This window comes from Cervus elaphus, chromosome 16, assembly GCF_910594005.1.
Source record: "Cervus elaphus chromosome 16, mCerEla1.1, whole genome shotgun sequence".
Classification (NCBI taxonomy): Eukaryota; Metazoa; Chordata; class Mammalia; order Artiodactyla; family Cervidae; genus Cervus; species Cervus elaphus.
Window position 1 is genome coordinate 30,784,871 of NC_057830.1, and position 144,179 is coordinate 30,929,049.

General features: G+C 40.2%; 2 protein-coding genes, 1 long non-coding RNA gene and 1 pseudogene across 7 annotated transcripts; 2 read left to right on the forward strand and 2 right to left on the reverse strand.

Moving 5' to 3' along the window:
- Positions 1-18,877: 18,877 nt before the first annotated feature.
- Positions 18,878-20,764, reverse strand: LOC122710074 (RNA-binding protein 7-like). The gene is given in 2 exon segments (XM_043927537.1): positions 18,878-20,430; positions 20,433-20,764. Coding segments are annotated over 2 exon segments (786 nt in total). The 5' UTR covers positions 20,731-20,764; the 3' UTR covers positions 18,878-19,942.
- Positions 20,765-37,654: 16,890 nt separating this feature from the next.
- LOC122710075 lies at positions 37,655-106,513 on the reverse strand. 5 transcript variants are annotated; one of them, XR_006345811.1, is made up of 8 exons: positions 105,526-106,513; positions 89,104-89,257; positions 87,352-87,416; positions 84,587-84,722; positions 82,747-82,825; positions 43,800-43,885; positions 42,446-42,572; positions 37,655-41,713 (listed from the first exon to the last, which is right to left on the reverse strand). It is a non-coding gene; the product is annotated as an uncharacterized LOC122710075 (long non-coding RNA). The 5 variants fall into 5 exon arrangements; XR_006345810.1 differs by lacking the exons at positions 82,747-82,825; positions 84,587-84,722 and adding an exon at positions 48,999-49,276; XR_006345812.1 differs by lacking the exon at positions 84,587-84,722 and having other exon boundaries at positions 37,656-41,713.
- Positions 59,161-59,262, forward strand: LOC122673101 (annotated as a pseudogene).
- Positions 106,514-107,389: 876 nt separating the features above from the next.
- Positions 107,390-109,900, forward strand: GAS1 (growth arrest specific 1). The gene has a single exon (XM_043927536.1). The coding sequence runs from the start codon at positions 107,530-107,532 to the stop codon at positions 108,571-108,573; it is 1,044 nt and encodes a 347-aa protein (XP_043783471.1). The 5' UTR covers positions 107,390-107,529; the 3' UTR covers positions 108,574-109,900.
- Positions 109,901-144,179: the final 34,279 nt, after the last annotated feature.

Sequence of the window (144,179 nt, forward strand, 5' to 3'; positions counted from 1 at the left end):
CCAAATGATATGCTTTTGATATTTCATGTCAATAAATACATATCTACATTGTTACTCTCACTAAATGAATATTTTTTCCACTGTATGTGTTACATAATTTATCAATCATCTACTTTATTTAAATAAGGATACTTTACATCAGAGCTGGGTATGTGTAAGTAATATTGTATGTGAAGGAGAGAAAGGGTATTTATAAGGATATTTCAAAGAAGAAGATTAAGGAGAAACGTCATAGAACTCCAAGTCTAAGATTAGTTTGCGTGGAAGACCAACTTACTCAGTCTTCAAATACAGCTGAAGTTCAAGATCACAGGATCTCTGTGTGTGGTAGAGGCAAGTGCCATAGGCAAGGTGTTGAGCCATAATTTGTCAAACATCTGTATTCTCCTTCCATGCTCACACATGTTTATAACAATCCAATGGGTGGTTTTTAGCTTCAACTTAAAAAAAAAAAAAAGGACATTTTAGAGGTGACAGTATTTTAGTGTTCTCTCAAATACTTAAGTAAATTTGACCAGGATCTCAAATATTTACCTTATGAACAATACTTCACACCACATTGCTATACTGTTCACTGATGGTAAATTATGGTAATCCCTTGTTCCTTCAACTCTTGCTCTCCAAACTTTTACTATCTGCACTTAAAAGCCAGAAAGATTAGAAAGCAACTTTGGATAAATTCCTTCCTAGTAAAAGAGTTGCTGCTTGCTGTCTGAAACTAAGGAATCAAATCAATTCAGATAACACTTCCTCTCTTGCTATCTAAACTTGATGGCTGAGTAGTCCATATTGGCCCAGAACTCAATATCTTGCTAGGAGATGGATACTTTAATCAGCTCACAAGTACATATTTCATGGGGGAGAAGGAAGGTTGGAACAAAACAGTGTAGATTTAAGAAAACTTAGTAGATCTTTTTGTTTAACTGTGATCAGGCAATGGATTATGAATTAATGAAAAGATCTATCACTCTGTAAGAGAACTGAGAAATGACTTGGGGAGTGGGAATGAGGAAGAGATTACATAGAGCAGAGAAACATTGATATTATGTTCAGTTCAAAAAATCCCTTCTAATTATTCTTTAATGAAATGAATATATAATTTCCTACTTTCCTTCTTCCCCCATCTTTTTTTGCTTCCTCTTTATGTTTGTAGGTTTGTTTATTTTTTGATAATCTAAGTGACAGTTCTCATCATTGTCTCTGTATAGTATTTTATTATCTGAATGCTCGACTCAACTAGAGGCATAAGTGAAAGCAAGGCAGCTAATGAAACCAGAATTCACTTCATAACAGGGAAACATCTGGAAGACTTTGGGTAATATTTTGCTTCTTCAGCTGGTGGCTTGTTTGCCCTTTGCTTCTGATCTGCTCCTAGGTTTTCACATATGAGACAAAAAATACTTTAACTAAAGCAATGTTTCTCAACCTTGTGGGATCATGAGTATCGCCTGGGGACTACTGGTTAAATGAACAGACCCAGGCATCACTGAATCAGAATTTCTAGGGAATTGGTTTGGAAATGTGTGTTTTTAGCAAAGGTCTCAGATGATTCTTATGATCAGATGAGTTCAGGGCTTACTGGACTGAGATATAGACTTTTGTACATGATCTAAAAGCAAGTCTACCCATAAGTCAATGGTACGGAGTCCCCGGTATCTGTAAAGCATGAACAGCTCAAGTGATTCACATGAGGACCTGAGACTTTCCTCAAAGTCATGAACCTTAGCACTATCATTCATAAGTTTTAATGTCCACCATTGAAATAAGCTGTCCATTTCCTCTCCTGCGCCAGAAGATTCTAAATAAGTAGGTCTCAGTTCAGTTCAGTCGCTCAGTCGTGTCTGACTCTTTGCGACCCCATGAATCACAGCATGCCAGGCCTCCCTGTCCATCACCAACTCCCGGAGTTTACTCAAAATCATGCCCATCGAGCCACTGATGCCATCCAACCATCTCATCCTCTGTCGTCCCCTTCTCCTCCTGCCCCCAATCCCTCCCAGCATCAGGGTCTTTTCCAATGAGTCAATTCTTCGCATGAGGTAGCCAAAGTATTGGAGTTTCAGCTTCAGCATCAGTCCTTCCAATGAACACCCAGGACTTATCTCCTTTAGGATGGACTGGTTGGATCTCCTTGCAGTCCAAGGGACTCTCAAGAGTCTTCTCCAACACCACAGTTCAAAAGCATCAATTCTTTGGTGCTCAGCTTTCTTTATAGTCCAACTCTCACATCCATACATGGCCACTGGAAAAACCATAGCCTTGACTAGATGGACCTTTGTTGGCAAAGTAATATCTCTGCTTTTTAATATGCTATCTAGTTTGAACATAACTTTCCTTCCAAGGAGTAGGCGTCTTTTAATTTTACGGCTGCAGTCACCATCTGCAGTGATTTTAGAGCCCAGAAAAATAAAGTCTGACACTGTTTCCACTGTTTACCCATCTATTTCCTGTGAAGTGATGGGACCAGATGCCATGATCTTAGTTTTCTGAATGTTGAGCTTTAAGCCAACTTTTTCCCTCTCCTCTTTCACTTTCATCAAGAGGCTTTTTAGTTTCTCTTCACTTTCTGCCATGAGATTATTGATATTTCTCCCGGCAATCTTGATTCCAGCTTGTGCTTCTTCCAGCTCAGCGTTTCTCATGAGGTACCCTGCATACAAGTTAAATAAGCAGGGTGACAATATACAGCCTTAACATACTCCTTTTCATATTTGGAACCAGTCTGTTGGTCCATGTCCAGTTCTAACTGTTGCTTCCTGACCTGAAATAGGTTTCTCAAGAGGTGGGTCAGGTGGTCTGGTATTCCCATCTCTTTCAGAATTTCCCACAGTTTATTGTGATCCATACAGTCAAAGGCCTTGGCATAGAAATAAAGCAGAAATAGATGTTTTTCTGGAACTCTCTTGCTTTTTCGATGATCCAGCAGATGTTGGCAACATGGTCTCTGGTTCCTCTGCCTTTTCTAATGCCAGCTTGAACATCTGGAAGTTCACAGTTCACATATTGCTGTCTTTCAACAACACAAGAGAAGACTCTACATATGGACATCACCAGATGGTCAACACCAAAATCAGATTGATTTTATTCTTTGCAGCCAAAGATGCAGAAGTTCTATACAGTCAGCAAAAACAAGACCAGGAGCTGACTGTGGCTCAGATCATGAGCTCCTTATTGCCAAATTCAGACTTAAATTGAAGAAAGTAGGGAAAACCACTAGACCATTCAGGTATGACCTAAATCAAATCCCTTATGACTATACAGTGGAAGTGAGAAATAGATTTAAGGAACTAGATCTGATAGACAGAGTTCCTGATGAACTATGGACGGAGGTTCGTGACATTGTACAGGAGACAGGGATCAAGACCATCCCCATGGAAAAGAAATGCAAAAAGGCAAGATGGTTGTCTGAGGAGGCCTTACAAATAGCTGTGAAAAGAAGAGAAGCAAAAAGCAAAGGAGAAAAGGAAAGATATTCCCATTTGAATGCAGAGTTCCAAAGAATAGCCAGAAGAGATAAGAAAGCCTTCCTCTGCGATCAATGCAAAGAAATAGAGGAAAACAACAGAATGGGAAAGACTAGAGATCTCTTCAAGAAAATTAGAGATACCAAGGGAACATTTCATGCAAAAATGGGCTCAATAAAGGACAGGAATGGTATGGACCTAACAAAAGCAGAAGATATTAAGAAGAGGTGGCAAGAATACACAAAAGAACTGTACAAAAAAGATCTTCATGACCCAGATAATCATGATGGTGTGATCACTCACCTAGAGCCAGACATCCTGGAATGTGAAGTCAGGTGGGCCTTAGAAAGCATCACTATGAACAAAGCTAGTGGAGGTGATGGAATTCCAGTTGAGCTAATTCAAATCCTAAAAGATAATGCTGTGAAAGTGCTGCACTCAATATGCCAGCAAATTTGGAAAACTTGGCAGTGGCCACAGGACTGGAAAAGGTCCATTTTCATTCCAATCCCAAAGAAAGGCAAAGCCAAAGAATGCTCAAACTACCACACAACTGCACTCATCTCCCATACTAGTAAAGTAATGCTCAAATCAGTAGGTCTAGGAGGGCAGAGAATAGCTTGAAAAGCACAGATAAATTGTCATCCATCATCCCTGCTAGTCTTCAGACCAGCTTTAGACAAAATACTAAAGTAAGCATAGTTGCTTGCAATTAACTCTCTCTCTCTCTCCGTTGAAGTAGCCTTACATTAACCCTCACAATGGTTTGAATTGCCAGGCAGTCTCTTCTGGATACCCATCAGCTGTCTCTCCTCTTTCCCCCAATGTTTCATCCCTTCTTCCCTTTTCAACATACAAACTCTCAGACAGTCCTCTCCCACCCATCACCTAATGCTGAGGTCTCCCTAAATTTCTCCAGTCTATTAACATATCTCCCTTGAGCTTCATGTCTTTTCATTAAAAAACTATCCACTTGGATATCTCAGGCATGCTTGAAAATTTGGACGTTTAAGCCATAAGCTCTCATGCTGTCACTATCCACTCATCTGCCCAAGAAAACACTGGGCATTTTTCTTAATTCCCTCCACTTTTTTCTCAATATCATAATCATAGGCAGGTTTTGTCACTTCTTTATCAAGTACATCCATTTGCCTGAATCTACTGACATTGTCCAGTTTCTTAGACAAATCCCTTGATTTCTTCCTCCCACAAAACATACAAGCAAATAAACCCTGCTCCCATGTCTGACTTTCCCTTCCCAATCAACGACAACACCATGCATTCTAGAATCTTATGGCAAAACAACCTGGAGTCTTCACCTCCTCTCTAACCCCCCTGCTGCTGCTGCTGCTAAGTCGCTTCAGTCGTGTCCAACCCTGTGCGACCCCATAGACAGCAGCCCACCAGGCTCCCCTATCCCTGGGATTCTCCAGGCAAGAACACTGGAGTGGGTTGCCATTTCCTTCTCTAATGCATGAAAGTGAAAAGTAAAAGTGAAGTCACTCAGTCGTGTCCTACTCTTCGCGACCCCATGGACTGCAGCCCACCAGGCTCCTCTGCCCATGGGATTTTCCAGGCAAGAGTACTGGAGTGGGTTGCCATTGCCTTCTCTGCTCTAACCCCCCTACCTGCATCCAAACCATAAGCGAAGTCTCTTGATCCTAACTTTAAAACATAGCTGACATCTGAGCACCTCTCCCTCTCATTGCTGACCCCACACTGGTCTTAACCACATCAAGTATTGCCTCAAATACTGCAATGACTTTTCTTTTTTGTTCTTACTATTACCACCACTTGTTGATCACTCTCCATAAGGTAACTAGAATCAACATTCTGAAATATAAACCATTATACCACTCACTCCTCATCCAGTGGCTTTCCACTCACTTAGAATAAAATTGAGCCTCCTTTCAGTGGTCCCCTGAACCCTGTATTACCTGGTTGCACTTCCCTCTCTACCCTCATTCCTACTCATGCTTCTCCCATTCTTTCTGTCCAGCCACATTGGTCTTCTTACTGAGGACTTTGCTCTTGAATGTTCTCTCAGCCTGCAGTGCTTCTCTCTGAGGTCGCTGGGATACTGACACCTTCACCTCAAGTCTCTGCTAATCAGTCTCCCCCCTCAGAAAGTCCTGCCACCTGGCTGGGCTACTCATAAGTGCCTCTTAGCCAGAGACAGTCCCCATGAATGCCTCTTTTCATGGCATCTTGTTTGATTTGGCATTTGTCCCTGTGTTTTGTTTTGTTTTTTAATTTTGAAATAAAGTATAATTAGAAATAGAAACAAAAACTTACCAAGATTTTGTTTCATTGGCCTCCATTTTGATCTTCTGGATTTTGCTATGAGCTGGTCTGTCTGGTGACCTGTGAGGATTGTGTGCAGTGAACAGAGTTCACACTGCAACATGTAATTAAATCTGAAAGGCCTCCAGAGATTACTCTCTTTCTCTCTCTTTCCAGAAACAATATTCCTAAAACTTCCATTTCAAATATAAACACAGAGGGTTTGCTAATGAAACAAATTGTGCTCAGGCACTTAAAGTCCCAGTTATTGAATGGTGGTGGTGGTTGTTCTTCAGTTGCTAAATAATGTCTGACTCTTTTCAATCCGATGGACTGCAGCACAACAGGCTCCTCTGTCCTCCACTATCTCCTGGAGTTTGCTCAAATTCATGTCCATTAAGTCAATGATGCTATCTAACAATCTTATCTTCTGCCACCCTCTTCTCCTTTTGCCTTTAATCTTTTCCAGCATCAGGGTCTTTTCCAATGAGTCAGCTCTTTGCATCATGTGACCAAAGTTATTGGAGCTTCAGCTTCAGCATCAATCCTTCCAATGAATATTCAGGGTTCATTTCCTGAACTAGGATTGACTGGTTTGATCTCCTTGCAGCCCAAGGGACTCTCAAGAGTCTTGTCCAGTGCTAATTTGAAAGCATCAATTCTTTAGCGCTCAGCCTTCTTTATCTTTCACATCCATACATGGCTACTGAAAAAACCATAGCTTTGACTATATGGACTTTTTGTCCGTAAAGTGATGTCTCTGTTTTTTAATACACTGTCTAGGTTTATCATACCTTTCCTTCCAAGAACAGGTGTCTTTCAATTTCATGGCTGCAGTCACTGCTCACAGTGATTTTGGAGTCCAAGAAAATAAAATCTGTCATTGCTTCCACTTTTTTTGTTCTATTTGCCATGAAGTGATGGGACCAGAGGCCATGATCTTAGTTTTTTGAATGTTGAGTTTCAAGTCAACTTTTTCGCTCTCCTCTTCCACCCTCATCAAGAGGCTCTTCAGTTCCTCTTCACTTTCTGCTACTAGGATAGTGTTATCTGCATGTCTGAGGCTATTGATATTTCTCCAGCAATCTTGATTTCAGCTTGAGCTTCATTCAGCCTGGCATTTCACATGATTTACTCTACATGTAAGTTAAATAAGCTGGGTGACATTATATAGCCATGTCATATTCCTTTCCCAGTTTTGAACCAGCCAGTTGTTACCTGTAAGATTCTAACTGTTGCTTCTTGACCCACATACAGTTTTCTCAAGAGACAGGTAAGGTGGTCTAGTATTCCCATCTCTTTAAGAATTTTCCACAATTTGTTGTGATTCACACAGTCAAGGTTTTTGTGCAGTCAATGAAGCAGAAGTAGGTGGTTTTCTGGAATTGCCTTGCTTTTTCTATGATCCAGCAAATGTTGGCAATTTGGTCTCTGGTTTCTCTGCCTTTTCTAAAACCAGTTTATACATCTGGAAGTTCTCAGTTCACAGACTGCTGACCTAGTTTGAAGGACTTTGAGCATAACCTCACTAGCATGTGAAATGAGCACAGTTGTTTGGTAGTTTGAACATTCTTTGGCATTGCCCTTCTTTGGGATTGAAATAAAAACTGACTTTTTCCAGTCCTGCAGCCACTGCTGATTTTCCAAATTGGCTGACATATTGAGTGTAACACTTTAACAGCATCATCTTTTATGAGCTGAAATAACAGCTGGAATTCAGTCACCTTCACTAGCTTTGTTTGTAGTAATGCTCCCTAAAGTCCACTTGACTTCACACTCCAGGATGTCTGGCTCTAGGTGAATGACCACACCATCATGGTTATCTGGGTCATTAAGACCTTTTTTGTATAGTTCTTCTGTTTATTCTTGCCACCTCTTTTTAATCTCTTCTGCTTCTCTGAAGTCCTTACCATTTCTGTCCTTTATTGTGCCCATCCTTGCATGAAATGTTCCCTTGATATCTCCAATTTTCTTGAAGCCTAGCTTGGAAGCTCAGTGATAAAAAATCTGCTTGCCAATGCAGGAGACATGGATTTCATCCCTAGTCTAAGAAGATTCCACATGCCACAGAGCAACTAAGCCCGTGTCACAACTATTGAGTTGTCTTAAGTAGTTTAGCTTTCTTAATGACTACAGTGATTAGATGTCCTAGATTTCTCAGGATAATCTAACTAAGAGAATGTTGGAAAACAGGAATATGTATCATACCTTGCTGCAGATAATATGTCCTGATTTTTTAATTCAAAACATGATCTCATGGCCCTAGTTTCCGATCTCATTGTTTTTATATTTGTCTGCACTCTTATTCCCAGTGTCGTTCTCACTGAAACAATTCCCTCACTCTTTTTTCAATTTATTTATTTTAATTGGAGTATAATTACCTTATAATATTGTGATGGTTTTTGCCATACATCAACATGAATCAGCCATGGGCAGGCATGTGTCCCCCCATCCTGAACCCCTTCCCAAATCCCTCCCCACCCCATCCCTCTAGGTTGTGCCAGATCACCAGCTTTGGGTACCCTGCTTCTTGCATCGAACTTGCGCTGGTCATTTATTTTACATATGGTAATATACATGTTTCAATGCTATTCTCTCAAATCATCCCCTCACTCTTAATTTACAGTTGATGATGGTCTGGCCAAAGCTTATTGACTGAAGCTTCAGTCTGAATATTGGCGCTACTACATATAATTTCTACGCATTTACCCCAATGCATCATTATTTATTTTGAAATAAAAGTTTCTCAGTATGCCAATAATCTTCTCTCTTAAAATGCAGAGCCATGTATTAAGATTCTAATACGTGTATAATATATATTCTAATAGTATAATTCCATACTTTCCTTGTCCATTTCTTCACTTGCTTTTTTGTGTGTGTGTGAGAGAAATTTTCAAAAAGAAAACTTTTTGATTTAACTTATTTTGTTAACATTCATGAAAATACACTGACATGGGAAAAAATCAAGGAGATCAACTGGAAAAAAAAAAAGCCCCCTTACTTAGAGTTTTCTTGCATGCCCCTGTCCCTCGGCAGAGGCAGCCACTGCTACCAGTTAGGTTTGTAGCCTTCTAGACACTTCTGTGCATTTTCATATATAGTTTGGTTTTGACTGAAATGTTTGGATAGGCCCTCTTTCTTACTGATTCAGATCTTTTGGCATAAACTCTGCAAAGCAAGTCAATTATTAGCCTTACAATTCAACTCCTCCTTACATAGAAGGGAGTCATAGGCATTCAACTAATTTAGTTATCTCTGATTGAGTTTTAGAAATAAATGGGTTTTCAGCACATAACTTCTCAGTACATTTGATAGCCAGTAAGCTCTCACTAAAGAAACTGACAATTGAACTGAAATTAGCTGGCCCTCTCTCTCGCCACAAAGGCCTAGTATTATCACTACCTCCAACTGCAACTTCTGACAGAATGAAGGGATTGGTGGGAGAGGTCTGCTAAAGCCATTTGTATAACCAACAGGATTTCCCATCAGTGTGATGACATCATATCATAAATAAATAGAAACATTTTGGAAAATGGTCATAATTTGATGATACTATAAATGGCAGCCATTAAGAGCAAGGGTATTGTAATTAGAGGTGACTTTTACACCCCAACTGACCACCTAACTAAATTCAGAATTAATTTAGGTATTAATTAATTGTATTCCCTTGTACTGGCCTCTCTGAGTCTCAGTATTCTTTTCTGTAAAAATGGGAAAACAGTCACCCTTATCTCCGAGTGATGTGAGCATTAAATGAGATACTGTGTACAGAGTGATTAGTTCAGCACCTAGCTTGTAGGACTTCTCAGATGAGCCTCAAAGAGGACAGAGTGACTGTTACTTTATTGATTTGCATAAATAATTCTTTACAGTGCTTTCCTTCACTTGCTTACTGTAAAGATCTCAATATATTATGGTTGTTCTATGTCCTAGAACTCCAAAGACAGTCAAGACTCCAAATATTACCATTATCAGTATGATCATGTTTCCAGAGAAAAAACATATTTTAAAGTTTCCATGTCACTGATTTCTAAGGTGATTGTGCATATGCAGGGGGTAGTAAAGATACTCCACTTGGATGAACAAAGAAATATTAGAGTCTTTACATCAATTTTCTTTCTTTTGCATTTCAATTTGGCATTAGTGCAAAAGAATGTGTATAGAACTTATAAATAAATGTACTAGTATCACAGAGGCATATCTCCGAGTATACAGTTACAAAGTTTCGGAAGCCATTGTTATAGAAAAGGAGCTGGCACACTACATTCAGTCCACAGGCCAAATCTGGCCTTGACTTGTTTTTATAAATAAAGTTTTATTGGTATATAGCTATATCAATTTGCTTACATATTTTCAATGGCTGCTTCCATGTTATAGTGGTAAAGTAGAGTAGTTACAACAACGACTAGATGGCTTGCAAAGCCTAAAATAGTTGTTAGCTGACCCTTTAAAGTTTGCCAACATTACAATGGAGGATGGCTTTATAAGAGGAGGGATATAATGTACACTGAAATTTGTTTTTAATACCTTTCCACACCAGTATTACCTGATCCACTTGGCAACTCTAAAAAGTGGTAGATTATGGACCAGCAGCATCCGCATCATCTGGAATCTTGTTTGAAATACAGATTCTTGAGTCTCACTCTAGACCTTTCAGAATCTGCCTTTGAACAAGACCCACAGCAGTTGTGTGTGAACATTAAAATTTGAAAAATAGCAGTTGTACCTCTATAACTCTCAGGTTAAATATTAGTGGACTGCTTGGAACCTCCAAAGAACCTAAGTGGATATTAGTTTTAGATTTCTCATTGTATATATATTTGCTTCTGCATTGCACTGATGAACTGACTTGCCGTATATGTATAGAAAACCAGGGGAGCTGGCATGGTCTGGCTCTCCTCCAATTCATGTTTAAATATGGAAAGGCTAAGTCAACCGTGCATAAGCTTTGAGGCATCTCTCTTTTATTAAAAGATAAAAAAAGGTATCTTGTTCTTGAAGCTTAAACCATGGTGATGTGTCCATTGATGAGGAAACTTGTAGTAAAGGACTACTGATCTCTAGATTTTGTTGTTCATAGTGTTTTAGTTTTTTGTTTGTTTTACAGCTTTTCTATATTGAATTATTAGTTGATTTACTATGTTGTGTTAGTTTCAAATGTATAGCAAAATGATTCAGTTATACATACACACATACATGTATATCTATTCTTTTTCAGATTCTTTTCCCTTATAGGTCATTACAAAATATTGAGTATAATTACCTGTACAAGACAGTAGATCCCTGTTGGTTATCTATTTTATATACAGGAGTGTATATATGTTAATCTCAAACTCCTGTTTTATCCCTTCCTCTCCCTTTCCCCTTCGATATGCTTAGTTGCCCGGTCATGTCCGACTCTGCGACCCCGTGGACTGTGGCCCGGCAGCCTCCTCAGTCTATGGAATTCCCCAGGCAGGAACACTGAAGTCGGTTGCCATGCCCTCCTCCAGGAAATCTTCCCAGCCCAGGAATCAAACCCAGATCTCCTGCCTTGCAGGCGGATTCTTTATCATCTGAGCCACCCGGGGAAGCCCTTCCTCTTTGGTAACCATAAGTTTTTCTTTATTTGTGGGTCTACTTTTTAAATTATGAAAATTCTGTAAGAAGATTAAAAACACATTTATCTATCCTTCCACCTCACAAGGAAGAAACAAATGAAGAATTCCCTGCAAGAGAGCAGTCAGGACAGAATGAACTTCCCAAGCACACAAGCTGGGCCTCTGGGCCCAGCACCTGGCTCGGGAGCTGAAGTCCGATCAGGCCCGCTGTGCCTTCTGGGTCAGAACCAGCCAATCCCTTCCTTTCTTGAGGTTCTGTCATGGAGTTTTCAGTTTTCCTAATGAAGTATTAATGAGGTGGGTGTAATTTATTGAAGAGGGCAAGGTACACTTGCTGGGCCTGAAGTTGAGTTATGTTTCCTGAAGGGAAAAGAAAGTTATGAAATAAATCATCCCCTCTTTAATTAGCAGCTTTGGCTAGCCGACTTGAAATGACTGGGAAAAGTGGGAAAATAAGCCAGGAGTTTTGTCAGAAACCCAAACATGGGTCTCATTTGCTGCTCACTGAGAGATTTATGCAGTTTGGGGTGAACATGTTGGGAGATCCGAGTCAGTTACGTGAAGCACTACAATGAAATGCTCTCCTTCTGTTCTGGATAAACCTTAAATCAGGTTTCTTTCCATTTAATTCCAGTGTTATGTTAAAAATGAAAAAGGCCCGAGAACATTAGGGAGGAGAGGCAGCAAATTAGCACATCTTCCAATATTTTCCAACACCCTCCTACCTGCTTATCTCTACCAGTAGGTTTTCCTTCCATGTATCACTTTTACTTTCTCCGCCAGAATGTGTATTCTATAATTTCAACAGCACAGGCTCTTGGCCATCACTTCATCTGAGCCAGAGGCATAGCACTCTGTATATGATCAGTACATTGAAAACACATGTCGTTTCAGCTCAGGTCAGTTTCTGCAGAGCCTTGTAGAACGTGCCAGGTACTGGGCCAGAGGGACATGAAAACAAATCTGTGAGGTAGAGGGTCACAGATGATGTTAGAGGAGAAGAATTTTTGAGCATTCATGGGAAAAAAGAGAATTGATTTTGGAGAAATTTTTACTTGTTTACCATGCTAGTTAGAGTACATTTACATTATTTTCTCCATTTCACAGTACAGATCATGCTCAAAAGCTCAAAAGAACTTTGGCCCATTGCCCCCCAACTACCTGCACTTAAAAACTACACAAGTAAAATGTACATGTTCTTCATCCTGATATTTCTCAGCAAAGCCCAGTCATGCCCTGAGGCTGAGTTTGAACCTGGCCCTCCTGGGGTTAGTATCCACCTTCTGTGACCCAAAATGGTTTCCTGCCTTGAAAAATGACTAAGTTTTGTGTACATAACTGCCCAAAACATTTTGGTAAGCTAAATGTGAAAGAATCAAAAACATATGAATTACGCTTTCTTGAACATACATGTGATTTTAAGAGAAATGAATTTGTCCTCAAGCATTTTGCTCTCCTGAACATTCTGTCTGGACTCCAAACCTTACCATGATCCCTAGAAGGAGAGAGTGCGGCCTGGCATTTCTAGGCTGACAGTGTGAATCTATTAGAAACTGTAACTTCTTTCTTGCCTCCTGTTGACAGATTTTTGTGAGGGATCAGCCCAAACGAGCCCACTCTTAGCTTTTAAATCATCCTTCCCCGGAATGGTTGTTCTTCACTGCCTGCACCCAACCCCTACTGCTGAAACTCAGAGTAAGCAAAGATTTCCCATATTTTCTTGGGAAATGCTCATTCCCCTAACTCAGGCCTCAAGGAAAAAAATTTACCCTAACAGCCCCCATTTTAGAAAAATGAAAAGACAAAGGATCTGAGGCTTTTTCTCCTGCTGCAGAGCTGTCATGAAGTCTGTAGGTCACATTTTCCTCTTTACATACATCCTGTCCACTTTGTCAGCTAGTACTTCATATTCATGAAATTCAAACCATGATATTCCAGGCCCTTCCAGGCCTTGCTTTGGAAGAAAGAAACTGCTTTCCCAGACGCCATTGTCTCTCTCACCCCCTTGATTAAGGCTGCTATGCCCACCTGCTGCCGAGAAAGCAGAGGTGATTCAAACATGGGCATGGCCTCCTGGAGTTGGGGGCCGAGGGCTCATTTGAGGAAGAACAGACCACTAATAAATTGCACGGTCATTACCCTTTATGCATACTTGTTCTAATAGGTGTCGCAGATTCCTGCCTCCTAATAAGGAAAGGAAGTTGAAAAACACATAAATTCTCTCAAGGGAGTCAGACAGCCCGAAGCCACGTTCAACAGCTGCGAACGTTACCATGAGCACAAAAGCAAAACAGGGCTTTAAAAAGTGATACATTGCCAGGGATTTTGGCAAGATTTCCTTGGATCCAGACTATGTTTTGCGCTGTTTCAGTTGAAAAGAAGAGCAGTGCGCCTGCCTGCCACATGTGATGGAATTCAGAATTAAATAAACAGTGGCATTAATTGATCTAAAAGGGCTTCATTGAATGCAGCCCAATGTTTGCCTCTATACCAAAGATTTGTTTGTTTGCTTAGTTGCTTATTTTAACTTTTTCTTTTCTCTCTCTTTTGCTTTTTTTAAGTCTCAGGAGTTCATGTTTTGGCACAAGATGGAAGTTTTCTGTTTGGTTGGTTGGTTTTTGCTTTTTTTTGTTTTTGTCCAATGCCACAATGTCCCTAGCTCTAAATTTTGAATGTTTGAAGGTTTTCTTGAGAATGGTTCTTTCTCCTCTCTCCTTTCTTCTTTTCCTTCTTTTCTAGGATTTAGTTTCTCTGAGAGGATCTAGAGATTTGCTGGAGATGTGCTTTGCTTATTTATGGTGATGGCAAAGGGGAATTCAGATGCCTCTTTAAGAGGCCATTAGTCTACCCCCCTGAGAGTTTATGGGCTTAAGAAGAAAATCCATGAGAATATATAGGACTGGAGTTCAAAGTAGACCCCGAAGTCCAGGGCAACAGATATGAATTTCTTTTGTATTTTGATTTGGTTCAAATTTGCTTTTGAGTTTTGTTAAGACCCAGTCTTTCCTGTGAGCTACAATTTGTTTTTCACAAAGGATGTGTTCCAAACTTTATTTCATAGCAACTGTTTTGTTTCATCTAGTCTTGCTCACTCTGACTTTGGGAAGTTACTTTTTTTTTTTTTTTTCACGGGAAAGTTAAGTACTGACTTTAATAATAATGGTAACTGTGATAACACTAAAGGTGGCAAGTCTGCTGAGCAGAGAGTAGAAGGCAGGACGAAGGCAGAGGCCCCTGACCCAGCCTGAAGGCGGGAGCGGAGGCCACCTCGGGGACAGAGCCGCAGAGACGACACTCAGACTCTGGCCTGAAGGGGGACGTTTATGAAGCCGACCCTGATGAACTGCAGTGCGGCTGGATACAGAAACCTCGGTGCTGCCCAGCTCGGTTCGTGTCAAGTGGAGGGAAAGGTCCTGCCTCCCCCTGGCCGCTGTGCTGAGGAACCTCGGCGAGTCGGGCCTTACTTTTGAGAAGAATGTGTGATTCTCATTTTCTTTTAAAGTGATTTGTTTCACCCACTTTTGTACAAAATGATATTGGGGTATTGAGTTTCTAGAGGGTTCCTTATCTGAATGCAGAACCCCACAGAACTGGATCACTTTCACTTTTTTCCCTCCATTACTTCCCAATTTTTTTAATGCTTGCTCTGAAATGCAAGTCTCCTTTTACCCTGTTTTGGGGACCATTTTTCCTTTGCCACATTAGAAAGTAAGTCTAAGAAGATGAGAAGTCAGGCCTACACTCAATTCACTAGTATCCAGCCTGGCAGTTTTCTTTATTTGTCCATTTTTAAGTCATAGACAAGGAAACTAAGATATTTTACAGAGCTCTACATTTAGCCAAGGACACATAGGCAATCATGGCAGAAACATAATGACTAAAATCCCAAGGCCAGTGGCCTTCAAAATGTTCCAGGAAATTAAAGATTTTGAAACAGTGCTTCAGATGTAGAAACCTTCAATTCCAAATAAACAGATTTTGGAAAACTATCTGGCAATATCTATTAAAATGAACAATGCATGTAGGCTTTCTATACATGCACACATAATCTTTCTACACACACACACATGTAATCTAAACATGTAACCCACACAGTACATGTGATCTTTCTGTATATACATGTTCTTTGTTGTTTAATGAATCATTCAGTTCTGTGGGGTTCTGCATAAATGAGTTATGCATAAGGCTTAATTAGAGAAGAAAGGTCACGCCAGGTAGTGACCCCCCCAGAGAAGGAAGGGTTCAGCAGAGGAGGGGCTATCAATATCTCATCTGTATTTGTAATGTTTTGTTTCTTCAGGTGGATGGTTAGTATAAGAGGATCATCATGTTATTATTTACACTCTTATATGTCTGAAACATTTCAAAAAGTCTTAAAGAGTATTGAACTTGACAATGTTTTGAAGCCTAGAGGTTAGTAGTTTACTACAGAGTAGTAATCCCAGTGAGAACCACTGGCTGATAGAGATGGAGAATAATATTCCCAAAGATATCACGCTTACCTTCCCACAACTGGGCCTCCCAGCTGCCCTCTGTATGAAAGCATCATGACATTCCAGAGAAGAAAACATTTTAATTTTTGAATACATGATGGTCCATAAATCTTTATAGTATGTGAATTAGCACCAGCATAAATTGATCAAAAAGAGATTTGGTCACGATTATTGTAAAACATAGGTCACATTTCTATTTATTCATGTAAACTTTATAACTGTTAGTCACAATAGAAACTACAGTGAGCATCATCTCAGAGAAAATCTGCTGTCACTACTGATAATCAGGTCAATTAGATGTGCTGTCCCCCCGGCTCTAGCATAGTGACCAAGTAAGCACTTAACCATGGACTTCAGGAGTAAACAAGATGCCAGAGCCATCTGGTATAACCCTCTCCTTCTGCAGGGATTTTTAAGGAAGCAGATTCAGAGTTTGAATGCCTCTTCTCCATTCCTACCTTCTGCATTTTGGACTGTATCACACCTGACACCACCAATCACAGGGCCTCTTCCCAGCACACTTCAATTAAACCATCATCCTAAAATATCGGTTTGCTTAATTATATTTAATTCCCTAAACTTTCTCCTGTGGTAGGACAGGAAATGCAACTGGATATTGCTTTCTCTTATAAATATTTGGAAGAGCTGTGCTGGAGTGTTAGAGTAAGTATCTATTCCCAGGCAGAGGAAGCTGCCTTTCAGCAGTGGTGAACCATGGCCACTTGCCACCAGAACCAGTCATCTATCACTTTACTGTGGAATGAGTTGCAACATCTAGAATGTGCTGCTCCTCTTAAAGACTCAGAATATTACTCAGAAAGTTACTTTGAATACAGTTTATTGTCATGGTCAGGTCAACTCAATGTGGCTACATGTAACTGCTAGGTTATTTCAATCTTTGTTTACATATAATGACTTATTTTGCATTAACATGGGTGTTTTGTGTTATAAAATGCTCTGATTTCTGACAGCAGCAGGAAAGGGAGAGATATTGTGAAGTACACTAAAGCTGTCCCCAGGAGGCAGGTTGAATAGGAAACACTGAGGCAAACATGCTGGCCTCCTATGTGTCTACTCTCAAGGGGAGAGGAAGGCAGGAAGAGGAAGCTGGCCCCTAGAGACACAGAAGAGAGGATAAGACAAAGCTGGATGCAGCAGGCTCACGGAGAAAGGCCATTTGATCGGACAACTCACAAAGAGGGATCCAGGAGCTCTGACTGCCGGTGAGATGTAAACCTGTGTTTGCTTGTTTTCTTCTATCTCACAAGACCTCATTCTTATCAGCTGAGGTGGAACACAAAGATTAAGCAGGATTAAGGCAAGAATAATTCTAGGATATGTATGCAATGACAAGTTGGTTTTATGTTTCTTCCTACCTGTGTGCAATGTATTTGCTTACTTATTTTTGGAATAGAATACAGTAATTTATCATATCTTTAATGCACAACTAAAGTCATCTTTTTCCTCCCTGAACCAGCATCTCCCCTTGAACTATCATCTCCTCCTTAATCACTACCCTATACAGCGAGGCCCTCCACCCATAACCATTGAAACTCAAGAACTATGATCCTGCTCACTCACCAACAACACCACCTAAGCATTCCTTCTTGAGAAAATAAGATATGATTGGCTCAAGAAGCAATTACTGGTTTTCATAATGTCAGTTTATTAAGATATATTTACATATGTTATATATATATATACACACACATATACTTTATATATAGATCTATAAAATAAAATTCACTATTTTTAAGTGTACAATTCAGGAGTGTTTAAAATACTCACAGAATTGTGCAACCATCATCAATTTTTTTCACTGTACATCTTTATCACCCAGAAGTGAAAGCCTGTGACTTTTAGAGGCCATTCATAATCCATCCTCAGCAACCACTAATCTATATTTTGTCTATGGATTTGCATATTCTGGATATTTCATATACATGTAAACAAACAACATGTGGACTTTGGTGTTTGGCTTCTTTCACTGAGCATAATATTGTGAAAGTTCAATCATGTCATAGCATGTATGAGTGCTTCAGTTCTTTTTCGGGCTGAATAATATTCTACTTTATGGCTATACCACATTTTGTTTATCTACTCAACAATTGATGGATGTTTGGATTGTTCCACTTTTTAGCTACTGTGACCAATGCTGCTGTGAATATTTATTTACAGGTTTTTATGTAGACATATGTTTCAGTTCTCTTCAGGATATACCAAGGAATAGAATTGCTGGGTTATAAGGTAGCTCTATATTTAACATCTTGAGATATTTCCAAACTGTTTTCCAAGGTGGTTGCACCATTTTACAACCTTACTAGCAATGTATGGCCCTGAAGGAGGGTACAGCAACCCACTCCAGTATTTTCCCCTTGAGAATCCCATGGACAGAGGAGCCTAGTGGGCTACAGTCCATAGGGTCTCAAAGAGACATGACTGAAGCAACTTAGCAGCAGCAGCAATGTATAAAGGTTCCAATTTCTCCATATCTTTGTCAACATTTTATGTTGCCTATCTCTTCTATTTTAGCCATCCTCATAAGTGTGAAGTTATATCTTGTTATGTTTTGACTGGACTGTTCCCAAATGACTAATGATATTAAACATCTTTTCATGGGCTTGTTTTCTATCTGTATATACTCTTTCCAGAAATATCTATTCAAAAAACTAGTTATTTTTAAATTGAGTTGTCTTTTTCTTGTTGGATTGTATGAGTTTATATATTATGCATTCACGTGCTTTATCAGATATATGATTTGCATAGAAGATATAAGTATTTTCTCCCATCCTGTGGATCATCTTTTCACCTTCCTGGTGCTCTTATTTGCAGCAAAAAAGTTTATGATTTTGATTCAGTATAGTGTATAAATTTTCTCTTTCATCACTTGTGCTTCTGGAGTCATATTCAAGAAACCATTGTCTAATGTAAAGCCATGAAGATTTATCCTTTTTTTCCTAGGAGTTTTACAATTTTAGCTTCTACATTTAGGTTTTCAATTTTTTTTTTTTGTTTTTATTTTCAATATATTAAAAAGCAACATAGTACAAATGCTATAGTTAATATTAAAAAGGATCCAAATTTTACAAGGAATTAATTTTTATAAACAAGTTCTACAATGAAAGGGAAACAGCATCTTGATACATAAAAGTGTTGTTAAACAAGATTTAAAAATTTTTAAATCAGAAAATGTTTCAGACTAAATTCTTTCAAATGTTCAAACAAAAAGTAACCTGTACAATCTCCATAGTAAGATGTGTCCCTGTACACTTGTCCTGGGTACAATGTTAAAATTTTCAAAGTTTTGAGTCATAGAGGCAGTACTTTAAAAAGTACATTTTCAGTAAAACATTTTACCATTTATCCAACTATGCACTTATATTTTTGTTCTTCTAGAAATAGGGGATTTATATTAACACTGTATTTTTACTGTAAAAAAATACATTTAGTGATATTTAATTTCCTGGGTGGCCTCAGTCATACATCAATTTAATGAGCAAATTCTAAAATTTTACAACGAAATAGCATGTGTAGATGTACACTTCTATGCTCAAGATCATGTCACAGAACTTACACCTAAGTTCTCTGAGAAGTTAAATATGGTTTATCCCCAAACTTTATCAAAAAGCTTTGTTAGTAAAACGAATCACTGAAGTTAAACATTTTCTCATTTATTAACAAAATACTGAGTCAATTCTGACGATCAACTTGAAAATTTTTCATTATATACACCAAAAATCTGATTCACCAACAAGAAGCTTCTTGCAATACAAAAAAATAAGATAATTAAAATATTTTCTTCATAATACAACTAATCCATATAATACATCCTTTACTCAATTGTCTAAAATGATTAGGAATTGTGGCACTTCTTTTGCATAAAACCCTTTCCTCTTTTTAAAACTCTGAGGTGAAAGGCTATGAATGTAATAAAACTAGAACCACAATTCTTCTCATGTCTGTATTGAATTGCTACTGGGTTTTAAAATTTTTACAAAGAAATGTGACAACTTATAAAGCTGCTCTATAGTTTTTTAAGAAAACATTCTCAGAAACAAAAAAAGGACCTAAAATGACCCTATGAAAATCCTTATAACACTTGTTAGTGTCGAGATGAGCGCCATTTTCCATTTCTACCACTGTCTCTTCTGTTATCATAGTCATGGCTCCAGCCATCGTGATTCCTGTCTTCATAGAAAAAATCGTCTCTGTTTCCTCTGTAATGATGGTCAGACAGATCACTATAACGCTGTTCACGGCTGTAATGTCTATCCATCACATAGGGATAAGAATTCAGTCTGACTTTTCTCTGTGATGATGGTGTATCTTGGCGCCACTGGGAGCTTGAAGACTGGTTAAAAGTATGATTATGTGACTGAACTGATGGGGAAAATCCTGACTGATCCAGATGTGGAGAACCAAATTTCCCTCCATATGACATCTGTCTCAAAACACTGTTCATCACTGCTTGTCTCTGATAATTTTCTGAAGATGAGAAAGATCTTTGAATTGTCTGTGATGATGGAGTCATGTTATCCATCGTCCTGCTAGGAGACGTGGAAGTAGGGCTTGAATTTCCAACATGATGCTGGGATATGACAAACTGACCTTCTGTGAGGCATGGCTACTTCCTGATCTAAACTGAATCTTGATAGGCCTTCCAAAAAGTTTGATTCCATTAAGCAAATTCATGGCGTAAGGAACAGATACTTCATGTTTGAAATTCACAAACGCAAACTGCTTCGGTTTACCATCCTTGTCTTTTGGAATTTTCACTTTAATTACTGGACCAGCCTGGTGGAAAAGCTCGAAGAGGAGCTCCTCTGGCACTTTCGTTTCAAGGTTGCCCACAAAGAGAGTGCGATCCGCTTCGGCTGCCGCCGCCCCCATCTCAGCGTCGCCCCCTCCCGAAAAAGGCCGAAGGGTCGCCCAGGTTTTCAATTTATTTGAGTTAATTTTTATATGGTGTGAGGTAGGAGTTCAACTTCCATTTTGTGCCTGTGGGTATCAAATTTTCCCAGCACCATTTATTGAGAGTTTCCCCATTGAATTGTATTGGTACACTGTAGATGATCAATTGACCCTAAATATTAGGATTTATTTCTGTATCTCAATTTTATTCCATTGAACTATATGTCTGTTTCCACACCAGGACAATACTATCTTACTATCTTAAAGACCCTGATACTGGGAAAGATTGAAGGCAGGAGGAGAAGGGGACGACAAAGGATGTGATGGTTGGACAGCATCACTGATTCAAATATGTTTGAGCAGGCTCCAGGAGATGGTGAAGGACAGGGAAGCCTGGCGTGCTGTAGTCCATGGGGTCACAAAGATGTGGACAGAACTTAGTGACTGAACAACAACAAAGTAAGTTTTGATATCAACAACTTTAGGTCCTGTTACTCTGTCCTTTTTCAACATTGTTTGAGCTATTCTTGGTCCTTCCTATTTCTGTATAAAAAGAACTTGGCTTACTTTATCCCTAAGTCCTGGGAGGTAACCTCTAAACCCTTGGAATTTCTTGAGTGAAAGAAGTATCTTTTATTCACGTTGGGTCCCTTGGACCACACCTGATAGTTTGTGCTAATGTAGTGACTTATGGTGGTCCTGTAGATAGTTTATGCTAAGGAGATGACTTGCCATGGGGATTGGTCATTTCAGAGAGACCAACCACATGATTACAGTGTCAGGGCTTCAAGCCACATGATACCAGCCCAACCTCTGGGAAGGGGAGGGGAGCAGGAGATTGAATATAACCACAGAGGCAATCATTCAATCAATTTTGTCTTTGTAATGCCTCAGCAAAAACTGAATACTGGAGCTTCCCTTGTGGATGATACTCTTTGAGTATGGTCACACTTTGATGTTAGGAGGGTGATATATACCCGGGTACAATGAAAACTTTCGGTTTGGAATCCTCCCAGACTTCACCTGATGTGTCTCTCCCTTTAGCTGGTTCTGATTTGTGGCTGTGATCCTAAAAATAGTACTTCCCTGAGTCCTGTGAGTTGTTCTAATGAAATTATCAAACCCCAGAATGGTTGTGGGAACCCCTGAATTTGTAACCAGCTGGTCAGAGCTAAGGATAGTCTTGGGGATATCAGTCACAAGTCCAGGGATCCCCAAGACTATCCAATCTGGATGTCTTTTAATTTCCATTTCTTTTAAACAACTCCAGCTAGAGCGTCCAGTACAATATTGAATTGAGGTCCCAAGAACAGACATTTTTGTCTTGTTTCTGACCTTAGGAGAAAGCATTCAGTCTGGCTTTTTCATAGATGGCCTTGATAAGCCTGAGAAAGTTTACTTTTATTCCAACTTTGTTGAGTCTTTTTATTAAGAAAGAATATCCATCATTTTCTGAAGAGCCAAAAAGAGGAGGTGAATGAAACATCCTATTAAGAAAATATATGAAATGTTCTTCCATTTAGCTAGCTCCTTATTCTCCACTGAAGTTGTGGCTGTTGAGGCAAGAACCCCCGAATCATAGACAGGCTGCCATTAACTTCGTGTAGAGTATGAGGAGATTCCCCTTCCTCTTGCCGCCACACTGACCTGCATTCAAATCATCTAATCAAGAAAACATCCATTTAAAGTGCTCCTGACTTCTGACTTCCTTAGCAGCAAAGGGGTCCTGAATCAGGAATAACTATTTCAGGGAAATAATTTTGTAGTTCAGAGAAAGCAAATTGTTTCTTATTAGGACATTTCTCAACTCTTCTTTCCCCAAATGAGAGATATTTAAGCAAAGGAAAGATGTGGGACTGAGAATTGAGGGTTCCTTTATTCTCCGTGGTGGCTTAGTCCGTCCTTCAAGGTATGCACGAATTCTCATAAGCATGGCCTTTTGTAGTCCCCTGGCCCCAACTACACAAGAAGGGAATTTAAATAGAGGAGATTCAGAGAGAGGAACTATACCAGAGATAGCACTCCCTAGAATATTTTCTTTTAAAAGACAACACTCTATCATGCTATTATTGTTTGCATCATCCCAAGTGTGTGATGAAAATGTCATCCTTTGCACAGGCTGATTAAGTTTAGTGACCACCATATGAGGCTGTCTCACGACTCAGTGACTCAGAGTGCTCCAGTCAACTAAGGCTGCTTGGCAAGGCCAGATGCAGGAGAAGTGGTATCTTCTCTCCATTGTTCCTTCAAGGTAATTAGTAGTAAACCTCCAAAGTTGTTGAGATTATTGCAAAGAAAGGAACATAGGGAAGCTGAGAGGAAATGTTTCTTGGTCTAGGAAGAAGATGGAAGGAAGAGAGGAATTACATTTTTTAAATGCTGTAGACTAAGAAAAGAAGCCAGAAGAAAAAAATGAATGGGACCAAGAGGAACTAAGAATTGACTTTAAAGTTTAGCTGGAACTCTATAGTTGCAAACATTTTTGGATAAAATGCAGAAAAAACTTGCTTTTCGTGATCTGGGAGACTTACAGAGATGACTGCCTCCATTCTAGTACCTTTCACGTTGCATCTGCCACTGAGTGGACCATGACATGGCTTTGAGACTTCCAAAAACACAGGTGTTGAGTCTCTTTCACACAGGTCTAGAACTATCCCTGGCACAGCAGTTGTAAAAGGAAAGCCAGGGTCTTATCTTCCTCACTGATCACCCTACTTTGCCCTGGCTATAAGAAAGACCAGGGGAAAGTTCAGGCTGGGACAGAAACCAAGCAACACCTCCCAAGCCAAGACAGGCCAGAGCTCCTAGAGTCATATCATTATGGGAGCAGGTCTGTGAACTCTTAGGCAGTGCTTCCAGTGTGTGCCAAGGAAGGAGGTCAGAATGGGTGATGGAAAAGTAAAAATACCAGGTCACTGTCGTGGGATCCACACATGGAAGTTTGAGTGAGTCATGTACTCTCTAAAGACACTCAGATAGGAATCTAAATCCTGACTGTGCACATGTAATTTAGAAAGCCCTTGACAATGTTTTTTTTTAATATATATATACAATGTAAAGGTTATTTTGCATTTAGTTAATACAAAATATTGGCTATATTCCCCATATTGTATAATATGTCCTTGAGTCTATCTTACACCAATAGAGTGTACCTCCTACTACCCCCTCTATACTGCCCCTCCTCAATAGTAACTACTAGTCTGTTCACTATATCTGAGAGTCTGCTTCTTTTTTGTTCTAGTCACTAGTTTGTTGTATATTTTAGATTCTGCATATGAGTGATATCATTCAGTATCTGTCTTTTTCTGACTTATTTCACTTAGCACAATGCCCTCCTAGTATATCCATGTTGTTGCAAATGGCAAAATTTCATTCTTTTTTACAACTGAATAGTATTCTATTCTGCATATATACCACATCTTCTTTATCCATTCCTTTCTTATGGAACACTTAGGTTGTTTGGACAATGTTTTATTTCCTCATCTGTGAAAAAGAGTAATAGCATGTGACTCATGCAATGAGGTGTATAATGAAAACAAAACAAGATGTGTGTGTGTGTGTATGTGTGCGGGGGTGGGGGGGGGCGGGAATAAAATTTTACCAGATTTCATGAGTAACATTTAAGGTAGTAGGAATAGAAACACTCTAGTGTAGATTAGAGTTTATTTTTTCAATATCAGGTGTTCTAATCTAAATAGGAATTAAATAAGAATCAGAGAAAAGATCAACTTCAGGCTGGAGAAAAACAACATACTCTTAAGAGAGGTTGTAAGGGGATAGGGAAGAAAAGCTAGAAAAAAAACAGAAAAATATGCTTTTCCTTCTCTAGCAACAGGAGCACTTGGCCAGTTCACTCGGCACCCCATTGGGGCCTAGCTGAGGAATCCTGGTGTGGCATAAAGTCTGCACCACTGGGATGAAAACCTTCAGTTGGCAGAGGACCCACTGCAGGGCCGAGTCTCACTGAGTCCTCAGAAATTTTGACATGTTCCTGCTGACACAACTGATGATATACTCATGTGCTTGCTTGACATGTAAACTTCTTGAGCTTTTTTTCAACATTTGTGAAAGAGTGACTGAATTGGCTTCAATTTTAAACTGAAAAAGATAGAGATTAGGTGCTCTGTGTTAACTGTCCCCAGTCCAAGGCTGAGCTAAAAGCTCCCAACTTTCAGCTAGAAGGAGCTCTTGATTTACAATCACACCAGGATGGATTACCTGAAAAAAGCAACCTTCAGGCAAACTGTGATTAACTTGACCAAAGACATCTGGGAGAGCCATCGATGGCCTGAAATTATGACCTTAGTATTCTGGCCTGAAACTAGACACCACTGGAATTGCCTTCCTGCAAGACTCCAGCACAGGGGCCTTTGTTTGGTATTCCAACAGCTTTTTTTTTCTCTTGGAGCAGTTTAGTAAAAAAACACCTCCACAGGGACAGTCCATGAAGAAATAATCACAACTTCCCAGCTTAGCAGAAGTTGCTTTTCAGAAAACAAACTCCAACTTGCTCAAATCATGGGAGCAAAACAATGAATGCCTCGATGATTAGCTACTGCTGAATATGTAGTTTTATCAGAGAAGTGAACTAAATATAAAATTTGGGGCTTGAAAAAATCATATGCTCACAATTAGCTGGGCTTTCCTGTTGGATACTGTAAAATCGCAACGGGCTGTCAGGATTCATTTTCAGTCGCTGTTATCAGCCGTGAATAAAGGTTGGAGTGAAATGTGAAACAGACTTACAGGTGCTAACACCAGTAATTTATCAGCATGAGGCAGGCTCCTTTTTGTTCTCTGAAAAGCCCTGGGAACCTCAGTGCCTCCTTTTGTGTGGAGGAGTTGATGATCCAACAACAGTCACACAACTAGGACTTGGAAAGAAACTAAAGGAAAAAAAAAAAAAAAAAAACCCATGAGCCCTCTCACACAAAGGTGCCTTTCAAGAAAGTATTTGGGCTTAAAACTAAAGTTTTGGAGACCTGTGAAATATTTCCTTCTGTGCTTTCTGCTCTCTCCTGGCTATTGCTGTGCCCTCTTATCTGGATCTTTTGGTCCTCGGGGGATTTGAACTGATTTTTATCTTAGCAGGGTACAAAACCTTATGCCAGGAAGGGCAAGAGGCCTGCAGAGCATGTGCCCTTGGGCTGAGAGGATTGTGCTTACATTCATAGAACAAAAATCAACAAATTCACCTATTCCCTTTCTAGTTGGGTCGCCTTGAGGGCACAGAAAATGGGTGAAATGAGAATATCTAAATTTATAAAATTAAGTCAGTGTTCAAAAAAATAATCACAGAGCTAATGAAGCACATAAAAAAAAATAAAACTATTTGTGCCCATGAACTTTCCAAGAAAATTGCTATGGTGGATTTTCACACTTAAGAAACCAGAAGAAAATAAACATAAATTAGGGGATTAAACTGATCTCAGAAGAATAACAGAGAGTATTAAGTAGCTTTGGAAACACTGAAAATTTTACTAGAGTTTAAATCCCTGAAATGAATTGAAAATCTTTTGTTTTAATGAGAAACAGTAAATGGACATGGTTGGTAACCGATAGCCTCACTTCTTGGATGAAGTTCTCATACAGGAAGGGACAAGTGAACAGGTGTAGAGAGATGAGTTTTCACTACGTCAAAACTGTTGCGAAATAAGCTCATCAATTTAGTTTTTCCCTCAACTTCCCTTAATTTTCCCACAATTTCATTCTTAATATACCTTTTATAGTACTTAAACTTCCTTCCCTAAAGATTTTAAACATGAAAATCATTTTTGAAATAGAGATTTGTTTTTCTATGGGATTATGAAGATTTTTGTGTAAATAATCTAAGTAAGAACCCCTTTAGTTTGAACCTTTAGAGGTTTCAGTAATTTACAAGTATTTTCCTAAAGGAAAATCACCACTGAAATATAGGCATACCTCATTCTACTACACTTTGCAGATATTGAATTTTATAAAATGAAAGTTTATGGCAACCCTTTGGCATTGGGCAAGTTTATTGGCACCATTTCCCAACAGCATTTGCTCCCTGGGTGTCTCTGTCACATTTTGGTAATTCTTGTAATATTTCATCATTATTACATTTGTTATGGTGATCTGTGATCAGTGATCTTTGATGTTACTATTGCTACTTATGGAAGGCTCAGATGATGGTTAGCATTGGAATATTTTTAAGTTAAAGTAACACATTGTTTTTTAATATAGAACTTATTGAACACTTAATAGTCAACAGTTCAGTGTAAGTATTACTTTTATATGTACTGGGAAACAAAACAATTTATGTGATGTGATTTATCATGATATGAGCTTTACCGCTATGCTCTGAAACACAGCCTGCAACATCGCTGAGGTATCCTGGTACAAAAACTGACAAGGGTAAACATATTCCCAGAGAACTTTAATTTGTTGGATATACATTAAAAGTGTTAACTTCAAATTACAGATTATCAGTAAATTTTGGTGATGTTTCAAAAACATATTCAGGCAACATCCTCTGAGGTTTATTTTCGGGACCACATGTTAAGAATTTTCCAATCTTAGAGCCTCTTTAAAGGCCCCAGGATCTAAACTGACTTCCTCATCAGCCCCTTCCCTTTTCCAGTCCTGTGGGCTTCCTGAGCTGGCAAGGGTGAAAAATAGGAAAGAATCCTTGATCTAAAGGAAGAAAAGTGTTTCTGCAATCGATTATGGTTGCCCCTTACTCTTTAAATAGCTTAAACGATGTTGTTGGATTTTTAAATCCTAGATAATTTCTAGCTAAAAATGTGTGATTCATTTGGCATAATGTTGAAAGAGTACAAGCCAGGAGTGGGTTTTGTTTTAAGTCACAGATTCATTGGGCAAGATACCATTGTAGCAACACTTTGCTCATCTACAACCTGGGGATAATACACATTACATCACAACATTGTTGTTAGAACCCAAACAAACAATATCCATTGAAGGCACCTCACAGAAGGTAAAGTGCCTTCGAAACAGGAGTTGCCATCAGAGCTGTTTGTGTGAGGCAAGTGAGGGAAGCATATCAGAGCTCACTTGTAATAGAAATGAGCAAAATTTGCAAGTTACATCAGAGCTCCAGACTCTTCTTTTTGACTGTCACTGAGTAACTCCAGCTCTTATCATGGATGCAAAGGGTGGTTCCTACAGACATGATCTGCCTCTTTGGTGATGATGTTGACACACAGATTTCCAGAGAACGTGCAAGCCTGTATTTCAGGTTTATGTGGTCTTTTCTTGACATACAAAATCCACAAAGGATGCAAGTCTGGTCATCTTTCTCTAATCCACTCAGCTCCTTCCCCTGATTCTTGCCAAGAATGTGGCAGGACTGGCAGTCAATTGGCACACACTGGGAAGGCCATACTGGTTATTAAATATTGAAATACTGACATAATGGTTGATAAATAATGGTCACTTCCTTGAACCCCACAGAGTGCTCCCTTGATGCACAGACCTGGTGGCCCAACCATCCCTGAGGTTTGACAATTAGGATGACACTGTTATGGTTGAGTGAGTGAAGTCACTCAGTCGTGTCCGACTCTTTGCAACCCCAAGGACTGTAGCCATTTCACACTCCTCCGTCCAGGCAAGAGTACTCGAGTGGGTTGCCATTTCCTTCTCCAGAGGATCTTCCTGACCCAGGGATCAAACCTGGGTCTTCCGCATTGTAGGCAGACACTTTACTGTCTGAGCCACCAGGAAGTCCTTACTGTTATGGTTGATCAGTACCAACTGGTTAAATTTTTTAACATGAACTGTGGGGTGAAAGGCCTTAGTCTTTGACTCTTCGCCTCACCATTCCCAGTCCTACAGTTGGCAGTTCAGTTCAGTCATTCAGTCGTGTCCAACTCTTTGCGACCCCAGGGACTGTAGCACACCAGGCTTCCCCGTCCTTCACCAACTCCCAGAGCTTGCTCAAACTCATGTCCATCAAATCAGTGATGCCATCCAACCACCTCATCCTCTGTCCAGTGTCTGTCTTAATCCTCAGACCTTATTCCTTACTCCCCTACACTTCATCCCCTCAAAGGTCCAGCCTCTTCGTGTCTGGCCTCCATAGTGGGTTTTTTTCAGTCATTCTCTGTTTAGTCAGATTCCACTGATGAATGGAGGACTGGAAGAGGGTGAAGAAGGTGAGAGGTAGAAGCATTCTGCAGAGTAGTCACCAGGAGGAGCATCCAAAGTCAACAAGATCCCATGAAAATCAAAGACTGAGCCTCTCAAGGTCACAATTATTGTAAGATATCACTCAAAATACTGCTGAAAGCAGCTTTTTTTTTGCCCCTTTCCCATTTGCTCATTTCTGTTCCCCTCTAATCTTAGAGCATGAGGTAATTTAACCTAACTCCTGACTTAGGCTCTCCTGAATGCGCAGCACGCTTTGCCTAACCTGTGGATTCTTTCCCTAGGTTAGAAGAAGTAGGAATGAAGGATCAAGCAGTTAAAGAATGACTAGCTGTCTACCCTCAACATTGCCCTTAACAATCCTCAGGTAGATCATGTGGGCAAAATAACATCTGAGGACAGAGTCAGTCAGTTTGTACTCAGTGGAGAACAACACAGAACCTAACCTCCTGCCTGGATGAGTCACTGTGATTCTTCCCCATTTTCCCCTTTAAAAATTGCACTATCCCGTGGGTTCTCATTAGTTATCTATTTTATACATATTGTCAATATTGTATATATGTCAATCCCAGTCTCCTAATTCACCCCACCGCCTTTTCTTTCCCCTTTGGTATCCATACCTTTGTTCACTATGTCTGTGTCTCTATTTCTGCTTTGTAAAAAAGATCGTTTATAACCAGGTTTTTCAGATTCCATATATATGTGTTAATATGCTAAATTTCTTTTTCTCTTTCTGACTTACTTCACTGTACTCAATGCTCTGTGGTGACCTAAATGGGAAGGAAATCCAAAATAGAGGGGATATATATATAGATATATAGATATATATATAAATATATATACACACACACACACACATATATCTTTCTATAACTGATTCACTTTGCTATACAGTAGGACTAAAGCAACATTGTAAAGCAACGACTATACTCTGAGAAAAAATAATAATATTTAAAAAATACAGAAACTGAAAAAAAATACAGAAACTGTTATGGCTGAGCAGAATCTTTGGAGTTGCTCTCAGGACATGAGTTCACCTTCTCTCCAGTTTGCTAGTTTTTCTGATTAAAGCACCTTTCTTTTCCATTAACACTTGCCTTTCAAATGATTGGCCTTTTGAGAGGTGAGCAGCCAACCTGAGTTCAGTAATAGAGTGTCTCCTTCCTCATCTCTGTTATTTCCTTGGCTGAAACAGATTTCATGAAGGGATAATGGAGGAGAAAAAAATCTATGTGGAATAAAGATTTGTTTTCCCATGGAATTGTGAAAGTTTTTATACGAATAACTCAATTTAGGACACTTAGTTTGGACACTGAGAGGTGTCCATTACTTATAAGAAATGCTCCTAAAGAGAAAGCGCTGTTGAAATACAAAACCTGCCTGGCTCCCCTTATACGTGCCTAACAAAAAGTCATCTACTGTTGAAGTTCAAGTTCAAATCAAAATTGTAGGTCTTTACCTAGATACATTTGATATCTTCCTATTCGTTAAAAGAATACTCTTACTCATCAGAAAGTTTTCTTAAGTTAGTGAAACATTCCTTCCCACTTCTGTTGGATCTAATACAACATCAGACTTTTTCCCTGGGATGCCCCTATGGAAAATGTAGGGGTGAAGGAGAAGCAAGGGAAGCAGGAAGTGTTCTTGTTTGTGGCCCTTTGTAGCCACATGGTAATGCTCTCCCCCCCACTCCCTTTCCGCTAATTCCTTCTGATCAGTTTGGGTGCAAGGAGAGAGGAGGACTATGTCTCCTTTGTGAGCACAAAAGGTGGCTCCTGACTATTCTTGCTCTTGCCACTGATGCATGGATGAGTGCTTTTCTGTGACGAATGAGGACATGCAAAAGATGGAAATCTATAAATTATCTTTTTATTTTGGTTCCTGTTATATGATAAAATATGTGTGGTAGATATAAAATCATTTGTATAAAATCATTATATAGTTCCAACTATACAAATATGTAATACCTATTAATGGTAGTATTGCCATTCTTAGAAAGCTAACAATCCATTACATTTGAACAAGATAAGATCTAACTAATGATATTAACCAAGCCAAACACTGATGAAGCCCAGGAACCTCTCTGTCTTTTTCACCACTCTGAGTTTACCAGAGTTCTTCATGTAGCAGAGCCCAATAATTGTTGCTGTCAGATTAAGAGACTAGAATATAAGATGAAGGCCACATGATAATGCATTTTTTTTTTCCAAAAAATAATGTTGGCTGTTCTTTGAAGAAAATAAAGTTACTTTCATACTTCACACTATATAAAAAGTATTCGGATGAATATACCTCATACTATATAAAAAAATTCAGATTGCCAAATGTAAAAACCAAAATTATAAATTTATATATAATTTATATATATAATATATAATTATAAATTTACTAGAAGAAAGTAAAGGAGAATTTCTTTTTTTAATTAACTTCTGTGACTTTTTTTTTAGTTGAGTGTACAAAAATGGGCTAAATGACTGCATAATAAAAAGTTGAATATTTAGTTGGATAATCTAATAAGCATAAATATAATTAAATAGCATAAAAGAGATGGGCATACCAGACCACCTGACCTGCCTCTTGAGAAATCTGTATGCAAGTCAGGAAGCAACAGTTAGAACTGGACATGGAAAAACAGACTGCTTCCAAATAGGAAAAGGAGTACGTCAAGGCTGTATATGGTCACCCTGCTTATTTAACTTATATGCAAAGTACATCATGAGAAACTGAGCAGGAGGAAGCACAAGCTGGACTCAAGATTGCCGGGAGAAATAGCAATAATCTCAGATATGCAGATGACACCCCCCTTATGGCAGAAAGTGAAGAGGAACTAAAGAGCCTCTTGACAAAAGTGAAAGAGGACAGTGAAAAAGTTGGCTTAAAGCTCAACATTCAGAAAACTAAGATCATGGCATCCAATTCCATCCCTTCACGGCAAATAGATGGGCAAACAGTGGAAACAGTGGCTGACTTTATTTTTCTGGGCTCCAAAATCACTGCAGATGGTGACTGCAGCCATGAAATTAAAAGACGCTTACACCTTGGAAGGAAAGTTATGACCAACCTAGATAGCATATTAAAAAGCAGAGATATTACCTTGCCAACAAAGGTCCATCTAGTCAAGGCTATGGTTTTTCCAGTGGTCATGTATGGATGTGAGAGTTGGACTATAAAGAAAGCTGAGTGCCGAAGAATTGATGCTTTTGAACTGTGGTGTTGGAGAAGACTCTTGAGAGTCCTTTGGACTGCAAGGAGATCCAGCCAGTCCATCCTAAAGGAGATCAGTCCTGGGTGTTCATTGGAAGTACAGATGTTGAAGCTGAAACTCCAATACTTTGGCCACCTGATGGGAAGAGCTGACTCATTTGAAAAGACCCTGATGCTGGTAAAGATTGAAGGCAGGAGGAGAAGGGGACGACAGAGGATGAGATGGTTGGATGGCATCATTGACTCAATGGACATGAGTTTGGGTGGACTCTGGGAGTTGGTGATGGACAGGGAAGCCTGGCTTGCTGCGATTCATGTGGTTGCAAAGAGTCGGACACGACTGAGTGACTGAACTGAACTGAAAAGTAACTTAGCAAAGGGAAGAAAAGCTGAGGTCCCTCTTAAGGAAAAGCTCTTTACAATCTTCATATGGAGAAGTTTTCCTAAGGAAGATTAAAAAAAAAAACAGAACCCAGAAAGTAAAATAAAATTGGATTTGATGACTTTAAGAGGGATATGTTACTCACTATGAAAGATACCATGAAAAACATTTAAAAAAAAAAAAAAACTAAGTAAATAAAAGCCAACTTGGGAGAAAATATTTGCAAAATATACAACTGTTACAGGAAAGGCAGACAAATTTACCCTGTAGAAAAAGGGTCAAAGGATACAAGCAATTAATGCAAAAATGAAAATACAAATGGCTAGGCCATCCCTAGTGGTCCAGTGGTTGAGTCTGCCTTCCAGTGCAGGGGATATGGGTTTAATCCTTGGTCGGGAAGTAAGATCCCACATGCCACAGAGCAACTGAGCCTCTTCACCACAACTAGAGAAGCCTGTATGCCACAAAGACCTAATGCAGCCAAATATATAATTTTTTTTAAAAAAAGAAATACAAATGGCCAATGAACATTGGACTGAAATGTTCTGTCCAGTCCAATGAACATTGGACTGAGAACGGACTCAGTCTCACCAGTAGGGAGAAAAATTTAGATGAAAAGAAAATGAGATGCTGCTTCTGCCTACCTGGCAAAAATGGAACAGACTGTTAATCTCTAGTGGTGGCAGTCTACAGCCTCCCTTGGAGACTGCTGCATGGAATGCACATTGGTAAACTTGTGTAAATAAATATTGATATGTAGAACATGTGAGTCACTTTATATCAATAGACACGCACCTGTAGCAAGAGGCTCAAAAGCATCTTGGACCTGGGTGCTTCTTAAGAGGTAGGAAGAGTACAGAAACTATGTAGGATGATAATGAGTAAGAAGCACCAACAAATGAATGGGACCAAGAGAAGGCTGTGGGAAGAACCAAAAAGTTAGCAGAAGGGAGAGCAGTCAAATGACCAAGAGAAGGTCCTAATGGGACCACTCTGATGCCCAGGCCAGGGACTGGAGGGGAGTTCACGGGCTGTGACCAGAGCACACGCATGTATAGTTTATTGCACCTACATTTCCATGCAGCAGCAATTACGTGGGACTCTGGTTTGCTGCATCAACACCAATTACTCTATTGTTTACACTAGCCAGTGGCAGGCACTGATGTTACTGGACGGCCCCCTTAAAAAGCTTCAAAAGTGTTTTTCCCGTGTCTTCTGGATTAAGTCCACGTTGCCTTGCAGCAAGAGAACAAGACAGAGCACAAGCGTGAACTGATCTCCTTCCCCTTCCTCCATCTATTTCTCTGAAGTTGTACCTGTTGAAAAAGTACCCTGTGAAATTCAGATGATAAAATAATATCTGACTACAGAGGAAGAAGGGCTTCCCTGGCAGCTCAACTAGTAAAGAATTTGCCTGCAATGCAGGAGACCCCAGTTCAACTTCTGGGTCTGGAAGATCCCCTGGAGAAGGGATAGGCTACCCACTCCTGTATTCTTGGGCTTCCCTGGTAACTTAGATGGTAAAAAATTTGCCTGCAATGCGGGAGACCTGGGTTCAATCCCTGGGTTGGGAAGACCCCTGGAAAAAGGAACAGCTACCCACTCCAGTATTCTGACCTGGAGAATTCCACAACAGATGGCAAGATTGAACATTGACATCTTTGGGATCAATGAACTGAAATGGACAGGAACAGACAAATTTAATTCAAATGACCATTATATCTACTACTGTGGTCAAGAATCTCTTAGAAGAAATGGAGTAGGCCTCATAGTCAACAAAAGACTACAACAAATGCAGTACTTGGGTGCAGTCTCAAACATGAAGAATGATCTCAGCTTGTTTCCAAGGCAAACCACTTGACATCAGAGTAATCCCAGTCTATGCCCCAACCACTAATGCTGAAGAAGCTGAAGTTGATCGATTCTATGAAAGCCTACGAGAACTTCTAGAACTAACACCAAAAAAAGATGTCCCTTTCATCATGTGTGTGTACATGCTAAGTAGCTTTTTTCATGTCCTACTCTTTGTGACCCTATGACTGTAGCCCACCAGACTTCTCTGTCCATGGGGTTCTCTAGGCAAGCATACTGGAATGGATTGCCATGCCCTCCCCCAGGGGATCTTCCTGACCCAGAAATCAAACCCATGTTTCCTATGGCCCCTGCATTGCAGGCAGATTCTTCACCTCTGAGCCAAAAGGATGCCCCGCTTTTGTGATAGAAGATTGGAATGCAAAAGTAGGAAGTCAAGAGATACCTGGAGTAACAGACAAGTTTGGCCTTGAAGTGAAAAAGGAAGCACACCAAAGGTTAACAGAGTTTCATCAAGAGAACACACTGGTCATAGCAAACAAGCTTTTACAACAAACTGAGAGACGATTCTCATATGGACATCACCAGATGGTCAATATCAAAATCAGATTGATTATGTCCTTTGTAGCCAAAGATGGAGAAGCTCGATATAGTCAGCGAAAACAAGACCTGAAGCTGATTGTGTCTCAGATCATGCGCTCCTTATCACAAAATTCAGGCTTCAATTGAAGAAAGTAGGGAAACTACTAGGTGATTCAGGTATGACCTAAATCAAATCCCTTACAATTATGCAGTAGAAGTGACAAATAGATTCAAGGGATTAGATCTGATAGACAGAGTGCCTGAAGAACTATGGACAGAGGTTCATATCATTTCTACAGGAGGCAGTGATCAAAACCATCCCCAAGCGGGGGGGGGGGGGGGGGGGATGCAATAAGGCAAAACAGTTGTCTGAGGGAAAAAAACAGAAGTGAAAGGTAAAGGAGAAAGGGAAAGATATACCCATCTGAATGCAGAGTTCCAAAGAATAGCAAGTAGAGATAAGACAGACTTCCTAAGTGAACAATGCAAAGAAATAGAGGAAAACAATAGAATGGGAAAGACTATAGATCTCTTCAAGAATATTGGAGATACCAAGGGAACATCTCATGCAAAGATGGGCTCAGTAAAGAATAGAAATGGCAAGGACCTAACAGAAGCAGAAGATATTAAGAAGAGGTGGCAAGAATATATAGAAGAACTATACGAGAAAGATCCTAATGACCCGGATAACCATGGGGATGGTGTGGTGACTCTGGTCACCTAGAGCCAGACATCCTGGAGTGTGAAGTCAGTGGACCTTAGGAAACATTACAACAAATAAAGCTAATGGAGGTGATGGAATTCCAGCTGAGCTATTTCAAATCCTAAAGGATGACTCTGTTAAAGTTCTGCACTCAATATGCCAACAAATTTGGAAAACTCAGCAGTGGCCACAGGACTGGAAAAAGTCAGCTTTCATTCCAATCCCATTCTTTGAGAATGTTCAAACTAACATACAATTGCACTCATTTCACATGCTAACAAGTTTATGCTCAAAATCCTTCAAGCAGTACATGAACCAAGGACTTCCAGATGTACAAGCTGGGTTGCAAAGAGGCAGAGGAACTAGAGATAAAATTGCCAACATTCATAGGATCATGGAGAAAGCAACGGAGTTCCAGAAAAATATCTACCTCTGCTTCATTGACTACTCTAAAGCCTTTGACTGTATGGATCACAACAAACTGTGGAAAATTCTTAAAGAAATGGGAATACCAGACCACCTTACTTATTTCCTGAGAAACCTGTATGCAGATCAAGAAGCAACAGTTAGAACCTTACATGAAACAACGGACTGTTGCAAAATGGAAAAGGAGTACAACAAGGCTGTACATTGTCACCCTGCTTATTTAGCTTACATGCAGAATGCATTATGCAAAATGCCAGGCTTGATGAATCACAAGCTAGCATCCAGATTGCCAGAAGAAATATCAACAACCTCAGATAAGCAGATGGTACCACTCTAATGGTAGAAAGTGAAGAAGAACTAAAGAACTTCTTGATGAGAGTGAAAGAGGAGACTGAAAAAGCTGGCTTGAAACTCAGCATTCAATAAGTAAGATTCACGGCATCCAGTCCCATCACTTCATGGCAAATAGAAGTGGAAAAAGTGGAAGCAGTCGCAGATTTTTTTTGAAAATCACTGTGGAATGTGACTGCAGCCATGAAATTAAAAGACGCTTCCTTCTTGGAAGGAAAGCTATGACAAGCATAGACTGTATTGAAAAACAGAAATATCACTTTGCTGACACAAGGTCCATATAATCAAATCTATGATTTTTCTTGTAGTTGTGTACGGATGTGAGAGTTGGACCATGAAGAAGGCTGACTGCCAAAGAATTGATGCTTTTGAACTGTGTTGCTGAAGAAGACTCTTGAGTGTCCCTTGGAATGCAAGATCAAACCAGTCAATCCTAAAGGAAATAAACCCTGAATATTCATTGGAAGGACTGGTGCTGAAGCTGACGTTCCAATACTTTGACCACCTGATGCGAAGAGCCGATTCATTGGAAAAGATCCTGATCCTGGGAAAGATTGAAGGCAAAAGGAGAAGGGGCCAGCAGAGGATGAGATAGTTAGATGGCATCACTGAGTCAAAGGACATGAATTCGAGCAAATTCTAGGAGATAGTGGAGGACAGAGGAGCCTGTCCATGAGGTCACAAAGTCACACATGACTTAGTGATATAACAACAAAAATAACAAATGAAGTTTACAAGACACTGGTCCCTGTCTTCCAGAAGTTTACCATTGAGTCTCTGAAACAGAGAAACACAAACTCACTGGAAGGCAGCCCCCTCTCTCACATTGCTGAGCCGGCGAGTCCTTGGAAAACCTCGTTTTTCTCCTGTCTTCCCCCCACACCTGCCTCCCATCCATTAGCAAGCCCTGTTAGCTCCACCTGGATAACAGGGTCAGTCTGACCATTTCCCATTGCTTCCTCTGCCACCAATCTGGTCTAAGCAGCTGCATCATAAGCACTCTGACTGCTTCTTATCTGGTCTCCCTTCTCCTAAGCTTGCCCACTTCAATCCAGTCTCAATACTGCAGCCAGGGTGATCCCTGGAAGTCAGGTCAAGTCCTCCTCTAAAATTCTGCAATGGCTCCCATTTGAAAGGAAGAGTCAAGATCTCCATGGTGGCCCAGGAGCCCCTACATAATATCTAACCCCTCCCCCATGCGTGCTCTGACGTCACGCTCCATAGCAACACCCCTCCCCCCCCCCCCCTCCAGTTGCACTGCAGTCCTGCGACCAGCCCCTTCTCCCTTTCTCCTCCCTTCTCAGGACTCTTGCACCGTTTATTCTGCCTGCCTGGATCACTCCCTTCTTTTGACTAACCTGCTCCCCTTTCCAAGTCTTTACCTAAAAGTCACCCTCTTAATGAGATTGACCCAGATCCCCACTCCCCTTGCCCCATCTAAAGTTGCTGTCTGTTTTCTCCTCATCTCCCCTCTGCTATTCTGTTTTTTCCATAGAACCTATCATACTATATATTTTACTTATGTATTATGTTTATTCTACACTGACTAGAATTTAAGCTCCATAGTGACATTTTTGTTTGTTTTATTTTCTGATGTAATCCAGAAAGGTTAGAATGAATGAATGAATAAATGACTAAAATGGTCATTAACAAAGACTGTTTATTAAATCTTGAAGCATAGATTAGTGTTTAAAAATTAACAAAATGGGGATCTCATGTTTTCTTAAATAGATGTATATCAACAAGGTACAAGAGGACTTAATTTGGAGATCATTTCGGCCCTTTCAGGCTGAATTCAGACAGTTCAAGGACAAATGTGTGCAATTTAAAGACTGAGCTCTTCAAAATAAAAGACAACACTCAACTTTCTGACCTTCTCCTGAACTTTGGCATTTGTTTATCCAAGCAATCAATTGGCTCTTAAGTATTTTGAGTTCCACTTCAGTAATTCATAAATGCTTTTGATTACTGTGGTGATTATTTAAGGACAAGAAAATAAAATGCCCCAAAAAAAGAAAATTAAATAGGTATTAAGTACTTTTGAACAGTGGATTCACATGCTGTCAGATCTAATGCATGTCAAGTCATGCATTTTCCAGCTGTTTTAAGTCTCAGAGCAGAGCTAACTCTGTCCTGAAAACTGTTCTTACAAAGAAGATAATGAGCACCAATTGGGAATACTCAGGTTGGCTCCAAACTGGCTAATCTCAGAGCTGCTGCTCCAGGAAAGATTTTTCCCATAATTACAGGAGATTGCAACCATGGAAAAATAAAAGGCAGGAGAAATGGAGAAGTAGATATTCTGGAAATATAATCTTGGTTAAAGAGAGAGAAACAACTGTCACAGCAGGAAACAAAGTTATCATGTCTCATTCACAAACACAGTTCAGTCCTGCTAGTCTATTCTGTAAATATCTGAAAATGATAATAGCTCACATCTTTAATTTGAATTAAATTATCTTTTGTGATTTCTGACAACCTTGATTTGTTTGGGATTTTTGTACATAAGCACATACTTAAAGTATTTTACTGTGTTCAGGTTTTGGGTGCCTATTTTAACATTATTTATTTTTAGTGGTTTTTAAAATACATGCTTGTTGTAGAGAATTTTGCAAAGAGTAAAAGGAGATCACCTGAAATTTCACCATACAGTTAACTTTTCCACCTTATTTCTCTTCAGTCTTTTTTTCTGTGCCTGTGTAGTAACTCCAGCTATCCAATCAAACTGTTAAGAAGTTGTCTCTCTCCTCTTTCCAGAGAACTCCAAACCTTCTTGACATGAGCAAGAGGTCAGGCCCCTTTCATTGTCCCTTGAGGGACAGAAAACCAGGAATTTAAACCATTGACTAAAAGGCTCCTTTTGGGGGACTGTTGCTTTTGTTGTAGCCAGATTCAGGAAGTCTGGAGCCAGGCCAGTGTAATGCAGAGACCCTGCAGGAAGAGAAGTGGGGGCCTCAATCAGGTAAGTGTGTCTGATGGTCTAGACCATCCACCAGCAAAGGAAACATGCATCTCTCTACCATGGTCACTGCCATTCTGGTGGAAGCTTCTCTGGAGGAGAGCTCAGAAGCAAAGGAAGCCTCCTTCATTGGTATTGCTCAGGCCATGCAATTGCCGCCTGGAGTCCCCTAAAGTCATGTCAACCTTTCCATTGACACCCACACCCCTACCCCCACCCCATGAGATACACTGTGTTTCTGTAGAGGCTCATCCATATGCAGCAGCATTTGGTCAGGAAGAGGCAAATATCAGCCACACACTGTGTCTCCTACCGGCCTTTCTCATCCACGATTTTACAACTCTGCTACCGGGCTCAGTCTCAAACATCCAATCTAAGCACAGTCTTGTCTGCTCCAAACAGCTTATCAGTGGAACCCTGCAGTGGGAGTGACAGAGGGCTGCCCCACCACATCCCTAAAAATCATGCGGTGAGATGTTATAACACTGGAAATAAAGAAGGATGCCTTCCCCACTTGCCTTGTAAATATCACTGACTCCTAGTTTTGAGAGAACTATAGAGACAATTCACCTCTTCTGCTCTCTGACTTTATTTATCTGAAATGATTCCTCCCAAATTGCTGAAAGCCAGTTACTATAAATTGTTTTTCACTTATTAAAAACAGTATTAAAGATCATATTATAATTGAAGGCAGTTTTTAAAAGAACCAAAAAAGCAGGCAATGAGTGAACATCATTGTCAGCAACAATGGTTCGTTATCAAATGCAGTTTTAGCTATGGGTTATTCATGATGGTGTAGTGTCTACTTGGTGACTGTGCACTGGAGCAGAAAAACATTTTGAACATCAACAAATTATACTTACAAAAACCACTGAACAATAAAACTTGAGTGTTTTGAAATACATACAATATATATATATATAGACACAGAGAGAGAGAGAGAGAGAGAGAGATTCATTTTGAAAACTACTTGCTAAAGAGTATCCTTTCTACCTTTAAATAGGTTACAACTGAACATGGGCATTATTGACACAAAAAAAGAGAATATTTCAACAAAGAACATCTAAGCCATGGATGCAAACAACAACCAATACCTATGAATAAATAATAAACACACAAATAAAGTATGCACACAGTTTATGTACAACATTTGATTTCATATCTGGAGGCTCTATAGAAGAAAAATGATAAGGAGAAAAAAAGCTTTTATTATTCAGGGAAATCATGGTGCTTCAAGAAACATGTGAAAGAAGGAGCGGAAGTGCTGGACAAAGCATTGCTAGGATCAAATTCCTGACGTGAGAGAGGCTGGGTGCAGACCTGGTCTTGTGAGTGAAAAACCACATGGAAGTCTAATGCAGACACCAGATGGCCTGAGGTGGGGAGAGTGAGTTCATGGGTTCTAGGGAGAGAAAGGACATTTGCAGGACACTTACAGCCCATCATATTTCTAGATTATTGAGGAAAACAAGAGCCAAGTCTCAATCGATGTTTACTCTTTATAGAGATCCTTCAAGTTATACTGCCTCAGACTAATTCTCCCAGAAGGAATAAATGCAAATTTGCTGTCCAGTAAAGTTAACTGTATTCCCATCAGTGACTTCCTTGCTTTGAGAGGAACAATTATCTTGGGAGTTAAAGAGCACAACACCGTGATATGTAAGACATTAGTAACTTTGTGGAAAACTTGAGTTTTCACAATAGGGATAGACAGCATCAGGAGGGACCTCTTAAAATAGTTGGGAGCAAAGCTGGGAATTCCAAATCAAATTTTACTATGCTAAACTTAGGAATCTTTCTTCTCAGTGTTAATTGCTCTCTATCTTTGATCACCACTGAAGACGTTCATCCCACTATCATAAAACGTTCTTGAAAATTATTCCTGGAGACATCACTCCTCCTCCATGGCTCTACCCATTCCCTTTCCCTCTTCATGAGAGTCCAACCAGCATGGTGACCTGCAATGGGGTTTATTGGCCCTCCAGAGGGCTCTGCAGGAAGGGCACAATTCCACTGATACACACTAGCTCCATCAAACTTCTGGAACTTTTCCCAAAATGTCTCCACTATAGGCATCTGGAGCACATTGACTTTCTCTCTTCAAATGTTTAAGTTTTCTTCTGCTTGATGACTTCTTTCTCCTCCTCATTTCCTGTCTTAGGTCAAGATAAATGAATTTTTCACTGGGAAAGCCATTTGGATCTCTGAGGCTTTAACTCCTAATTCATGTTATCTAGTCCATTGCCTTTAGGTTTTCTCCAGCTCATTTTACCCTTGTCTTGACTGTTGTCTTCTGTAGTTCTGTATCCGCACAAGCTAGGAGTCTTCTGAAAGCCCCTCCTATGTGAGTAGCTGCCTTGTTGTACCTCTTCGATATTCACTCCACAGATAGAGGATCAAACGGTAGGAATTTCTGACCAAGCAAAGAACAGAATAGATTATATGGGAATTAATTATGTACTTACTTATTTTATTCTATAGAACATGCTTTCTGATATTAAGCCACTCTGCCCAATCATCCATGCAAAGGAAGGATCTTTCAAAGACACGGTAGGAAAGTTTTTAATCCTCGGTCCTGGTTTAGATATAAGAATATGACAGAGTGATCTGAGCAATCAGTTTCCAATATGATATGATCTGTGGGTTTGAAGAGGTCTTGTTTATCTACCCTAGTCCTTAGAATAGTGTCAATAAAGATTTATCCTTTTGGATTAACTTTATCATGATAATATATTTGAAACCTAAAACTGGGTTTCGAATGACACACAGGGACAGAATAGATTATGTGCAAACAGATGAAATTCTCAAAGAAATGTATGTCCTTATTCTGTAAGTATGAACAAATTACTTGAAGTGGTATTCCTCAAAATGCTATCAGTCATTCTTACCTTTCTGTGAATTAATCTTATTATGAAATTACTTTACTGCTTTCAACTACTCACAATAAAGGGAAGAGCATTTTTTTTTAAATGAAGATAATCATGAAATATGGAGTTTTGTCCCCCAGTAGACTTGCCTTGGCAGAGAATATAGACACCTGGGTAGATAATGGTTAGGAAGTCAGGAGGAAGGCTCTACCAAAATAGGCAAACAGTGCCTTCACGCCTATAGACGAAAACCTCCAAAAAGCAGGAAAGCTAATCACCATGTTGTTTCTTCCCAAAGGAAGTGCTCAGGGTATAGCCTTGTATCCACTTCAGCCATAGTCTTGGTCAAGAGCATCAACTTCTGAAGAGTACTTCCTGGTTCAAGTTACTATTGCAGACAAAAAGCTGAAAACAAATAACATGGAAACAAATAAAAGGGGTCACTGACTCAGGGATCAAAACACTAGCCAGCTCCCCCAAGAAACCAATGGTAGGTTAACAGACTTCTTAAAAATCACTTCTTTATGGGGTTTATTTATTTATTTATTTATTTTTATGGGGTTTATTTAATAAAGATGAAAACACAGTACACTTTTGCAAGGCATTTTTTCTTCAATTGTGTTGTTTACTGTGTTGCATAAGTGGCAAACTCTTTTATACTCTTGCCAAAAAGAAAAGTAGGGGGAGGACTAAGAAAGAATGTTCTCCAGAGGAGAATCCAAAAGGAAAGAATTGGCAAAATGTTCTGAAATAATGGCAGATAGTTCTGCTGGTCCCATATTGGACTTTATCTTGAAAAGATCGTGTATTAAATTATATAGGGCTCTTAAAAATTCAAAGAACTCTTACTTTGACAAAACATTTTTCTATCATCTGGTTAGAATTCTTGGACCAGTTAGCTCAGATCTGCTATTTCCTCCCCATGTGTTTTGCAAACCATGGGAAGAGGGGGTCATTTTTTTTTGCAGGAGTCAGGAATGAGACGCAATTATGGGGGCCTGTGTACAGGATGGATGATATTGTCCCCCAAGCCAGCCAACATAGAAGACCACTTGTCTGCATCCAGGCACTGCTGATTGAATTTGGCCTGATGTATCTTACAAAGGGCCTTATCAGCCAGCTCTCCTCCTCTGTTTATTTAGAAAGAAACCATTGTGTGATGTGGTTATTCTAACAAGGACTGCAGAGCAAGTACTGCTTTTGACATGATGAATCTTCAGAGTGCATGTGTGTATGCACGTGCATACACACACACACACACACACACACACACACACACACACACACACACACACACACACACACACACACACACACACACACACAGTCCCAGAGGCTCTCCTGCCTGGTATGTATGGAAAAGCCTCAGATTGGAGCTTATATATCTGAAGTTCCAGCAGACAGATTTGCAGTCAGACAGAGGATTTGCTATCCTCAGTCTTAACCAACAATATTTTGGGGGGCAGTTTATATTCAGAAATCCTGTGTGTTGGAATGCTGGAATAACAGCAATTTTTGGTAATTTGCCTGGGTTTGCATTTGTATTTTCTTTGGCCTAATCTGCTTAATTAAGACCTGAACTCTGGCTGGCTGCCAGCATTCACAGAGCATGTAGGCACCAGATTGACTTACCTCTATTTCTGTTGACTGAAAAATGACATTCCTCTTGCTTTGTGAGCCTCTCACCCTGGGGAAAGGCATATATTGAATCCACTTGCCTGAAAATAAAACTTTAAGTAAACAAAGATACAAAGTGAATGTACCCATTTTCCCATTTATCCCTCATCCTCTAAAAATCAAGAAGTGTTAATAAGGACTCCATCTCAAAGGGAAACCAGTAGTGAGCACAAACTAGTTCTTACTGAACAGATGAGGGTTCATTCGGAAAGAAACATTTAGGCATATACTGACATGTCTGCTGAGCAGCCCCCATGTTCAAGCACCGATGGGAAGTCTAGACAAAGGTCCCCCAATCTTGCTTAAGTCCAGAAAGGGACAGAGACGTGTTCATAGCAAGCTCTCACATAAGCCAGCATGGAAGAAAGACTGTTTTGGAGATGCAAGCAATGTGCCCAGAAAGGGACTTTGTTTTCTTCTGGGAGGTGGGGTTCCTGCAGAGGCCTCATCTGAACTGAAACTCTTTCCCATCAGTAGCAGTCACATACATATGCCCTGACATGGAACAGCACAAAATGAAACACACTTTCCTTCCCAGTGAATTGGAACATCCATATGCATATGTATGCCTGTACATATGTGTTTGTAGGTGTGTATGTGTGTGTGTGCTTGTGTATTAGTCACTCTGTCATGTCCAACTTTTTGTGACCCATTGGACTCTAGTCCGCCAGGCTCCTCTGTCCATGGAATTCTCCAAAAAGAATACTGGAGTGGGTATCCATTCCCTTCTCCAGAGGATCTTCCCAACCCAGGGATTGAAATCTGGTCTCCTGCATTGCAGGTGTATTCTTTACCATCTGAGCCACAGTGATAAATTAAGGAGAAGAAAAATAGTTGATAAGTTTTTATGACATATATATTGCTGTGGCTTCCGAGATGGTGAAGTGGTAAAGAATCTGCCTGCCAGTGCAGGAGACACAGAAGATGTGTGTTTGATTCTTAGGTTAAGAAGATCCCTTGGAGTGGGAAATGGCAACCTACTTCAGTATTCTTGCCTGGAAAATTCCATGGACAGAAGAGCCTGGTGGGCTACAGTTCATGGGTTGCAAAGAGTCAGACATGACTGAGCTTGTACGAATGCACAAATATTGCCTTAACTATTTTTCTATATTCTAAATTCAGTTGAGTTCAGTTCCGTTGCTCAGTCATGTCCGACTCTTTGCAACCCCATGGACTGCAGCACGCCAGGCCTCCCTGTCCATCACCAACTCCCGGAGTTTACCCAAACTCAAGTCCATTGAGTTGGTGATGCCATCCCACCATCTCATCCTCTGGCATCCCCTTCTCCTCCCACCTTCAATCTTTCCCAGCATGAGGGTCCTTTCCAATGAGTCAGTTCTTCGCATCAGGTGGCCAAAGTATTGGAGTTTCAGCTTCAACATCAGTCCTTCCCATGAACACACAGGACTGATTTCCTTTAGGATGGACTGGCTGGATCTCCTTGCAGTTCAAAAGAACTCTCGAGAGTCTTCTCCAACACCACAGTTCAAAAGCATCAATTCTTCAGTGCTCAGCTTTCTTTATAGCGCTCAGCTTTCTTTCTTTCTCTCTCACAACCATACATGACTACTGGAAAAACCATAGCTTTGACTAAACAGACCTTTGTTGGCAAAGTAATGTCTCTGCTTTTTAATATGCTATCTAGGTAGGTCATAACTTTCCTTCCAAGGAATAAGCGTCTTTTAATTTCATGGCTGCAATCACCATCTGCAGTGATTTTGGAGCCCAGAAAAATAAACTCTGACACTGTTTCCCCATCTATTTGCCATGAAGTGATGGGACCAGATGCCATGATCTTAGTTTTCTGAATGTTGAGCTTTAAGCCAACTTTTTCACTCTCCTCTTTCACTTTCATCAAGAGGCTCTTTAGTTCCTCTTCACTTTCTGCCATAAGGGTGGTGTCATCTGCATATCTGAAGTTGTTGATATTTCTCCTGGCAATCTTGATTCCAGTTTGTGCTTCATTCAGCCCAGAATTTCTCATGATGTACTCTGCATATAAGTTAAATAAGCAGAGTGACAATATACAGCCTTGACGTACTCCTTTTCCTATTTGGAACCAGTCTGTTGTTCCATGTCCAGTTCTAACTGTTGTTTCCTGATCTACATACAGATTTATCAAGAGGCAGGTCAGGTGGTCTGGTATTCCCATCTCTTTCAGAATTTTCCACTTTATTGTGATCCACAAAGTCAAAGGCTTTGGTGTAGTCAATAAAGCTGAAATAGATGTTTTTCTGGAATTCTCTTGCTTTTTCAATGATCCAGGAGATGTCGGCAATTTGATCTCTAGCTCCTCTGCCTTTTCCAAATCCAGCTTGAACATCTGGAAGTTCACTATTCATGTATTGCTGAAGCCTGGCTTGGAGAATTTTGAACATTACTTTACTAGCGTGTCAGATGAGTGCAATTGTGCAGTAGTTTAAGCATTCTTTTGCATTACCTTTCTTTGGGATTTGAATGAAAACTGACCTTTTCCAGTACTGGGGCCACTGCTCCTGGGTTTTCCAAATTTGCTGGCATATTGAGTGCAGCTCTTTCACAGCATCCTCATTTAGGATTTGAAATAGCTCAACTGGAATTCCATCACGTCCCCTAGCTTTGTTCATAGTGATGCTTCCTAAGGCAAACTTGACTTCACATTCCAGGATGTCTGGTTCTAGGTGAGTGATCACACCATCATGATTATCTGGGTCATGAAGATCTTTTTTGTACAGTTCTGTGTATTCTTGCCACTCTTCTTAATATCTTCTGCTTCTGCTAGGTCCATACCATTTCTGTCCTTTATTGAGCCCATCTTTGCATGAAATATTCTCTTGGTATCTCTAATTTTCTTGAAGAGATCAGCAGTCTTTCCCATTCTGTTGTTTTCCTCTATTTCTTTGCAGTGATCACTGAGGAAGGTTTTCTTATCTCTCCTTGCTATTCTTTGGAACTCTGCATTTAACTGTACATATATCACATATATGGTGGTGCTAGTGGTGCTAAGTTGCTTCAGTGAAGTCTGACTCTTTGCAACCCTATGGAATGTAGCCTGCCAGGCTCCTCTATCCCTGGGATTCTCCAGGAAAGAATACTACAGTGGGTTACCATGCCCTTCCCCAGGGGATCTTCCCAACCCAGGGATAGAATCTGCATCTCTTATGTCTCCTGTATTGGCAGGTGGGTTCTTTACCATTGGTACCACCTGGGAAGTGGGAGCCTGGCGGGCTATAGTCCATGGGGTTTCAAACAGCTGGACATGACTAAGCAACTAAGCATACACACATATATATATACACTATAAGTTTAAACAAACATATATAAGCATATATATACACCATTATTGGCTAAGTTCCTATCTTTTTACATATCTAAATTAACTATTTTATTCAAGAATAATTGACAAACAATACTATGTTAGCTCTAGATGCACATAAAGTGAGTCAGTATTTCTTTACATCACAAAGTGATCATACATGGCAGTTACATGGCAAGCTCAGTGCAATCAATCATAATGGAGTTTAACTTTTCTTGTTCAAATCCTGGCTCACCCCATCCACCATGTCTAATTGTGAAGTTACTTAAAACTATTAATATTCTCCTCTACAAAATAAGGATGATGACCATACCTGTGTCATGGGATTGTTACAAATCTTTAGTGAGACAATATATACAAGACACTTAGCATATTCTTTGGTACAAAGTGAGCATTCAATAATGTCATAGATCACTATATACAAATGAAATAAATACACACATCATGCAACTTAGACAATAGAATTGGTTTCCTTATAATTAGTTTACTGTATTTCACTAACCGTATAATAATCGAATTATTAAAATACCATAGACTAAGCAATAGGCCAACACTTTCTTTTCTACTTGTATTGATTTTTCTTTCCAGATCAGCCATAATTCAAGTCATGTTCATGTAAATGCAAGGGCATTTGTAAAGGTCAATAAAGGTGGTGATTCCCAGTTGTTATAACTCATCAAGACAGACTTAACATCAATGAGAACTGTATTTTGAGATTCCTGTTATCCATCGTGCCTCTGTGTGATGAATCACCACAGATAGGTCCTCATAACTATAAAAGGCATTCATGTAAATGCAAAAAAAACAGGTCATTGCGAGATATTTTGGTTTGTAACTCTTCCTCACAAGACTTTATGACCTTTCTAAAGATGGCCACATTTATCACAGCCTCTCCCACAGCAAATGGCAGCACATTTGGTTTATCTAGAATGGTTGCTGGGCTTCCCAGGTGGCACAGTGGTAATAAAATGTACCTACCAATGCAGGAGATGCAAGAGACACAGGTTCCATTCCTGGGTCAAGAAGATTCCCCTAAAGTAGGAAATAGCAACCCATTCCAGTATTCTTGCCTAGAAAACTCCATGGACAGAGGAGCCTGGCAGGTTACAGTTCATGGGGTTGCCAAGAATGGGACATGACTGAGCAACTGAGCACACACACAGAGGACTGTTGGCATGAATAGGGAAGAAACAAGCACCTCCTTATTTCTGAATGTAGGGCGTATGACATGTGACTTGATCAATTTGATTTAATGGCACAAAACTTCGTAGCCTTTGCCTGATTACAAATCTTCAAAGACTATCTCTAACCAAAGAGTCACATTCAAAATTTTAATCTATGTAGGAAATGGAAGATTTATGCAGTCTTTCTGTAAGAAAGTATGTTAGGTTCTGAGAAACACAAATAGTAGCTACTCAATATTTGTGTTAGGGAACAGTGTCTGTGCCACAGGGCTTAGGAATGCTATCTTATAGAAATTTGTGAGAAAATATCCAGAACTTTAGAAAAAATAAAAAGCATAGACACTTAGGCCAGTGATGATAGGGACCATCTTCTTGAGAAGTGCTCAAAAAGAAATTGAAGTATTCATTTAATAAAATTTCCCTTCAATACTAGTTTCAAGACATTCCTATTTACATAATGAAGATTTTCTTGATCACTGTGGCCACTGATGAACCAATTCTCCACCTTCTAAATTTCTAGAGCAATGGCTGTTTGTGTGCACCTCCTGCCATAGGACATGGAGTATAGAGTTCATTATGTTTTCTGTGAAAATTCACCAGCTCCCAGTCTTGATTCTAAGCTGAGTCCAACCCCAAGCTCTATTCCCCTGTGACTGATCATGACTTAAGTAACACCTTGCCATCACACAATTCCTTGCCAAGTGAATACTTCATCCACAGTAAGATGCTTGCAGATTAGAATCCTTGATATGTGGAGTTTTCATGTTTCTTCACTTCTTCAGGAGACACTGGACTTTATTGCTATGCAAGAAATTCCCTCACTGTAGGTGAGTCTACATATGCTATATGCCAGACAAGAGCCACTTGAGTTACTTGAGCTGAGTTACCATCTGCCCAGGGGTTAATCTGGATGGGAGTGTTTCCAGTTTATGTTGTATGTCTGTGTAAAGATACTGGGCCAATCAGAAAGCAGATAATAAAAACAAGTGAAATTAGTAACATAAATATATAAATAACATATTATGAATAAACAACTATACCATAAGGAGATTTCAGAAAGACAAATGTGGGTTATTTGAAAATACTAATAAAATTAACAAACCTCTGGTAAGATTGAACAAGAAGTTTGTTTAAAAAAAAAAAAAGAAGATTTTTCATACTTCCATTCCCAGCCTAGACGGAGTATAAGGAATAGGATCTACAAAACCACCTGAAAAAAAAACAAACAAACACAATAGAAAAAATATTTGAAACAATGGTTTTCAACACTTTGGACATCAGAGACAAAAGACCATGGTCCCTAAGAGGCACAGAAAAAATAAGATAAGGCCTAGGATTGTTTCATATTTATACCTTGCGAGAGATTCTAAGCCACAGCATGGGAATGGAGAGCTCAGGCAGGTCCCCAAATCAAAGAGCTGAAGATAAACATTTGGATAGGGTAAGGTGGCTGGAGTTCACAGGGCAGCATACAAAGAGGGTAGCTGCATAGACAGAGAACTCCAGAGATAGCTAGAGGTTTTCCTTTATGTATGCAATATAGTGAGCAGTGCATATATGTGAGGAGACTACTCAAGTCTGGGGAAAGATCTTCCCCAAAGACTTAGATACAACAGCACCTGGCATGCACACAAGATGGTCAGCAGTGTCTGTTACCACCAGGAAAACAATACAATTCATCTAGCATTGAATAGAATATTCAGAAATGGGGATAATTAGCACTAGACTAAACACTACCCTGGTCCCAACTGATAAATACTAAAATCAGTCTGCCTCCAAGTAACTCAACAGCATCCTATAGAAAAAAAATAAAGAATATTTAGAAGAATGCAAGAACATCCAGCATGTTTGGCATCCAATCAAAAACTACCAGGCATACGAAGAAGCAAGAAAATGCAAGCCACAATGATGGGAAAAAAATCAATCAAAAGATTATACATTGCAAAAGGGAAGAACAGTTGGCTTGAGAACATAGCAAGAGACACCATCTAAAGTCAGATACAAAGGAAAAAGTTTCTCAAAACGAAAACAAGAAACAGAGCTTCACTAAGCTGTGAGACCACATCAAGTGACCTAATATGCACAAAATTGAAGTCTTCAAAGGGAAGGGTGCTGGAGAAGACTCTTCAGAGTCCCTTGGACAGCAAGGAGATCAAATCATTTAATCCTAAAGGAAATCAACCCTGAATATTCACTGGAAGGATTGATGATGACGCTCCAGTACTTCGACCACCTGAGGCAAACAGCCAACTCATTGGAAGAGACCCTAATGTTGGGAAAGATTGAAGCCAAAAGGAGAAGGGGAAGGAGAGGATGAGTGGTTAGATAGCGTCACTGGGTCAATGGACATGAATTTGAGCAAACTCCGGGAGATAGTAGAGGACAAAGGAGACTGGAGTGCTGCAATCCATGGGGTCAGAAAAAGCTGGACATGACTTAGTGACAGAACAACAACAACAGAGACCCTAGCCAGCATGTTGACTTCTTAAGTAGACCATCAGGAGTAAGAGATCAACAGTTAAAAGAGTAGAGAATATGGGAATCACACCCAAACTTCACCCAGTACCTGGCACAAAGTATATGTTAGTGCCTGGCATTATTATTCTATTATTACTCTTATTCCCAGCCATCCTAAATCTTAGTAGCAATTCTCCTCAAAAAATTCTTCCAGCTGTACACTCTGCTTCATCTCTGTAGATGGGACCAGTGTTTTCTCTGAGAAAGGATTGTCCCCAGGTCATCACCAGGACCTTTAGAACATGTTTGAATGGTATCTGAACTGGGCTCAGTTTGTGGCTTCACCATGTAGTAAACATGTCACCTTGGACAAATTACTTAAATTCTCTGGCTTCAGTTTCTTCATCTGTAAAATAAAAATGGTATTTATCTCAGGGTTGTAATGAGGATTAAATTAGATAGTATGTGTAAAATGCTTAGAACAGTGCTTACCACATGGCAAACTATAAATTTTTGTTATCATTACCATCAACAATTTAAGATTATTCTATTAACATCCAAAACTTTAATATTGCTTCTTGTCATTGTAGAGACTGTCTCCCTTAGAACTGAAAAATTATATGATACAGTTATTTCTTATCTATTATATAACTGGATTTCTAAAATCCAAAGATATAAGCTAGTGTAGTTGATTTGCATTTCATTTTCATGTGTTTTACTTTTCTTACTGCCCCCTTCATTTCTTATTTTTCTATTATTGCTCACTACAAGTATGATAAAAATTAACCACATCTGTTATTTATCTTTTCATCCTGGGGCAAGGCAAATGTGTATAGTTCCCTCAGCATAACAGGAACCATATGGAGCCCATGGAATTATATGTATTATCAGTTTACAAATTCAAACTTTTCCAAAGATTGTCCACTAGCAGCCCAGGGTTCTTGGGTGCAAGAGTTTGCACTGTGATGTTTATACTCCGCAAACATGTTGGTATAAAACATGCTTGCAGCTGGCGCCTCATCAGAGTGATGGGGCTTAAAAGTGGTTTCCAGTGGTTCTCAGACTCTGCTATACATTAGAATTGCTTCAGGGGCTTTAAAATTCCCTGTTCTCAGGCCACACCTCATACCAGTTAAATTAAAATATGTTGGGTAGAACAGATTGGCAATGGCATCAGTATTTTTTTTTCTTTTTAATTTTTAAGTTGATTCCAACCTGCAAGCAATTTTGAGAAGCAGCAAGAGCTTTAAAAAAAAAAAAAAAAAAAAGAAAGACTAAATTATTTGGTCACTATAAGGGGAAAGACCAAAACACACTTTAGCTTGATGCCATTTGTTGCCATCCTCCTTAGGTGATGCACATGTCAGTGTGAAAATTTTATCTCAGATCCCAATTAGTATCCCTGAAGAGCAGCACCTCATGAATATCCTTCTCAAACAGCGAGCACTGATTGACTAGGCCCAGAGGATACAATCTTGCTCTATTAAAAATAAGAGAGAAAGAGAGAGACGAAGAGAAGAAACTTAATCCATTTGTCCAATGTTCAAGTCAATTGCTCTTCACTCAACAAGTTACATCCAGGGCTTAACACAAGTTCTGTGTCTGTTATGCTTAATCACATACAGTTGGCCTTCAGACGGAGATCAGAAGGTGACATACAAGGTACGTTCCAGGCACCAGCTGGCTCCAATTCAGTGTCCTGGAAAGAGCTATGCTGAACAGTGGGTCACTTTTCAGAGGATGGCCCACTGGACGCCTCTTAGAAGACAATCTGCTTTGATCTTGAAGGGCATGTTCACTCTCATGAAAATCTCTGGGTCCCACAGTCCCTACAATGAGCTCAGTGTCTACAGAATCCTTTCCCAAGTCGTCGTCTTGCTGCAGAGAAACAATGAGGCACTTGAATTTTCTATGAAAAGCTGTGTTGCCATCAAGAACTGGATCCCTCATCTTGATTTCTTTTTTTTTAAATAGAAATAAAATTTCAAACAATAACTCTCCTTTGATATGTAAAGATGTCTTGCTCCGTAGAACTGACCTCTGATTGGTTTGGGTTAGAGATTTTAGTGATTACAGATTATCTGTAAAATGAGAGACTAGGCTCTGAAATGATATAATCTCTGAGACTACTTCTCGTTCTTAAGTTTAAGGTTATCTGATTCTGACCATCTAGAGGTAGCTTTGTATAGTTAAAATTAGACAAAGGTTAAAGTACCAATTTTACTATTTATTTTAGGCAAATTACTTATTCTTTCTGGACCTAAACTTTTGCACTTCTGAAAGGTGATTTTCTTTATTTTTGCCCACTCCCCCCAGATCTAGAGTCAGATGGCTAAAGGCACGTATCCTAGAATCAAACTGCACATTCTGTACCCCAGCCAAGCAGACTCAGCTATGTCATTTTGAATAAGTTATTTAACATCCCCATGCTTTACTTCCTTTCCTTATAAAATTGGAATGTTTACAATTGATATTTCATAAGGTGATCACAGGGATTAAATATGCTAATGTGTGTTAAACCTAGCACAAAATCTGACAAATAATAAACAATTAAACATAAAAACCATTGCTATCATCATCATATCATCACTGTAAAATGACACTGTATGAATAGCATAGTTATAGATACAGAAGACATGTACATTCCCATCCCCCTTGTCCTCCCTTATTTCCAAGAATCCTCAGTCCTGAAAGCTTTCTTAACACCTGAGACCACAACTGTCAGAGCCTCAGTCTCAGTTGAGGAAAGAGGGACAAACAGAAAAGAAACTCTTCATATTTCTGTTTCTAATTCCTTTCTTATTTCTTCCTATTTCTTATAAACTCTGTATTAGCAAAATAAGTTAGGGAAAATCTAATCTTTTCCTTTCTTTACTTAAACCACTCAATGCCTAATAAAATATTCCTCAGTTTTCCAGAGGTAAAATATAAATTTCCTCTGCAGGGATGAACAAATGGAAGTAAATTACCAGATTTTTAATTAATATATAGTTGATTTACAAAATTATATTAGTTTCAGGTGTGATTTGATATTTTTAGAGATTATACTCCATTTAAAGTTGTTACAGAATAATGACTATATTTCCCTAGTTGTACAATATACCCTTGTTGCTTATTTATTCTACATAGTAGTTTGTATCTCTTAATTCCATACTCTGATCTCCTCCATTCCCATTTCCCTCTTCCTACTGGTAACCACTCGTTTGCTCTCTATATCTGTAAATCAGTTTGTGTTTTGTTATATACATTCATTTGCTTTATTTTTTGGATTCCAAATATAAGTGAAAACATAAAGTATTTACTGTTTTCAGTCTGACCTGTTTCACTAAGCATAATACCCTCTAGGTCCATTTACATTGTTGCAAATGGCAGAAGTTCATCTTTTATGATGAGGAAGTAACACTCTAACAGAGTTTTACCAAGAGAAGGCACTGGTCATGTTGCAGGAAGGGGGACCCCTTCCAGGGCCCGAAACTGGGCTCTTGTCTAACACTCGGAAATGAATTGTCCGAGGAGACACATGCTGACAAAGCAAGAGATTTTATTGGGAAAGGGCACCCGGGTGGAGAGCAGTAGGTAAGGGAACCCAGGAGAACTGCTCTACCGCGTGGCTCGCAGTCTTGGGTTTTATGGTGATGGGATTAGTTTCCGGGTGGTCTTTGGCCAATCATTCTAATTCAGAGTCTTTCCTGGTGGTGCACGCATCGCTCAGCCAAGATGGATGCTAGCAAGAGGGATTCCGGGAAGTGGACGGACAGGTAGTGTCTCCTCTCGATCTTTCCCGATCTTTCCTGAACTCTTCCGGCTGGTGGTGGCCTATTAGTTCCGTATTCCTTATCAGGATCTCCTGCCATAAAACAACTCATGCAAATGGTTACTATGGTGCCTGGCCAGGGTGGGTGGTTTCAATCAGTGTGCTTCCCCTAACAGTCATAGCAAACACCCTCTTCCAAGAACACAAGAGATGACTATACACATCGATATCACCAGATGGTCAATACCAAAATCAGATTTACTATATTCTTTGCAGCTGAAGATGGAGAAGCTCTAGACAGTCAGCAAAAACAAGAGTGGGAGCTAACTGGTTCAGGTGCTTTTGCAAAATTAAGCCTCAAATTGAAGAAAGTAGTGGGAAAAACTAGGCCATTCAGGTATGATCTAAATCAAACATATTATGATTATACAGTGTAGGTGACCAAGAGATTCAAGGGATTGGATCTGGTAGACAAATTGCCTGAAGAACTATGGACAGAAGTTTGTAACATTGTACAGGAAGTGATGACCAAAACCATCCCCAAGAAAAAGAATGCAAGAAGGCAAAGTGGTTGTCTGAGGAGGCCTTACAAATACCTGAGAATAGAATAGAAGTGAACGGCAAAGGAGAAAGGGAAAGATATATCCATCTGAATGCAGAGTTCCAAAGAATAGCAAGGAGAGATAAGAAAGCCTTCCTTAGTGATCAGTACAAAGAAATAGAGGAAAACAATAGAATGGGAACCACTAGAGATCTCCTCAAGAAAATTGGAGATACCAAGGGAACATTGCATGCAAAGATGGGCTCAATAAAGGACATAAACCACAAGGATCTGACAGAGGAAGAAGAGATTAAGGAGAGGTGGCAAGAAGACACAGAAGAATTGTACAAAAAAGAAATTAATAACCCAGATGACCACAATGATGTGGTCACTCTCCTAGAACCATCCTAGAATGTGAAGTCAAGTGGGCTTTAGGGAGCATTACTATGAACAAATAAAGAGGAGGTGATGGAATTCCAGCTGAACTATTTCAAATCCTAAAAGATGATGCTGTTAAAGTGTTGCACTCAATATACCAGCAAATTTGGAAAACTCAGCAGTGGCCACAGGACTGGAAAAGTTCAATTTTCTTTCCAGTCCCAAAGAAGGGCAATGCCAAAAACTGTTCAAACTACTGTATAATTGCGCTCATTTCCCATGCTAGCTAGGTAGTGCTCAAAATCCTTCAAGTTAGGCTTCAACAATATGTGAACCAAGAAATTCCAGATGTATAAGTTGGATTTAGAAAAGGCAGAGGAACCAGAGATCAAATTGCCAACATTCAATGGATCATAGAAAAAGAAAGGGAATTCCAAAAAAAATAAAATCTACTTCTGCTGCATTGACTATATTAAAACCTTTGACTGTGAATCACAACAAACTGTGGGAAATTCTTAAAGATATGGGAATACCAGACCACCTTACTTGTCTCCTGAGAAATCTGTATGCTGGTCAAGAAGCAACAGTTAGAACCAGACCTGGAGTGACTGATTGGTCCAAAATTGGGATAGGAGTACAACAAGGCTGTATATTGTTTCCCTGCTAATTTGACTTATATACAGAGTACACCATGTGAAATGCCTGGCTGGATGAAGCACAAGTTGGAATCAATATTGCCAGGAGAAATATCAACAACCTCAGATATGCAAATGACACCACTCTTATGGCAGAAAGCAAAGAAGAACTAAAGAGCTTCTTGATGAGAGTGAAGGAGTGAAAAAGCTGCCTTAAAACTCAACATTCAAAAAGCTAACATCATGGCATCCGGTCCCATGACTTTATGGCAAATAAGTGGGGAAAAAGTGGAAACAGTGACAGATTTTATTTTCTCAGGCTCCAAAATTACTGCAGATGGTGACCACAGCCACGAAATCAAAAGAGGCTTGTTCCTTGGAAAGAAAGCTATGACAAACCAAAACAGCATATAAAAAATCAGAGATATCACTTTGCCTACAAAGGTCCATACAGTCAAAGCTTTGGCTTTTCTAATAGTTATGTACGGATGTGAGAGTTGGACCATACAGAAGACTGAGCGCTAAGGTTTTTGAGCTGTGGTGTTGAAGAAGACTCTTGAGAGTCCCTTGGACAGCAAGGAGATCAAACCAGTCAACCCTAAAAGAAATCAACACTGAATATTCATCGGAAGGGCTGATGCTGAAGCCAAAGCTCAGGTACTTTGGCCGCCTGATGCAAAGAACCAACTCATTGAAAAGGCCCTGATGTTGGGAAAGACTGAGAGCAAGAGAAGGGGGCGACAGAGGATGAGCTGGTTGGATGGCATCACTGCCTCAATGGACATGAGTTTGAGCAAACTCAGAGGCATAGTGAATGACAGGGAAGCCTGGCATGTTGCAGTTAATGGGGTCGCAAAGATTTGGACATGACTTAGCAACTGAACAAGAGCAACAACAACATTCTATTGTTTCTGTGATTCTTCCACATCTTCTTTCTCAACTGTTGATGAGTACTCAGGTTGCTTCTATAAATAGGCTATGGTAATGCTGCTATGAACACTGGAGTGCATGTAACATTTTCAAATTAGGGTTTTCATTTTCTTCAGATATATACCCAGCAGTGGAATTTCTGTGTCATTGCTGTAGTTCTTTTAGTTTTTGAGGAACCTCCAAAATGTTTTGTGGCTGCACCACATAATGGTTGCACCAGTTCACAATACCATCAGTGTACTAGGGTTTCCTTTTCTCCACATTCTCGCCAACATTGCTATATGTAGCCTTTTTTGAGGTTAGTCATCATTTTGACATTGTAGCTTTGATTTTACATTTCTCTGATGACTGTTGTTGTTCAGTCACTTAGTCGTGTCTGACTCTTTGCGAAAGTTTTATTTATCATTCGTAAGTGAAAGTAACAGAAAGTCATCTTCAAGAATGAAAGGCCTCAGAAAACATTTAATACATATACTCTTACTTTAAAAATTGCTCAAAGAATGCTGCAACATATTCAAGAATGGATAAGCGATAATATTTTCTTCAAATACTAGTGAACAATGAAATTAAAAAAATCCACAATTTAGACCAGAAAGTTAATGCATATGAGGCATAACACGAATGTCAACAGTATGTCTAAAAATAGAAAACTATTGCTGTATTGTAAAAAAATAGCAATCTTTATCTTAATTCCTAAACAATATCAGTTAAAATGAGAAAGAAAAAGTCTAGAGAGGAAAGAAAAGTATATCAAATGTGTAGTCTTTCAGAGAGAAAAGTAAGAGCTCTTATTTTGGTTTTCACACTTTTTTGAAATAGAATTTACATAACTTGAAATTATCCATATTAAAGCAACAATTTAGTGGCATTTGGTACATTCACAGTATTGTGCAGCTACCATCTCTTAGTTCCAAAGCATCTTCATCATCTCAAAAGGGGAATGGGAGCAACTGATTAATGGCTATGAAGTTTCCTATGTGTATGGAGTTGCCTATTCTGGATATTTCACATAAATGGAATAATATCACACTTTAACTTTTGAAGCTTGTTTTGAAATTTGAAATATAAAAGATGCACCTAAAACAATATGATTTATAATTAGCAATGAAGAGATGGACCAAAATGTCCTAGGCAGAGAAATTCTGTTTTGTTCTCTTAAGCTACCAAATTGCCTATGGAACATTTGCTAGACTACCAGGGAACCATCATCTGTTAAGTAGTTTTATTTGGGGAAACCATAGGAAGAATTAAAATTAGCCTCTCATTTCTATGTCTACCTGATGTCCAAAAACCTGGACCGACTGAAAAATCTGATAATTACTTCATGGAAAATTATGGCACCACTCAAGTCAAGGTTTATGCAAAAGAATAGAATCAGATATGACTAAAAGAATTTCTTGGTCTTGAATGTCTGGTTAGGAAAACTGCCTTACAAGGGATATCAAAAGTATCCAAGTTCCCTGTCTCTTTCACATGCTAAACAAATAAGTTCAGACATCTCCCCTTTTCGTTGAGTGTTTATAGTGTTTCTGTGGTCTAATGTAGACAATCACAATAATTTGTATTCATAGAAAACCTTTTATTCATAAAATTTCAAGTACCTGAGCAGAACAAGCAATCCCAGGTCCCTGAAGTCCCAATTACATTGGAGGTTTGCAGTTTTCCAGGGGTGTTGGGCCTATTCAGATACCATTCTGCCTCCATCCTTTTTTTTTTTTTCCTCTCACATTAGAAAATATGCTATAGGACCATGCAGCCCACATATTTGCTTCTGAGAAGTCTTTTTCTACAAAGGAAATGTCCACAGGGGATCACCTCTTGTTTGAAGCCTTTTCTTATCCTTCCTCCCTCCCCTGCCCCAATATGACTCAGCACTGGCAGCAGAATTAATTACTTTTTGCATTTCAATCTGCATTTTGGGCTTCCTTGGTGGCTCAGACAGTAAATAATCTGCCTGCAATGCAGGAGACCGGGTTCACTGTTTAAACCTCTACCATGTTTTAATAAGGTCTATGACCTTTATGATTTAAGAAGTCCTAGATGTGATTTCTAGCTCCTTCCACTAACTAGTTGTGTATATTTGGGTCTCCGCATGCTCATCTCTAAATTGGACACAACAGCCAGAATGATCAGAAAGAATCTTTATGCAAATCAGAGCATATAGGCTGCAAATAGCAGCCTCCTAGGTAAGTGTATGCAGCCTCTTGCCGGTACAGGTCGCCGTAAGGTACCTTGGAAACAGTCCTTTATAGTGAACATTCATGATTGGCCTGCTGTCCTCAGCCTAGGCTCCAGACAGGTATGCGAGGTAGCTTTGGAGAGTCCCAGGGCACAGTGGCCAGGGTCTACATTGGCCAAGTTATAATGCCCATTTGCACCAAACCGCAGAACAAGGAGCATGTGATTGAGGCCCTCTGCAAGGCCAAGTTCCCTGGTCACCAGAAGATGCACATCTCCAAGAAGTGGGGATTTACTAAGTTTAAGGTGGATGAGTTTGAAAACATGGTTGCAGAAACGTGACTCATCCCAGATGGCTGTGGGGTCAAATACATCCTTAATTGTGGCCCTCTGAACAAATAGTGGGCCCTGAACTCATAAGAGCCTTACCTTCCTTACACCCACCGATAAATCCTACTTTCCTGTCAAAAACAAAAAAAGAAACAGTGCAGATAAAGAACTTAAGACAAACCTGGTACATAGGAATTGCTCAGTCACAGGTAGCAATGAATAGCAGTGATCCCAGTAGTCATCCTGGTTTCAACATCACTGTATAACTACAATTTGGGCCATATCAATAGATTTTTTCCATACACTTGCTCACATGTCTTTCCTATTAGGTTGTCTAATCCCAGAATGACAGGCCCCTGGCTTGTTTGACCTTGTTTTCCCAGCACCAAGCATAGGAGCTTCATAAAAGTTGATTGAATTTGTGAATGAATTACTTTTGCCCACGATTACCATTTTTAGTCTTTTTTTTTTTTTAACTTTCTAGACAACTTATAATCCTCAAACTGTCAACAAATGGCAGTTTAGACTTATTTCTAACTGTCCTTCCCTTGCAAGCTATTTATCCAGTCAGTAACACTGACAGATTTGAAATTCCCCTCTGGCTAAAAAGATAAGCCAAATGAGCTCATGGGGAGGAGAAAAGAAGTGCTTGGAAGAAGAGCTTTACTTATGATTAAGTAAACTCTCCCAATCCTTAGGAATGAGAAGGGTTTGTTTAATATTGTTTCTTCTTATCTGACTTACAACACTTCAAATTCAGTTAATTTTGAAATTTTATTTGTGCCTATTGATAATATCTCATGGAATCTCAAGGTGACGGGCTGGAGACCCTTAATAGGTTTGATGGAATGTATGAATTTTGTCTGTTACACCAACACATGCTTAAAGGAAGCTTCCATTTGTCGAGGACCCCAGAGCTCCCCTAGAAAGCCTATATATTAACAACTATAACAAATGTAAGCTATATGATTGCCAGTTGTTTACTAAGTGACAGACACTTTCTAGATGCTTTACCTATGTTGTTCATAATTCTCAGATTAGTTTTGAGAAGCAGACATCAGAGAATCAGTAACACTTTTAGTTGCAGATGAGAAAATATTTGACTTAGTTTAAGCATTAATGATCCCATACAACAACAAATATGAAGATGGATGGCCAAAGACTCATTCAGCAATTCCATAATGTTACCAAGAATCCTTCAAGCTCTTTCTAGCAATTCCTCCCACCATTTTCAGCACACTGGTTTCATCCTTGTGACCAGCACCTCATGGATTCAAGATGGCTGCCAGTTCTCCATGCATCACGCCCACCAGTGGCCACCCCAAGTGGGAAAGAAGGAGCAAATTCCTGTTTCCTCTTGAGGCTCTGACTTAAGAATTTCCTTACTACTTCTTTAGGTAGAAGTTTAAATTATTTTTGCTCATCCTAAAAGCACTCACTGGTGAAGTATGGGGTTTTCATTGCTGTCTTCTAGAAGAATTTGTCTACTGGGACTGGATCTTCCCTGAGTTTGAGAGACCTCTGCCAGTTATCTGAATCCAAAATCTAGGTTCCATTGACACCAACCCCAAATGGAATAGAAGAATGGAGAGTTCTGACAAAATGTGGTCCACTGGAGGAGGGAATGACAAATCACTCCAGTATTCTTGCTGTGAAAACCCCATGAACTGTATAAAAAGGCAGTCTTCAACACCACCACCAAATTAAGAATATTTGAGGTTTGCAAGAAAAATAAAAAATAAAAAGTCCTTAGGACAAAGGCATTTCTGAAAAAGCAAATAAGGAGAAGAGTAAAGAGAAATAGTTTTTTTTTTTTTTTTTAATACCTACTATAAGCCAGTAACTGTGTTATTTACTTTGTCTCAATAAGATTTAGAACAATTGATTTTTCAGAGAGGGGTCCAGAGAGGCTAGGTAATTAGCCCAAGATCACACAGTATTTCAATGTGATACAGTAATTTGAAACCAGGTATTCTAATTCCACAGCCCATGACCTTTGCACATAACTGCCCTGATCTTTTGTATAAACACACAAAATGAGATGTCTGGAATAAAAATGTATACCAGGAGGTAGAAAGTCTGAAATCAAGCAAACGTTTGCTGGGGGAAGGGAAGTAGAGAGTAGGTGGTTGCCCAAGAAGCCCTTCATTCATGGGCTTATGCTTTCAGATTGCATCAGTTGTCTTACTGCCCACTGATTGGTCCCTCAGAATCATCTCTGCTTCTGACAGTTTCCCATAAATCTGTCCAGATCCAAATTCTTTCTTATTTAAAAGGAGCCACACATTTACAGCCACGTGAACAACTTGATGGCCATGGGATGTGTGGGGCCTGGTAGAATAACTGAGGTCACCTACATTCTGTGTAATTACCTACCCTCATCTTCTCCTCTGACAGTCTCCTTCTGAAATGTCATCTGGATTTGAAAGTGGAAATTAATTTTGAGCTGAGGTATATTACAAATGAATTCTGCAAAGCTCTTACTGCCATATGTAATTCTCTACATGGGAATTCTCTAATACTGGGGATAATATAAGTGATAAAAAGATCCGAAGAGCAAGCATCAAAGTATCTTTTAAGAAGTTTCAATGGGGATTAAGAATGAGGAGAGACCCATTACTTGTCAAAGCTGTGTAGATAAGTAAAGCTTCAGAGGCAGGCAACTTTGGTTTGCCAGCTCTGCCATTCACTGGCTTAAGATCATTGACTTATTTATCTGACTTCCTTAATTGTCTAAACAAGACTGACAAAATTGACCTCTCAAGTGTTTGTGACCATAAGTGAGGCAAAATTCAGCACACTGCCTGGAACACGACAGGCCCACACAGTTGTCCCCTTCCCAGTTTCCCTTCTGAATTGGCACATTTCTGCCCACTCAGACCAGGACTAAAAAGCCAGCCTGCCCCAAGGCTGAGAATCAGATGAAGAAAAATGAGTAAAACCAAAGCCCCTTTCAGCATTTGGTAGTCATCAATTAGGAGCCCCTCAAGTCATAGGTCAGAGTTTGACATTATGGCTAAGGGAAGCCAGTTGGCCTAGAAGTGGAAAAACTGTCTAGCAATTAGGAAAATTTATAGATATTTCTCAAAACTCCTTGAGTCCTGAGCTGGGGAAAAGTGTAGTGGTATGTGTTTTATCAAAGCCTCAAATAAACCCAAGTCCCATCAGAATCACTGCTTAAGAGATGTAAGAAGACAGGGAGAGAATGAAAAGCAATGAAAAGACAACGAAAAGAAATATTTCGCAAGTTTTATTAGCTGGGATAGCGGGCAGTCACGCACTCTATTTTTCTGTCTGCTCAGGCAAGCCTCTGCAGACCAGAGGGAGAGTCATCCTCCCCTTGTTTGTTTTATCCACAGCCTCCAAAGGAAAAGATTTTAGAGATTGCTTTTTCACAGACGTGTATACTGTCTCACTCTGTAATCCAGAAAGCAGATGTTTTCAACTCCCCCTTGGAAATGAGAAGTGAATGCCATTTCTTTTTTCTTTTCTTTCTCTCTTTCTTCATACAGAAATTTTTGCACAATTTAAATATACTCTATGCAGAGAGTATTTCAATTCAGAGCTTCATTTTGGCTTTTTCTTTCTTTGCATAGATTTCCAATTTAGTGTGGATACTGTAATGCTTTGGCACAAATAGAAAAAAAGTTCTTTTCCAGGACAGAATTGTTTGCATTTTGCCTTGACGGTGCCACCTGACCCCCCTGGGAAGGGTTGGATTTCTGCACATCCATCACACCCACAGAGGCCATGTCAAAGCCCAGCCCAACCTCTCTTTTGCACATGTATGGCTGGTTATTCACTACATGTAGGCTGAAGATGAGAACCTGAGGTGGAAAAAGTGGATTCCTGCCCAGCCGCTCAGGACACTGACCCTTTTGTGGGCCAACTCTCCTCTCTTGTTCCTTTAACTGTGACATTCCATCACTGTTCAGAGCTGTTTCAAGTGTGAGCTTGTAAGGTATCACTTCTCCAAAAATTCTATCCCATAACCACTAGCTTTCAGATATGAGGAAAAAGATAAGTGTGTAATAAAGCCAAACATAACAATTAATGCATCAGGATTCCTAAGTGCATTTTGCAATAGCAGATTGTGTTGCAGCTGATGTCAGAGCTGACGTGTTGTTAATCCAATAAAAGTGCACAGGGATTTCTCTAAACCTTGGCTGGGCACACATGAAAATGCTATCAGACCATTTGACATTTTGTTTGAGTTCATTGTCTATCATCTTGAAAGTACTCCAGCTTGATTTATACATATATCCTTTAGAAAATTTTTCCCTTATCTGTTGAAGTCAGTTTTCTATAAATTCTTCAAGGAGCAAAGGTTTAGCTGATCAGAATGAGAATCATAAGTAGGTCTGGAAATTCCCTGTGAGGCACCAATGCCAGTGTTTCTTGGTATTGCTTAGGCTAAGAACTTGGATGGAATGAAGGGATGAACCAAACTATTGGGATTCTTTGTCTCTGAAATCAGTGAAGGCATTCTTTGCTACCATATATGATAAAAGCATTGAAAGTGGCTAGATTCCCTCTGGTACCTTTCCCTAATCAAGCCAGTTCTGAAATGAGTATTGCACACAAGCAGAGTCCCAGGGATTGCACACTGGTCCCTCGGGGCCATGTGTTAGGGTGACCGGGAGAGGGTGTAAGACGGTAGAGCAGAGCGTATGGACCTGACAGTGTGAGTGTGCTGTCTGAAGGGCAGCCACGACTCCACTCCCATGGGATTCAAGTGTGGCAACATTTTCGATTAATTTTTTTCCAAGAAAAGTCAGAAATCCTGATGCTTAAGTGGCAAGGTTAGGGGAAACACTGAAACCATCTGCTCCATACCCAGGCAAGATAGTAGCCACTTGCATGAGCTGTCAACCACAGGAGGTCCTGGTTAAGGATCATGGGACTAAGAAGCTACCACGAGCCAAGAGAATTCAGGAAATGTCAAAAGGAGACTGGAGACGCTAATCCATGCATCCTACTGACCTCCCAGAATCCTCCTTGATGGAATCTGTCTTGTCTGAGCAATGCATGAACCAGCAGGAAGGACCTTGTGTTAGAATGATTGTCCATAAATCTCAAGACTGTGAGCCAAGTGGCAGAGGAGTCCTCCTGGGTTCCCTTAGCCTGTTACTCTCCACCCAGGCACCCCTTCTCAATAAAGTCACCTGCTGTGTCAGTACGCTTGTCTCCTCAGACAATTCATTTCTGAGTGTTAGACAAGGGCCCACTCTCTTGCCCTAGAAGGAGTCCTTCTTCCTGCAAGAAAATCTTTAAATGTTGGAAACCAATTCACATTTAAAAAAAAATTCTATGTACGAATAAAAGCATCTGACTGCTGACCTAGGCTTGTATGATATCAGTTTTAACCTCTGCAATGATTAGGACTTGGGCTTTTGTCCCATACAGCCCAGCAGTCTGGGGCTCCACAGCTCAGGAGTCACAATGACCTTTCCCCCACGACATCCCGGAGTCCATCAGTCAGCCTTCTGCATGGAGCATGAGCCAATCAGAGGGCTGCTTTCCCACAATGCATCTTGCCAGACGTCCACCACAGACAACAGGACATTGACTAATCATATAATGGTTTGTTTCCTGTGAGTGTTGTAGCAAGTTACCACAAACTGAGTAGGTTGAGACAACAGAAATGAATCTGACACGGTTCTCACTGGGCTAAATTCAAGACAGGGCTGTGTACCTTTCTGGAGGCTCTTGAGAAGAATGTGTTTCCCGGCCTTTTCCAGTTGCTTGAGGCCCCCACGTTCTTTGACTCATGGCCCTTTCATCCATCCTCAAAACCAACAATGACGAGCGGAGTCCTCAGGTCATATCACTCTGAGTTTGCTTCCCTCGTCACATCTTCTCTGACTCTTAACCCTCGGCCTTCCCTTCCATTTCTGAGGATCATTCTGATTATGTTGGGCCCACCTTGCGTGCATGCATGCTCAGTTGCTCAGTCATGTCTGCCTCTTTGCGACTCCATGGGCTGTAGCCTGCCAAGCTCCTCTGTCCATGGGATTATCTAGGTGAGAATACTGGAGTGAGTCACTATTTCCTCCTCCAGGAGATCTTCCTGACCCAGAGGTCAAACCTGTGTTTCCTATGGGTCCTGCATTGGCAGGTGCATTCTTTACCACTGAACCATAATCTTCCTATTTTAAGGTCAACTGACTGGCAATTTTAATGCCCCGAAGGATAAATATGGAGCCAAATGTTCTCAATGTCTGCTTTAAATGTTTGGTTTTCCAGAATGTGTACAATGGCCCTACTCACCTTTCACAACTCCTGTACAGTGAGTCCCCTACATCTGAACAAATTGAATCATTTCTGTTCTAAGAGCAGTCGTAAGTCCAATTTGTTTGTTAACACAACAAAGTTAGCCTAGGTATTCAACTAACACAATCAGCTATATAGTACTGGGCTGTAATAGGTTTACAATACTTTTCATACAAATAGAGAAAAAGCAAACAAAAAATAAAGAAACATTTTTCATCTTACAGTACAGTACTTTAAAAAGTATAGTAGTACAATACAATAGCTGGCACACAGGGACTGGGATCGAGTGAACAGGCAAGAAGAGTTACTGCCTGGAGGAGGGAGAGGAGGAGGGAGATGGTAGAACTGAATGATCCTCAGCAATGAGAGACGGAGGGCAAGTTGCAATTTCACTCACTCCTGTTGTCGATGGAACACAAGTTCTAATCTTTGAAAATTCTCAACGTGAGGGTTAGTTCCCCGATGGTTCAGTGATAAAGAATCCGCCTGCAATGCAGGAGACAGGGGAGATACAGGTTCCGTCCCTGGGTCAGGAAGATCCCCTGGAGGAAGAAATGGCAACCCACTCCTGTCTTTGGCCAGAAAATCCCACAGACAGAGGACTTTGGCAGGCTACAGTCCATGGGGTTGAAAAAGAGTCGGGCTAGAAACAGCAACTGAACACACACACTCACACCTACACACACGTTGGCATGAAGGGGACTTACTGTAACCCACAGGGCATTTCAGGATGACATTTATTCAGTTACTTTGCATTTGAATCACAGGAAATTTTCTTCATTTGTATTTGTTTTCCCTAATCTTTTGAGGCTCATACCTCACCACTTAGCCACTTGCTTTCTCCTTTGCATGAAAAAGACAAAAGTTTCAGGTAGTAAATGCCATTTCCTGTCTGCTCACTTTAAATTCCTAAAACCAATAAAAGACTTAGTTTTAATATTTTTGCCTTTTTAAAAAAAATAATTTACTAAACCTTTATTGAATGACTTCACTATGTGTAACACTGTTAGGTCTGGTATGGGCAGACAAAGAGGATAATCCAAAATGAATAAAATGCCCTCCAGTCTTCAATTCCCTTATCAAATATATCAGTTGAGTGGTAGAGGTGACAAACCAGGAAGACTGGCTGTTGGGAGAACAGAGAGTGCTCCACAGGAGACACAAACAAGACTGAGTTTCAAAGTGCCAAATGGAATGTTGCTCTTATTATCTGATTTTCTGCCTTACAATACCAATTCAGTGCTAATATGGAAAGGAGAGAATATTTCAAGTTGAGTGGCAAGTTGAAGCAGGACGGGAGGTCAGAGTCAGCACTGCAGGTGAGGACAAGGGGACAATCAAGGATGGGGCTCCCTTAGATTTCATCTCATTTTGCCCTGCTTTTGGCCAATGCATGCATGCATTTCAGTGGTCCTCAAAACTTTTAGCATGATCCTGTGTGCATGTGTGCATGCTAGGTCACTTCAGTCCGGCTTTTTGCAACCTTATGGATCATAGCCTGCCAGGCTCCTTTGTCCATGGAGATTCTCCAGGCAAGAATACTAGAGTGGGTTGCCATGCCCTTCTTCAGGGGATCTGCACCGAGGGATCAAACCCATGTCTCTTATGTCTCCTGCATTGGCAGGCAGGTTCTTTACCACTATTGCTACCTGGGAAGCCCCTATCATGGTCCTACATAAAATACAACTTGCAAAGTTCAAGAGACAAACATAGCCTATCAAAATAAAACCACAAAATTATTACTGTTGGTTGTCACTTTGCAAATGCTTATTGTATCAAATTTATTCGAAAAGAAGTCTGTCTTCTCCTCTAGGAGAGACTTTGAGAAAGAAATTGATTCTGATTTAACTTGTGTTTCCAAACTTGAGTCACACTAAGCAACTTAGCACCTGTTTAATATGGACATGATTTGAATTCTACTCTGTACCCCGTTGCTTAATATCATAAAAACACGTTACTAGGTAAGACTTGGCTCCCATGAATTCCACCACCTTGACTTCTGCCTGTGATTGTGTGATTATGTATAAAATTAAACTTGATAATCAGTGGACCTTAAGATAAAGGAGAGTATCCTGGATTACCCAGGTAAACCCAAGGTAATCTGGCCCCTAAGGGCAGAGGGGAAGACAGAAATGTTAGGGGAAGCACACTGATTGAAACCGCCCACCCTGGCCAGGCACCATAGTAACCATTTGCATGAGTTGTTTTATGACAGGAGATCCTGATAAGGAATACGGAACTAATAAGCCACCACCAACCGGAAGAGTTTGGGAAAGGTCAAAAGGAAACACCGCGTGTCTATCCACTTCCCAGAATTCCTCTTGCTAGCATCCATCTTGGCTGAGCGATGCGTGCACCACCAGGAAAGACTCTGAATTAGAATGATTGGCCAAAGACTACCCGGAAACGAATCCCATCACCATAAAACCCAAGACTGAGAGCCACGCGGCAGAGCAGTTCTCCTGGGTTCCCTTACCTACTGCTCTCCACCCGGGTGCCCTTTCCCAATAAAATCTCTTGCTTTGTCAGCATGTGTCTCCTCGGACAATTCATTTCCGAGTGTTAGACAAGAGCCCAGTTTCGGGCCCTGGAAGGGGTCCCCCTTCCTGCAACAGAAAGATAAAGCAAAAGAGACAGAGGAAGAAGAAATGGGTAGCCTGAGAAGATTGATGCCATTCCTGGTTCTGAAGTTTAGGGATCATGTGTAAGAAATGGCGAGAGGCTTTTAGAATCTAAAGGTAGCCCCAGCCAACAGGCAGGAAGGAAATGGGGACCTCAGTCCTACCACCACATAGTACTGAACTTTGTCAATGATGTACATGAGCTTAAAAGTGGATTCCTCTCCAAAGCTTCCAAAAGAAACACAACCCTGCTAACATCTCGATTGTAGTCCAGTGAGATCAGTGTCAGACTTCTGATTTACAGAACTTGAAGGTAATAAATTTGTCTTATTTTAAGTCACTAAGTTTATGGTACTTTTTAATGGCAGCAATAAATAACTAAAGCAAACACCAGTTGTAGCTTCCTCAAAATCCTTTCATAACCATTACACTCTTGGTCTTTCCAAAGAGAATTGCTCTTTCCCTTATCTTAGCAATGGAGCAGCTATTGCTCTTTCCCCTCATCCTGCACTCATAACATGAGATTCATAATAATATTAGCCCTGTTTCCTTGTCAACATCTTATCTGAAGCAGTTGATTATAAGTTCCTTGAAAGTAGGGAACAGGTATTAGCCATCTTTATCTCTTGTTTCACAAGGCTTAGGAGAAGTTGTTTATTTCTACCAAAGAGATATCTGAAACTCATTTGAGGGAGAGGGGGAAATAGGCCCAATCAGAGGAGATGCTTTTCAGTCTGGGATCTACAGTGGGAAGTCTGACAGTCAAGTGGGAGTGCTGAGCTCCAATCCACTTAACCCAAAGGAGAACAACCACTACAGGAATGTAGAACAACAACTATAGGAAGTTAGACAGCTGGATTCAGGGGGTGAATATAAGAACAAACATGTTGGGAGCAGAGCAGGAGAGATTACCTAAAATATCTGCTGGTGGGAGATTCACCTATTGAGCCCCCTGGGATGTGATTAGCCTGACTTGAAGGATCCAGGGCAGTGTGGGTGATATGTGTTCAGAGAATGATGCTTCCCTAGCTGACAAGTGATATACATCTCTGGACCACTATTGAGATACAGCTTCCAGCCAAGGTATTATCTCTGGAGTTCTAGAGATTTAACTCCACCTACAAAGAATTCTCTTAGAGGAGGGCATGGCAACCCACTCTGGTATTCTTGCCTGGACAGAGGACAGAGGAGCCTGGAGGGCTACAGCCCATGTGATCGCAAAAAGTCAGACACCACTAAGCGACTTAGCACACACACAAAGAATTCTGACTTCCCTGGTGGCTCTGATGGTAAAGTACCTGCCTATAATGCAGGAGACCTGGGTTCAATCCCTGGGTCGGGAAGATCTCCTGGAGAAGGAAATGGCAACCCACTCCAGTATTCTTGCCTGGAAAATCCCACAGACAGAGAAGCCTGGTAGGCTACAGTCCACGAGGTCACAAAGACTCGGACACGACTGAGCGACTTCACAAAGAATTCTAGGGCCAGATTTATAGTGGGCCTTGCATTACCTTATTTTCCATGATCTAAGTCTAAAACTTCAAAAAATAATGTGTCCTACCCGCTTCAATACCCCCCCAACTTCCTCACTCACCCCACCACCACCACCACCACACATGAGCACTTGATTTTACCTTGGAAAATTCTATTGTAGTGCCCACCTTCCTTTTGGATCTCAGCTAATTCCAAGACACCTTCTGGTTCTCTCTCAGACATGCAGATCACCACCTAATCAAACTTTTCAGCTCACCAGTTCCAAATTAGCCTCTCCAGCCAAGTTACCCATGGAAACGTATTTTAAACTCTTTTTAGCAGAAGAAAATATTTGGATTTTTGCCTACTTTGCAAAGGCTGAGAATCAAATTACAGACCCAGAGCTTCTGATTTTTTAATATTATGTGTCTGTATTATTTAAACATACACGGAAAATAGTATTTTTCCCTAACAAACTAAAGCTTGCTGGCACCAGCACTGCACTGGCGACTGTGACCACTGTGTGGGTCGTGTCACCGGGATGCAGTCAGAGGCCTCGGTGAGACAGTCTGAGTCCACGGAGTGGAGCCAGATTGGGACATGGAATGTGGGCCTTCCTTTTGCTTTTCTGGAAAGGGATAATTACTGACTGTACAAAGACTTTCCATTAATTATTCAAATGTTGCATCCTGTGTCTCAGTGCAGGTCATGGTAGGCTCTCAGGTACTGAAATGTTATTCTCCTTATATTGGTGGAGATTCTTTTCAATTAAAGGACTTTTCCTTCCTCTAATCTTTTGTTTTTAATTTTAAAAAACATTCTTAGCTCATGTATCTAAGCCATGTAAGCACAGGTGTTTTGTGATGTTCCATATTTCAAAAGGAAAAGAGTGAGATCCTTTGAACATATTTTCCAAGCATCTCAACTGAGCAATAACCTATTTTATCTTCCATGTCTGTGAATAGTTTGCAAATGAAGGAGTCTGTTACCCCTAAATTTCTTATAGCGTCATTAGCATAGACTTCACTTGGGAGTTGGTTAACATTTGAACAGCGGCTGAACTGGTTTACAGTTCCACAGTGCAGAGAGGAAAAGTTAGCGAAATAAATTAATAATGTTAAAAAAAAAAGAAAAAATCAGAGCCTTTTTAAAACCAGTTAAGAAAACAAGCTATTCACAATCACTTTAGATGAATCATTAACATTCTAAATTCTAATAACAAATCCATTCATTTGCTTCATTAAGCCAGTCATTTCAATTTTCCCTGCTAGGAAGCTCCTTATTAACATAGTTCAAGTTACTATGTTTACCTGAGTTAAGTAAAATTATATATCTTAAATATTTCACCTCACTAATGATGCTTGACTCCATCTTTTTTCTATTTTTGTTGTTTAGTTGCTCAGTCACGTCCAACTCTTTGCGATCCCATGGGCTGCAGCACACCAGGATTCCTTGTCCCTCACTATCTCCTGGAATTTTCTTTTTTAATTTGAAGTATAATTGACATATATCATTACATCAGTTGCAGGTGTATAACACAATGATTCAATATTTGTGCATGCTGAAATGATCACCACAATAAGTCTAGTTACCATCTGCCACCATACAAAGTTAGAATTTTGTGTATGTGTGAATAACAAAAACTTTTAAGATACACTCTTTCAGTTATTTTCAAATATGCACTGCAATATTATCATAATGTACACTATGCTATACATTACATCCCCATGACTTACGTATTTTATAACTGGAAGTTTGTACCTCTTTACCTCCTTTACCCATTTTGTTCCCCACCAAAACCTGCCCCTCTGGCAAGCATCAATCCATTCTACAAGTCTGACTTTGTTCTGTTTGTTTGGTTTGGTTTTTAGATTCTACATAAGTGAAGTCATACAGTATTTGTCTTTCTCTGCTTTATTTCCTTAGCATAATATTCTAGGTCCATCCATCCATGTTTCCATAAGTGGCAAGGCTTCATTTTTTATGGCTAGGTAATATTCCATTGTGTGTATATAATATTATATATATATATAAACATAGGGGTGCATATATGTTTATGCAAAACATAAACATATTAGTGTTTTTCTTTTCTTTGGATTCCACCCAGAAGAGGAATTGCTGGATTGCCTGGTAGTTCGCCTTTTAACTTTTTTGAGGAACCTCCATACTATTTCCCATAGTGACTGTACCGGTATGCATTCCCACTAACAGTGCACAAGTGTTCCCTTTTCTCCACATCCTCACCAACACTTGTTAGTTCTTACCTTTTCAATCTTAGTCATTCTAACACTTGTGCGGTGATGTCTCTCTGTGATTTTGAATTGCATATCCATGGTGATTAGTGATGTTGAACATTTTTAAATGACCTATTGACCATCTGTATGTCATCTCTGAGAAATGTCTATTCAGATTCTCTGCCCATTTTGTAATCAAATTGTTTTGTTTTCACTTTGAATTTTATGAGTTCTTTATATATTTTAGATAGTAACCACTTATCAGATAAAGGATTTACAAATATTTTCTTCCATTCAGCAGGTTTTCTTTTTATTTTGTTGATAGTTTGCTGTGCAGAAGGTTTTTGGTTTGATGTAGTCCCATTTACTTATTTTTGCCTTTGCTTCTGGAATCAGATATGAAGAATCTTTGCCAAGACCAATGTCAAGGAGTTTGCTGCTAATATTTTCTTTCAGGAGTTTTATGATTTCTGGTTTTATATTTAAGTCCTTAATCCATTTTGAGTTAATTTTGCAAATGGCATAGGATAGTAATCCAGTTGGATTCTTTTGCCTGGTCTGTCATGGTTTGCAGAACTTAATCTATTGAAGAGACTCTTTTCCCAACTTTATATTCTTGGCTCCTTTGGCTATGTATTTGGCCATATAAGTGGGGATTTATTTGTGTCCTCTCTATTCTTTTCCATGGAGCTATATGTCTGTTTTTATGAAAATACCATACTGTTTCAATTACTATAGATTTGTAATATAGTCTAAAATCAGGGAGCAATGATGCCTCCAGCTTTGTTAATCTCTCTCAATATTGATTTGGCTAATTGGAGTCTTCTGTGGTTCTATTCAAAATTTGGCATCTGTTTCTCTGAGAAATACCATTGGATTTTGATCAGTATTGCACTGAATGTGCAGATTGCGTTGGGTAATATGGACATTGTAACAATATTGATTCTTCCAATCCATGTTCATGGAATATCTTTCTATTTATTTGTGTGTTCTTCAATCTTTTATAATTTTCAATGTACAGGTTAAATTTATTCCCATGTATTTTAGTCTTTTTGATAAAATTGTAAATGGGATTTCTTTCTTAATTTCTCTCTCTGAGTTTGCTGGCAGTGAATATGAGAGATCTTTGTATATTGATTTTGTACCCTGAAACTGTATTTAATTTGCTTATTAGTTCAAACAATGTTTTGGTATAGTCTTTAGGGATTCCTATGTATAAAATCCCATAGTCCACAGAAAGTTTCACTTTGGTTTTTTTTTTTCTCCCAATTTTGATGGAAACTTTTTCTTTCTTTATTGCTCTGGCTAGGACCTCTAGTACTATGTTGAAAAAAGTGGTGACAGTAGGTATCCTGGTCTTGTTTCAAATCTTAAGAGGAAAACTTTCAGTTTTTCATTGTTGAATATGAACTGTGGACTTATCACATATGGCCTTTAATATGCTGAGGTACAGTTTCTCTATTCCTACTTTGTTGAGAGTTTCTATCCTGAATGGATGTTGAATTTTCTTAAATGATTTTTCTGCATCTATTGAGATGATCATAAGATTTTTTATTCTTCATTTTCTTAATGCTTATTACATTGAGAAACTTATGGATGTAAAATCATTCTTCTACCCCTGGAATAAACCCCACTTGATCATGGTGTACAACTCTTTTAATGTATTGATGAATTCGGCTTGCTAATATTGTGTTGAGAACTTTTGCATCTAAGTTCATCAGAGCTATTGGCCTGAGATTTTCTTTTTTTTGTGGTGTCCTTGTCTGGTTATGGTATAAGGTAATGCTGATTGGAAAAGGTCAGTTTTCATTCCAATCCCAAGAAAGGCAATGCCAAAGAATGCTCAAACTACCATACAATTGCACTCATCTCACATGCTAGCAAAGTAATGGTCAAAATTCTCCAAGCAGGCTTCAACTTTACATGAACCATGAATTTCCAGATGTTCAAGCTGGTTTTAGAAAAGGCAGAGGAACCAGAGATCAAATTGTCAACATCTGCTGGATCATCAAAAAAGCAAGAGAGTTCCAGAAAAACATCTACTTCTGCTTTATTGATTATGCCAAGGCCTTTGACAGTATGGATCACAATAAACTGTGGAAAATTCTAAAAGAGATGGGAATAGCACACCACCTGACCTGCCTCTTGAGAAACCTATATGCAGGTCAGGAAGCAACAGTTAGAACTGGACATGGAACAACAGACTGGTTCCAAATAGGAAAAGGAGTACCTCAAGGCTGTATATTGTCACCCTGCTTATTTAACTTATATGCAGAGTACATCATGAGAAACGCTGAGCTGGAAGAAACACAAGCTGGAATCAAGATTGCCAAGAGAAATAACAACAACCTTAGGTATGCAGATGACAGCACTCTTATGGCAGAAAGCGAAAAAGAAAGAAAGAGCCTCTTGATGAAAGTGAAAGAGGAGAGTGAAAAAGTTGGCTTAAAGCTCAACATTCAGAAAACTAAGATCATGGCATCCAATCCCATCACCTCATGGGAAATAGATGGGGAAACAGCGGAAGCAGTGTCAGACTTTATTTTGGGGGGCTCCAAAATCAGGTGGTGATTGCAGCCATGAAATTAAAAGATGCTTACTCCTTGGAAGGAAAGTTATGACCAACCTAGAAGCATATAAAAAACAGAGACATTACTTTGTCAACAAAGGTCCATCTAGTCAAGGCTATTGTTTTTTCAGTAGGCATGTATGGATGTGAGAGCTGTACTATAAAGAAAGTTAAGCACCAAAGAACTGATGCTTTTGAACTGTGGTGTTGGAGAAGACTCTTGAGAGTCCCTTGGACTGCAAGGAGGTCCAACCAGTCCATCCTAAAGGAGATCAGTCCTGGGTGTTCATTGGAAGGACTGATGCTGAAACTGAAACTCCAATACTTTGGCCACCACATGCGAAGAGTTGACTCATTGGAAAAGACTCTGATGCTGGGAGGGATTAGGGGCAGGAGGAGAAGGGGATGACAGAGGATGAGATGGCTGGATGGCATCACCGACTCGATGGACATGAGTTTGGGTAAACTCCGGGAGTTTGTGATGGACAGGGAGGCCTGGCGTGCTGCGGTTCATGGGGTCGCAAATAGTCAGACACAACTGAGCGACTGAACTGAACTGAACTGAATGCTGACTTAGTAAAATAAGTCTGGAAACATTCCCTCTTCCTCAATATTTTAGAAGAATTTGAGAAGGATAGGTATTCAATCTTTTGAATATTTGGTAGATTTACCAGTGAAGCCATCCAGTCCTAGACTTATCTTTTTTGGGGGAGATTTTTTATTACTGATTCAGTCTCCTCACTAGTAATCAACCTATTCAAATCTTCTATTTTTTTTTTTAATAATTCAGTCATGGAAGACTGTATGTTTTTCAAAATGTATCCATGTCTTGTAGGTTGTCCAATATGTTGCTCTCTAATTGTTCATAGTAGTCTTTTATGGTCATTTGTATTTTTGTGGTATCATTTGTAATTTCTCTTTTATTTCTGATTTTATTTGAGGTCTCTGTCTTTTTTTCCTGGTGAATCTAGCTAAAGGTTTATCAGTTTTGTTTATCTTTTCAGTGAGCCATCTCTTAACTTCATTGGTCTTTTCTATTGTCTTTTTAGCTTCTATTTTAATAATTTTTACTGCTGCTTTCCTTAATTATTGCAAAGCTTGAATCCTTGCTTAATTCACCTGTACCCCAAGTCCTCACTGACAGTTGAGTTGTGTTTCATAGAATGGCTGTCAAGAAGGGAAGTAGTAAAATTAACTAGCAAAACCTTTCTATGCATGCCGTTCAACCAAAGTTCTCATCAAGTAGACCTTACTTGCTTCTTCACAAGTAGAGGAAAGTATTCCTATTTTTTGCCCATGTGCTCCATGCCAGGCTGTTCTAAGCACTTTAAATGTATTACCTTATTTCGTCCACCTGTAACAAAAGTACAGGTCCAGATAATTTCTTTCTCTACTTAGAAAACCAGGGATTTAGTCTAAGAACCATGTGATTCCAAATATTATGAATATATGTAAGGGAATCGGTTCCTTAAATCTAAAAAAAAATCCCATAGAATACATTATTAAAAGAAAAGCAGAAACATTTCACAAACCCAGCACTTTAGTGGAACTGAACATATTGTTCAATTTAGGGAAACCTGGATGGCTATAGTCCATGGAGTCGCAAGAGTTGGACACAATTGAGCAACTGACACTTTCATTATCTTACAACTAGTACTATAAGCAATAGTTGTAGTAAATAGTTTTGAGGAAAATGATAATGGAGTTGAAAATCCTTGTAAACTAAATATTTTGGAGATAGCTCACACGGAGATTAAGAGAGGGGGTTGTTTCTCCTTTCTCTTTTAAGAGTTCTCCAGGGAGAGTCATTTTCTGATGAGTCCCTGTAGGGGGTGGGATGGTGGGTCATTGCTGTGTAAGACCAGCTGGGTTGGTGGTAGCAGTGGGAGAACAGCATTGCTAGAATCTTCTTTAAAAAATCAGTTACCTCCAGTCTCTCCCCACGCCATTCCACTCTTCTGAGTAACAAAGATAATACTCCAGCACATTCCAGATGTCATTCTCTCTGCCTGGAGAAGTCACCTCAACTTTCACCTCAAGTGTCCCAAAGCATTGTTCTCCAGAAGGACTTTCCTGCCTCCTTGACCATGACTTCTCTTGTTTCTGTTCTATTCCCCATCTCCATGTCTGCCTCATCAGGGCAGCTGCCTCCATGCATTGGAATCCTTGTTCGGCACATTTCCTTCTCACTAAATGTCAAATCTAAGGGTACACTCTGTCTTTACAGCTTGGCATGCCCATGGCTTTACTAAGTCATTTTGCATGTTTTGGGAATGAATGACACTCACATGAACCCATTATGAGGTCTATAAACCTATGTTTTAGCAATAAAAGTGAAAGACAAAAGGGCACAAATGTTACCCTCAGGGACTTGATTATTAATTGGCTGGAGAGCTTTGTGTTTCAGGGCCTCCGGTTCCTCATCCATAAAATGTGAGAGTTGAAATAATCAACTCTCGGTAATATTGCCAACAGCTAGAAATAGCTAGAGTCACAGGCTGATCCTCCATCTGCATTCAGTCCAGTTTTTCTTATATCACAGGTCCTACAAAGGGAATCTTTGTAGCCTAGCTTTGACTTTGTAGCCGAAATCTTAGCAATGTAAATTTCAGGAAGGTCATTGAGCCCTAAATCTCAATTTCAACATTTCTCACTGATTTTGTTTGAAAGAAATGACCACCATGAACATTGCAATTCAGATATGAAATCAACAACCTCAGATATGCAGAAGATACCACTCTAATGGTAGAAAATAAGAGGGACAAAAAAGCCTTTTGATGAAGGTAAAAGAGGAGACTAAACACGTTGGCTTGAAACTCAGCATTTAAAAAACTAAGATCATGGCATCCAGTCCCATCACTTCATGGCAAAAAGAAGGGGAAAAAGTAGAAGCAGTGACAGATTTTCTTTTCTTGGGCTCCAAAAATCACTGCAGTGACTGCAGTCATGAAATTAAAAGACTGCTTGCTCCTTGGCAGGAAAGCTATGACAAACCTAAACAGCATATTAAAAAAGATATCTCTTTGTTGACAAAGGTACATATAGTCAAAACTATGGTTTTTTCAATAGTCATGTATGTGAGAGTTGGACCATAAAAAAGGCTGAGTGCTGAAGAATTGATGCTTTCAAATTGCAACAGTGGAGAAGACTGTTGAGAGTCTCTTGGACTGCAAGGAGGTGACATCAGTCAATCCTAAAGGAAATGAACTCAATATTCATTGGAAGGACTGTTGTTGAAGTGAAAGCTTCAATGCTTTGGCTACCTGATGCTAAGAGCTGACTTATTGGAAAAGACCCTGATGCTGGGAAAGACTGAAAGCAAAAGGAGAAGAGGGCAACAGAGGATGAGATGGTTGGATAGCATCACTGATTCTGTGTACGTGAATTTGAGCAAACTCTGGAAGATAGTGGAGAACAGAGGAGCCTAGGGTGCTGCAGTCCATGTGGTCACAAAGAGCCAGACATGACTTAGTGCCTGAAAAACAACAATAATAACATGTAATGCCGTATGATAATGAAGACATAGATTGCACGATACTGAAAGTAATGAAAGGAACTTTCTATCACAAACTGTGGTCCTCTGTGCTCCAAAATACTCTTGAGATATAAAATGATATTGGTGAATAAATATCCACATATCCACAGAATACAACGTTTTTTTTCAGAATATAACTTTCAAGATTTAAATTTTGTTTTAGCAAAGGAAATAATATGTGATCTTAAGGAGAGTCAATCAGTTCAGTTCAGTCGCTCAGTCGTGTCCGACTATTTGCGACCCCATGAATCGCAGCACGCCAGGCCTCCCTGTCCATCACAAACTCCCGGAGTTTACTCAAACTCATGCCCATCGAGTCGGTGATGCCATCCAGCCATCTCATCTTCTGTCGTCCCCTTCTCCTCCTGCCCCCAATCCCTCCCAGCATCAGGGTCTTTTCCAATGAGTCAACTCTTCGCATGTGGTGGCCAAAGTATTGGAGTTTCAGTTTCAGCATCAGTCCTTCCAATGAACACCCAGGACTGATCTCCTTCAGGATGGACTGGCTGGATCTCCTTGCAGTCCAAGGGACTCTCGAGAGTCTTCTCCAACACCACAGTTCAAAAGCATCAATTTTTCGGCACTCAACTTTCTTCACAGTCCAACTTTCACATCCGTACATGACCACTGGAAAAACCATAGCCTTGACTAGATGGACCTTTGTTGGCAAAGTAATGCCTCTGCTTTTTAATATGCTATCTAGGTTGGTCATAACTTTCCTTCCAAGGAGTAAGTGTCTTTTAATTTCATGGCTGCAGTCACCATCTGCAGTGATTTTGGAGCCCAAAAAAATAAAGGCTGACACTGTTTACACTGTCTCCCCATCTATTTCCCATGAGGTGATGGGACCAGATGCCATGATCTTAGTTTTCTGAATGTTGAGCTTTAAGCCAACTTTTTCACTCTCCTCTTTCACTTTCTGCCATAAGGGTGGTGTCATCTGCATATCTAAGAAGAGTCAATAGTTATTGACAATTAGATTAACATGTTATGTGACAGGTAAAAGAATAAGTGAATTCCACTTACAAATCTAAACACAAAGAGCAACAACAACAACAACAAAAGTGAATTGTAAAAGCAAATGCATTGGATTCAGAGAGAATTTCTTTAGTCCAATTTTACCTTGCAAATAGCAGGAAGAAAAATGTTACTTCAGAGCATATTCAAAGGAAAGTCTTCCTTCCATGTAAAATCAAACCATCTTACAAATTAGAAGATATTGTAACTATCCCAACTTCAGGCAGATGGAGAGAATTTGTACAGTACACAGCTGTCCTTACATTGCCCTTTTGTTACTATAAAGTACAGTAAAGAGCCTGATCCCTGCAGGAATGAGATATGGCCTTTTTTTGTTGAAGAGAGTTGCACTTTCATGATTTCCTACAAAACAGCTGCAAAAATACCTACAGTAGGGCATCTGGAATTCCTAAAAGTGACTTGAGGATTTGTAGCTAATGAAACATTGTGAAATAACACTCACCATGTTGTAAAAAATACCCTTAACCATTTATTAGCATTCTTTAAGACAAAAATAAAAGGTGCCCTAAGCACATTAGCCCAGCTTGATTAGAAGAAAATGCTAAAGTGACAAAGAAATTGTGTAAATAGATGCCTTGCCAGAAACAGACCTTGACATCATAAGACATTTCAATCTGTTTTAACAGTTATGAAGAACAGTGTGGTAAAATACCACCGTGATGGCTGCAGCTTAAACTGTTTGATCAGATTCTGGAGCATCATCAGTAATAACTTACATGTTCTTTAAAAATGTGGTTTCCTGTTGAGACCAAGCACTGTTCCCAGAAAAAAAAACGGAATTCTTTTAAAGATGTTTTTCATTTTTACCTCTCACAAAATAGGACTATCAAAGTGAAAGCAATGGCCTTTCCATGAGAACTTGGGTCAAATAAACCATGTATTGTTCCATCTTAAAATGAAACATCTGGCTGACTTAAGAAGAAAACGAGCTTAATTATTTCTGAGTATCTAGCAGAGAGAGGTTAACTTCAAAATCTATATGTCTTTCCAAGATGGACATGGAAGAAAAAAAGAAAACAACTATGAAGTTATTTTTGACTCAGGAAAGTAGATCTGGAGGTAATTTAGTGAACACAAATTACCGCTGACAAGGGAAGAAATAATTTATTCTCCTGGTGAGTCTTTTTATATGAGTGGGCAGCATGGAGCTGTCAGCAGGGAAAAGGCATTTGGATGGATTTAAAAATAATTTAAACCAAGTCCAATATCCTATAAGATATCTAGGACATCATATGAAGTTGTGGGATTTCTTGGAGAAGTTTTATTTCTAAATCGGAGCTTGAAGGTGAAATTATGAGATATAAATTCAGGTGGAGGAGAGCTTGGAGATAATGTATTTCTTAGCAAATTCTTCTCTTTAGCCTCACTTTTGTTTTTTTTTCCTTTTTCCTGGGTCCTCAATCTAATAGTCTCTGCTCACCAGAGTGTTTATAGATGTCTACTTGGAAGTCCTTCCTCAGGTCCACATGCTCCTACCAATGGCTCCATCCTGCTGTGAGCCTTGGCTTCCTTCACTGATGGTCACCACCAGGTATAATCTGCTTGGAAGGGTGTTGTCATTTCTCTGTTTGAACCATGGCACATGGTTGGGCTAGGATACTGACTGGATACATGTCCCTGCTTTCCCTCATTTTCCTATTTCCTCTTCTCCACTTTGGGCACCACTTAAGACTGAAGGTGGAGAAGGCAATGGCACCCCACTCCAGTACTCTTGCCTGGAAAATCCCATGGACGGAGGAGCCTGGTAGACTGCAGTCCATGGGGTCGCTAAGAGTCAGACACGACTGAGCGACTTCCCTTTCACTTTTCACTTTCGTGCATTGGAGAAGGAAATGGTAACCCACTCCAGTGTTCTTGCCTGGAGAATCCGAGGGACGGGGGAGCCTGGTGGGCTGCCGTCTATGGGGTCGCACAGAGTTGGACATGACTGAAGCGACTTAGCAGTAAGACTGAAGGGGTGATCAGACTTTCCTGAAGGCATAAAGGAAGCAGATGCAAGATAAGTACATCCTAGAAGAGAAAAATTATAACTGTACTCCAAATCCATTTTCTCCCATAGTTTGAAGAGAAAGCACACATAATTGGAAGGAAAAGCATCTTCACAAAGTATATCCTTGGGGACATACTCAACCTTGGCCCCCTGACTTGCACCTCTCTCAATGATTTCTTCTCCTAATCTCCATGGTGTTAAACTCCACACACTTTTGGGAAAACCCATCTTCCTTACAGGCCCCTCCTAGGGTCTGTCCTCTTTTCCACCCAGCACTATATTTCCTCCAATTCAGAATGCTCTCTGGCAGGAAGAGGGTACTAGGAGCAAGTCGTGATCGCTGGTCTTTGACATTTTAAGTCTTGTAGAATATAGCTCTCTAGCTATCTAGCCCTCTTCACATGATGGAGGCATGCTGAGTTGAACACTCATACTGACATGTATCACAAGGACATATCTTAAGCCTCAGAGAGAGTATCACCTAAACTTACAAGAAATAAGAGGAATGATGATCAGACTGCCTTTCTCACAATGGACTTTCACTTGCCACATCGAGTACTATGACTTCCACCCCTGAATCCCAACTGCCTCCTCCGTTGTCCTCTCTACCACCTGCAGAAATGACCACATAGCTTTGGTCAATTCACTCCTTTAACTCCACACATTTTTATCACCCAATTTGATATTGCCAAATAATTCAAATTCTTATCCAAGAATCATCTAAGGTGGTCCCTTTCCAGGATAAGAGAGTTACAGTAATATCAGGAACTATTTTGTTGAAGATTCCATATCCAGTCATCATTCGTCTAATTAGAGAAGTTAAAGATTTGAAAATTGACCAGAACTCATAGGAAGTACTGGATCTCTGTTCTAAAGACCAAATGCATGTGGTGCTTCAATAACCCTCCAAGCAACAGCCACGCTTCTGCAAATTGAAGTGATTGGCCTCGTTGTTTAGAATATTCTGAGACTCAGGCAAGTCCCGTCTTCAGCGCTGCTACTCTTTCTTTCTTGGGAAAGGTGTGTTTGTGAGAGTATTAGCAGTAATAGAAGGCGTAGTAACAGTGATGGTAGATGTGTGGGCTGGGGCGGGGTGGGGGTGGGTATACACAGGAAAGAGCCACCAAATGCTTTTCATGGCAAAATGGTATAGGAAAGGAAAATTTCGTGTGGAACCAAGAATGACTATAGAAGATCTCTTGATTCATTACCTACCTACCGTATAGAAACCTTTCAGTACTTTTAGCCCTTTGTCTTCCCAAGAATCAGTTGTACAAGTTATTTGCTCAGTAATCCCACAAAATTAGGGAATCATAAAACTCACTCACACTAACTACATTTTCTCACTGTAACTTCTTGGGTTCATGCTCCTGCATCTGTTTTTTAAACCGGTGTGGGCAGGGCAGAGCTTCAGCCCAGGTGGAGGGAGTGGAGCCTGGAATGAGCTGCTGGAGGTCTCATTTCAATCACGATATGGAGGCAATTACCTGCGCAGATGTGACCCACTCAGTTTACACCAGGTCGCTGAGAAATGAGTCTGCATTGGTAGGGCTCTTGTTTTCAAGGCTATGTAAATATACCATGTAGGAAAAATGGATAGTTAACCTTTACTTTAAGAATAAACCAATAATAAATTCATAAATTAGAGTTCATTTTGAATCATATTATGAAAGATAAATAAATTATATAACTAAACAAAGACATTTAACTCTATTTCAAAACCTGATATGAGTGGCTCAAAATATTGACTAAGATGAATGCAAAATAACCAGGTGACTTTAATATTCTGTTGGCCTTTGGGTACTCTTTTTTCTTTCAAGGATAAGAACATCACTTCCCAGCCAAGACTTTGAGTTGTTTTGATAGTTCTCTGATCATTCCCAGAACGGTGAAGGAATTCTCAGTTTTAAATCCTCTGAAAAAAATACAGGTACTCGTAATCCAATATTTGATTATTTTAATGGGGCATTGGAGGTTTAGGCAGAGTCATGAAATCCAAACAAACAATTGAATGTTGCAACCCACTTAATAAAATTAGTTCCAGGACACACAAATCACTCAGTTGGAAAAGAATCTTCAAGAAGAGGCTATAATTAAAGTAAGAGGGTTTCTCATCAAGACAGAGCCTTAGGACTTTGACTCTGAGGTATATAAGCTTTGCACATTCTTTGAACCTGTCTTCACTGCTTGAAAAGAGAGAGAGGGGGAGATGGAGCTAGAGCCAGAGAAAGAAAGGAAAGGAGGGAGAGAATTTTAAGGAAACTATGACGCATAAGGGATAAAAAGAAAAAAACATCTGCTGGATAATTAGCAAATTCCTTCACAAAGAGAACATTTAAAAGTTTAAAGTTTTCAACACCAACTAGACCACATTGTTTCCAAAATAATGCTTACTATTATTTTCTATTCTAAATTCAGTCAATTCAGAAAATTATTTAAAGAGGAAAGTAGGGGAAGGAGTGGAAAGAAGGGCCCTCTTCAGTAACTACCAATTGAAATCTCAATCTGTTGTGAAGTTTTGGTATCTTGTGTCACCCAAGACGGGGAAAGAGCCTTAAATATCATTTCCAAGCTGGCTCAATATTTGTTTGTCCTCAATTTGAACCAAATTAATTTGATATCCAAATGTGCTACTTTTTAACCAAGTGTTGGGCTAATGTGCAGTCACTCAGTCGTGTCTGACTCCGCAATCCTTAGGACTGCAGCCTGCCAGGCTCCTCTGTCCGTGGGATTTCTCAGGCAAGAGTACTGGAGTGAGTTGCCATTTCTTCCTCCAGTGGATCTTCCCAACCCAGGGAACAAACTCGAACCTCCTGTGTCTCCTGCACTGAAGGTGGATTCTTCACCTGCTGAGTCATTTGGGAAGCCCAACAAAGCAAGTAAACTATATATTTCAACTCCTTCAGTTGCTGAAGTTGGAAGGGGTGAATTGTATTTTTAGCTGAGCAAATATGAAAGGGAGCTGGAAATGGTTTGGGTCTCATATCCAGTGGGAAAAATGGAGAACTGGTGGCCAATTAGTCTACAAAATTGGCTGAATTTCAAGAAGAAAAATGGTGGTGAGAAAGGTTTTCATATTTAACATTTTAAGAATAAAAAGTATACTTTAAGTACAGAAGGATAAGGATAGGTAAGATAAGGAAGTGAAGCTTACTTCCTACCTGAGCAAGGAGATGAAAACAAATTCAAAGTCCTTCAACCTATCCTCACAGGGCCAGGGCAACAAGGAGGGCTGTAGTCCCCACTGCTAAGGCAATAGGAGAAGCAGGAAATGGAGGGACGCAGGAAGCATTCAGGCAACAGCATCTGGAATGGCTGTGACCTTACCCATTACAGTTTCTTGACTGTTTGTTACTCTGAACTTCCACCCCTCCTCTTTCTTTCTCTTCCGCTCCTTCCTTCTTTTCATGCTCTTCTCTACTGCATTGGGCTTCCCTGGTGGCTCAGAGGTTAAAGTGTCTGCCTGCAATGAGGGAGACCTGGGTTCAATCCCTGGGTCGGGAAGAAGGAGAAGGAAATGGCAACCCACTCCAGTATCCTTGCCTGGAGAATCCCATGGACGGAGGAGCCTGGTGGGCTACCTTAGTCCAAGGGGTCACAAAGAGTCGGACACAACTGAGCGAGTTCACTTTCACTTTCACTTTCTCTCCTGCATTGGGTCTGCTACATCTTCTAGCCTCTTCCTCTCTGAGGCTAACACAAGGAGGAGGTCTGAATAAAAGCAAGATTCTGGCAGTATCAGGGAAGAGTGGTAAAAGATACTTGTTACTCCAAGCTCTAACTTCCACCTCCTTGAGAAATCAGGTGATTTTAGTCAGTGAAAATCCATGATTTCTTGGCATCCCTCAAAATATCGTGATTTATAATATAAGAATTTGCATGCATGTTCTTTGGTAGACAAAATGCACAAAATTAATCAGTCAACACAGTTTATTTGGGATTAGCCTAACCACTAGCTTATTTGCTCACTTAAATGTCATGAACAATTACAAAGGGCTCTTCTCATGCCTCCCTTATTCTGTCTCTTCCCATCCTTACTAGTAAATTTATCTGGTGGGTGGACCTCACAGGCTTCATAGATCAATGACTAATGCTATGGAAGTTCTTAATGGCCCATTGGGTTCAATCCTCATGTATTTGTATTGAGGGTGGGAGGAAACATGTGTACCACCCTCCTTTCTGAATATGATCCTAACTTTTCCTGCAAGATAATCAGTATAAATTACAGTTTGAATGAACTTGCTCACATTTTCTGAGAATACATGCCAGTAGGCAATCTGATGACACCATCAAAGAAAAAGCCCTGACTTTGACACAGTTCAAACAGGAACATTCATAAATGTTTCCATCTCCAAGTATCTTCTTATTATATGCAGGCAGAAAATTGACTGAGTCAATTCCACTGACCTGAAAAAAAACTTTTTGCTGATCTGAAATTTTTAGACCCTGACTGTGCAGCAATCGGTAAATTGTTACCTATATAACTGCTTTGTGCATGAGTAAGAACCCACAGAACATTTGTAGAACTGAAAGACCCCCATTCTAGATCTTACTAAAATCTTATATCAAAGGCAATTCATACACATATAAAACAAATTCTGAATAAAAATTATATCTGTCTGGGTCCAACCAGGAAAACAAACCTCTCTAGGTATATAAAATAGAGGAAATTTAATTCCTTCTACAGATGATAAATGGAGATGGGGATGGCAACCCACTCCTGTGTTCTTGCCTGGAGAATCCTATGGACGGAGGAGCATGGCAGACTATGGTCCATGGGATCACAAAGAGTCAAACATGACTGAGCAACTAACACTTTTATACTTTCATAGATGATAGAAGCTGAGAAGTAGAGCCCACAATAGTGGTATAACCCAGAGACTGGCAAGAGCCGAGACCCTCTCTGAGGCTGGAGGAATAGAGAGAAAGATCACTGTTATCTTAAAATCCAAAGTCAAGGTCATAGGAGCAAATGGCCCAGATCTGGCACCCTGGCAGAGTGTTAGCTTAGTTAATATGAACACTGAGTGCAAAATAAATTCAGGAAAAAGTATTGCTCCTGACACATTATACCATGAGTGCTCAATATATATTTATAGGTCCCACACATACATCAGGATGACTCAAAGAAGTCATCAACAAGCTTTTATGCAAAATTGGGAACAGGGACATTTGAGATAGCATCCAATAATTATTTTCTTTTCAGTTATTTCTTTCCAGTGCTGCCTAAACAAGCAAAAAGAGTTACCTGATACATGTGAATTTATTGGGATCATTACCCTGAATCCAAGACAACTAACTACTTAGTTTTCATTCTCTTTATGAAAGCAAAGCTTGGCAGGCCTGGAAAACCCGCAGTCTACAGGTCGCCCATTTCTCTCCAAGCCTTTTGCCCAGCCTTCTCACCAGTCTGCGAGCCTATGGTGTCTGGCTTGTGGCTAGACCACAATTCTGAGGCAGTTGGCAAGTGGGGGCGGTGCCAGGCTGACTTCACCATGATGGTATCAAAGTTGGGGTTGGGTTGCCAGTCTCAACAAGCTGATATCAAAGTCAGCCCCCTCCTCCAACCTGCTTGGTTTGTCTGCTGGAATAATTGGCCAACATTAAGCTAGAGACTATAAAGACCACAGGATTATTTAAGATCCCAGTTAACCAGTTTCCCAATACCAACTGTTCCAAGTAAGCATTGTGTATCATGTCATGTACAATGAGGTAGATTTTAGAGTCATCTAGACCTAGCTCCAAATCCCAATCCTTTTGTTTACTCACTGTACAGCACTGAGCATCTCAACCTTTCATCGATAAAATAGGAAGGATGAGGTAGGAATAAGGGCACGTTGCACATGTAAGCTCAGTTCTCCATGTAACATACACTTTATGTTCAACCAATGACATGTACTGTAAATGTGAATGTTTAGTAAAAGCTGTTCGTTGATAACAGTGATAATCCATGAAGGATATAGTTTTGCAAGGTAGAATACTGGGCAAGCCACTAAAGCAGTTACAGTGCAAGTAGCCAAATATTGCATATGGATGTGTAGTTGATGTGTGCTCTCTCCATTTGAGACAAAAATGTTCTCTAGGCTGCTTACCTGAAACTTGAGGTCCTACTTCCCACACTCATGATGGTGATTCTGATCCATAAAGTCAACAGCCCCTGCAAAGGAACGTTCCAAACTGAGTCAACAAATAGGAATTCAGAAGAAACACCACTACCCCTGACTTCATTGTGACTGGGAAAAACCAGCTCTGAATCATTTTCACTTTGTATATGTAGATTGTTCTGTACTGACTGTAAATGGGAACAGAAGCACTAATATTTGCAGTAGGAAAACGGTGGAGACTAGGAGTTTCAAAGGAGAGGACCGTCTGCGGAAGCCATCCACACTCTATCTGTTCTCTCCCCTCCCTCGTCTTCCCTTTGCCCTTCTGCTCCTCCTGGTATTTCTTCTCTCTCCTGCCTGCCCTCTCACCCACAGGGATTGCTCGCCATAAGATGAGACACGTTTCATTATTCAGAGCGAAGCATTCAACAGGCCATCTAAAAACGTGATACATCCCCAAATAATCATATTAACTATTTTGTTATTTCAAATTTAAGAAATCTGCACATGAGAACTGTCCAAAAACTAGGCAACTGCTTTTCTTTCAGGGGGTATGTTGACATATTCAGCAAATAATTTCCAAAACACTATGTGATGTTTGAAGTTGTTTTTCTAACCAAGACAGTGTGTGTGGCTTGAAAAACACATTTGTGTGGTATGTTTTCGTAGATTGGCTTGCCAGGTGACCAGAAATAAAAAGCATGTCCTTAAAATTCCCTCCTCCAAGGTCTATCTTCCCCAGTCAAGGGGTTCAGTGCATTCCAGCTTTACATTTTTTGCTCTAACGCCCTGTGTGGCCTTGCTCAGTTTAGATTTGAACCCAGTTCAAAAAAGCACAAGTCCAGGAAAAGATTGTGCAAGACTTTTGTGTTTACACTGCACTGTACATTCTTAACAGTACTGGCTATTTAATCCATAAACATCGATTTAAATTTTATGAGATTACCAATCAGCGTCTCAGAAAATATTACAAATTTAAAAGCAAAAATAGAGAAAATACTAAATAAAGCAATGTTTTCCCAGAAGTTTATGTAAGATAATGAACACAATTGCATTGATCAAGTCAGTGAGGCAAACATTGGTCGGGTGACTGCTCTGTGGCTGGGTGCTCAGAGGAACATAAAAGTGAGCAGGATTTCCCAGACCTTTATCACATCATACTGTAATTATGATTAAAAATCAAATTATGATTAAAAAATTATCAATTCATTAGAAAATCATTGTGCAGTCTCTCTCTATCCGAGCTTGTAAGGATATTGATCTTGGGGGGTACAATACTACTTACAAACTGCTTCATTCTGCTCCAAATTTTCTTATGAAGTTTTAAAGATGAATGAGAGAAGAGCATTTTTATTAAATAATTCTTTAAATTTCCTATATTTATCGTGGAAATTTTATCACAATAATGATAAAAGCTAACACTGAGGACGGTCAACTTACGATGTGGCTGGCACTGGTCTAGTTTTAAGCATTTTTACATACAATCATTTCTTTAGTTCTCAGAATAGCCTTTGAGCTGGGGTTCAAGTTTCTATCACTATGTAACTAACTAGCTTAAATTTAGTGGCATTAAAGAATAACCATTTTTCTATGTTCATAGATTCTGTGGGTCAAGAAATCAGATGCACAAGAATTCAGATAGGGAGGACTAGGTTTCCGTTCCACAGTATCTGAGATCTGGGTGGGGAAAACTTAAGCAGCTGGAGGGGGCATGACCAGAGAGCTGGGGGCTGGAATTACCTGATGCTGTTTCCTATACATCGGACAGCTGGCCTGGGATGACTGAAGACTGACTCAGGTGGAACTATGGACTGGGACCCGTATTCGTGTAATGTCTCCTTGGAGCTTGAGAGTCCTTACAACACAGCAGACTTGATCTTCTTACTTGGCAGCTCTGGACACCAGTGAGCAAGGCAGAAGATAGACATCAATGGGTTGGCTGACCTTGAGTCAGATGTTTATATTTGTGGCCAGTGAGAATAGGACTATGTTTTCAAACTTGGACATCTGGGCTCACAAGTCTGGGTATTTCCCAGTGAAAGGAACTATTTTACAGTAAAATTCAACCTAGTGGAAATTTCTGCAGTTGCAAGTTGCAAAGAAGAAAGTTTATGTTTTCCTTATAAACACTTACTAAGAATAAACTTTATATATGATGATAAGTAAAAATTAAATAAACAGGAATCAAATACATAGGAATGAAAGCATTGAGGCTGAAAAGAAGAAAGACAATTGAAATGCAAAGGAAAGGAAAGAAAAGGTGCAAATCAAGAGGAAAAGAACAGAATTCACCAAATGAAATGTTTCCCTGAGTTTGTGTGTGAGTATGAGATCAGTGGATCAGTAAGAAAAAAAATGAATCAGGGTTTTAGAGAAACAAAAATTCAAAATGGAGAAAAAGAGGGGGTGGGATATTAGTTGGATTATAGCCAGTTTTCCAGCTCCAAACATCTGGAGCCAAGACAAGGAAAGGTGAGGCGCTGTCCTTTGCTGCAACACTTGCCTCCACAGGGGCTGGTTACTCAGGATATTTACATTAAATTAACGTGGCTGGCTATGGCTGTGTTCAGCACTTGGATACGCGGTTAAATAATCAGTGTGGTTTGGCTGCTGGTTTCTTTACTGTGGTTGAATAATTGGTGTTGTCTTGGTTGCTGGCTACTTAAAAAATGTATATGTGCACTTGTTTCTCTTTTTTCTTTCTCTTGAGCAATTTTGACAAGCCCTTGGCAGAAAAGTGGCTGACCAGCTTTCAAACCAGTGCTTTTTCTCCTTGTCATTTATGCTTCCCCCAGATGCTTTTTAAGGACTTGAGAGTCTTAAAAACTTTTCTTCCCGGGATCTAGACGATGTGCTCTGTGTTAGGAAAGAATTCAGCTTGCTTCTTTTTGTTTGTAGCAAAGAGATAAGGCTGAGTCTAAGGGCAGCTGTGGTTTACCAGAAATGGATGCCTCTTTTCTAGGTATGATTCACTAGATCCTCAGATCTACCATAAGAATGGGGAAAGACAATTACAATGACCTTTGGATAAAACAACTCTGCGTTGGTGCTGTGCTTAGTCACTTAGTTGTGTCTGAGTCTTTGCGACCCACGGACTGTAGCCTGTCAGGCTCCCCTGTCCATGGAATTCTCCAGGCAAGAATACTGGAGCAGGTTGCCATGCCCTCCTCCAGGGGATCTTCCTGACCTGTGAATCGAACCCACTGCTCTTATGTCTCCTGCATCGGCAAGGGGGTTCTTTACCATTAGTGTCACCTGGGAACCCCAAAACAACCCTATATGCAGGTCCCATGTTAGTCATTTGCTAGATCTTTAAAACCTAGAACAGTACTTGATACATAGTAGATGCTCGATATTTGGTAAATAAAGGATAATAACTGTGAAAATAAAGTTTGCTTCATTCAGTCTTTTTGTTGATTTGCTTAACAATTGTCAAATTACCACAAGCTGTTCTGCCCTGGGAAACCCACTCCTCCCCAGATGGCTCTGTCTTCCCTCATATTCCAAGACTCAACACTGACTTCAGGCAAATGATGATCAGGGTGAATAATCCTCCTTCAGCAGCAAACTGGGACAGGAGTGTCAAGAGACAGCACAAGTCAGGGACAAGCCTCCACCTGCCAACAAACTCCAATGATATATGCATATAAGTCATGAATGAAGGCAAAGTCTTTAACTGCTACTCAGAAACCACAGGTTCTCAGGGTCCCAGAGGATAAGGAACCCAAAGGTCCAAGTCTGAAGCCACATACAGAGAGGAAACTAGTGCTTCAGAGTGGGAAGTAAGAAAGAAAGAGCGTTTTTTCAAATACGTCTCGTCAGTATTAGGATAAATTCACCTCTACTAGAAGTCTAGAACATGAATTTAATGCCAATCATTGTGGTTCCTCAGATTCAGGATAATCTGAGTAAAATTGATCGGAAAGTGTCAAGTTTCTTAATATTGATTCAGATCTATCTCAGGGCAGAGGTGAGGGTGAATACCTAAGATTTTAAAGGAATTTGGGGAGGATTCTTTAGAATTCATTGATCTTGCCATTTTAGTAAGGAGTTTTATTTTCCCTAATAAAAGGCATTCTTCAACAACTTTTTTGAGAACTACTAAGACCAAGTATAGAGAAACTCCCAGGAAAGGCAAACCTCTCATCCCCTACGCTGTGCTGGGTGCTATGGAAACAAGGTGGGGTGGTGGCCAAGGCGACAGGCTTAGCAGGTCACTTTCTGGGCATTCTCACTTATTCGGTGTTGGATCACTTAACTGCCTTCAACTTAAATGCCATCAATCTTTGCCTTATTAATTTTCTGAAGACATAAATAATAATGTTTGTCTTACACATAATAAGAGAAATTAAAATTAAAGCTACAAGGAGGTATAACTTTCATCTATCAGATTGGCAAAGATCCAAAAGTTTAATGACACGTTGTGTTGGTGATGATGCAAGCAGACAACACTCCCGTACGCTGCCACAACTTCTTTGGAGTATGGCTGACCCATTGAAACAGCACATAACCAGCTGAAACTGGTTTTTCCTCCTTAAATAGGTTGATGGATTAATCAAAACTTGAGTTATTTTAGAGAATAGCACTGCGCGTGTGTAGGTTGGAAAGCCATGTCTCCAGGATGACCTCGGAACTAAGAACCCCCAGTCCACCTAACTCAAATAGAAATGTTGTCACCAGAGCCCTTTGTGAAGCAAGAAATTGGTCAATATGGAAAATCTGACTTCCAACATCAGTCCATACATCAGTTCATAGCTTATATGAACTGATTCAAGACTAGCCAATCAGCCTCCAAGTTTGGAACTCCCCCAACCTTTTAAATTTCACCCTGAACCGTGGATCATGCAGACAGATTTGAGTACTGCCTCCTGTCTCTTTGCTGGTCAACCTCACAATAAAACTCATTTTCTCAAAAACTGGTGTCATGGTATTGGCTTCTGTGTACATAGGGGCAGTGAACTTGCTTTGTAACACTATCATAAATAGAACAGTTGATCTATCACAGTTTAAAATGTCCCTCCTCTTTGATGCAGTAATGTCACTTCCTAAAATGTATCCTCTGGCTGTATTAAAGTACTTGTGAAAAGACAAATGTGCGAGGTTACTCACTGCTGCATTGAAACCACAAAAGATGAACTTTGTTCATCAGTAAAGGACTGGCTAAATAATGTATGGAACATCAAAAAAATGGGATACTATGCACTCATCAAAAGGATAAGCAAGTAATAGGTCAGTGCTTGGAACAGCGTCCAAAATGTATTATTGAGTGAAAAAAAGGCAAAGATGATTATTTTAAAAGATTTATTTTATATACATATGTAATATCTCTGGGGACACATATAAAACTTTGATAGCAATGGTTGAGGGAGGTGAGTCTGTAGGTGCAAAGGTGAGTGGAGGCTTTCTGGACACGTGAATGTTTTTATACCTTGTATGTTTTGCACTATATACATATATTTCCTATTCAAAAGTGCATTTGAATAATAATAAGAATAAACTGGCAAAGAAAACATGGTGAAAGGAGTTTTGGTAACTAAATGTATACCTATGCATGAAATGAAGGTCTATAGCATAAAGCCACCAATCACAAGCACCCCTAATCAGAACACTATTGGAACAGAGTGCTGATCCAGGTAAGAACTCAATAAATATATCTGAGGTGGGTAACTGAATTATATGAAAGAGTCTATCAATATAAATGGTTAATCATTTAGGGATATGTGTACAAATTTTGGATTCAAATGGCATGTATGGCCTCACACTATTTTTTCAACAGAAGAAAAAAGAAATACTGGACTTTCCTGGTGGTCTAGTGGTTAAGAATCCTGCCAATGCAGGGGAAACATGTTCGAGCCTTGGTCTGGGAAGATTCCGTATACCATAGGGCAACTAAGTCCATGTGCTGAAACTACCGAGCCTGTGCTATCTCTAGAGCCCAGCAACCACAACTACTGAAGCCTGCATGCCCTGGGGACTGCAGGAAATGCAACAGGAAATGCCACCACAAGAAGCCCATGCACTGCAACAAGAGAGTAGCCCCCTCATTGCAACTAGAGAAAGCCTGTGTGCAGCAACGAAGACCCATTGCAGCTAAAAATAAATAAATTTTTTTAAAAAAAGAAAAGAAATACTAAATGTTGAAACTTTAAATAATAAAGCTATAGATGAAAAGATTCAATTTAACATCCATGATTCAATTTAACATCAGTTTTAAGTTAAAACAGAAAGTTTCCAAGGGGTTGTCAGTATAGTCAAACTATTCTGTATAATAATAGTATGATATAGACTGGTCAATATACATTATACATTTGTCAAAACCCATAGAAAGTATAACACAAAGAGTGAACCTTAAGGTAAACTATAGGCTTTAGTTAATAATAAGTGTTGATATTTGTTTATTGATTGTACCAAATGTACCATACTAATAAAACATGTAAATAAAAGGGGGAACAACCCAGGGAGAAGAGGGCAGGAGATATGTGGGAACTTGAAACTTTCCAATCAATTTTTCTGTAAACCTAGCAGTGCTTATAAAAATAAAGTCTATTAATAATAACAATAAGAGAACAAAGTAGAACATAGGAAGATTCTTTTTAAAAATGCTTCAGCTTTCTGACATATATAATTAAGCATTCCATGAATACCTGTTGGCTTCAACTGAATCAAAGTCAGTAAAAAAGGAGCAGATAAGTATGAAAGCAGCTTTAAAATGTAGGATGACTATCAACTTATTTGTGATAAATTTGATACAGTCCTGGGATTCACATTTCAAAAGAGCCTTAGACAGTTTGTCAACAATCAGTCAATAAGATCATAGATTTTTTCCCCCAAGAAACTTTATGATAATTACATATATTTAGCAATAAAAATAGAAGCAATTCTAATGCCTCTCTCCCAAATTCTTTGAGAAACATTAACCACACACTCATAAATTTTACGTTAACTTGTTGATATATAATTTTGTTGTTGACAAGGTTTTCTTGACGGGGGAGGATGGAATGTGGAGAGGAAGCCTATTGCCTTTGTTTAGACTTTTACAAGGAAAAAAAGTAAAATTTTTAAATAACTGAGAAGCTCTCTCACAAATTATGTTTTAATGTTTAGAGAACAGTTTATCCATATTTATGACACATTTACAAAAAAGTTTCTTCTTGATATCAATAGTGAAAAACAAGATTTTAAAACAAGGCTTGGCACAGCTTTCAAATATCCCACCATGTCCACTAAAGAATTGACTCTAATTATTGAAGAGCTTAAGATGTCATGTCCAAATGTGCATAAGGTGATATCTTGGAAAAATTACTCTTCGTAGAAAACTATACTGACTGCACATTCAGAACTCAACATTCAGAAAACTGAGATCATGGAATCCGGTCCCATCACTTCACGGCAAATAGATGGGTAAACAATGGAAACAGTGAGAAACTTTACTTTGGGGGCTCCAAAATCACTGCAGATGGTGACTGCAGCCAGGAAATTAAAAGACACTTGTTCCTTGGAAGAAAAGCTATGACCAACCGAGAAAGCATATTAAAAAGCAGAGACATTACTTTCCCAACAAAGGTCTGTTCAGTCAAAGCTATGGTTTTTCCAGTAGTCATGTTTGGGTGTGAGAGTTGGACTATAGAAAACTGAGCACCGAAGAATTGATGCTTTTGAACTATGGTGTTGGATAAGACTTTTGAGAGTCCCTTGGACTGCAAGGAGATCCAACCAGTCCATCCTAAAGGTAATCAGTCCTGAATATTCATTGGAAGGACTGATGCTGAAGCTGAAACTCCAATACTTGGGCCACCTGATGCGAAGAACTGACTCATTGGAAAACACCCTGATGCTGGGAAAGATTGAAGGCAGGAGGAGAAGGGGACAATTGAGGATGAGATGGCTGGCTGGCATCACCGACTTGATGGACATGAGTTTGAGTAGGCTCCAGGAGTTGGTGATGGACAGGGAAACCTGGCACGCTGCAGTCCATAGGGTCGCAAAGAGTCGGACACAACTGAACTGACTGACTGCCAACTGCAAGCCTGGGAAGGTAAAGCAGATTATGCCTCAAATGGTCTATTTGGATTTTAAATTTCTGTTTCATTAATATCTCTCTTTCATAAACTTTGAAAGTTAAGTTTCGTGAGAATTGAAGTGCCTGCTGATTCAGTGGGATTTCCTCTTGTTGACACCCAGCCAGTATCTTGATCTCACAAAGCAATAGTGTGGGGTACACTTCCCACCCCCGGAGAACAGCTGCTCTTGTCTGCTCTATGGAGAATCAGAAAATCTGGGTCATTCTGCCACTTGGCATCCTGTAGCTGTTAATGACATTCTTTGAAGAATCAGAAGTTTGTTTCCTACATTTGTATTAATCTTCAGACAGTGGTGAGCCCTTAAGTTCCTACACCTAACAACTTGTTTGCCTCTAAAACAAGAGAAAACAGCTAGCATCAACATATAGCACAGAACTTCTCCAACAATTTGTGGTGAAAGACTTGGTTATTTTTCCATCTATCACTTAAAAATAAATAAATAAAAATATATGAATAAAAATAAATACAGATGCATGGTCTAAATCAGAATCTTAAGGTCCCAGTGTCTTTGTGAATATCTTCCTGAAGGGGTGGGGCAAAGTGAGCTCTATCCTCTCTTTACCAAGAGGGTTTTGTAAAGACAATGTAAAATGACAGAAGTTCATTCAAACTTTATTGCAACAAATTGATTGTTTCTATTCAGGGTTGGAAGAGTCACTTCATAAGTACAAGCATCACCGATGTCAGGTTCCCCAGCATACTGTACTGCCGGTAGACATTTATCTGCTCAAGGTGAGTGCTTTTGGTTTCCATATACTCTAGCTTGGAAAAGTTTCTATCTGCAGAGAAGATGCCATATCACCCAAGTGAAATGATACCTACAAAATGGAAGCCCCCAATTTTTATTGGTCAACTCAACACGCATAAAATTATCCTTCCAAATTATCATAAAAGAATCCAAATGCTTGTTTCTACCTTCTCACAGGGCTTGTGGACCAGGGCTGACTTATGGAACACATTGGTGGAGCCCTGGTACAAGGGAAACTTTTCTTCTAATGACACCCTTGGTTTTCCTTCAGAGAGCCTACTCTCTCTCACTCCTAAGGAACTTTGTCTAGAACTTTTGGGGAAAAAGTAATTATTTCTAATGAGATTGCTAGGATAAACACAGCATTCTTTCTTATGTAGTTTTTTTTTTCGGAGAAGGGGTATAGGGTAAGATTCTCAGAATTGGGCTGGGCCAAGTGGTTGTATTTTACATTTATTTTACATTTTAAAAGTGTAGCTAGATCTGCTTGCAAAGAGAATTTGCATTTCCATCAGAGGTATCCTAAGGAGAACGACTGTCACAGGGCTTCCACAGTGTTTAGCCTGTCTCCTGGCTGTTAAAGTAATATCTCATTGTTTTCTCACTTCCTTTAATCTAACTACTAATTAATTTAAATATCTTTTCACTTGTTTGGTGACATTTGGATTTGCACTTCTATTTGTCTAGAACTGTCTATTTACATCTTTCCCCTCTTTTCTCTTAGATTATCTTTTGCTTGTAAGAGCTCTTTGTTTATTAAAAAATTGGCCTTTTGTCATCTCTGTCATAAACATTCTTTGCGGATCTGTGGTATGTCTATTGACTTTGTCTCTCGTTATCTTTTCTATACACAACTTCTTAATTTTTTATATAGTCAAATATGTATGTTTTTGTTTCATGTCTTCTGATTTTCCAGTCTTGGTTATAAGATCTTACTAAATTCTAGGATATATATCATAGCCTAAATTTTCACATTTGGTTTTTATTTTACTTTTTATATTTAAGCTTCTATTCAATTTTTTTTAATTTTTACATTTCCTCTTAAATGGATGGCCAGTTTTCCAAGCATCATTTATTTAAGGGACCATACTTTTTCCACTGATTAAATCATAACCTTTGTGAAATAAATATATGACAAAGGTTATGGTCTAATCAGCACCATATTGCTTTAATTATTAAGGAGGTATCATATGTTATGATCCCTCTCATTTGAGTTTTGTAATTATTTTAGGTATTTGTAATCAACTTTCCTATATGAATTTTAATATAATTTCATCCAGTTCTAAGAAAAACCCTGTTGAGATTTCAACTGGAATTGCATCAAATTTATGTATTATTTAGAAAAATTACCATTTTATTTTGTGACTACTTTATCTATATATTCAGATCTTATTTTCATTCTCATTGTAATATAACTACTCATGCGTCCACATCTTCCTTATAAAATTTATTCCTAAATATTTTATATCTTTTGCACAAATATGCATGAATATATTTTTCCAAACTATTATAATCGTAGTGATGGTGATGACCTTGGGCATTTTCCCAAAGAGTTGCTGTTTTGTGTTTAGTTGCTCATATCCGACTCTCTGTGACCCCATAGACTGTAGCCCACCAGGCTCCTCTGTTCATGGGGATGCTCTAGGCAAGCATACTGGAAAGGGTTGCCATGCCATCTTCCAAGGGACCTTCCCAACCCAGGGATCGAACACAAATCTCCCACATTGCAGGCAGATTCTTTACTGCCTGAGACACCAAGGAAGCCCAAAGAAGTACTGGAAGTCTTTAAGTGGAGTAGTGATTTGGTCGGACTTAGCAGCAGCATGGAAGATTACTTTAGAGTAATGATTCCAAAATGCTGACTGAAGTCACAAAAACTTCTGAAGTCTCCCTTGTGTCATAACTTTCCGGTAAAATAAGAAAAAAATAGAACAATGTATTAAATTTTTAAAAAACCTAAATGCATTCAATTTAAAAGCTTCTATTCTCAAGTTATTCCCACACTGCTTTGGGGGTTTCAAAGTTGTCTTTATTTAATAAAACACTAATGTTAATAATTGGTAGTAAGGATTTTTTTATTTGTTAATATTTGACAGAATTCAAAAGTTGGTACCTTTTTTTCAAAGACAATCCAATTTTTTAAAAAGTGAATTGATCTATGAAATTCCCACATCTGGGGACCACTTGCAGGATTATTTGACCAGAAATAAACCTTTGTAATTTTTTTCTCAAAATACACACTCCTGGGCCCTTAGGGAAGAATTCAAGTATAATGGAACTTATATGGGTATATGTATTTTTAAGAAACCTCCCACGTGATTCTGAGACACTTCCCTGGTTAAGAACCTCTGATTTAGAGAAAGAGTCGGGAAACACCCAGTGGTGAGCAATGGTGAAAACCTCTAAGAAGCCAGGGTAATGGGAATATAGAAAGGTTGGATGAGAGAGACTTTTTCTTAAATGAAATCAGTAAGACTTGGGATGGTCCTTGAGGGGGTTCTAAGAAAAGATGGGGTTTTGGAGAAGGCCCCACATCTTCAGCTGTGGGAATAACCCAATTTTATTGTGCATGAATGGGGTTCCCATCCATATGAGATTCCCATCCTATTTTGCTCCCAAGAATTCATTCTTCTTAAGAAAGCAATGGAGAGAGACAAAGAAGACTTTTAGGAAGAAAGGGGTAGACATTCAGGATGTAAGGTAGCATACAGAATTCTAGAGTAGATGTTGTTGGTTTGTACTGGATGTCTGCTACCAAGTATTCACAGTCTCTACTTATAAAAACAAAAATAAATTAAAACAGGTGAGTGGGCATCTATGACTTAAGGCTTCAGCTAAGTAGTATGCATCCTAGACACTCCCCAAGGACATATTGCTAAGTCCCTGAAAGGGCAGAGATCTGCTTCTCATGGCCTTCTCTCTGCCATATTGCTAAGCACCAACAGGTAGGTGATGCTTAACACTGAACCTTTTTTTCTTACACCAAACCACACAGCACTTTGGGAATATCATTTTATATTTCAAGACTTCAGAACTGATTCTTTTAACTTCTCAGGGCCTCTGTTCTCTTTTCTATAGTATAAGTGGTTTAGAAGTTCTGAAGTTGGCTAATTTAGAAGACAAGCAATAAGTTTCTGATTTTCACACATTAAGCCCATCAAATATTTTGACTACCTTTGATGGGCCATCAATTGGATGTGGGATGTAAAGAAAAGGGAAGAATCCAGGTAAATCTTTGACCCAAGTAATTGAGTATGATGGCAAGTGTATATATGATTAACTACTGGTGAATAACAAACTACCTCAAAATTTAGTGGCTTGAAACAACATCTTGGGTTTTTTCTTATGATTCTTTGGGTTGACCAGGGTAAGCTGTGCTGTCCATTCATGGGGCAAGATTGAAACTAGGATGAGGTGAATGAAGTGTCTAGTGTACAGAATGTAAAGGTCACTCTCTCAAAGTCCCTGCAGCATCACTATGAAAGCAAACACTTCCTTAAATTTTATATCTGGCTGCTTCACCTCCCCTCATCCTAGTCCTGACCTTGGGTTGGGGTTTCTCTTATATGCTTTCCATCACATGGCAGCTGCAGCTACAGATATCTAAAGATTCCACAGGGCTAGATATCCAAGATGGCCTTTTCACTCACATATCTTGTACCTCCTCACTCACATGGCTGAAAAAGCTGGGAGCTCCCCAGCCATCTCTTTGTCTCGCCACGCATCTTCTCCACATGGCAACCCTGGCCTTCCTCACAGCATGGTGTTCTGAAAGCATTCAGAATTCCTACACAGTAACTAGCTTCTCCAGAGCATGCATTCCGAGAGGCCCAGGTAGAAGTTGCAAAGTTTTTTGTGCCCTCACTGGATGGTCCTAGAATGTCAGTCACCAATATTGCATTCAAAGTCATTAATGTCTGCCCAAGATTTAAGGGAAAAGAAATTAGACTCTGCCTCTTGATATAAGTAGCACAGATATAAAAGGATGGAGGACATTGATGGAGATGAATTTTGGAGAATACAAGCCACTGAAAGACCAGGCAACAAACATGTTTTGGGGATGGGAAAACAGAAGTGCTCCTGGAGCAAGCTAAGTTTGTGATGCTCATTAAGCAACCAAGTGAATAAATATACATGGAAAACAGAGAAAGACTGGGATTGAAATGTAACTCAGCATCTAGGCACTGGATGAGATCACCTAAGGAGTGAGTTTCGAGAGAGAAGGAGCCCCCAGCCAGTACAATGGGGAACAGGAAAATGCAGCGTCTCAGAAGCCAAACAAAAAGGTACGTTGAAGAGAAGGGTTATCGTCCTGTCATGTGGTACTGAAAAGTCAGACAGAATGAGGACTGAGCAGTGATCGTTGGGCAGAGCAAGATTTCAGTCATCCTTGATGAGAAAAATACTGGGATGAATCTTGATTATAGTGAATTGAGGAGACAGCAGAGAAAGTGAGTAAAGGCAACTTTTACAAGAAGTTTTAATAGAAATGGAGTAGTTACTGAGTGGGGAGTTGTGGTCTAGGAAGAGTTTGTTTTGTTTTATGATAGAATGAAGTATAGCCTATTGCAAGTGGATTAGCATGATACAGTAGAAAATGAATTAAGAAAGCAGCAGAAGTAACTACAAAGAGCATTTTGAACAGGTGACAACACTGAGCCAGACTGGAAAGACAGGAGTTGGTAGCAAGTGAGATGACACTCCAGTTAGAGATTCAGAATTGGAAACTTTGAGGTGACACAGTTACGGCAATGGTTAGGCCTAGGGTACCGTTCAGAGTTGTTGCATGAATGTGAGAGAGTCAAGGAACTCAGAGGTCAAGTTTGTCATGAAGAGTAGACTGGAGAGAAACCAGTGAGTCAGAGGCTGACACCATGAGGAAATGTACCCCTGAGAAAATTAAGCCTGAATGCCCAAATGCACCAGCAATGGTTTTATACCCTATCCACTGAGCTGAGATGGAGCTATGTTCCCAGAATTCCTCTCCCCACGTGGTTCCCTGTTGGTGTCAGCCATGAGGGGAATTTTGCACCAGATTTGGAAGAAGGAAGTGAAGCAGAAGCACCACATTCTTTGTAGTCTCTGTGGCAGCTGGCACCCTTCCTTGCTGATTTAAACCTCCCCTTGGTTGGGATGGGTCAGCACCTGACCTGAGCTTCCCAAGCTCCCTCCACTCTCTTACTTCGGCTTCTCTGAGTCCTGGACAAAGTGTGTATCAGCTCCAGGTTTGAAGGCACCAGCTTTCCCTACAAGTTACCCCCTGAGTTACCAAGCCTGGAAGTGATGAGGAAGATGCTAGTTCCAGTTCACCCTGACTGGTTCCAGCTTTCCTCACAAGTTGAAGTCCCAGTTTTCCTTTCCAACCACCAATCTGGCCAACCCCAGTGAATTCAGGCTGAACAGCAGACAGAAACAACAGGCCACACCGCCCACCGCCCACCGCCCAGCTACCACCCCTGTGGGAACTCCCCTCTCCATAATAAATCCATCTGTCTTGCTCACACATCCTGCCCTGGTCAAGCTCTGGCTGACATAGCATCCACTGTGATGGGCCAACTTCTCCTCTGTGCCCAGGGTGGTACCATTGCAGAACCAGGTTCATCTGCCTGACATGCGGCAAGGCAAACGCTGACATGCCAAGGTTTACAGCAAAGTGTGTATTCACAAGGCAGTCAAATGAGGAGACCCAAGAACACTTCTCATGTGCCTCTCTGAAGGTGAAGGGTTCAGGGTACTTAAGGGATAAAGCTGACGTGTGGGGAGCATGGGGAAAGGGGATTGGAGGTAAGAAAAGGGGGAGGAATCATCATTCTACCCAGGCACATCTAAGCTACAGGTGTCTTCATGAGACAAATGTTTATAAAATGGCACATTAGTATGTTCTTAGGGTAGAGTTTTCAGTTCTCTGATGTCAAGAGGTCACCAGGCAGACAACCGAGCATGCTCAGTTGATGCTTGGGTGGTCTTAACTGGCTACAGCTCCAACTGTGCACAGCTGACTCCATGTTCCTATAAAACAACTTGGGCAAACACCTTATTGTTTAGGTTACTTGACACTTGGGAGCTTCCCAGGTGGTGCTAGTTGTAAAGAACCCGACTGCCAATGCAAGAGATGTAAAAGACACTGGTTCAGTCCCTGGGTCAGGAAGATCACCTGGAGAAAGACATGGTAACCCACCCCAGTATTCTTTCCTGGAGAATCCCATGGACAGAGGAGCCTGTCAAACTACAGTTCATAGGGTCTCACAGAGTCGGACAAGTCTGAAGCGCCTTAGAATGGCACATGACACTTGGAGGACATGTAAGTTTTCTGTAGCAAAAATTAAATCAAGCTTGGTCAGTGAAGGCAGGTTACAGGTTTACTGATGACCCTCAGTTTCAGTACTGGTTATATACCATACTTGAGGAGGAAATAGCCACTCAACTCATTCTCTGTCTTCTGTGGTTTACAGGAGTAGTCCTGGTTGAGAAGAGCTGTGAGTGAAGTGAAAGTTATTCAGTTGTGTCTGACTCTTTGCGACCCTGTGGACTATACAGTCCATAGGATTCTCCAGGCCAGAATACTGAAGACGATAGCCTTTCCCTTCTCCAGGGGATCTTCCCAACCCAGGGATCAAACCCAGGTCTCCTGCATTGCAGACAGTTTCTTTACCAGCTGAGCCACAAGGGAAGCCCTAGAGGCACTGTTGATGGAGGAAAAGTCAGTGGGTGACTATTGGAGTAGCAGACAGTCACTCAAGGAAGCTGAAGGTTTCCGGGGAAGAGGGGAGAGAATAGTTTGGAAGTGGGAACAAGGGAGGAACAACAGTCCATCTACTCCATTTCCAGGGCTGGTGAGAAGTGGGTTATGGAAGAAAAATCAGCCAGAAATGAAGAACATTTTTGAGGAAGGCTGCCTCAAAAGGCTAGCTGGGATGTATTTTTCCAGCTTTGTTGAGATATAATTAATGTATAACATTGTATAAGTTGAAAGTTTACAATTTGACAGTTTAATAAACCTGTGTACGGTGAAATGCATACCACAATAAGGTTGGTTAACACATCCTTCACCTCACATAATTACCATTTTTTGTTGTTGTTGTTGAAGTGAGAATATTAAAGTTCTACTCTCATAGCAACTTTCAAGTATAAACACAATAGTGTTAACTACAGTCACCATGCTATACATTAGTTACATCCCTGGAACTTACTCATCTCATAACTGAACGTTTGTACCCCTTGACAAATCTCATTTCCCCCAACCCTCAGTCTCTGTCAACCACCATTCTACATTGTTTTTATGAACTTGGTTAAGACTCCACATATAGGTGAAACCAGACAATATTTATCTTTCTCTGTCTGACTTATTTCACTTAGCATAATGCCTTCAAGGGACATTCATGTTGATGCAAATGACAAGATTTCCTTCTTTTTCCTTTCTTTTCCTATGGCTAAATCATGTTCCATTATATGTATGTGTATATATATATATATATATATATATATATATATATATAAAACCACATTTTACTGATCCTTTCTTAGCCTGTTGATGTATACTTAGGTAGTTTTCTATCTTGGCTACTGTGAAAAATGCTGCAATGATCATGGGAGTGCAGATACCTTTTCAAGATAGTGATTTCATCTCCTTTGGATAAAGTATTCTGAAGTGCAATTGCTGGATCATATGGTAGTTCTATTTTTAATTTTTTGAGGAACCTCCAATCTGGTTTCCATAGTGGTTGCATAAATTTATATTCTCAGTAACAGTGCATGAGGGCTCCCTCTCCTCTATATTCTCACCAGCATTTGTTATCTCTTTTTGAGGACAGCCATTCTAATAAGTGTCAGGTGATATATCATTGTGGTATGATTTGCATTTCCCCAATCATAAGTGACATTGAGCATCTTTTCATGTATTTGTTGGCCATTTGAATGTCTTCTTTGGAAAAATGTCTATTCGAGTACTCCCTCCATTTTTTAATCAAATTGTTTATTTTTTTGTTATTGAATGGTATGAGTTCCTGTTATATTTTGCATATTAATCCTTTATCAGATATGGGGTTTGCAAATATTTTCTCCTATTCTATATGTTCCAGCTGGTTTTAATTAGAGTAAGAAGGTGGAGCTTCAGCTCAGAAAGCAGCTTGGGAATATGCAAGATTTTTCTAAGAACAAATTGAGATTCCAGTTGAAGTGGGATTTGAGGGGGTGGGGTTGGTGGGGGGAAAGCTCAAGATGGGAATCATGACTTAAGCTTAAGTCAGCTTAAGGGATGTACAGAGTGATATGGGGATTAGTGTGGGGGCGATGAGAGAGGGCTTGGAGGTCTGGTGGCTATCAATGAAAACCTGGATGTAAGGCAAGGTGATACCCAGTCTCTGGGGCCGATGCAGGAGCGGGCTCACTCCTCCTTCTGTCTCATCATCATAGCCTCCTTTTCAAAAGTTTGGTCTCTCCAGCTGCTGAAAGCCATGCAGGCCTGAAATGCCATGAGGCAGGGGTGCTGAGGTGACTACCTTAAAGTTCTCAAAGCTCTTTGCCTTTCTGAAATCCCACTGAGCTCTATCAAGGCCAGGATGGGGGCTAGTGTTACAAAAAAACAACAAAACATGTGCACCTCTAGAAAGGGTGTTCTCAAATGTTGGTTCCCAACAGGATTTCCCTGAGAATTTGTTAGAAATGCAGAGTATTGCTCCCCACCCCCACCCCAGTCCTACAGCATCAGGAACTCCAAGAGAGGACCCAGCAGTGTGGCTTTAAACTAGGCCACCAGGCGAGTCTCAAGCTCACTAAGGTTTGAGACCCACTATTCTAAAGGAACTGAACAAACCAAACGTCAGCTTAAAATGCAGCTGACTGCCCACCTTGTTCTTATGAGCCTAAAGCCACAGCGTATTAAACGTGAAAGGACTTTTTCAAGGATCCAATCTGGCCTTGTACCTTACATGTGAAAGGTCCAAGTCATAGAAAGGGACTGTGACTTGTCCAAGCCCTCCCGGCAGGACGGAGATTACAATTCCAAATAACCAAAAAAATAAAAAGAAAAACAAACAAAAAACACCCCAGAATATGGGAAATGGTTGTTCCAAAGGGCCATCCAGTTGCAGACTTAATATATTTAAATATAGATTGCTATTGTTTGGGCGTTCTCCATTAATCAAGCCAGAGCAACGAGGTCTGTCTTACTTCACCCTGGCTTTTTAAGGTTTATTTGGTTTCGTTTTGTTTTGGGGAATTGCTGAAATGCAATTCCTAATGCAGACCCTGAGCCTCCGAGGAATGCAGCAGGCTCCGCCTGATAAGTCTGCAGACGCTGTGTCTCTATTCTAAGTTCTGCCATTTCCAACTCACCGGGCCCCTGGGGAGAGACGGACAGCCGAACGCTGTGCGTACTGGACCGCGGCTGCCTCGGCTTCACCAGAGGAGATTTAGCCTGAAGTTTTGTGACAGATGGAGTTGATAGTCTCTCCACGGAAAGGGGAGGAAAAAAGCGCCAGTTTTTGACAGGCTGCAGACGCCCGGTGCCTCTGGTGGTCGAAGGCTGCGTTGCGCCGCAGTTAAGGTAGTTCGCAAACTCCCGCGCCTGGATCGCAGAGGCTGCTGTAGGCGGCGGTTTCCCTTAAACCCAGGGAGACTGAAACATACGCTTGAATAGAAACCTTGCAGGATGCCAAGTTATACCCTTCCTCTTCTGTTCTGACTGCGGCCAGAAGGTACTGCGCAACATCCCTAAATATTTTTAATGTATTGTTTCTTTCATCAAAGTCCGTTAGAAACTTTCCTTCTTAAAAAAAAATTAATTTGACTTATTGGATTTCTGTCTTGAAAATGACAACAATGCCTGGCTCCAGGGCCATACCTGCCAGATCGGTAAATGGGGACCAGGGTGCTGGGTGGGGGCTGTAAAGGGTGGTAAATATCGATATCCCCCTAGCTAAAGCATTTGCCTCTTGTGTGTGCCTGGATTTTTTTTTTTTTTAAGTTTCAGAGTTCCACATTAAATTCTCTGGGTTCTCTTCCCCCCTTCCCCCCCCCCACCCCCGTGATGATCCGGCAAAGATGGGGAACTCGGAAAACAAACTGAATTTTGAATTCAGTCGAAAGCACAGATAAGGGCCAGGCAGAATTAATAAAAGTACCAAATAAATAAATAAAACAGAAGAAGAAGAAAGGAAAAAAAAGAAGAACCAAACAAAAAGGACCGTGGCCAAGCCGGATGCAAACGGCTGCCCCTGCGCCCGGCCCGCTGGTTCCGTGCGCGGGCAAGGGCTCCACATCCGAGCCTCCTTAAGAGTAGGAGGAGCTCCCGGGCCTCTGTCAGGCTCCTTAAGCCGTTCCTTTCAAGCCCTGAATGCCTGAATGTGAGCTGCCCACCACCCTCCCCGCCCTCCCCCACTCCGCAACCCCACTCCAGCGGCTCGTAAAAAAAAAAAAAAAAAGTTTTAACAACAACAGGCGGGACCAATAGCATCTCGAAAAGCCGGGAAAGGGGGCCGAGCAAAGGGCGAAGGAGAGTGGAGAAAGGAGAAAGCGGGCAGGCTCGGAGCGCGCGGGGCCGGGGCTCGGCGAGCCGGAGGAGCGTTGCTAATGTTTTTGTTTGTTTGCTTTTCCATGCATGCATAATGAGGGGGCACCGCGGCACCACGCGGGGGCTCCCGGCCCACTTTTGTATTTAAAGCCTCGCAGCGAGCGAGTCCGCAGCCGGGCTCAGCGGATCCGCTCCCCGGGCTCCTTGTCACCCGAGAAGCCGCCGCCGAGGGAAGCCCGGGAGCCGCCGCTCTCCCGCCGCGCCGAGTTTCCCGTTTTCACCGTGCCGCCCGGAAAGAGCTCCCCGGAGCCGAGGCCGGGGTCGCCGCGGGCGGAGGGGGAGGGGACGCGGGCGGCCGGGCCGCGGGAAGGCGGGCAGCGCCCGGACGCGAGCCAGGAAGCGGCGCGATGCAAGAACCCGCGGCGGCGGCGCGGCGCTGAGTCCGGGAGGAAGGAACTGCCGCGGCCGCACAACGGATCTGCAGGCGCAGAGCAAAATGCACCCGCGGCGCCGCGCGGTCCCGCAGCCCCGCCGCGGCCCCACGGCCCGCAACCTCCGAGGGCGGCAGTGAACGCCTCCCGCCACTGCCGGGGGCCGACCGGAGGGGCTCTCCACGGCCGTGCACTTCTAGGAAGCCCCCGCAGCCCAAGCGAGAGCCGACCTTCTGCAAGCAGCGGGGCAACAGCCGGCGGCGCGCATGGATTTATGAAAACACTCATGCAAGAAGTTGGCAGGACTGGGGCAAACTTTTCCGCCGGCTCTGCGTCCGCCGCTCCCCGCGCCTCGTCTCCTTTCCGCTCCTCGCCCGGCGGCCGCCGCTGCCCGCGATGGTCACAGGGCTGCTGGGCGGCGGCGGCGGGGCCCGCAGGGGAACCGTGCCGGGCGCCTGGCTGTGCCTGATGGCGCTGCTGCAGCTGCTGGGCTCGGCGCCGCGGGGCTCGGGGCTGGCGCACGGCCGCCGCCTCATCTGCTGGCAGGCGCTGCTGCAGTGCCAGGGGGAGCCGGAGTGCAGCTACGCCTACAACCAGTACGCCGAGGCGTGCGCGCCGGTGCTGGCGCAGCGCGGCGGGAGCGACGTGCCGGGGGCCGCCGCCGCAGCTGCCGCCTTCCCGGCCTCGGCCGCCTCCTTCTCTTCGCGCTGGCGCTGCCCGAGCCACTGCATCTCGGCCCTCATTCAGCTCAACCACACGCGTCGCGGGCCCGCCTTGGAGGACTGTGACTGTGCGCAGGACGAGAACTGCAAGTCCACCAAGCGCGCCATTGAGCCGTGCCTGCCCCGGACGAGCGGCGGCGGCGCAGGCGGCCCCGGCGCGGGCGCGGGCGGGGTCTTGGGCTGCACCGAGGCCCGGAGGCGCTGTGACCGCGACAGCCGCTGCAACCTGGCGCTCAGCCGCTACCTGACCTACTGCGGCAAGCTCTTCAACGGGCTGCGCTGCACCGACGAGTGCCGCACGGTCATAGAGGACATGCTGGCCATGCCCAAGGCGGCACTGCTCAACGACTGCGTGTGCGACGGCCTGGAACGGCCCATCTGCGAGTCGGTCAAGGAGAACATGGCCCGCCTGTGCTTCGGCGCCGAACTGGGCAATGGCCCGGGCAGCAGCGGCTCGGACGGGGGCCTGGACGACTACTACGACGAGGAGTACGACGACGAGCAGCGCCCCGGGGGCACGGGCGGCGATCAGCCGCTGGACGATGATGACGGGGTCCCGCACCCGCCGCGCCCGGGCGGCGGCGCTGCAGCGGCAGGCGGCCGCGGGGACTTGCCCTACGGGCCCGGGCGCAGGAGCAGCGGCGGCGGCTGCCACTCGGCACCCCGAAGCGCCTGGACCCTGCTCGCCTCCATCTTGCTGCTCCCGCTGCTCTTTTAGCCCTCGCGCCCCCCGCCGTCGGCCACGGGAGGGTCGGCGACGGGGCACCTGTGGCTCGGGGACAGAGGGGTGGTCGGGGATTTTTTTCCAAAACGTTTTCTAGGTGGCTTCTGCCTAGCCGATATCCCGCCCTCGACTTGTCGCACCATCCTCGCCTCCTCTCCGGAGCAGGACTTTTTGGACATCCTTCCCTGCCCCCATTCCAGGCTCCAGAAACTCTCCGCAGAAGCCTGCCTAGCTCCAGACCCCCGGCATGAAACGGGCCTGGCAGGGGGACAGAACCGTAGTTCTGGACTCCGAAGAGAGGATGATGACCAGAGGGGCCTTAAGAGTTTCAAGGGACTGGGTTTGGAGCGGGAGTTTTGAAGAAGGATTTATATTTTCATAGGGACTGTTTATTAGTATTTCTCCTGGAGGGAGGGGGTGCCGGTATCGACTTTTATTGTGGCCAGTGAGGACATTGCAATCGTAACTGATTCTCGTTTACTCTTGGTTTCCGCGCCCAGAATTGTTTTTGTAGGGGGGGTGGGGTGCGGGAGGTGAGGGTGGCGGTCATGAGAAGGGTTAATTTTCCTGAGTTTGGATAGTTTTGAGCCCTTGACTTTAATTTCATTGCCACCACTCTGATCTCTTAGCACATTGCTTAGGATTAAGGATCCAAAAATGCTATCTAGAGAGTTGCTAGTGGTGTTGAACAATGCAAGTTTTTATTTAAAAGAGCTCTGCACTGCCATTTATGAAAGCCTCTTTATGATGTTTGTTTTGTTGTCATTTTTGTTCTTTACACCAAGAAATTGTATGTACAAAAATGCAGAGAACATATATTGCCTCTGCTTTTATCAGGGCACTCACCCCTGGTACTTCGTATATAAAATGTATTAAAACTGGGATTTGTTACCAGTTGCTGTATTTTGTATATAGAATTTTTATAAATTGTATGCTTCAGAAATAATTTATTTTTTAAAAAGAAATTTAAAAATTTAATTCCACATCCATGGTACACCTTTCTTGCCTGAAATGTAAAGAATCCAATTGTCACCAGGGATCCAGAACCACCATAAATTGTGAAGTGTGCTCTATCTAGAACAGTTTAAAAATGTACAGTGTATTTTATAGATTTGAAGTTAACATTCTTATTTTCAAGAGAATTTATGAACATTGTAGAAATGTATAAATGCATTTCCAAACTGCCTTAAACATTGTATTTTTATAGACTTAAAAAAAAATCCTATGTTTTAAGTAACTGTGGCTTTGTGTATTTTTTTTTTTTTTTGGTTATTTGATTTTATTAAAATGTGTACATCAGTAAAGAGTTTTAAATAATGAATATGGTGTAGTTACTTTCCAGAGTCACATTGTGGTTAACCCAATAATGGGTGAGAAGCAGGATGGAGGGGCCAGTGGGAATCTATCAACCATCAACTGAAATTAAAATACAGTTCAAGACTAGAAATGAGGGCTATTATTTCTGCCTTCAATTTAATGAACAATTAAACATCTGTAAATGAGGCAGCTAAAAAGATATAATTTGACTGGTCTCCATTGGTATTTACATTTGTGGAGAGGCTTGGCATAGTTTGGGGCTAACCCACACATCTCTTTACCCTTCCTCCTTTCCACTGGGACCCCCCCCCCCCCACCCTCTGGAGTCTCCTCTCTGGCTACTAGAAGTCCTTGTCCTCCTACAATCAAACATGCCAATAACATCTGTTACCAATAGGTCTTAGAAACCTGGGAGACTCAACTTCAAAGTCATTTTCACACTTTGGGTGAAAAAGTACAAAATTTTGTTACAAAACATTCAGGCGGGCGAAAGTAAACATACTGGGGAGAGGAACAATTACCAGAACTTGTAATATTGTTGTGAGGAGTTGTTTAGCAGTGGGCTGAAGGCTGGGTTCCTGCCAGAGCTACTGATCTACACTCAAACGCCCTTAGATAAATAATTACACTCTTAAGCTGTGTCGAGTGCTGATACACTTGACCTTGTAAATAGAAATGTTTGCAGTAGGAATAAACTCCGGCATTGGAAAATCTTTTAAACATTAACACAAAAGAGAGCGCTCTGTCCTCTGGGGATTTGAGTCTGAACCTCGCCAAGCTAGGCACTTGCAAGGGGGAAAAAAAGTTTATTTATCTTCTATTCCTGGTGTTTATTTAAAGCTTTTCATTTTAAACTCGGTGATTGGAAGGCAAGTCAGGAGTTTAAAAGTCACCACAAATAAACTTTGTCTGAGGGGTCGACAGATTAGCAAGATCTCGTGTCTCTTTATATGATATTAACATGTGCTGAGAAAACATAACCAGATTTCTCTGCTGCCTGAAGTAATTAACAAAGCTATGCCCCCTTCCAACTTCCTCCCAGTCACTCCCACCCCTACACTGGAAGTTTCTTTTGCCTCTAACTCGCTCAGCTTCGAGGCATTTCTTAGTGCATCTAAAACCAAGATTCATACATGCATAGCATCAGAAAGCCTGAGATAGTTGTGGTGTCAGGTCAGCCCAGGAGAGTGGTGTGTGGCTAGAACCAGGTCACCTGAATGGTTGAGTAAACATATTGTTAAAATAAAGCTGAAAGCGTTGTTTCTTTGGTAAGTGAACAAAGAGTATTCCAAAAGACTTGTAAATGAAATCAGCTTTCTTTACAAAACCAAGAGTTAGCAAATGCTTCTGCATTTGTCCTTAAATATATTTAAATCATCTCCTCCTGTTATTTTAACACATTCTTGACTAAAAGTTAAGTCTTTGTCCCAGTAAAAGGCCCAGTTTTCCCCAGTACGAAGTAAAAGGCATTAGCACTAGAAAAGGCCTGATAATTAACTGCTACAATAAACTCACGACTTGATTTTACAGGGTCCTGTCAAAAGCATCTGCCTGGAGTAAATCAACACAACTCGCTCTTCGGGAGCGCAAGGACTCGAGGCTTTCTGCTTTCTTCTTTGGAGAAAGTGAACATTGATCGGTGGTCCATTTTAATTTAAACAGTTCTACACTAGAGCCTAGGAGCCCCCCTCAGCCCTCTGCAGACCTAGTGAATTCCAGAACAGGTTTCTGAGATGTTAGGTTCCTGGATTATAGGTTGCCATCTGCTCCTGGGCAGAAAAGATTTTTACAGATGTTGACATCTGTAATATCTCACGCTCTCAGGGGAGCCTTTGGAATTTTGGACATTTGAGAAGGCCAAATGTCTCATGGAGAATGCCTGGAAGTACCATTACTGAAGGCAAGGGAGCCTTGGCTTTTCCAGGGTAGCATTAAAAAGCACCCGACTTCTAACAGAAGTCTTCCAGGGTGAGAGCAACTCCTTTTTGGACTTCATGGAAAATCTGTGTCCTCCCGGCCGCTCCTATTTCCCTGTTAGCAGGTTTGCATTCTCTGTGACAGTTTGTCTTTGGAGGCACTTCAGTGACAAATGTTTAAGGGAGTGTGGGACAATGGTGGAGAACAAGGGGGCAGTTCATTGAGCTGACAGTGACCATACAGTAAATGGAAGGAGGTTCAGGCTTCACTGCTCACCCAAGCACACGGCAACGCTTTTGTGTATGACCACAATGGACATAACATAAGGTCTCTGTTTATTTTCAACAATATCTAGCAATGTACGCGGGCAATACACGTGTGGCAAGTGGGAAATGGCCGGAGGGAACTAAATTCTTGCATTAAGTAGCAGGACATCCTTTAGCGTGGGCAGGGTCCCGACAAACGTCCATAAGGAAGGAAACCACACACTTCAGGGACCACCATGTCAGGGACCACCACATGTCAGAACATGTCTAGGGTACACTGCAGCTCTCCTAGGGGAGTAGGGTGAAGACAACTCGGAACCAGCAGTCTCTCTGGATTGAAGAGTCATGAGAAATCAGGTAGAGTGGGAGGTTCCTTCCTCACCACTCCAGCATCTGTGCCCCGATTCCTCCCAGCAATGCCGTGTTGTATAAAATGAAAAGAGAGGAACGTGCCCTGAGAACTTTCCAAGACTGCAGACTCAGCACTGAAAATCTTCCCACTTGCAACTTTACCTTTGCATGATTAGCTCACAGGTTGCAACAGTGGAAGTTCTCCAACTTCCTCATGTGACCCTTTTTGATCCCGTAAAAAAGAAAAGCACACATGATTTGGTTTCTGACATCTTACACCAAGGACCTTCGGAAACAGGGTCAGCTGAGCCGGTCTCTCCCAGCTCTCCAAAGCAAGGTTGTTGGGAAGCATCTTGTTACAATGCCCATGGCCCAGGAGCAGTTCCAGGAGGCTTGGGCTTCCAGTGGGTCTTGCAGCTTTGTGAGTTGAGTAAAGTCAGAAGTTACTGTATTCTATTGGAGAAATTGCTTCTGCTGGACAGTTGAAAAGCTTCACCCTTGACTATTTGAATGACATAAGTAATGTGCTATTAGCATAAATACCTTCTAAGGCATCCATTTAATCAATTTCTTAAATAACAGAATGATCTACTACAAAATAGTGGACTGTATACACTATATTTTGGCACAAAGATGGTCATTCTCCCACTAGTAACCAGGGGCTCTAAATAAATGATTTCAACAATGTTTTATTAAAGGACGACAAGAGCCCTCCAGCTGCATTAATCGGGGAGAAGTCGAGTGGCACTTTTGTTATGGAAATGTTAAGCACATAATAGCACTGCCGAACAATGTGCGGCCACTTCATTCTTTCAGCCATGCTGACACCTCTTAAAGAGGAACTGCAGGGAAGGATGTGGGAAAGATTTGCTTTGCGAGAAGGCTTTCAGCTAATATTTTGGAGGGCTACCTCCAAACCATGTGTAATATGCATGCAATAGAAGCAAGAAAGGCTGCTGACATATTGCAAGTTTCCTTACCTTATTTCGGGAGCTCGGGTTCCTTAAGAAAATCATATGTCTACATTTTTTTTGACATGGCATTTGTCAAAATTATATTTGGGTGATTTGGTAGTGCTGCAAGTCCAGTTTTAGAATGTGGATCAAAGACAGTTTCTCTCGATGGTGCTGAGATATACTGCAGTAGCTTTACTGAGTTCCCCTTAAGCAAGCAGGGTTAAGTCTACAAACAGGTGAAAACACACGTCATCAAGGACATCTTCAATCTATAACCAAAAAAATAAGTCCTATTATCTATTTCCAGACTTTATGGACACCTTTATATTTTCTGGTTATCAGTATGAATTTTTCCATTTATTTCTATATTTAAATATAGGATATTTGTATGTTCTCAGGCACTAGAATGGAGTCATTTTCTCACAACTACCAAGTACCATAATAAAGAACATTTCAGTGAGATTTGAGGACTTTTTGACAGACACCTCTTTTATGAAAGTGCCAGTCATCTAACCTTTAATTTTAACCCTTGTCTCCTCTTACCTGGCAAGTAGTTATGCCTGTTTGGAGCATCCTTCTGTAGTGAACATTGATGTAAGCTCCTAGGATGACCGAGACCTATGCCTGTAATCCTGAACAAGTGAGGGGAGTGGAGGGTGAACAAAAAGAATCTGCTTCAATTCTACAGATATCTGTTGAGGAGCTACCATTGTGTGTATGATGTACTTTCATCCCTGGACAAGCTGACAGTCAGAATGGGGATACAGACGCCCATGTCATTTCAATATCACATGGCGAACACAGAGAAGGAGGATCAGATGACTTAGCCTGGGTTTAAGGAATGCTTGGAGAAAAAGACAAGCTTGGAGCTAGGAATGATAGCTCCAAGACAGGAATGGACATTAGCAAGAATGGTGGGGAAGACATTTCCATCAGAGGGAACCACATGTCCTAAGGCATGGAGGGACTGAGCAACATAGCATGTGCACGTGTGTGCGTGTATGTGTGTGCACACATGCACATGCGCACGCTCGCATATGTTTATATGTGTGATTGAGTCACCAACAAAATGTAAAGTGGAAAGTAACAAGGATAGGGCTTGAAAGAAGGGCTAATACCACGTCATAGAAGCCTTGAAAGTCATTCTAGGCATTGACCTTATCCTGCCATGTCCATGATAGGAAACCTCTGCAAACTCCCAGCTGAAGGCTCCAGAAGTTTACCTTCTTGAACAGAGTACATGGTGGTTTTAAAGCGTGAAGACCAGAGACAGGGACAACAGTTACTGCTAGGTTCAGTTAAAAAAAAAGTCAGATCACTCTGATGGGTCAAACATGGAGCACTCAGGGAAGGAAAAGGCCAACCACTGGACTACTAGGTTTCAGGCTAGCAGTCCTCAGGGAAGAAAGATTCAGGGGCTAGTTGTGTTTGGGGATATAAGGAATATCCATTTGGCAGCACACTGCAGAAAACCAGCTTCAGGGATGAAGCTTGAGGCAGGAGTCAGACTTGTAGAGTGGTCATTGTTAAGACTCTAAGAGTGATGCACCCAAAGAAAGTGTAGAGAGAAGAGGGCAGTGGGCAGAGGAACAAGTGCCCAGGAAAGGAATCCGAGAAGGGAGAATAGAAGGGCAGAGGCATTGTAAGAGAAGCAGAAGCGTGGAATGATAAAGCTTCTGGACATGGACACCTAAATATGAAAATGCTTGAGACCAGTGCATGTGTGTGTGCTGAGTATATACAATCTAGGTCTGCTTGTGTCAAGAGATTGAAGTCATACTTTTTGTACCACATTGATTCTCAAAATGTGGCATTGCAGGCAATTATTATTTCCCTTCTTATATAATTATTGTTGTTCTTGTGCAATCACTAAGACATGTCCAATTCTTTGAGACCCTATGGCCTGTCCTTCACTGTCTCCCGGAGTTTGCTCAGATTCATGTCCATTGAGTCGGTGATGCTATCTAACCATCTCATACTCTGCCCCTGCTTCTCCTTTGGCCTTCAATTTTTCCCAGGATCAGAGTCTTTTCCAATGAGTCGGTTCTTCGCCTCAGGTGGCCAAAGTATTGGAGCTTAAGCTTTAGTATCAGTCCTTGAAATGAATATTCAGGGTTGATTTTCTTTAGGATTGATTAGTCTGATCTCCTTGTAGTCCAAGGGACTCTCAAGAGTCTTCTCCAACACCACAGTTTGAAAGCATCAATTCTTCGGCACTCAGCCTTCTTTATGGTCCAAATCTCATACCCATGCGTGACTACTGGAAAAACCATAGCTTTGACTAGATGGGCCTTTGTTGGCAAAGTAACATCTCTGCTTTTTAATATGCTGTCTAGGTTGGTCATAGCTTTTCTTCCAAGGAGCAAGAATCATTTAATTTCATGGCTGCAGTCACCATCTGCAGTGATTTTAGAGCCCAAGAAAATAAAATCTGTCACCATTTCCACTTTTTCCCCTTCTATTTGCCACGAAGTGATGGGATTAGATGCCATGATCTTAGTTTTTTGAATGTTGAGTTTTAAGCCAGCTTTTTCACTCTCTTTCACCCTCATCAAGAGGCTCTTTAGTTCCTCTTGTTCCTTAGTATGTTAAGGCAAAAAGAAATGACACTGGAAGATGAACTCCTCCCTGACCCGGGTTGGAAGTTGATACACTACTAAGGAAGAGCAGAGGGCAATTACTAACAGCTGCAGAAAGAATGAAGCAGCTGGGCCAAAGCAGAAATGATGCTCAGTTGTGGATATGTCTGGTGGTTAAAGTCCAATGCTGTAAAGAACAATATAATTTTATCAATGAATATATATTACTTCTTTTCAAATTTCAATGTTGTTTAGTAATATTCAGAACCCTAAAGAAGAAATAAGAAAGAGTAGTTTCACAACTTTGATAGCTACCACTGTTACCTGTGTTTCAGAGGACTATGACCTCCCTACCCTTCCACTCAGTCTACCTCAAATTCTCATGAAGTGATCTTTTTCTAAGGCTAAAATAATTCAAACTGTAAAATTACTCTGTTTCAAAAAGCAACATGACAAATGAAAATAAATCATAAAAACATTGCTTCTTGTTAGAACAAGAACTGTCTCAAGAGATCTTTGATTCAGCTATTCTACCCAAAGCAATCTATAGATTCAATGCAATCCCTATCAAGCTACCAATGGTATTTTTCACAGAACTAGAAGAAATAATTTCACAATTTGTATGGAAATACAAAAAACCTCAAATAGCCAAAGTAATCTTGAGAAAGAAGAATGGAACTGGAGGAATCAACCTGCCTGACTTCAGACTCTACTACAAAGCCACAGTCATCAAGACAGTATGGTACTGGCACAAAGACAGAAATATAGATCAATGGAACAGAATAGAAAGCCCAGAGATAAATCCACGAACCTATGGACACCTTATCTTTGACAAAGGAGGCAAGGATATACAATGGAAAAAAGACAACCTCTTTAACAAGTGGTGCTGGGAAAACTGGTCAACCACTTGTAAAAGAATGGAACTAGAATACTTTCTAACACCATACACAAAAATAAACTGAAAATGGATTAAAGATCTAAATGTAAGACCAGAAACTATAAAACTCCTAGAGGAGAACATAGGCAAAACACTCTCCGACATAAATCACAGCAAGATCCTCTATGACCCACCTCCCAGAATATTGGAAATAAAAGCAAAACTAAACAAATGGGACCTAATGAAACTTAAAAGCTTTTGCACTACAAAGGAAACTATAAGTAAGGTGAAAAGACAGCCCTCAGATTGGGAAAAAATAATAGCAAATGAAGAAACAGACAAAGGATTAATCTCAAAAATAGACAAGCAACTCCTGAAGCTCAATTCCAGAAAAATAAATGACCCAATCAAAAAATGGGCCAAAGAACTAAACAGACATTTCTCCAAAGAAGACATACAGATAGCTAACAAACACATGAAAAGATGCTCAACATCACTCATTATCAGAGAAATGCAAATCAAAACCACAATGAGGTACCATTACACGCCAGTCAGGATGGCGCCAGTCAGGATGGCTGCTATCCAAAAGTCTACAAGCAATAAATGCTGAAGAGGGTGTGGAAAAAAGGGAACCCTCTTACACTGTTGGTGGGAATGCAAACTAGTACAGCCACTATGGAAAACAGTGTGGAGATTTCTTAAAAAACTGGAAATAGAACTGCCATATGACCCAGCAATCCCACTTCTGGGCATACACACTGAGGAAACCAGATCTGAAAGAGACACGTGCACCCCAATGTTCATCGCAGCAGTGTTTATAATAGCCAGAACGTGGAAGCAACCTAGATGCCCATCAGCAGATGAATGGATAAGGAAGCTGTGGTACATATACACCATGGAATATTACTCAGCCGTTAAAAAGAATTCATTTGAACCAGTTCTAATGAGATGGATGAAACTGGAGCCCATTATACAGAGTGAAGTAAGCCAGAAAGATTAAGAACATTACAGCATACTAACACATATATATGGAATTTAGAAAGATGGTAACGACAACCCTATATGCAAAACAGAAAAAGAGACACAGAAATACAGAACAGACTTTTGAACTCTGTGGGAGAAGGTGAGGGTGGGATGTTTCAAAAGAACAGCATGTATATTATCTATGGTGAAACAGATCACCAGCCCAGGTGGGATGCATGAGACAAGTGCTCGGGCCTGGTACACTGGGAAGACCCAGAGGAATCGGGTGGAGAGGGAGGTGGGAGGGGGGATCGGGATGGGGAATACGTGTAAATCTATGGCTGATTCATATCAATGTATGACAAAACCCACTGAAAAAATAAATAAATAAATAAAGGCAAAAAAAAAAAACGAGATCTTTCATCAACTCATTCACTGATTCATTCATCCATTCGATGTGCCAAGTGACACTCTAAATACAAGGTATACAGCAGGGAACTAAAAAGTGAACCTTCCTGCCCACAAGGAGTGTGGGCCATGATATAAACCTGTTTTCTGAATCTTGTTCCCTTGTGCTTTGCGGTCTTGTAACAAGATCATTCTTCCTGTATTAAGGAACAACCACACCCTCTTCTTTCTCTATACCTGTTCACTAAGCGTTTTGTTTATCTTTCCTTTTTCAAAATGTGTTCATGCCTCACAGATATATGTGGGAAAATATAAATTTTATATGTATGACTAATCATCCTGGGGTTTTTTATGTGTTTTACAAGTGGAAGAATTAAATCCCATAATTTTCAGTTCATTGTATGGTTGTCTTCTTCTAGCAAAGTTCTGATAGAAGAGTTAAGCCAAAATTTATTACAGCACTTTTAGGAACTAAAGCATACCTAATTCTCGACATGTGCCTAAATTCAGACATATGATTATATTCTGGCAGAACAAATTATCTGCAAGTAAATTAATCAATCACAAACTTGCATTTTACATATTATTTTTTAAATAACCATTAGTTAGCTCTAGAAATAGACAACAGATATACACCACTTAAATGGTCCAATGAAGCCCCTTGTTCATTGTCAATTGAAATTTTTTTATTTTTGCAAAAATTAATCTAGTGTAACAAATAGTATTTTTTTTAAAGGGACTGCTATTTAGGGTGCTCACAGGAAACTGGTTATTATTTGGCTTCTGTTCACAATAGACCACCCCAAAACTTAGTGACTTAAAGCTGTTATCATTTATTTGCTCATGATTTTGTTGGTAGGCAATTTAGACAGTGGACTCAACAGGGCAGTTCTTTGCTGACCTTTTCTGGGCTCTCTTGGCTGTGGTTAGCTGGGGGTCAGGTAGCGGCAGGGTATGATCCTGATGGCCTCATTCACGTGACTTGGAATTGGCTGGTGTGATGGAGGCAGCTGAGACATGTGTTCCTCACATCTAGCAGGTCGGCCCAGGTTTCTTATTATGACAGCTGTACTCCAAAAGCAGCAAGAGAAGAAAGCACCAAAGTGCAAGCGCTTTTCAAGCTGCCACTTGCATCACATTTGCCAGTGTCCAATTGGACAAAGCAAGTCACAAGACCAGGCCCAGCTTCAATGGTAGAGAGATAGACTCTGCGTCTTGATGAGAAGAAAGGCAAAGTCCAATTGCCAAGCAGCATGCAGTCAGAGATGGGAAGAATTATGGAAGCCAATTTGTAAACTCTCCCACAGTCATAAACGTGGCCCTTGAGTTCTGCAGGGATGATAGGAAGAAAGAAAGGTTAGAGAGTAGTTTATAGCTTTAATTTTCAGAATTTATAGAATGTTAGATCCACATGGCAAGAAAAGACCTGAAATATCAATCTACTCTTCTATTTGCAAAACATTTACAATGTAATATTATACATAGTAGGACCATTATTTCACTTTCTTCTGCTTCAAAATGTTTTATTTTGCATAATACTATACTTTTTGCCTTCCAGAGGAAATTTAGAATTAGTTTCTGGTATTTCTCTCAAAAACTTTCATTGAAACTTTGATTGGGATTGGATGTAATTCATAGATTGATATAGAGACAACTAGTAGCTCTATAATAGTCTTTTCATCTTTCCAGTTAGATAAATATTATACAGATCGATAAACAGATTTTACTATTCATTTTTATCTTCTTTTTTTATTCAGGTTTTACTTCTTTCTTTTTTGATTTATTTCTGGGCACTTCGTAGTTTTTGTTGGATGATGGTGATGATAATGATGACATTGCCTAATTCATTATTGCTGACACATAGATAACTTGGGTTTTGAATGTTGATCTTGTTTCTAATCACCTGTTGAGCTCTCATGGGCTTTAGTTATTGGGAGGAGATGCTTCTTGATATTTTAGACATATAAACCTGTATTAACGATTATCAAACTTTTTGGTCTAAGGAAGATTTATACTTTTAAAAATTACTGAGATTTTTGTCTATGTGGGTGTGAAGAGTTAGAGGGGCACAATTTCTAACCCTGCTAATGGTTTCTGATACCAGTTGCAACTTTGAGGTTCAGTAATTCACCGGGAGGACTCACAGAACTCACTGAGAGCTGTTATACTCACAGCTTCTCACTGGGAAAAAGTTTATAGAGCAGAAACAGGGCAAGTTGTCAGCAGAACTTCCATGCTGTCTCTTGATGGAGTCAGGGTATATGTGAAAATACATGTAGATTACTGCCAACCGGGGAAGCGTGCCTGAGCCCCATGTGCAGAGTTTTTATTGGGGCTCCATTATGAATACATGATTGCTTGATTGATGGCCCAAATGGTTGATCTCAGTTTCCAGGTTGACTGATACCATGTGACCCATGAATCACATTATTGGCCTTTCTTGTAAAACCAGCTCCTACTACAAGATGTGGCCAGATCCCCATCTTAAATAACTTCCTTACTATCTGTTTAATTCAAGACCTCCAAGCAAATAAAATTACCTCCAGAAGCTGAGGGCAAAGGCCAGACCTTTTCTGGGCAAGGTTAACCCAGTGGGTTCTGTTCATCCGTATTTGCTGTTGTGCTGTTCTCAGTAGCTCAATCCTGTCTGACTCTTTGCAACCCCATGAACTGTAGCCTGCCAGGTCCCTCTATCCATGGGATTATCCCAGCAAGAATATTGGAGTGAGCCACTATTTCCTCCTCCAGAGGATCTTTCTGACCCAGAGATCAAACTTGTGTCTCCTGCATCGGCAGGCAGATTCTTTACCACGGAGCCACCTGGGAAGCCCCATACTCATATTTACCATATTATAAATCAAAACAAATACATTTTAAAAATGTAGAATAAGTAATTAAGAATAAGAAACGTATACATGTTAAGATAAATATTTTAATGGAAAATGTCTTTTTTTTAAAAAGTAGTGAAAAGACAGCTAAATTTCCATATCTGCTCCTACGTTCTCTATTCCTATATGATATAAGAGATACACTATATATATATATGTATATGTGTATATATATGTAAAGCAGGGATAATTTAATTGCCTTTTCAGATAATTATGGACATTCTTCTTTGATATACTACAATACTCAATAAGTGGTAGATTTTTAAAGCTTAGTTGTTAGGTAGAATCTGAAACCATATCAATAAATACTTCATAATCTACGATGTTAATTCTTTTATCTTGCCATTTTAATGAAACTTTCATTTATGCATGATTTTAAATGTTTGGTTTTTGAAAAATGAAAGTGAAAGTTGCTTAGTCGTGTCTGACTCTTTGCAACTCTTTGGATTGTATAGTCCATGGAATTCTCCAGGCTAGAATACTGGAGTAGGTAGCCTTTCCCTTCTCCAGGGGATCTTCCTAACCCAGATATCAAACCCAGGTCTCCTGCACTGCAGGCAGATTCTTTACCAACTGAGCTATCAGGGAAGCCCCTTTTGAAAATTTTTTGTTACTGAATTATGAAGATAATTCAAATATCAACACATACTAATTTATAATATAAAATAAACAGTGCTTGTTAATATCACCACCAATCTCATTATAAAATTCTCTAATTATTGGAAATATATTGGTTTCATAGTGAGAGATACAAGTTTTCCAAAAATTCTCATTTTTGCATGCAAGATCTAATGTTATGTTGACAACAAATCCTTTGATTACTTTCCTTTGATTGTATTTATTTCTAACAAAAATATTTACCAAATATTCAAGTGTGAATAAAAATAGTTTCTCTTTCATTCTTTCACATAAAAGCAGTATTTAATGGAAAATGGCTACTTCAGTTCACATCTCAAACAATCACACAAACATACAGGTGTTTTTCCTTGACTCGATGGGCATGGGTTTGGGTGGACTCAGGGAGCTGGTGATGGACAGGGAGGCCTGGCGTGCTGCGGTTCATGGGGTCGCAAAGAATCAGACATGACTGAGCAACTAAATTGAACTGAACTGAAAACATTTAATGAGGCAAAAATACATGTTCTCCCCATTTTGTCATACAGAATATTAAAAAGACGTGTACTCTAGTGTTGAGTTTAAACAAAATTTCTCTTGTTTCACTACAGAGATTCTTAGGTGGCACTGTCAAATTTTTTTAGTAGTAGTGCAAAGCAGTGAGGAGTATGACTACTAGTATAGTTTGGTACTATTGCCTTGATATGTGCTAAATCAATATCAGTTTTAGTGACCATTGCTTTTGCTCCAACAGTCAAATGTCAATACAGTGAAAAAAGAAAACAGTGCCTAGGGATTATTATGAAAACAATTTTTACCTCATGGTAACCTTGAAAGTTATTGAGGGGCCTCCAGGAATTCATATACCACTTGTGAAAACTGCTAATACAATTTTTTTCTTTCTGCACGTGCTGTGTTGAGGCACTCGGTGGTGTCCAACTCTTTGCGACCCCATGGACAGTAGCACCAGGCACCTCTGTCCATGGGTATTCTCTGGGCAAGAATGGAGTGGGTTGCCATGCCCTCCTCCAGGGGATCTTTCCAACCCAGAGATCAAACCCAGGTCTCCCACACTGCAGGTGGATTCTTTACCGTTTGAGCCAGCAGGGAAGCCCTTCTAATGTTTATAGTATTTAAGCCTCATAATTAATTTTTATGTCATATTTCCCTGGCTAGAATTGCCAGTATAATGTTAAATAGCAAGGCATGATAAGAGGTGGCCATTCTCCTTGTTTCCTGACGTTAGGAGAAATAGTTCTGTTTCTATTATGATGCTTGATATAGGTTTCTAGTACATGCTTTATGAAATTAAGGAAAAGTTTTTCCACTTTGTTTTTTGTTTATTGGTCTACTGAGCAATTATACTTCTTGAGCTATTGTTGGTGATTTATAATTTTACAAAATAAAATCAGTTTAACCTAGATTTCTAAAACATTAATATTGCATTGTACAAATTAGTCCCTTTCAGATTTTTAGTCTCTAAATTTAATGTTTATGTTGTCCTTCTTTCTTAACCTTTTATGTACCTTCTTTCTTTTGATGTTTTGCTCATACTGTTATTTTTTTCAAACAATGTTTTCTTGAGTTCCATCTATGAAATTCATGCTGGGATTGTTTCCTCTATTGTTAATTTTTGCTGTATCATTATTGGTTTCTTATTTCTACTTCATTTTTCTTTCTTACTTTTCTGGGTTCTTGAACTAAATTCTTAGCTCACTTTTTTTTAAAAAAAAAATTTGTTTTTCTCTCTGCTGGGTGGCCATTGCTATGTTACCTTTTCCCTAGTCGTGGACAGTGGGGCTACTCTCTCTCTGTGGTGCACTGGCTTCTCATTGTGACGACTGCTCTTGTTGCACAACTTCAGGGCACTTGGGCTTCAGTAGTTGCGGCTCTTGCGTTCTAGAGCACAGGCTCATTAGTGCGGCTCATGGGCTTAGTTGCTCTGCAGCATGTGGGATCTTCCTGGATCAGGGATTGAACCTGTGTCTTCTGCATTGGCAGGTGGATTCTTTAACTCTGAGACACCAGGGAAGCCCTATGTTTTAAATTTACCATGTTTCTGTCATTTTGCTGTGTGTCCCACCTCCCGCCCTAACTCTCCTAATTGTTTGAAAGTTATACATTTCATTTCTATTTTTCCTACTGTTTATCTTAAAATTTAACTCATATATTCATTAGTTTTTCTCAATGTTTAAAGTTAGTCTACATTATCCTCCTAAAGAAAAAAAAGCACTTTTCCTAAGACTTCCTTCCACCACTTCCAAGCTGTGTCATAAATCACTTGCTCTGTTTTGCTACTCATATCTTTCTTTTCAATCTATCTTTTCTTAGAATTAACAATACATACCACAGGCTTTTGGGGGAAAATAGAAAAACTGAGGTTATCAATTATACCTACCATTAGTGAATTGCTATGAGATAAAAGCAAAGTAAGAAAACATTTTTCCAGCTAGAACCGATGTTCCTCTTAGGGAAGAAACGGCCTATTTAGGGAGAACTGGGATAAGCTGTTGGGTAGAAAAAGAGGCTTCAGAATGGAAATCTTGACTTGAGAACATAAAAAGGTGATTCAAGTGTTTTTTATGAGAAGTAACCATAATGTGTAGTGAGGAAATCAGAAGTTAAAGGAGAAGAGAATAAGAAAGTGGAGACTGAGGTAAGACACAGCAGTATGGCAAAAGATGGAACGTGGTGTCACAGAAACAGTGGATGGACTTACAGACAACAAGGAATATCTAATATTCATTTTAAATTTCATGGTAGCTCAGCTGGTAAAGAATCCGCCTGTAATGCAGGAAACCCCAGTTCGATTCCTGGCTTGGGAAGATCCCCTGGAGGAGGGCATGGCAACTCACTCCAGCGTTCTTACCTGGAGAATCCCCGTGGACAGAGGAGCCTGATGGGCTTCAGTCCTGGGGTCGCAAAGACTCAGACACGACTGTGTGACTAAGCACAGCTCAACACATGGAACTTACATACATATTCTTTGCTGTTACTTATAAAACTCCCATAAAAGTGTACTCTCCTTGATCCTCCTGGTTTTTGTTAAGTGATGGAAATGTGATTCAGGAAGAAAGAGATTTTTGTCACTGCAGGTTAGCCTTGGAGTAAACAGATCCAAGATGCAGAGAGGAGGATGAGAATATAGAAAACATAGGAAATTAGACTTCAAGGGGACTAGAAAAACAAAATGAGGCCATGAGAATTGATGGATTCTTATAGAATACCCAGGGACTAATGTACAAGAACATGGGCAGATGGTCAAACGGCAACTGTTACTATTACTGGGAAATGGGGACGATTTGAACCCTATCTCTGCTGAAGGGAAAAATGCAAACCAAATGAGTTCATCCTATGAAGTTAATACTATACTATAGATGCCTATCAAATCTGAAGTGCTATATTATGATTATTGGACCCACAAACCAGGCTACCCAGTGGTAGGAATAGAGTCCATCTCAAATGTATCAGGTCTCTAGAACTTCTCTTTTCCACCTCCGGATATAAACATTGCCCACTGCGTAGGAGATGTAGCTTCGGTGATAAAGTTGAAAGATTCTTTATATATGGCTCTGACACTTAGTCTCCCTTGGTGAGTTTCATTTTAAACATTCCTTTTTCATTTGGGGTTGTATAAAACATCCCAGAACGAAGCCAAACCTTTTGGAATACATTCTTTTTGTCAACTAAGCACATTCCAGACATGCCATCTGACTTTAATTTGTTTGTGATGCCACCAGTGAGAATGTTTTCCCTAGGAAACAAACATACTTGGTCTTAAGTGAAGTCTTAGCCCTTCTGGGCTATTTATGCAACCAATAAATATTAAATGTCTCTATGTGCCAGGAATTATGTTACATATTATGAACACAATGTCACAATTATCATTGTCATTATCCTCATCATTGGTCAGCAAAAAATAGCAGACTAGAGGGATGGCCAGGAGGTGCTGTGAGTTACCCCACAGTTCTCTCCCAGCTGTCTAAAGAAATGTTAATATGAGCTACATGAAAATGAAAATGTGCTTGCTAATTCACCACAATTTCGAGGCAAATTTCCCCATCTCCCTCATCATTGGCACCCCTAAAGTTCTAGATCCAGAAATTCGGAGATGTCACTGGTAGCAGCAATTTCTCTGACCTCCTCCTTAGCTCCTCTGGTTCAGCCTTTGCTTCTCTGCTCTCCCTAATTCCTCTTCCATTGACTCCACTCCCCAGTGATGGCTCTTACCCACCTATTCAGTCTGTGATGCTGTTGGACAGTCTGCCCCACTCTTGATATGGTTCCCATTGCAGGGACACTTCTGTGCATCCAGGCTGCGGAAGGTGACAAGCTGGCCTGGCCTGAGATGGCCCCCCCGCCCTAAGTTTAAGTGTTCCTGGGGCTTACTTGTCCAGGATGGGAGGTGTTATGGATTAATTGCTTTTTCCATAAATTCATATGTTGAAATCCTAACCCCAAGTACTTCAGGATGTAAAGGTTATTTAGAAATAATGTTGGAAAAAAAAAGAAATAATGTTGTTGCAGATGTAGTGACATTAAAATGAGATCATACTGGAATGGACTGACATACCTGGTGTCCTTATAGAAATGGGAAATTTAGATACAGGCACACAAATACAGGGAGAGCATGGGAAGATGAAGCCAGAGATTAAAGTCATGCTACCACAAGCTAAGGAAATTGAAGATTGCCAGCAAACCACCAGAAGTCAGGGGAGAGGCATGGAACAGACTTTTCCTCACAGCTCGGAGAAGGAACAAGCCTGAAGACACTTCATTCTCAGACTTCCAGCTTCCAACTTCCAGGACCCTGAGACAATTTGTTGTTTAAACCACTTTTTTTGTGGTCTTTGTTATGATAGTCCTAGCGAACTAATACAGGGTATTTGAAAAGGAGTCGAATTTAATAAGAGGATACCAACTTCCAGCTATGGGATGAATAAGGCCTGAGCATCTAATGTAACGGTGATTAGAACTGACAACACTTTTATGGTATAATTGAAATTTGATAAAAGAATAGAACTCCAATGTTTTCTTATACACATATACATAAAGGTATATCCATGAGGCAGTGGATATGTTAATTAACTGAGGGAAGGGAATTCTTTCAAAATGTGTCTGTATATCAAATCACCACTATGAATATTGCAATACTTTATAATTTTAATTATCAATTATATCTTAATAAAGCTGAAATTTTAAAAGAAAGGAAGCTGAATTTGGAGGGGTGACAGGGTTGTGGTTACATTTTTTATTTCTTTTGTTGAGAATCCTGGTACAGTTGGTAAACTCTTTAGTTAGGCTTCATTTTAGAGAAAGTCTATTTCCTCTAACACAAATATCATATCACATAATGCATTATGCATACATTATGCATGATGGCAGCTCCTTCCAAAGTTTTGACATAAGCGGGTGTCAAGACTTGTCTGGTGTTCCCCAAACCTTTGCATGCATAACAATTACCTGGGGGAATTTGTTCAAAGTGCATATTTCTGGGCTCCACTCTTATACTGACCCTACCAGAATCACTGAAGGCAGAAGAATGACAGTCTGTGCTTTTGACAGGCATCTCTTGATTATATTTTGAGGGACATCACTATGAGTTGAAGGAGTGATAGGATTTCATGCAAAATCTACTGAATGAGGTAGAGGCACCTTTTGGTGTAGTTTTATGGTGAGTCCTAAAATTCTCACTGTAGAAGCAATAACATTTCTAGCTAGCATCTAAGAGAATATCCCCAAAGTACTTATTATGCGTCATTAGTTAAAATGATCTCGTTGTAGACCTCCTCTCCACAAAAACCACACCATCATAATTTAATGAAGGAGAAAATTACTTCTAATTGGGTTTATTTCCCCAAGTAAAGGCAAGAGTCAAGAAGAGCCAGAAAATTATTTCACTGATTCAGTAAGTACTCGGCTCCCTTCTAGGCATAGGAGAAAAAAGCAGTGATTGAACTGTCCCTGCCTCCACTAAGCTTATACTCTAGAAGGGAAGGCAAACAAGAATATCTAAGAGCAGACAAGAATTCTAGCCCCTACTGTCTCTTACTCTCTTATACCATGAGTTTCAATTTTCCCTGCATAGAAAATGGTTACACGAGAATATTTTAAAAGATTTCTTAAATTTATGAATATGTGTAAAATTCATACATTTATTGAGAACAAAAAGATGACACAATGATAGATTGACTCAATGTCCTATTATAGATTTAAAGCTATAGTATTACTCTGAAAAATTGTGCTGCTAATACTCTGTGATTTACCCATTCTTTCATAGACATTTTGTCTGTGAATCCTAACTAAAGAAGGAAAAGATCTGAAGATTGGATGGTGTTAATTGCTCCTTTTAACAGGCAACACCAAGGGCAGAGATGTGTTTCTAATTTGCTCAGTTATCCTGACATTTCTAAAAGGGCCACAGAGATCAAGTTTCAAAAAAAAGATTTGGTCATTGGTTTTTCAAACAAGATGGAAAGGTGTTAATAAAAGAATTAACATTTCAAACCATATGGAAAAGTAAAGAAAATAAAAGTTTCTGTTCACAACAATTACTATTAGTTTTCCACGTTATTCAATAAAGTTTAGGAGACCATCAAATAGCAGGTAGAGAATAAAAAATGCTGTATTTTCAATTTAAATCTAATTCAGTTCTGATAGAGATTACCAAAATGTAAGTTGCCCAGACCAGCACTGTCACAAAACCTCACACAATTACAAATAGCATAAATTCTTTTGTCAATGCTTACAGGCATTTTCTTTTAATATCCATAAGTATGTATTGCACAAAACCCAATACTAGACTTGAAAATAGAACTCTGAGAATAAAACAGCAACCATCTACCACCAGGCATCCACTCCAAACGGGAAGATCCAAACTACATATAATTTAGCAGCCAAGCTTGCTTTTCCTCTAAGTTCCCAGCCTCTTATTTCAGGGTTTTGTGTGGAGTTTTAGAAAGAAAATTGAAGACACGGTTCCTAAACCACGCCATTTTAAGAGGATACAGCAAGCTTATTAATAATTGTATTACTCCTCTATTATTGCTGGGAATAATGATGGACTGGAAGCATTGGCCCCCAAGTAGAATTTATCCTGAAATGTTTTCAATTAACTCTTGGCACTGGCAGGAAAGCATCAAACCTTTCCCAGGCTGAAATATGGAAAATCTGCAGGGAACATCTCAGCAGGAGAGGAATTTCATTAAAATGAGCACATCATAATCCAATGACTTCTGCTCTCCCTCTAAGCCTCCCTATTGATAAGGAGTCCGAGGCGATTTTTATGGATTTGCAGAAAGAAATGATTTCATAAGATCTTTTCAGAGAGGTTGCTTTGGGCCGGGCCTTTGAATGATTATATGCTCGCTGATGAAAAAATGGTCAGACCTTGAGCTGACTGTGATGCTGGGTAAGAGGGTGGACAGAAGGGTGTTGAGCCCAGATTCAGCCTGCAGAGAGTAGCTAGAATTCTGCAGACGCCCTAGGATCTGACATGGCAACAGCTTTCCCAGGTCTCTGCAGAATACATTCTGTTACAACATGGCCTTTGAATGACCTGTTTGGAGAAGCGAGAAGCAGATGTCTAAAGATTAGCCATTATACAATCTACCAACTTTTAAAAGTGTGAATCTATCAGAAAAAGTTCAGTTGCCTTCCTGGATTGGGAAGAATTGGAAACACCCAGAAAAGCAGTGGTGGGTAGTAAAGGTTTGTTCACTGGTTTTAGAATTGTACATTTCTGTCCTCAACTTCCTATCCCAACTCAGCTTTGTTAAATGTTTCATGAGAAAGAAAAAGCCTCAGTTTCCCCACCCGCAGAATCATGACAATATAATACTACACAGACAGGAAGTACTGTGAGTACTAGGAGATATCACACAGAAAAAATGTTTAGCAAGTATTATCTGTTAGAATGTTTTTTGTTTTTTGTGTTTTTTTTTTGCCATGTTAAAAGTAAAACATCAAAATACTTGACCAGTACTCCCTCAGAACTGTCCAGGTCATCAAAACCAAGGAGACTCTGAGAAACTGTCACAGCCAATGGGAGCCTAGGGATACATGACAAGTACGTGTAATATCCTGGATGGGATCCTGAGACAGAAAACATTAGGCAAAAACTAAGGAAATCTGAATAAACTGTTGTTGTTGTTGTTTAGTTGCTAAGTCAAGTCCAACTCTTTGCAACCCTATGGACTGTAGCCTGCCAAGCTCCTCTGTCCATAGGATTCTCCAGGTAAAAATATTGGAGTGGGTTGCATGCCCTCCTCATGGGATCTTCCCGACCCAAAGATTGAATCCACATCTCTTTCACCTACCCTGCCCCGGCAGGTGGGTTCTTTACCATTAGCACCACCTGGGAAGCTCAAATAAACTATGTACTATGGTTAATAATTTATCCATGTTGGTTCGTTGATTACAACAAAAGTAATACAAATGTAAGATGTCAGTAAAAAGGGAAACTATGAGAGTGGGTATGTGAGTAAAATTAAATTCTCTGTTTAATTTTTCTACAAATCTAAAATTGTTCTAAAAAATAAAGTCCATTCAAAACAAACAAGAGTCAGTATCATTTGAAATTATAAGGTAGCCTTTTATAAATAGCATTCCATCTTAATAAAAGTGAGACCATGTATGCATTTTGATGTTGTTTAGTGGCCAAGTTGTGTCTGACTCTTTGCACACCCATGAACAGCGGCACAGCAGGTGAATAAAGAACTTTTGCCTTCCACCAGACACACACGTGCAAGCACGCACACACAAAATACTCCATGTGCTCACATGCACACATGTGCACTCACATATGCACACACAAAACATGTTCCCATTGCAGATCCAGCATTCTGGTTGTCTCACTGTGGCTTTTGTGGCGTAAGATTCAGTACTCTTGTCACTTAACTACCCATGTGTCTCACATACTCAATCAAGCCTGCTGGTTGTATTTGAGAGCTACTGGTCTATACCTACACACTTTACTTTCTCAACGTCCAGTCACTTCTTAAATCCTGGAAGTTGACTTCTACCTACCTCATCACTCGACTGAAATAGTTTTCTTAAAAGTTATCAGTGATTTGCTCATGAAATCCAGTGGTTTTACTTCCTGATCACAGATTCCTCCTTGTTACTGTCTCCACTCTTGCCTGTCTTGTCACAGGTTCATTTTGGTTCTCTTATGGGTCTACTATTCTGATTCTTCTCAGTTTTCTCATCCTGTAGTGTAAATATTGACCAAGACCCCAACTGTAGCTTTTTGCTTTTGACTCATTATTCACTCCTCTTCAGAAATTACACCGCCTTGCATTCCCTCAACTCCCACCTCTATGCAAGTAATTTCCCAAGCTACGCCACAAGCTCAGACTCCCTTATGACTGCCCCCTCCCCGCCACTTCTATCTGCCCACTGGGTGTGTCCAACTGAGTCAACATTTCTAGAATCTTCCTCATCACCCTCACATAAAAAGCTTTTCTTCCTCCTATATTTTTTGCTTATATTAAGGCTGCCACCATTCTCAAAGAAATCTAGTCACCTGGTCTTTGATTCATGACATCAATCAGCTTTGACTTTTTAGTCTGCCCACACCACCCATCTAAGACTCTCACTAACATTGACATTTCACTAACTCTCACTAACATTGACATTTCTAAGGACTCACACTGTACACCATCCACTTGTGTTGCTGTGATTCCAACTCTGACCTCATCACACATTGCTATTGCCTCACTGGTGTACTGGATTCAAATGCATGCTTATGCAATCCTTCCCACAAACTACATGCCAATGTATGTACTAGTAGATGCAAATGTAAAGTGAGACATCTCTACCTCATTTTAACCAGAGGATTTGCAGTATGTTTCCTGAATCCATAACATAAAAGAGAAAATGTAAAGGATAAAAGTCAGAATCATGGCAAACAGACAGGAGAATGGAAGATCAAGATCTAGGAGAAATCCGTTGCAGAAATACAGGCCATGTGTTTAACCTAGCGAAAATTAAATGGCAGTTTGCACTTTGTGTCCTGGGAGCCAAATAGAAAAAGAAAACAATTAGATGATTCCCTTCTCTATAAAGACAAAACTGGATAGTTTCTCAGAAGTAACAATGTGTCTGGCACTTCGTTTGAGAATAACATTTCCAAATGAAAGTTCCTTAAAGGGAGCAACTTTTTCTAAAGCATAGCTCCAATCATAATATTTTTCTGTTTAAAACTTTAAAAACTATCCTCTCATAAATTGAAAAATGAATTCCAAACTTCTTAGACTGCAATCTGAGCTTGGGGGAATGGCTAAATACTGTGTTATCTTTTAGTCTTTCCTCTCATCCCTCCCTCACACGTTCCTTGCATTTCAGGCAAACAGAATTACCCCCCACATCTTGGGCCTGCATGCATCCCATGCTTGCCAGGAATGCCTCTCCCCAGCCTCACTGCCATCTCCTTGGGTCTCTCCCTAGTTTCCTCTTCTAGTTTGTTCTCCTTTCTAATCCTCCGTGACTGTCTGTGACCCTCGGGTTGGTTTTGGTGTCCTTCTACCTCATGCCATGATGGGTATATCTGCTAATGGACCTTCCACTCTTCCAAAGTGGAGGCTGAGACTGCTTTAGCCTTCCTCCGCAAAGGCTGTTCTGTTGAAGACCCATTTACCAAACACTTAGCTCAAAATTTGAAATGTGCAGAAATGGAGTTCTCAAAGGGCCTGTTCAATACAAAAATGTAAATTTCCCAGCAATGATGAAAAATGCATTCATTCATTTCATTATATTCCAGACAACATAGGAAACATTAAATTGGTTTTCATGAGTTTGTTCTTCTAGGAGGAGAGTCAAGAACCTTCATTTTGGACATCTGCCTTAGGGCCCACAAGTTAAAGTCATCTTACTCCTCAGCATCCCACCTAGGTGCTCAATGAGTAGTTTCAAATGAGTGAATGGTTTCTTCGTAAGCTCCAGATTTTCTCAGGAATGACATTTGCAAAGTCGCATGAGAACAAAGCTATTTGACTAGGTTTTTCTTGTACTTCTTTCCATTGTTTTTAACAATGTGGTAACATGGAATACTCTAGGATCTGGACAAAGAAATACTTTCCTTCTCTTTGCTAGAAATGTCTATAGCTGATTAATGAATGACATTAATTTACTGAAGTCACTCCTCACCACCACAATTTGCTTCATAATCTCAAATGATGTCAATTTGATGCAATAGCTTTCTGTCTCAGTCCCTCCAATATCTTCTTACCTTCTCCTCTCCCTCCTTTTTCTTTCTTCTAACAAGAGATTGAGCAGTGCATTCTCAGAATCCATATCCATCCCATAGTCCACTGAATTTCACTATAAGTTTTTTTTTTTTTTTCACTATAAGTTTTATATGTGTTTTATTAACTCATTTCATTGATGTAACAAGCTTGTGACAGCAGCCCTACTGTGATTCCATTTTACAGGAGACCACACACTGAAAGGTAAAGTCACTTGCTCTTTGTCATTGTGAGTCAGTAAACATAGGCAGCCTGGCCCTAGATTTCATGTTCTTGACCTCGACACACTGCAGTCTGATACACCTAAATACATTATGTGGTGTCCAGCTCTACCCAGTTGACCAATGCTTCCACCCTAATGATCTCATTCAAGCCTCATAGCAACTCTGTATGACCTGAAGAATGGATGTTACTAGTAACCCATTTTTCAGATGAGAAAACTGAGTCCAAGAGAGAAAAAGTGATTGCCCTAAGGTTTCAGGTAAGACTGATGTTGCGTTGAAACTCAAGCTAAGCAGCTCCTTGTACCTGGTATTTTTCCAATATATATGTATATATATTTCTCAGTAGATATACTGTGTCATATATATATGTATATATATGAAACATATGTATAAAAAGCTTTATTAAGACAATTTACATATCATGAATTCACCTATTTAAAGTGTACAGTTTAGTGGCTTTTAGTATTCACTGAATTGTGCAACCATCATCACTATCTCATTTTAGAACCTTTCATTACCCTAAAAAGGAACCCAGTACCCATTAGCAGTCATTCCTTATTTGCCCCAACACTCCCTTTCTATCTGGTCCTAAGGAATCACTAATATAGTTTCTGATACATGTTATGCACTTTTCACACAAATGGAATCATATTATATACGACCTTTTGTGTCTGTCTACTTCTTTCATTATGTACATATACCCAATTGTGTTTACCCGTTCATTGTTTAGACATTTGGGTTGTTTCCTGCTCACTTTTTGGCTATTATGAATGATCTTGCTATGAACATTCACATACACATTTTTGGGTGAATAGAAATTTTCACAAAGGTTTCCCTGATCGCTCAGTTGGTAAAGAATCCACTTGCAATGCAGGAGACCCCGGTTCAATTCCTGGGTTGGGAAGATCCATTTTTGTATGAATATATATTTCACTTGTCTTGGGTGATAAGTGGAGTAGAAATGCTAACTCTACGCTTAACTCAAATGGTAACTCTATGCTTAGCTTTTTTAGGAACTGCCAAATTGTTTTCTAAATTAGTTGTACCACTTAACATTAGTTGTACCACTTAACATTTATACCAGTGATTTAGACAGTTCCACTTACAGTACATCCTCACTGTCACTTGCTATTATGTATTTTTTATTTTAGTCATGCTAATGGTATGTGGTATCTTACTGTGATTCAATTTAAATTCCCCAATGACTAGTGATATCAAGCATCTTTTCTTGTGTGTATTGATCATTTCTGTTATCTTCTTTGGAAAATATCCATTCAAATCCTCTGCCTATTTTTAAATTGGATTATTTATCATTATTGAGTTATGAATTCTTTATACATTCTGAGTACAAGTCCCTTGTACCTAGATTTACAAATATTTTCTCCCACCCTGTGAGTAGTCTTTTCAATTTTTTTATATTATCATTCACAGCACAAAAGTTTTAAAAATTTAAGTACATTTTTTTATATTGTTGTAATATCTAAGAAATTCTTACCTAACCCAAACTCATTAGATTAACTTTGTTTCCTTGTAAAAGTTTTATAGTTTTTGCTATTACTTTAGATGTTTAGTATATGGTCCCTTTTTGATTTATGTTCTGTGTATGATGTGAGATAGGGATCCATCTCCAACCTTCAACAAAGATATCCAGTTGTGTCAGTACCACTTGGTGAAAGACTATTATTTCCCCCATTGTGTTATTTTGGAACATTTGTAGAAAGTCAATTGACTATAAATATATGAGATTATTTTTGGACCTTCATTTCTATTCCATTAATCTATATGTCCTTTGTTATGTCTTGATTACTACAGATTACTACACCATGCTTCCCTGGTGGCTCAGTGATAAAGAAACCATTTGCCAAAGCAGGAGACTCAGGTTCAATCCCTGGGTCAGGAAGATCCTGTGGAGAAGGAAATGGCAACCCACTCCAGTATTCTTGCCTGGGAAACCCCATGGACAGAGAAGCTGGCAGGCTACAGCCCATGGGGTTGCAAAAGAGTCAGACAAGACTTGGTAACTAAAACAACAACAATACTAAGTTCTAGAATCTCTCAACCTTTGTCTTCTCAATATTGTTTTTGGCTATTTTGGGTCCCTTATATTTCCATGAAATTTTAAGTCTGTTAATTTCTTTTAAAACAAAGTCAGTTGGTATTCGATAAGAACTGTACTGAATCAGTAGATCAGTTTGGGGGAGTATTCCCATTTTAACAATATTAAGTCTTCTGATCCATGAACGTGTGTGTCTTTTTATTTAGATCTCTTAATTTATTTTAATAAATTTGCATATTTTGGTTGTAAATTCTGTTGTTGAATTTATTACTAAGGATTTTATTTTTAATGCTATTGTATAGTGGAATTATTTTCTCAACTTCATATTTCATTTTCAGAATGTTCATTGATAGTGAAGAAAAATACAATTGACTTTTTTTACATTGATATTATATCTTGTAACCCCAATGAAATGCTATTCTTGTGGATTATTTAGGATTTTATATATTCAAGATTATACTTTCTATCAACATAAATAGGTTTACTTTTTTCCAATCTAGATGGACTTTATTTCTTTTTCTGGCCTAATTATCCTGGCTAGAACCTCTACTACAATATTAACTACATGTGGTAAGAACAGATATTCTTCTCTTGCTCCTGATCTTAGAAGAAAACATTCAGAACATATATATTAAATATGACGGTAATTCGGCATTTTTCATGGATGGCCTTTATCAGGTTGAAGAAGTTTGCTTCTATTTCTAGTGTGTCCAATGTTTTATCATGAAAACCTGCTGGATTTTTCTCAAATGCTTGTCCTTCGTCTATTTAGATGATCATGAGGCCTTTGTTCTTTTTTCTATTGATAAAACTAATTTTTCAGATATCAAACAAACTTTGCATCCTGAGATAAATTTTACTTAGTCATAATGTATAATCCTTTTTAGTATGTTCATGGATTCAGTTTGCTAGTTGTTGAGGATTTTGGCATCTATATTCATAACAGATGTTGGCCTATGGTTTTCTTCTGATGTCTTTGTGTAACCTTAGTGTCAGTTTAATACTGACCTCATAGAAGGAATTGCTGCTTTTAAGATTCTCTTTTACTTTTGGCAGTTTGATTGTGATGTGTAGGTACAAATATCTCTGTGATTATCTTGGGGTTTTGAGCTTCTTAAAGGCTATTCTTTTCATCAAGTTTGAGAAATTTTTGACTATATTTCTTCAGATATTCCATCTATTTCTCCTTTTCTTTCATCTCCTTCTGGGACTACCATTATACATATATTGGTATGCTTAATGATAGCCTACAGGTTTCTGAGGCTCTGTCATTTTTACTCATTCTTTTTATTTCTATTCATTAGACAAGATAATCTCAATGGACCTGTCTTCAAGTTCTCTGATCTTTTTTTTTTTCCAGTTTATCTTTGCTGTTGAGTCTCTTTAGGACATTTTTCATTTCTGTTGTTTAGTTTTCAAAACAAGAATTTCTATTTGGTACTTTTTAATGTAATTTCTCTTTGCTGATATTTCTGCTTTGTGAGACATTGTTGTCAAACATTCCTTTAATTCTTTTTTTTTTTTTCATTTATTTTTATTAGTTGGAGGCTAATCACTTTACAATACCACAGTGGGTCTTGTCATACTCCTTTAATTCTTTAGACATGATTTCTTTTAGTTCTTTGAACATAGTTATAATATAATATAATATAATATAATATAATATAATATAAATATAATATAAAGTCTTTGTCTAGTGAATCAAATATCTGGGTCTCCTCAGATGCACATTCTATGGATTGTTTTCCCCTGCTCCCCACCCTCCAATATAGACCAAACTTTTATCTTTCTTTGCATGTTTTATAACTTGTTGAAAACTGAACATTTTATTTTATTTTTAAAATTTATTTTATGATCGTGGTGGGTTTTCGTTGCTGTCCACGGGCCTCCTCTAGTTGCGCTGAGCAGGGGCTACTCTTCATTGTGGCTGATGGCTTCTCATTGCGGTGGCTTCTCTTGTAACAGAGAATTGACTCCAGGCTCACAGACGCCAATAGTTGCAGAAGGCAGGTTCAGTAGCTTCAGTGCGCAGGTTCTAGAGCACGAGCCCAGTACTTGCGGCACACAGACTTAGTTGCTCCATGGCACGTGGGACCTTCCCAGAGCAGGGATCTAACTTGTGTCCCCTGCACTGGCAGGCAGATTCTTAACCACTGGACCACCAGGGAAGCCCCTGAACATGTTAAATAATATAATGTGGCAACTCTGAAAATCAGATTACCCCCATTCTAACCCACACTTTCTCATTGCTTTGTTGTTACTGATGCTGCTTACTCGCTTCAGTAAGTAAGTAATTTCCTAGACTAATTCTGTAAAATTTGCATTCATTGTAGCATATAGTCACTGAAGTCTTTGCTCAGTTAGCTTAGTGCTTGGATAATGATTGGTTAGAGATTCCCCTAGAGACTCCTTAGAGACTTTTAACTAGTAAATCTTCCATTCTTTTCAAAGTGTATGTGTTGGGGTATACCAATGATGTCCCAATATTTTCATAGCTCTGCTTAGCCATCACTTCCTGCTTATGTACAGCTTCAAGATCAGCCAGAAGTGAGAGTGTAGGACTCCCTCAGGTCTTTCTTGATCATGAGCACAACCCTACAGGCTCTACATATTTACAGCTTTGTAGACCCTGGGAATATGTCAGAGCTTTTCAAAGTCCACTGTGGATGTCTCATTCACAGCCTCTTCACAACTGCCACCATGGTTGTGAATCTTGGTTTTTAAGGCTACTGTGGACCTGGGGAGAAGGGAATGAGAGTAAGTCAAATTAAAAATGACACAAACTCTGCTGTTCTTAATGTTTTTCAGTTTTTCTTGAATAAACCCTCTTTAGATTCTTGCAGCCTTTGGTTAATCTCCAGAGTTATGAAAATGTTGATTTTGACAAATTTTGCCAGTGTTTGTTACTTTTATGGAGGAATATTCTGTAAATCCCACTATCCACTGAACTTCTGAAAGTTGTTTTTTTCATAATTAAATGGAATTAGATGAGTCAGAGACAAATTTCTGTAATAACCAACCAGTTCCTTTGCACTGACATTCTCATTTTTTGATCAGAGTTCTCCACAAGTGCTAGATTGTTTACTTTGTTCTTACGTACCAAAATTGGAAATAACCACAAAGGATATCACCTTCAGTCCACTTAGCACTGTGAACTTAAAAAAAAAAAAAAAAATTCTAAATCCTTGAAAACCATAGCATTACTTTGGAGCCACTTGGGTAACTCGTTAAACAGCCTTGAAAGTTAGCACATTCCTATTTTCCTTCCATTGAAAACAAGTTAGAGAGTAGAACTAATTAAATTCAGGTAACAAAGAATAAATTTAGCATACCAAAACCTGTCTTTTAGAGTAATGCTTTGTCAGGATGTGTGTTTTACTTTATGTACCTGTGATAGATACATAAAAGATATCTAAGATATTCTCATCCTAATCCCCAGAATTTGTTACTATTTACTCTAGATGGCAAAAGGGACTTTGTAGATGTGATTAAGTTAAGGATTTTGACATGGGGAGATTATCCAGGATTATCCAGATGGGTCCAATATAATCTCAATGGTCTTTATGAGAGAGGAGGCAGGAGAAAGAGAGTCTGAAAAGGTGGTTGAAATGATCCAGTTGCTGGCTTTGAAGATAGAAGGAGGTGGGGCTGTGAGCCAAGGAATGCCTGCAGTTTCTAGAAGCTGAAAAGGGGAAGGAAATAGAGTTTCTCCTCTCCCAACTAGATGAAATCTTATCATTTAACTTCATGAGATTTCATTTCAGATTTCTCACCTACAGAACCATAAGATAATAAGTTTGTGTTGTTTTAAGCCATTAAATTTGTGAAAATTTGTTGTATCACCAATAGAAGACAAATTGAGAACATTTATGTCATTTGCTTTATGCAGGAAATTCTAAATTTACCTGCTTTACAATAGTTTTTGTCCCATATATGCTGGTGATAAAATAACTGTAGGGGAAAGCAAGCATGAAAGGGAGAGCAGAGAGTTGAATGACTTGTAAAGGCAGCAAGGATAAAAGCAGATTGTAGAGTATTTAAACTCTACATTTGTTTTCCCCTGCGAGAGTAATGCTTTCAATAACCTCTACTTGTTCAAGGTACATATAGAACAGAGTATGAACTTAGAGCCTAAGACAGTTTATAAAATGTACAGAGGTACTTCATTTACATCTTGGTGGTTTCTTATGCCTGTGTATAAGAATCCTGCTCAGGGATTTCTGCATTCACTTGCTAACTCCGAGAAGCAAGGCCACTTTGGGTCACTGCTTTCTGTTTCACCAGGAATCATACCCACCACTGCCATCTTGCTCTCCTCTATTATCATTTCAGAATTTATGCAGAATATTGAGCCAGGTTTTTTACCAATACCTTTTCCATTGCAAATACTGTGTAGAATTTGCCTATTGGCAATAGTAGAAATCGCCAGAGTTTTTGTTAATATTGTGCGTGGTTTAGTGGGGGATGGGAGACTATGCAAAATACTTCTGCACCATCCCAGAGAGACAGGGTTGCATGCACATTAGTAGTGAGACATAATTGCCCCAACTCAATGGAAGAAGGTGAAGTCCCTTTCTAAAGAAATCACTGCTTGCAACTTTTAAGGATTTAGGCTTTAAAGACCACATATGTAGGCTGTCTTCATGTCCCACACTCCATTTACCATCTATCATTGGACCATTTTTTTGTTCTTGTTTTCTCTCCTGTGCCTACTTGGGGTATTAATCACTAATGATAGCACACAGTTAAGAGGAAGGCGACTTGAAGTACAAAGTCCTGAGAGTAAATATCAGGGCTTGAATAAGGAGAAGAAAGGAGAGATAATAGAAAAAATGGCTTTGGCGGAGGAGACTCTTCTTTAAAAGCACACACACTCTTTCACCTTCCAAGCTAAGAATTATAAAAACATCCGTCTGCATCCTTCTGTTAAACAAATAACCTGATACTTACACTTATCCTCATTCTCAACTATTTTTTTCCCTCCTCTCTGCAAACAGACCTCCAGTGAAACACACATACAAATACATGGTCACTCCACATTCATACCTCTGCCAAGTCTTCCCTCACATGTAAACTTTAGGAAGTTCCACTCTAAATAGTTTTCAAATCCAAGCTGCCACTTTGATTTCATCAAATCAAGCCCTTGTTGAGATCAAACCTTTGAAATGAGAGAAGATTTTTAATCCATTTACACCAGATGGAGTCCAACTCTCACAGTCTAGAGAGATGCAGGATTAGGATTTCTCAAACTCTTCCCATACGCTTACCTCCCACATACCCAGCATATTTTACAGCTTCTTTAATCAAATTGTATCAGCACTTGCATTTGAACAAAATCAGGGAAAGAATCTTTTCTGTAAACCAGCCTTGCTGTAACTATCGGTGTACTTTAGTGACAAAACGCTGCCTTTTTCTACCAGGATCAACAAATAGAGATGAAAACAGGGCTTATTGAAAATAAGCCTGAAGCTAAGCCTTTCAGAGAGGGGTGACAAAGTTTTTTTTTTAATGATTGAGATTATGAGAGGTATTTTTGTAATAACTTAAAACATTTATGTGAGAATAAAAGAGTGAAAATGGCAAGCTTCTTCAACCACAGCTAGTGAAATTCTGAATTTCAAAAAAGCTTTGTCTAAAATTACGTTGTGTTCATTTTCTCAGCAAGACAGAAATATCGTTTGTCATATAATTTGCCTTTGATATTAGTAGCTTACTAATAGCATCTTGAAGAGATGTTAAATTTCTGGTAGCTGCCACTTACTCTGCAAAGTTACTTCCCTTTTCTTCTGCTGGCACTTGCCAGAGAACAAAGGTGGTACTTTATGTTCTCTGATTCAAATTACAACCCATAAGGTAATTTGTGAAGTTATGTGCTACACAAACAAAGCCACATAATCTAGGCTTGGGAACAAAACCCATGGGCATGCGGAGTCTGGCTGTTGTTGCAGGTGGGCGGCATCGCAGTCACTCAGAATCTGTGTAACAAGCACAGGTGTCTCTCCAGAGTCTGTTTTGTGACTCCTGAGATGTGAGCAAAACAGTACCTGTGAGAAGGAGCCCTCGGGTGGTGAAGGTTGTCATTTGTGACATTTACAGACGAGCCTCTTCCAATATCATCTCAAGCTTAAGCAAATGTATGCTAGATTTAAAACATTTAGTGTTTTAGGATGAACAGGCAGTTGGGAGCTTACACATAACAGGCAATATATGGAAAATATCATGCCTTAGAAATGTAGAACCTTGTCACTTGCGGGCTAAGCACAAGAGTATGGAGGAGAGTGAAGAGTTGAGTAAATAAGTGGGGAAGAAAAAGGGGTGATCAAGAGTATCACTGAGCACTTGACAGCTTAGGTTTTTTTCATTAGGAGAAGAACCCTGAGGAATTTTATCCCAGTGAGCTTCAATCCCCAAAGGTCTGTCTCTTGGAAGGTCAAAGTGCATGGGAGACTGCAGATGACTTGAAGTCCACCAAGTGTCTCCTCAGCATCCTCCATGTCAGAGTACTTCAGCCTGACACCCAGGGCAGCACCTTGCTGGGGAGCTGCCGGAACCCACTGAGCTTCTGCCCTTTAAACATGTCACAGAAATGTGGGTCATGAGTAACGCTATCTTTTCTCCCACTAGTTGGGGTCATTTTGCAGTAGGTGTTTTATACCATTTCTAGAGCCTTCTGATGAGGTTATGAGTCAGTTATCTTTGGTATCAGCTGGCTTACTAATGCAACTTTTAGTGGCTTCCTTGCCTTTCCTGTGTCACCTCCCCATGCCTGCTGCATCTCCTTACATCTCAAAAAGTCAAAAACAAAAACTATATGCTCGTAAACCACACCTCAGGTTCTGCTTCTCAGAGGAACCCAACTAATAGTTGAGAACCTTTTAGAATCATGGCAAAGGGGCATTTGATTCCCTAGTCCTCAAGTGGTAACTTGAAATGGGGTAGAAAGAAAGGTAAAGAAAGAAAGAAAGGTAAAAAGTGAAGAAGATTAGAAACAAATTGGGGACTGGAGGACTGGGTTACACCATGTAGGGGTTGTGGGAAAAAACCTTTCCTGAGCTAAAACTCTACATGTATTCCTTACTAGGCAGACACCATGGGCAAAAAGCTCCTTTACCAAGCCTCCTTTCTAAAGTGTAGACAGTGCTTCTGCTTGGGAGTCCTTAGAAAACATGTATTTACAGGGAGGGTGACTCCCAGTGGGTGTGCCATACTTGATGCCCCTTCTCCAGCACACTCTGCACATCTGGATGGTTGCTCTGGGCTCCCTCTGGTCCATGATACCTTTCTTGATGAATGCCCAGCTCAAAAGAGCAGAGAGACTAATACGTGAGAGACACCCTTGACCAGTGGAAAATATGGAGCCCACAGATCAATGCCCCTGTCTTCAAGCAGAAGTACCTGGGACATTTCTCGGGAAGTCAAGGTGGAATTGATCTACATTGCCCACAGTGGTGACCCTGACAATTCATGCTTAGGTTGGCCCTCCTTCTGAGGATTACACCCCAAATTATCTGCTTGCACCCACGTCCTTTAGTGTCTTCTGTGGAGGGGAATCCACACTAACGCAGGTGAGTTGGAATTTTTTTAAGGTCGCATCATATTTAAGATACTGCTATGCAATTAGTAAACTTCAATGAAATCCTGGGAGACCACATTCATTTGAATGTGAGCACCACTATGGTGGCTGCCTGAGAAGCTCCCCTTCTCTGCCTGTGCATCTGGGTAACTCACACCATTCTTTAGTTTGATTCCCTCTTTGGAAAGCCTTCATACCTACTTTGCAGCAGCCTGAGGATTGTAGTTGTTATTGTTCAGTCACTAACTCATGTCCAGCCCTTTGCAACCCCATGGAATACAGCATGCCAGGCTCCCCTGTCCTTCACTATCTCCCAGAGTTTGCTCAGATTCATGTCTACTGAGTTGGTGATGCTATCTAACCATCTTATCCTCTGCCACCCTCTTCTCCTTTTGCCTTCAATCTTTTCCAACATCAGGGTCTTTTCCAATGAGTCAGTTCTTTACACCAGGTGGCCAAAGTATTGGAACTTCAGCATCAGTACTTCCAAAGAGTATTCAGGGTGGTTTTCCTTCAGGACTGACTTGTTTGATCTTCTTGCAGGCCAAGGGACCCTCAAGAGTCTTCTCTGGAACCACAATTTGAAAGCATCAATTCTTCAGTACTCAGCCTTCTTTGTAATCAGTGGCCCTGACCCCACAGCAGGCCACTATCAACCCATGCCTCCACCAGAGACTCCCAGACATACACAGGCAAGTCTGGCTCAGTGTCTTTTGGGATTACAGCTCCTTTCTCCTGGTCCTGGGGCTCATACAGTGCTTTGTTCATGCCCGAGAGTCTCATTTCCCCAGTCCTGGGTAAATTCTGTAATCAAATCCTGCTGACCTTCAAAGTCAGATTCCCTGGGGACACTCAGTCCCTGTGCCAGATCCCCAGGTTGGGAAGTCTGTTGTGGGGCCTAGAACTTTCATAGCAGTGGAGAATTTATTTTGCATAATTGTTCTCCAGTTTGTGAGTCACCCGCCCTGCGGCTCTATAGTCGGGCTAATGGTGACCTCCTTCAAGAGAACTTATGCCACAGGCTGAGCCTCCCAGGACTACTGCTGCCAGATCCCCTGTCCCCGCAGCAGGCCACTGCTGACTCATGCCTCCTCAGGAGATCCTCAAACACTCAAAGTGTATATTGCCACCCTACTTATTTAACTTATATGCAGTGCACATCATGTGAAACGCTGGGCTGGATGAAGCTCAAACTGAAATCAAGATAGCTGAGAGAAATATCAATCATAGATATGCAGATGACACCACCCAAATGGCAGAAAGCAAAGAGGAATTAAAGAGCCTCTTGATGAAAGTGAAAGAGGAGAGTGAAAAAGTTGGCTTAAAACTCAACATTCAAAAAATGAAGATCATGGCATGTGGCA

Coding starts and splice junctions, on each gene's coding strand:
- GAS1 (XM_043927536.1), top strand. CDS start 107,530: ATGGTCACAGGGCTGCTGGGCGGCGGCGGCGGGGCCCGCAGGGGAACC.